This window comes from Leptidea sinapis, chromosome 1 (assembly GCF_905404315.1).
Source record: "Leptidea sinapis chromosome 1, ilLepSina1.1, whole genome shotgun sequence".
Lineage (NCBI taxonomy): Eukaryota > Metazoa > Arthropoda > Insecta > Lepidoptera > Pieridae > Leptidea > Leptidea sinapis.
In genome coordinates, this window is record NC_066265.1 from 33,715,945 (window position 1) to 33,824,069 (window position 108,125).

General features: G+C 35.8%; 6 protein-coding genes across 7 annotated transcripts; 2 read left to right on the forward strand and 4 right to left on the reverse strand.

The window, feature by feature from the left end:
* Positions 1-1,748: 1,748 nt before the first annotated feature.
* LOC126966139 (chromodomain-helicase-DNA-binding protein Mi-2 homolog) lies at positions 1,749-33,438 on the reverse strand. The gene is made up of 20 exons (XM_050810078.1): positions 33,261-33,438; positions 32,760-32,830; positions 32,120-32,242; positions 25,765-25,906; positions 24,748-24,893; positions 22,785-22,967; positions 21,482-21,670; positions 17,945-18,091; positions 16,400-16,525; positions 16,033-16,208; positions 15,497-15,620; positions 14,520-14,675; positions 13,370-13,536; positions 12,200-12,374; positions 8,709-12,119; positions 8,400-8,594; positions 7,058-7,220; positions 6,216-6,385; positions 4,156-4,213; positions 1,749-2,023 (listed from the first exon to the last, which is right to left on the reverse strand). The coding sequence occupies exons 1-19, from the start codon at positions 33,295-33,297 to the stop codon at positions 4,205-4,207; spliced, it is 5,910 nt and encodes a 1,969-aa protein (XP_050666035.1). The 5' UTR covers positions 33,298-33,438; the 3' UTR covers positions 1,749-2,023; positions 4,156-4,204.
* Positions 33,439-35,724: 2,286 nt separating this feature from the next.
* LOC126966391 (zinc finger CCCH domain-containing protein 8) lies at positions 35,725-39,257 on the forward strand. Of its 2 annotated transcripts, XM_050810403.1 has the most exons (5): positions 35,725-35,740; positions 35,924-36,179; positions 36,264-36,423; positions 38,214-38,363; positions 39,031-39,257. In XM_050810403.1, the coding sequence occupies exons 2-5, from the start codon at positions 36,112-36,114 to the stop codon at positions 39,253-39,255; spliced, it is 603 nt and encodes a 200-aa protein (XP_050666360.1). In that variant the 5' UTR covers positions 35,725-35,740; positions 35,924-36,111; the 3' UTR covers positions 39,256-39,257. The 2 variants fall into 2 exon arrangements, with proteins under 2 accessions (XP_050666360.1, XP_050666351.1); XM_050810394.1 differs by lacking the exon at positions 35,725-35,740 and having other exon boundaries at positions 35,825-36,179.
* Positions 39,242-73,697, reverse strand: LOC126966280 (TRPL translocation defect protein 14). The gene is made up of 9 exons (XM_050810273.1): positions 73,456-73,697; positions 73,229-73,296; positions 72,840-72,877; positions 72,418-72,455; positions 53,193-53,321; positions 48,596-48,732; positions 43,457-44,001; positions 43,160-43,350; positions 39,242-40,429 (listed from the first exon to the last, which is right to left on the reverse strand). Exons 1-9 carry the CDS (start codon positions 73,502-73,504, stop codon positions 40,116-40,118), a joined length of 1,509 nt encoding a protein of 502 aa, XP_050666230.1. The 5' UTR covers positions 73,505-73,697; the 3' UTR covers positions 39,242-40,115.
* Positions 73,698-80,728: 7,031 nt separating this feature from the next.
* On the reverse strand, positions 80,729-83,013 carry LOC126966341 (DNA repair protein RAD51 homolog 4). Its single transcript, XM_050810343.1, has 6 exons — positions 82,417-83,013; positions 82,115-82,325; positions 81,855-82,032; positions 81,479-81,601; positions 81,100-81,401; positions 80,729-81,025 (listed from the first exon to the last, which is right to left on the reverse strand). The coding sequence occupies exons 1-5, from the start codon at positions 82,677-82,679 to the stop codon at positions 81,166-81,168; spliced, it is 1,011 nt and encodes a 336-aa protein (XP_050666300.1). The 5' UTR covers positions 82,680-83,013; the 3' UTR covers positions 80,729-81,025; positions 81,100-81,165.
* Positions 83,014-84,893: 1,880 nt separating this feature from the next.
* LOC126966313 (uncharacterized) lies at positions 84,894-87,377 on the forward strand. Its single transcript, XM_050810292.1, has 2 exons — positions 84,894-85,337; positions 85,524-87,377. Exon 2 carries the CDS (start codon positions 85,536-85,538, stop codon positions 87,021-87,023), a length of 1,488 nt encoding a protein of 495 aa, XP_050666249.1. The 5' UTR covers positions 84,894-85,337; positions 85,524-85,535; the 3' UTR covers positions 87,024-87,377.
* LOC126966325 (uncharacterized) lies at positions 87,375-89,086 on the reverse strand. The gene is made up of 2 exons (XM_050810318.1): positions 88,720-89,086; positions 87,375-88,544 (listed from the first exon to the last, which is right to left on the reverse strand). The coding sequence occupies exons 1-2, from the start codon at positions 88,845-88,847 to the stop codon at positions 87,389-87,391; spliced, it is 1,284 nt and encodes a 427-aa protein (XP_050666275.1). The 5' UTR covers positions 88,848-89,086; the 3' UTR covers positions 87,375-87,388.
* Positions 89,087-108,125: the final 19,039 nt, after the last annotated feature.

The window sequence follows — 108,125 nt, forward strand, 5'->3', positions numbered from 1 at the left end:
TTTTTTTTGCTTTGTTAGGCAAAGAAGTATACCCCTAGCGTTACGTCTTGCGTGCATACATGTGCCTGTTTAGTTATAATTATACTAACATAATTTAGGACATTTTACTAAAAAATATTATGGATTTTTTTTTCTGAATTAAATTATTATTATAAGTAGTACACTCACTTTTTTTTACAATATTTTTCAATTTGTTTTGACTGACAACTGACAGCGCTCTACAGTCCCGCTCTGTCATAGTCGTCGTCATTCGAAATTACGTGACCTAATTATAGGAACTTTTCAACAATCTTAGCTTTCATTTGAGAGAAATTAGCAAGGATAATTTCGTAACATCTGCTCTGAAGTTCGAAATATCATAACTTGACTCTCTGATGAGTTATATTTTAAGCCGTGAGCCGCTGCATGTCTCGCAAATGGAAATAAGCTTCCTAAGTCTCCGATTGAGGGACTAAGCAGTACCATATCATCTGCGAAACTATGATTATTACAACTTTACTTTCAGACATATAAAATTTACTTTTAAATTATATATGTCTGAGGGAGTCAAAGGTTATTTTGTTTTCCATTACTCCTTACTATTGGCAGCTCAATATGACTAACTTCACGTGTAGCAATTCTGGTTAAATCCTTTTTTTTTGTTAATGTGAACTTTTTTATTTAAAACTTTGTAAATGAGTATGCATGTGTGTGTGTCTGATTGTCATAATTTTTACAGTTGACTTTTATTTGTCACAACGGGGATGACAATAGTTCCCATTGATGCTTCCGTGCACAAAGTGTATGCACAGAGAGGGGAATACGCGGAAGATGAACACCACCATACTTAAAGTGCTCGAAGCTGAGACTGTCATATCCAGCAGATTTTCCACGTCTATTTTAAGTGTCCAGTGTCTATTCTTCAGTTTGTTTTAATTTTTTCCACTCACCATATCTTTGATTTGATGTTTTATCCTTTTCTGTACAAGTTATGTTCATTATATTATTGTACATCTGTTTATACAAAGGCTCAGCTGTTCTACTCAATAATGATAACGAGCAACCATCCTTATTAATGACAAGGCAATGAGTAACTCGCAGAAACTGATGCCGTCTCCTGTGCAATGGTGTAGGTGACGACGACTTGAGTGCACTAATTATTTTTGTTCTCGTAAGGGAGGTGAACAATCTATATTGTCGTCGTTATTCAATGAAGTTGCCATTGTTTCGCTATCACAAAATTTCGAAAACCCCCTCTTTTCAAATTAACATTTCGAAACTCATCCGTAACTGATTCTTTTTCACAATATTTTTTACAATAATGATCTAGTTCATCTCTTGTAACATAATTGTGTTGGATTAGTTGCATCGATTTGTCTAAGATAAATATCTTTTAAAGCAACACGGTCACGTCAACATGTTCAAAAGTAACAGGTGGTAATTTCTCTAAATTCTTGGCTCCAAAAATTGTACCAGTTCAGGATCCCTTTCCATAACTAGACTTATTATATTATTATAGCTTCTATAGTAATGAATGACTTCGCTTGGTGTTTTCTTGCATTCGGCCGCTTATTCGCGGATTCAAAAATTAAACACTTCGCCTTCACAATTTGATTCTCATTAAAGACACTTACACGAATTAGCACAAGGCTTTGCTCATCCATAACGTTTAATTTATTTTGTACAAAAGCCAAAACTTCACATATCATTTTCACACGTATGTTAATATCACAAAGAACAGAATTGAAGCCCAAATTAAAACAACCAAGTAAATAATTGCTTAAATGTATGATTTATTCAAATTTTCATTTTTGGTAAATTAAAAATAGTTTTCATAAGTCTACAATCAACTTAAGTTAGAACAAGATTCAGTTAAGGATAAAATAAATAATACAGTGAGTTCCATTTGAAAATGACAATAACATTCGTTACTTAAACATAACTGCACTAAATACTAGTTATCACTTTAAACCCAAGGTGGAACAGGAATCTTGAACAGCTTACATCCTAAATATTCGTCTAAGCCGCTCGAGCTCGTCTCTCGCTGAAATCAACAAAAAACAATGAGTACAAACAATCTGAATCAAAACTTCAAAAACCTGAACTTCAACCGAAGTCAGCAGCGAACGAATCAGGGTCTTCACGCCTTTTCTTTAACTTGTTGAATCTACTTTGATATGTTAATTGTTTATATTTATAAAATTTCGAGACTTAAAAGAATAATCATTATTTCTCTGTGTAATCTACAAATTTTATTTCTCAATATAAGTACCTATTAAGAAAAAAAACGAGAGTTTAATTAATATAAATATTAATTAAGTATAAATACTTTTTCATTAAAATTAGATATAAAACTACGATACAAAAATTAAATAAGTATCAACATTTTGTATACATTAACAATTGAGCTATACAGTAACTAACAATCACACAATCAACTACGTGGCGCAACCAATGTATGGGGGAGGGGAATATTAATTCATGATTGACTCACGATGCCAGTGTTTTAAGTAGTTATGAGTTCATTCGTAAAAAAAAGGAGAAAGTTCATTCCGTAGTCAGGTGTGTTGGGAGAACACTTTTAATAGACACGGTGAGATTGATTGTGAAATGATGAATTGTTTGAGAAAATTTATCTATGCAAGAAAAGTGTAATACAATTAATTAAATAGTTAAAGCGCGATAAAGTTAGGATATGAGGCCAGCAAGTTGTATGTGGTATGTCCACACACCGTACTTAGGATATTAAAGATACACTATTTATAGATACTGTGTTATGTCTTTATGCAGACGATACACAATTGTACTACTATTTTGATAAAACAGATACAATAGAGTCTATTAATAAAATTAACGACGATCTTAGAAACATCTACACATGGTCGGAGAATAACAGCCTGGTCCTAAACCCAACAAAATCGCAAATGATAGTCCTAGTCGAAAACCCAAATTAATGCAGTGTTGGAAAGTAGTCTGGACATAAAAATTGACAACGTGGTCTTAGAACGGGTAACGTCCGCACGTAACCTTGGAGTTCTACTGGATGGTGAACAAAAGTTTGTGGAACACGTGAATACTAAAATTAGAACAGCTTTTTTTAAATTAAAGACCTTGTATCAAATTAGAAACTATCTTAAAGAAGATTTGCGTTTACTTCTGTGCGAGACTGTGGTACTATCGCAGTTTAATTACTGTAGTTCCGTATATGGGCCGAGGTTGACCGGTAGCGCAGAGAGGGCAATACAGAGTGCAAAACTCATGTGTACGCTTTTGTTTCAACAAACCCAGGAAAGCATAATATATAACTCCCTACTTGAATACCAAGGACATCCTGAACATGAGTGCAAGAAGACAACTTCACTATGCTTGTTTAACTCAAAAGGTTATTTGGAACAAGCCTGAATATTTATTAGAAAAGCTCCGTTGGGTTAAAGATTTCATTGTACAACACATCTTGCGTGCAAACAGACAACTCGACCTGATAATCCCTAAGCACAAAACAGCTCGGTTTAGGGGATCTTTCAGATTCTCTGCAGCAAAAATATGGAATGACTTACCTCCTCCTCTAAAGAAACAAATGACTATCGAGTCCTTTAAAAAAAATACCGTTTTGCTCTACTAAAAAAGCAACTTGCTGCGGAGAAATTGAACCACTTCCACTGGAAATTTCTTTCTCTAAAAGATTTTTCTGTGTACGGACATAAACACACGCTCACACTCATGCACATACCTAAACACACACACACACACACTTACATACACAATTACAAGGGTAATCAGATATTTTTTTTCTTTCTAATATTACATTTTATAAAAAAAAGATAGCTTAAGTAGGTAATCGGGGAGCCACAATACATCCACTCCCGCTCAACACCTTAGGGAGGACGGGATGGCTGAAAAACAGCGCTACATGGAAACATAAATCCATGATTCCAATTCAGGTGAAGCTGAGCCTTTACCTTTTGCCTTTTGTTTCATCGCGTATCCTAATTGTTTATTTTATATTTGTAATGATTTTTATGGCAATAAAGAATTTATTAATAGACATATGGTAATAGGTTAAGTCTAGAATTAGTCGAGTTCCCCATATATTATTTATAATAGGGATCTAAAAATTGATCTGGTAGCCCTGATTGTTAATTAATAACGAAACAATAATAATAAATATTATGTAACCTGTTACTGTGATTGTTGATTCGTCCTCGTCAGCTGCCTCTATCCGCATTTACGCCTTCTGCAAGTTATAACTTAAAGTTAAAAGAAAATTTATTTATAACAGATTTCAGCATCATATCTAACACTAATCTCGCAAGATTATGGGTACCACAACGGCGCCTACATCTGGCGTGAAGCATTAATGTGTTTCGATCTGAAGGGCGCCGTAACTGGTGCAATAACTGGGCAAATGAAACTTAGCTTCTTATGTCTCAAGGTGAAGAGCACAATTGTGGTGCCGCTCAGAATTTTGGGCTTTTCAAGAACCCTAGCGGCATTGCATTGTAATGAGCAGGGCATATCAATACCATACAATAAAATGTAGCCCTTAGGCAATAGTGCAAAGCCAGCATTACATTTGTGTAATTAATCAATTAGTCAAATTCTTTATTTGCGTATAAACATGGTATGTTACGCGATGGTGCAATCTTACTGTCCCAAATGAATTGCCAGGTTTAACTAGGCATGCAAATTAAATACAATAAATGGTATAAGTAATTAAATAATTAGGCTGAAATATGTCTGTATGTCAGTAACAATAAAATATTTATTAACATAATAAAAAAAAATGCAGACTCACATAATAATAAAATAAGTAATAAATGTTGTTTGATTAATTAAGTTGGTATAAAATAATCGCAATTTTTGAAGCAAAACTTCTTTAGTCGCGACTTGGGGGTAACTCAGAATTTTTTTCTGGAGCAAGTAACGCACTGTACAAAAGTCAATTGAAAGAATTTTTTAAGCCGTTATAATGGTTTTATGGTTTTAAAAAAAACATTTCAATAAGCTCAGTAATATTTTTTTTAAATCTCCAAGTATATAATTTGCTTATTTATTACTACTTTTGTAATAAATAATATGTAACTCATTGTAATAAATATATGTAATCAGAATTTTTGCGACATTCGTTAATTTGTTTTTGGTTTCATCGTCCATTATTAGGATAGGCAAAGGGTTCGAGCCCATACATCAAAGTATGTCAAATAAAATGGCGAAATCCCAGGAATATTTATTACTCTTTCATCAATGAATAAGCATAAAAGAGAAAATCAAGAACCTGATAATGAGCTCATCTGTAAAAAGTTTAAGTGTTTATTTTCTGATGAATAATAATATCAAAATATAACGTTATATCATTCTTTGTAAAATATATAAAACTCACTTGATTAAATGATATTATTTAATATAAAGGCATTATTTTATTTTAGGTAGAGAATGACATTTTCTCTACCTAAATTTTGTTCAAAAGATGAAGTTATATTCGTTAGCGTTTGCGAGAAAGAAATTGCGAAAAATCTAACAAAGTTCCTTAGTATACGTGAGTGTTTATTTGGTAACAAGGCTTTATTTAATGTAATATATTAATGTATTCCTAAAGTTAATTATTATTAAGTTTTACTTCAATCGTGCGTAAAGATTACACGTATACACTTTTTTTCTTTCCAAGTCTAATCTATCTAATAATTTTAAATGAATGGACAGTTTATTGTAAATTCTACTCATAGCAAGGCAGCTTTTCTCAAACTGCAAGTAAGGATTTCGTCAAATATTAATCTATTTGGGTCCTTGCGTATTCTTTGAGAGTTAGTGTCAGAAACATTCTAGAAAAAATATTGACACACTTTTTACACAAAAATTATCTTTTCCCAAACTAGGCATAGCGTGTACTATGGGTATGGTACCAGACAACGATATATTTAATACAATATACTTACTTAAACATACATAAATACAAATAAACATCCATTGACTGGGAAACAAATATCCATATTCATCATATAAATGTTTGCACCTTTCTGTAGCTCAGCAGGCACTAACCACTGGGCTATGGGTCGTGTAATTAGTAATTGAATTTAAGTCAATTACTATTGAATTTAAGTCAACTATTATTGAATTTAAGTCAATTACTATTGAATTTAAGTCAATTATTATTGAATTTAAGTCAATTACTATTGAATTTAAGTCAATTATTATTGAATTTCACAACTACACACAGTTTATAAGTGTAGCGGGCTTACATTGGAGGTCGCGGCCGCGGGAGGCGCGGGGCTGGCGGCGGGCGCGGGCTGGCCGGGCACGGAGTACTGCGGCCGGAAGTTGGAGAACGTGGCCGCCGGGCTGGCCGCGCCGGAGAACCCGCCCAGAGTACCGCCCGCCGCGAACCCGGCCGGGAACTGGGGCATCTGGCCTGCGGGCAACACAATGTGAACGACAGTCTCTTGATACTTTAATACTTTAGTGTGCGAGCATTGTAAATACAGGTAAACTCTGAACTTAATTCTTTCGACGTTTTCACCGCTGTCATAGTCTATTTAGACGTATAAATGATCTAAGCTTGTGTTTATTTCGACGAAATTATCACAGAGCCTAGCGGTCGGATTTGAATACTACTTGTATTAGATGGCCAGATTCATGAAGAGTAAATAGTATTGTCTAGCGTTACAATACAACTCTCGGGTAGCCTTAAATACAGATATGTGAATTTAGTCAGAATAAAAATAACAGTTGTGATACAAGTATTGATGAAAAAAATATATAAACCCCAACTGATATTTTCGGACAAACACACACAGTTGAAACGGTTTTTCTTGAAAATTGTATTATACAATCACTTTTTCAAAGTGACAAAGAGATGATTACGAAACTGAAGTGGGCAGGGCACATAGTTCGACGGACAGATGGCTTTTGGGGCAGTAAAGTAAGTCCTCGAATGACGACCACATACCGGAAGACGTAGCGTTGGTAGACCCCCCATAAGATGAAAAGAGGATCCGGTCAAAATCTCTGGAACAAGTTGGATAAGAGCAGCGCAGGACCGATGATCATGGAGATCTTTGTCCAGCAGGATGACGATGATTACCGGCGGGGAGCGGGTTGCCGGCGGTGGCGGCCAGCCGCGACAGGATGGACCGCTCCGACATCTGCAGCCGCTGGGCCACGGGCGGGATGCGGGCCAGCGTGGCGGGCAGCCGGGACACGTCCGACTTCATGTCCGACAGCAGCTCCTCCAGCTGGTTCAGAACCTGACGACAATCCAACATTATACTCATTTAAATAAACCCTCCGCGGTTTATAAACCGTATTCACAATCTTATCTTATACGCAGTTCGGATAAAACTCAAAAGTAGAAAATGTCAAAAAAAACTTGACCCGCTGTAGAGGTGCAGTTGAAGTCGTAGAAATTCACAGACTTTATTGCGGATTTCTGTTAAGCAATATTTTGACAAACAAAAAGACCGTATTTATTCTGAAAGCTCTGAGGAAGCTTCCCAAATAAACGACAGAGTGTAATGTGGGCACTATACGACTACAGTGATGGTTTAGTGGTGCATTAGCTATGAGGGAGTAACTCAGCATAATTTTGTGAAAAGGTATCAAAACATCGGCACAAGTGTATGAAGATACCATTCTTGAGACGGTAGGTAGAAGGTAGTGAATCCCCTAAATAACACAATGTTCAATAACCAAGAATGGTCCTACCAACAAGACTCGGCGCCGGGTCATAAAGCTCGGTCTACGCAGTTTTGGTTGGAAACCAACGTTTCGCACTTCATCAGAGCTGAAGACTGGCCGTCGTCAAGTCACGAGAGTACGGCTTGCTCTAAACGCCATGATAATTTGGAGTCCCAAAAAAAAAAGGTACGATCGACAGTGAAGAATTTTCCCATGGAAAGAGTGCGTGCTTTTTTTGATAACTGGCCTCAACGTATGAAGGACTGTATTGCAGCCAATGGAGATCACTTCTTATAAGCTTTTTATATTTTAAATTGTTTTATGTTTATGTATTAAACTAACACACTGTAAATGTTATTGGCAATAATTTTTTATTTTATTTGTATCAGTATTTATGGCAAGACTACGTATTTAATACACAAGAATAATTTTGGCTAGTACATCGAACACTGTATGTTTTTTAAAGAAAGCTAGACTATGAATCCGCATCTTTTGTAACTGGCTTCAAAAGAGGAGAATTTCTCTTCTCGTCCATAATTATTGCTCTACGTACTTCTTATTGCGTGATACTGTCCTTCCCGTCTACCGCAATTGTACTGGAATGATTTTAGAAGAGCTGTTTCAGCAAATTTATGCTGTTGATCGCCATCGTCCTACTAAACATAACGAGCAGTACTGTCAAATACCGTAATAATTACCATATATGGGTAGCTGGTATACAATACCACACCTTATGAATATCGTGTTACCTTATGCAAGACAGCATTAGCAGGCTTGTTGCCAGCCAGCGACTCCTTGCTGAGATGCTGGTGCGACTCGGCGAGACACTCCACCTCGGCGAAGCGCGCGTTCAGAGACATGGCGGGGTGGTTGGGGTCCTGCGTCAGGTTGAGGTACGCGGCGCGGCGCAGCTGCTCCTCGATCACTAACGCTTGCTCCAGCAGCTGATTAATATAAATATAACATTAAGACTTGTTAAGCAAGGAAAGTAAATATTATCTAACAGTAATGCCTAATAGATAGCAAAATGTTAAAATGAAAAAGGTTCAAAAACTGACCTTGAATCGCCTTGCTAAGAATTTGTTTTTGATCTCGAGGAAGTTGCCCTTGCCGACATCCATCTTGAACGGCTCGTTGATGATGGCGAACCTCAGGTCGTTCTGGATGTCCTGCCAACGCCCGTAGCCGTGCGTCACGATGCCCGCCAGCAGCCAGTAGTCGTGTCTCCGGTGCCATATCTCGTACTCGCGGCCCGGGGCGGCCGCACGCTCCTCGTTCAGCCACAGTGTGTGAAGCTCGGTGAACCCGCCGTCCGCGATATTAAACATAAACTTGCGTCGCTCCACCTTGAGATCTTCCTCCTCTTTCACCAGCACGACGTCGTCATCGTCCTCTTCTTTCTTCTCTTCTTTAGTTTTCTCGGAGGACTCTGACTCTGTATTGTCACTCTTATCATCTTTATCATCTTTCAATTTTTCTTCTTTGACTTTTTCCTCTTTGTCATCCGCCGTTTTCTCTGCCTTATCATCATCTTTCGGTGGTTCCTCGTCAACAGACATCCGTCTTTCATCCTTAGTTTCTTCTTTGTTGCTTTCCTTTTCTTCAATCTTTTCTTCTTTTATGTCACTGGTATCCATCGGCTCTTCCTTGTCCTTATCTTTAAGTTCAGATTTAATTTCATCTTTTGTTTCTTCTTTCTCGTCCTTTTCTGATCCAACAGGTGTTGGCGCTTGTCCCGAGTTCTGCGTGGCCTGGGTTGGTGCAGGAGAGGGTGCGGCTGATGTGATGGGTGTAGCGCTTGATGGGGAGGGACTCGGAGCGGAACTTTCCGCTCCAGCTATCTTAACAGGTTCCACAGGCTTCCTTATTAATTCAGGCATGCTATAGTACCCATTAATGTGTTCGAACTCCTGCACTTTCTTTCTGATCAAACTCATCACACCAATCCTTGTCAATACATGTTGCCTAGATAATCCTTCTCTCGGGACACCATCTGCAAACGATTCAGCATTATCAGCTCCTGGTTCGCAAAGATGCCGCATGAATAAGGAAACGTAGGCTTTAAAATTTCGTTCAGATTTTCCTCTCAAATCTCTTACCAGCCATTGTGAATTAAACGCATCTTGTGGCGGCATTCCATATCGCATAATGGCATTGAGGAATGATTTCCTCTGTCTGGCATTGAAGCCGAGGACTTCCATGTTGCCCCCGACCCTGGCAAGTAAAGGCGGTAAAGGTCTATCTCTCTCTTCTCGTCTTTCGAGGCGTCTCTTACTTCTGCGACTCAGAAGATCACCATTATCATTCTTTTCATCAAAGTCGTCATCCTCTTTATCGTCTTCGCTACCCTGAGAGAAGTCAGAATTGAAATCAGAACCATTTTCCTGCCAAGTAGAGTCTTCCCTGTTTTCTGTTTGAGCAACACTTCCATCATTGTAGTTGACTTGCTTTCGGACTCTTTTACCTTTTCCAAGTGTTCTGGCCTGATCTTCCTGGTGTTGCTCATAATGATGCCTCAGTAACTTAATCCAATAAGATGGGTCAGTATTTTCTGCTTCCTGTTTAATAATCTCAGTGTCAACTTCTTCGTCATCACCTTTTGTCGAATAATTTGCTACTTTGAATGAACTAAGATATTCATTAGCCCATGACTCTTTCTGTTCTATACCTTCCTTTGATCTGTCCAACAATTCGCCAACAGCTTTATCATCATAATGAATGGCTTCCTCTTTTCCTTCATCCTCTTTAAATAACTCTTCAGTACCAAATCTGAGAATGTCATCCAACTCCTGTTTAGTGAAATTCGCTCCTTTGCCACCCATACCAGGTCTGACTACCAAATGTGTCAACATCATCTTTCTCTTAGCCACTTGTGTTACTCTCTCTTCTACACTGTTACGCGTAACAAAACGATAGATCATCACCTTATTGGCTTGACCAATACGATGAGCTCGGGAGAACGCCTGTATATCGTTATGGGGATTCCAATCTGAATCATAAATAATGACGGTATCTGCCGTTGCTAAGTTGATACCTAATCCGCCGGCTCTAGTCGACAGCAAGAACACAAACTGTTGGGCGCCAGGAGCGTTGAATCTATCAATGGCTTCTTGACGTATTGTTCCTGTAATACCACCATCAATTCTCTCATACTTATAGCCTTCTCCTTCCAGAAAATCTTCTAAAATATCTAACATCTTCGTCATTTGAGAGAATATAAGCACTCTATGGCCTTGTTCTTTCAGTTGTCTTAACATTTTTGACATCAGTACTAGCTTTCCAGACGCTTTTATTAGTGCTTGTGTTTCGTAATGGCCCTGTGGGGCCAATGGTGCCTCCTCGGCCGCGACGGGGAATAAATAAGGATGGTTACAACATTTCTTCAAATCCATCATAACATTAAGCAATGACACTGTAGCTCCACCGCTTTTGGGATTTAAAGCCTCATAATTTCTGGTTAAAATATATTTGTAATATTTTTTTTGCATTGGGGACAACTCAACTCGGACAATAAATTCAGATTTCGTTGGCATATTCTTGAGTACATCAGCCTTGAGACGTCGCAACATGTGTGGTCCAAGCATTTCATGCAACCTTTTTACTTGTTCCTCCTTCGATACATCAGCGAATTCGTTTTGGAATGCGGCAAGATCATTAAATTTATCTTTGTTTAAGAAATTGAGCAGATGGAACAACTCTTCCAAATTGTTCTGCAATGGCGTACCGGTAAGTAGTAGTTTATAATGAATTTGATAGCCAGCTAAAAGCCGGAAGAATTTGGATTGATTGCTTTTTAGTCTGTGCGCTTCATCGACCACAAGCACAGCCCAGTCAATAGATCCAAGACAAGTGGAATCAATTGAGATTAATTCATATGATGTAAGGAGCACATTAAATTTAACTTGTGACTTGATTTTAGATGGCCTACCACCTCTATTTGCGCCATCATCGAAAGTCAGTTCGTTTTCTCGTATTACAGCTCGCGAATCTTTATCCCCCACGTATGTGATGCAGTATAAATCTGGAGCCCATAGTTCAAACTCACGCTCCCAATTAATAATTGTAGAGAGTGGAACAGAAACAAGGAATGGTCCTTTGCAATGACCCTCTTTGAATAAGGAGTATAGGAAAGTCACAGTTTGAATAGTTTTACCTAGACCCATCTCATCAGCCAGAATAGTGTCAATGCCTTGTCCCCACGAATACCTTAACCAATTTAATCCTTCCAATTGGTATGGATGAAGTTGCATACCCGTTTCATAGACATATGGTGGTTGATCTTCATACTTTTTGTTGAGGTTAGTCGTGGGACGATCAGGGGGTGGGTTGTATTTCCTACAACTCTTCCCTTGTAGCCCACTACTGTTTTCATCATCATCAGTATTATCTCTGTTCTTGCTTTTACGTCCAGGTTTCTTTCCCTTACTACCTTTGCTTTTGCCTTCAGATGTAATACAGGCGCGCATGTCCTAAAAGAAAAACAAAATGATATAGAACTTGATAATACTTGGTTCATAGACTGTGTATGTATCTAACGTGCAGATTTTACCTGGTAATATTCAACGGCTGCTTTGAGCCCGGCAATATCTTCGTGTTCTGATTCCCATGTTGCCTGGTCGTAAGACAGATCACGCCACTTCACCAAATAATACGTAGTGCCATCTCGAGAGGTGCGGTGGTTGATCACTCGGTGCACAATTAACCACTCGGGTTTCACACCAAACCTAATAAATAAACATGATAGTGATAATAAAGTCAAGTATGATGATCTCTTGAGAAAATACTTAATACATATTTTTTGTCACCTCGGGTTTCAACATATTTGATAGAAATAAAAAAATATAATATATATATCCCAGAAATTTACTTGGGCTAACCAGCAAAAAAAAATTTATGAGTTCAATAAACACGTACGGGATGAGTTGAGACGCGTCAGTAGGATGGATCCTGCATTGGAGACACTTGGCCAATTTAAAACAGCTATACGAAACATATGTAGGAAACCATCCCACAACATAAAATTGTGTCTCTCATCCATTCTATGGGGATCCACATGAAAGCAGTTATTAGAGACGGGAGAAAAAATAGAACATACTGAATAAACATTTTTTTTAAACATTATTTTGTTTTATGTTTATTGGTTTTAAAATTTTACAAATTCTTCTTAAAGGTTAAAAACATACCTGTTACACAAAATATGATGGTTCAATACATTTAATTTCAATTAAAAACATTAATTCTTAATAAAAAATGGTACCTTACTATCCGCAATTAATTGATTTTTTTTCTACATTGTAAAATAACATATACATGTTTCAATTGCTTTGATGAATAGTATATACAGGGTGTATTTCTTAAAGGGGTATTGACGGCTAAGTCAAAATATTGATTCAATTGAGAATATTTTCCAAATATTGTTTCATGTCATTGATTCCTTTACAATTAGCAATTAAATTTTCTTCAAACTGCTGACTGAATTAACATTTTCTCTACTACACAGCTATTATGGAATGGAGATCTTGGTGAAAAGATACAAAGGCCAAGGAAGAATTAGGTGAAGTACATCATAATATGATTCTGTGTAAAATCATTCTTCTCAACACTTTCCTTTAACGCCATAATATGACGTGGTATATACTAAACAGTTTAAATTTGGTTAAGTGGCCAATTACCGCGTGTTAGTTGAATCACAATTTTAATCTGTGTTAGATAAATGTACCTGTAAAATTTATCCTCCAGCATTTTCTCATTGCTGTCTTGTTGGGAGTGTTTGCCGTGCAAACGCCTTCTTCCCTCTCTTTCCTCTGGCTCTTCCAACTTGGGTGGCTCTTCGGGGTCAGACTTACGCATGTAGTAACGGTACATCAACGGGTGGAAGACATCCAACTGTACACAACATAACATACATGATTAATATAAAAAAATACAAAATAGATATGGCAGCTGTATTAAGTCAAACTGTGTTTTGTATCTTCAGAATTATTAATTAAAGTAGCAGATTAGGATGACAGTTGGATCAAGTTTTGTTGTTTCTAAATAATGCGGTATCAGTTCGGCTGCGCGTGCTTTTGGGTGTGTTACAGCCATAATCTTAGTATAAAAGTCTCGTGTTTAATTGGTCCGCGTTTTAAATTTAGTGTTTTTATCGTTTTTGTTCTGTGTTTTCACGGATATTATTAAAAAATATATTGGTGTCGTGTTCTGTATTATATTATGTTGTTACATATAGCAACAATCCAAATAAAGAAACATTTCACTGATTCTGCAATACTACTTTCGTGATGTTTTTTTTTTTGTAGAACATATTATGCACTAAAATACTAAATATTACATTTTATATACGCAGAATACACTCTTTTTCTTAGGATCATTATCATTTAAGAAAATATGTGATAGATAATATAAAATATTGTATACAGAATATGACGCCGAGCTTAGATTATACTCTTAATAAACAGCTTCCTTCACAAAACATGCATTGTGTAATAATAATATAATAATAATAGTAATTGTAACAGCTAACAGTCTATGCTACCTTTGTACATTTTTTGAGGGTGAATAAATACTATAAAAATGTTTTGTATTATTCAACTGAATCTAAATGATTAGTCAGCATTTGCACTAGATTTTATTGCATTAGTAACTACTTCTGTACAACATTAAATTGATGGCCTCACTTGTAAAAGAGCGGAAAAAGAGTTTCATTGCGCATCTCTTCTCTATTGGAGCGTATTTTTTAAAGCGAAGCTGTGATAGGAATTAAATTGCCATGAATCAAACATCAGTGGATCAATTTTGAAAAACTAAATACATATGCTCAACTTGTCAATTATCTACAACATAAAAACTGTCAACACATCACAACAAACCTGCAATTCGGATATCCAGCTGCAATGCCAATAAGACTTGTCGTGCCATTTCACAAAGAACTCTCTGCTTCGGGGCGCTGCTTTCTTGCTTTTAGTGGAGTGTTCCTTCCACCGCCACGTCAATATTTTAGCAACTTTTCCTTCTATTGGTAAGCACTGTAAAATAAAATAGGACATATTTTTTTTTAATAAAACATGTTTAAAAATAAAATACACAATAGTTTTACCACAAAGTAATTACAACTTATAATTATTGAATGTTCAATAATCTTTAGGGGCCATATAGTTATAACAGCTGATAAATTGGCCTGTTTGTTAACTGAATCTAACCAAACTAATTAATTTTTCATATAAAGGGTAAATCTGTACATACTTCCAGATGGAAGAGATTATTAAAGAAACAGATGTAATATTGAACTGCATCAGTAATTAACAATGGGCATTGAGAATATTTGTAATTTCAATGGAATTATAATATAGAATCACGAAAATATGATATGGATTGTAAATAATAATGGTGGTGTTTGATATAAGTTGGAAACATGAGAGATAAAAATAAACTTCTAGTTATAGCAACTAAAGATTAATGAATTCCACAATATATTAAACTGGTGCTGTCAAAATAAACATAAAAATTATTATGACATTCATCACATATTATGACAAACATTTGGCCCAGTGGTTAGTTATCTTGACACCTTAACCAGGAGCTCCAGATCTGAATAACAGTAGGTAAAAATCTACTATATTTAAGCTGTGTTAGATAACGTATAGGCCACATGGTTTGGAGAAAGTGGTCCACTCAACTAAGTATTTATTATGTATTTATGTGAATGTTTAAATAAATGTGAATCATAACACTGATATTTGAAAATCACAAAAGGATCTCTAAATATTCAATACACTGTTCATACCTATATGATTGTTAGAAATAGAACCATCTACAGATATACATACTGTAATATAATATTGCTTACACTACATCGTGGACATATCCATTCACCATCAGGGATCTCATCCAGTGGTGGATTCAAACAGAAGCGATGGTAAGCTGATGGACAGGAATCACAGCACAGCAACTCACCACCATCCTTGCAAACCCTGTAACAATTACATTATACTATTATGTGTCCTTATGTATGTCGTACCGAAACCACTATGTGTTGGTCCCACAAGATGGACCAACAATCCGGTCAAGATCACCGAGTAGTAGTGAAATGATGACGTCGTTACTATCAAGCATTTAAAAAAAATGTAATGCCTGTAAAATGGTATTTGTATCTTGTTTGAAAAGTCTTCATTGACTGAGGATATGAGGGTTACATGCTGATAATTATAATAAAGAGCATAGACCTCAATATGGCACCACCTTTTAACATTACATAAACACAATAATTGTGCTTAACATTATTTCATGTCTTCACTTGATAAACTAACATTCCAGTCAACTTCCAAATCAAAGAAAGGGGGTTCATTAGAATGACTTGTTAGTTAACAACTTGTAAGTGCTCACCTGCAGAACTCTTGATGCTCATCATCATCCTCTTGGTCCTGGTTCCCCTCAGCCTCGCAGTGCGGGCACGACCAGCGCCCCTCAGGTGTCTCCTCTAGCTCTGGCTCCAAACACACCAGATGGTACGCGCGGGGACATGTGTCGCACAAGATTATCTCACCACCTTGTTGACAGACCTGAATAAGAAGTTCAAATATTTATGATGGCCAAAATTGTGACAAAGTTTTGTCTTAGTTATGTATTTGAATATTTTAGAAGCTATTCTACTTATAATATAATAAGGCATACATTAAAGTTGCAATTATTTTAGCAAATTTAATAGTTTATACCCAGAAAATAGAAATATAATATGAGTGAACATGTTTACCTCACAGTAGTCCTGGTGTTCTGGCTCGCCTTCAGTGCCATCGGGGAACTTGTTAGTTGTCTTCAATTTCTTCTTTTTCCTACTCTTATTACCAATCTTTGTCTTGGCTTTCTTCTTTGGAGGTTGCTATGAAAGTTAATAATACATTTTAGAGTCAATTATTATATACAACTATTTTTTTATCAAATCTAAATATCATGAATAAAATATAATTTAGTTAATTTTCTTTTATATACAACTTTTTGCAAAAAAAAAACAGGCACAATCTAGCTAACCTGTTTCACTGGCATCTTCAGATTATTTAATATTTAATAAATAAGCAAAACGTAGCTTCTGTCAATTTTGTCATTACATTTCGATGAAATTAATGATAAATGATTCCAGTAGCTCTGCTCTAATTCAACGAAAAACGAAGTTTCGTCCTTCGGGACGAAACTTCGTTTTTCGTCATTACGTAATTACTTGACATTTCGAATTTCTACACCTACATTAATTCATATATGTTCCGAGCGAAAATATGACGATGTCAGATCGTATCTAGAATTAGATTAATTAATTAGATTGTATAAATATACGCAATTATTTTTATTCTTTTTAGTGCATATTATATCTATTGTTTAGAAATAGTGTTTTTGAAGTCGTTTTTTTTGTTATTTTTTTTTTATTTTATGATTTTTAGTAAATTTGAAGTACACTAACTAACAATTTTGATAAATATGTGTAGATATAGTAAAATTTTCAATCCAGCAATGAACGTAAGCGCTTCGCAATTTGATTACAGACAGTAACAAATTCTGCCACAGATCGCACCCTTACTGTAGTCGTTAAGGAATCCCATTGATCATCATATTCGACTACACTAATTACTTGGCCATAACTATGTTATGGTAGATGACTTAAATATCCGGATACCATAAAAAAGATTCGGCTGAGTATCGTTAATTTGCTAATAATCGAAATAGGACAATCCGACAATAATTATCTAAAAATTATGAGTTAATACGAACTATCAACGATTCCTGCCATGATACACAATTAACTGCAATTTTTGTTAAAGTCCGACTATGTATTAAATTTGAATTTGGAATAACTTTTTTTTTAAATTTCATAAATGTGCCAGTATTATTCTCAAATGATTAAAACCTCTTTTGCATTTTCTGAAGGGACGTAAAAAATAAAAAACGCTCGTTTTTTTTGCCACCAAATGAGTTAATAATAAAGTAGATAGACTTTAATAGAAACATACTCTTATAAATTTCAATTACACTTAAATTTAATTGCTAGGCCACCCAAAAACCTTATAAACAATGTTCTTTTGTTTTAATAACATATTTGAGGATAGCCATATTGGTTTTTCTAAATTAATTTGAAATTGTTTTGTTAGTTGAGTTCTATCATTAGGTCCTCACCTTATACATAATTTATGTTATTAACCCTGTGTTCAAATCAGCTTTTACAAGCTCCCTACTTGGGCGGTATGTTAACAATGATGAGAAAAATTCTATTGTCTTATATCCTATGATAATTATGTTAAAAATAACTCACTGGTGCATTGGGATCTTCTTCCTTTGGCGGTACTGGTTCTTCTACAGCACTTGCTGCTGTTTTGGCTGCTTGGGCTTCAGCCAACATTTGTTCAAACTCTGCATCCGAATCAGAATTAGCACCTGCACTGCCTTCTTGTTCCTCTTCCTGCTTAAAGATATTGTTTTAATTAGCAAAATTAATTAATTGCAGACATTTATAAACATCATAATATCTGTTTTATTTCAATCTTTTTCACAAACCTTGCAACAATGACAAGCTGTCTTGTTGTATATTAAATATAATTTTTTCATCTATTATCAAACTTTATTTTTCAAAATCAAATCAATACAGGCAAAGTTGTGATATTCGATTTTTTTTTTTATTGCAAGTCACATTAATGAAATGGTACAAATACGGCGACCTACAGATTTAATTATTTTGAGGATGTATTCTAAATAAACTACTGATTAGGTTAGTTTCATGAAGGCACATAATGATATAAAGTCTTTGGTCAAATAATTCGGTGATCAATCTCTTTTACTAGTTTTTAAGAAATTTGTTAAAGGTAATGTTTTGTGTTTTATAAAACAAGATCTACATGAATATATCAAATGATCATTTTTCCTTAATCCTTTCCTTATCGCACGGCTTGGCGGAAAGCAGCTAGGCGAAAAAAAGTGTAAGATTTCTCGGTAAGAGGTACGATATTCAAAGCTATCAATATGTAGCACATACAGATAATAGTATTTTATTAATATTAAAGGTAAAGGTGTAGTAAATTAATTTTTTGTTATTTGATACTTTTCAGTTTATAAGTCGGTTTTTTAACATAGTTTTTTTTTTACTTTTTAGTGTCAGTTAATAATTATAATATATAATCAACCTGAATGAAAACTCTGCCCTGTACTTTCCCCGGGGCGTGAAAAAGAATAGGGGAGTCCCAGGCCCATGGGTGTCGTAAGAGGCGACTAAGGGCTTTTTAGAAGTGGGAGAGCCACGCTGCCGTCTTATGACGTCAGCACAATCGGGCCAGACTCGTCCGGGTTAATTACCACACTCGCACAGATTACCGGCGTGAAGTAGCGGCCTAGTGCCGCTATGTTTCGCATAGGTTAGTTTCGAGGACCGGAGGCCATCCCTTCCTCCCCCGGATATTTTTATACCAAGCTCTGTAGTACCGATCGGTGGCAGATCACAGCCCTGGTTCGATGCGTCAGTTAAAGCAGCATATGACTGCAAAAAACAGGCGTATCGAACTTGGGTTGCGGCGCTGGGCACAAAGGATCCGAACTGCAAAGTTCTTAAGAGGAAATATAACCGTGCCTCCAGATTTTTTAAGCGGCAAATCGCCCGTGCGAAGTCTAAGCACGTCGTCAAAATCGGCGAGCAGCTTTCCAGTTACCCGACCGGAACACGCAAGTTCTGGTCGTTGTCGAAAGTTGCTCTTGGTAACTTTAACCAGCCGTCCATGCCGCCGTTGCACATGAGGAATGACACCCTGGCCCATACGGCAAAAGAGAAAGCCGAGCTCCTGTGCGCTCTTTTCGCCTACAACTCGACTCTTGACGACAACGGAAAAACACCGCCGACCATCCCGCGGTGTCAGAGCTCTATGCCTGAAGTACAGTTCAGACAGAAAACTGTTAGGCGAGCTCTGTTTTCGTTGGACGTCAGGAAGTCGAGCGGGCCGGATGGCATTTCTCCAATCGTGCTTAGAACGTGTGCCCCTGAGTTGACGCCGGTGCTAACGCGTTTATTCCGGCACTCTTATTCCAAAGGCGTAGTCCCTGACTCATGGAAGTCAGCCCTTGTCCACCCGATCCAAAAAAAAAGGAGACAGTTCGGAGGCTACAGGCCTATTGCTATCACCTCCCTGCTCTCCAAAATCATGGAGAGCATAATTAGCCGCCAGCTTTTAGTATACCTAGAAGGTCACCAGTTGATCAACGACCGACAGTACGGCTTTCGCCATGGACGGTCGGCAGGTGATCTTCTGGTATACCTAACACATAGATGGGCGGCGGCTATTGAAAGCAAGGGGGAAGGCCTGGCAGTTAGCCTGGATATAGCGAAGGCCTTTGATCGTGTATGGCACAAGGCGCTCCTCTCAAAACTTCCATCATTTGGGCTTCCCGAGAGCTTGTGCAAGTGGACCTCCAGCTTCCTCACTGGGCGTAGCATACAGGTCGTTGTCGACGGATATTGCTCGAACGCGAAGCCCGTGAATGCTGGAGTGCCCCAAGGCTGTGTGCTATCTCCTACATATCAATGATATGTTGGACACCTCCAACATGCATTGCTATGCAGATGACAGCACTGGTGATGCCGTATACACGGGCCATGCAGGTCTCTCTCGGGAAATTGTCGACCAGTGCCGGGAGAAACTTGTGTCTTCTATCGAGTCCTCTCTCGAAAAGGTCGCGGAATGGGGTAAATTGAACCTTGTCCAATTTAACCCCCAGAAGACTCAAGTTTGCGCGTTTACCACTAAAAAAACCCCATTTGTCGTATCACCGCTCTTCGAGAACACTTCTCTTAAAGCCGCGCCTAGTATCGGAATACTGGGTCTCGAAATCTCGAGCGATTGCCAATTCCGTGGCCATCTGGAGGGCAAAGCCAAATTGGCCTCGAAGAAGCTGGGCGTCATCAATAGAGCACGGCAATACTTCAAGCCGGCCCACATTCTAGCGCTCTACAAAGCGCAGGTCCGGCCACACATGGAGTATTGCTGTCATCTCTGGTCTGGTGCACCCCAGTATCTGCTCGATCCATTTGACCGCGTGCAACGTAGAGCAGCTCGAATTGTCGGGGACTGAGTGCTCTGTGAACGGCTGGATCACTTGGCGTTGCGTAGAGACGTCGCTTCATTGTGCGTCTTCTACCGCATATATCACGGGGAGTGTTCCGAAGAGCTGTTTAACATGATTCCTGCCGCCGAATTTCACCTTCGCACGACACGCCACAATATATATATCCCCACCATCTGGATGTGGGGCGGTCCTCCACAGTGCGGTTTTCAAGAAGCTTTCTCCCTCGTACTACAAAACTGTGGAATGAGCTTACTTGTGCGGTGTTTCCGGGACGATACGACATGGGTACCTTCAAAAAAAGCGCGTACACCTTCCTTAAAGGGCGGCAACGCTCTTGTGATTCCTCTGGTGTTGCAAGAGAATGTGGGCGGCGGTGATCACTTAACACCAGGTGACCCGTACGCTCGTTTGTCCTCCTATTCCATAAAAAAAAACTCCTAAAAAAGCCGTACAAAAAACACAATTATATCATCGAGGTAAACAAAAATTTTCATAAAATGAAAACTACTGGGCCAAACTATGTAAAATTTTTCAAATGGCATCTATTTTGCATCGAACTAAACTTACGTAAAAATTACGTAAATCGGATCATAAATCTCAGGGTAATCGGTGTACACACATAAAAAAAATAACGATCGAATCGATAACCTCTTCCTTTTTAAAGTCGGTTAGAAAGGAACATTATTCCTACCTAGTGTTCCACGACACTCACCAATATGATAAGTCATACTAAATGTTTACTTACACTACTAGTCCTCTTCCTCTTGCTAAATTTAATCTTGAGTGTGGGTACTTTAGGTTTGCGGCCCGGCTTGCCCCGCGGCGTGGAGCCCGAGTGCTTGGGCTTGCGGCCTCGTTTGCGAGGAGCCGGCACTCCTTCGTCACTCACACCCTCGTCCTCCTCTTCTTCCGGCTCATCAACAGAATCATCGACCTGTTTAGTGTTACATAAGCATTATTATACTATTACTTATTTCAATTGAACACTGTGTTTGCCTATTATTGGGTGCATCTATGTAAGCTTTCTAAGAAATGTGAATTAAATATTACAATAGGGGAGCCTTAGTTGTGCAGCATATGCGATTAAAAAGATTAGACAATTAACTGACATAGACACGGCGCGACTAATATACTTCAGTCATTTTCATAGTATTAAATATTTTTGATAATTGTGTATAAGGGAATATTCTTTCTAAACAATATGCACATATTTTACGCCCTTTGGGGCACCAAACAGTTGTTACCGTTAGCTTTTTATTGGTAAGCTTTGCTTTAAGACACTTGCGGCGTTTGACCTGCTCGGGGTAAGCCATTGCATTTTTCGCTTACGGTTATCGTAAAGAAACCACTTTTAATCACATGTCTCAATTCGATCCAATATTTTTTCATTTCGGTATCGATTCAACAAGGCAACACAATTTTCATCACACGTATCTTGTTTATTATCGTTGTTTGACTGATTTGTAGAAAGCTACAAATCAGTCAAACAACGAGGCACACATTTTTCATATTTTTTTATTTAATTGATTTGACGCAAATGAGTCAATATTGTTGGTAAGGTAACGTAAACCATGCCGCTAATTCCTGGGTAGATTGGCTCGGATCGGCTTCTACCATCTCTTTCAGTTCATTGTTATTCAGCTGTGTGGTTAGCAGTCCCTTTCCAAACTCAATATTAATAATGCAAACTGTTTGTGCCGCATTAGTTTCGCATCGAAACTCGTATTTAAAAAGTCACTCGAAATTTCGAAGTATCCACCTTCCTTGTCGAAGCTGAATAAATCGAATGTTGTACATTTTTTAAAAGAAGAACTACAATAGGCACCATGAGAAATAAGTTTCACTCAAAAATCTCAAATCATGAACGTTCTATATCAATTCGAAGTAGAGGAACTTGACAATTTAATACTTTAACCCCTATTATTTTCCTAAGGGGTTTAAGGGGGTAAGACCGATTTAAGACCCTCATCATATAGAAATTAATAACTAAGTAATAATCGCTAGTCTGAGACATGTTATAATATAATTTATTAATTTTCTGTACAAACCTTACTATCTTTCGGCGTACGTCCCGCTCGTTTTGACGACACATAGTCGGAAGCTGTCGATGTGTTCGTATTCTCTTCCGATCCTCCAATATTCTGATTGTTGCTGCCGTCCAGGTGCGGGTTTGTTTCGCAGAACAGGCGCCACTTTGCGGCCACCAACATCATTACTTTCGATACTGGCACCTGAACAAGGTAAAACAAACATACAAGTCGTATTTCTAAATTCTATGCTATTTGCAAGTATCAAATATAGCCATGGACAACAAGTGTGATCGCCTATTTTATCAGCCTTAAATTTGTAATGATATACATATAATATAGGACACAAATGTTTTGATTCCACTGGGAACAAGACGTAAGCTCGTATGATACGTACATAATATGGCTTATACACATCCGAGTCCAACAATCACTTACGGCTGTTTTCAATAACCTATCTATCCTTAGTTTAACTTACTAGAGGTAGAAAAATCTATCATTGTACGCTTACTTACATTTCAATAACTTATCGACAGATAGTATTGGACTATAACTAATATTGGACATAACTATGGATAGATAAGTCTTGTCATTAAACGGTGACAGCAGTATATCCGTAACCAGAGATACGTTATTGAAAACGGCCGTTAGACAATAACTGACGCATTACAATTAGACAGTATTCTAGGACTTACTAAAAAGACATTTTAACATCAGAATTTAATATATTAAAACTACTTTAACAGAGAAGGCTAACTAACGGCCTTACAAATAAACTTGCGGGTCAAGTCAGTCAAGAACCATGTACGTATCAATACGTATACTCTTACGGTCTCACAAATAAAATTGGTGTAAAGTTATACCTGAGAATAAACCAAGAATATTACATATAGTTGACAACACTGTCATTACAATGATAATTCTGAAGTTTTATGAATGTCAAGCAGCCTTGCAGATAAAAGCGGGTAACGTGATACGTCCGAATAAGCCAATCGTAAGCATACTATCTATTCGTAAACTTGGTATAGCTGATTCCATAGTTCGGCTTTCCTTTACTATCTTGCTGCATATCTGTTAGAGATGCTCTACTCCCTCTTTCACGCTATGTTCTCTGCATAGAGAATGCATGACTTGGGCCAATCCGCATTATAGAGACGAGTTGTTCTTCGTTGATGATTCGTTTATCCACTCAGTGTAATGTCTATAGAACTAGCACAATACAATGAACGAAACTCGCCACATATTTCATCATCAGAATGATACTAAAAATAGTATTAAAATATGGACCCACATATTTAAAAATTAGGGAAGCATCGTACAAGTACAAGTTTATATTAATTATAAATTTAGTTTTATAAGATGTTTGTACAAAAATTATTGAGGCGCTAAGATATGCGAGTCAAAAGAAAAAAAATATTATAACTTATCAAAAAATAAGTCATCTTGCACTAACGGAACGTTTGCGTAATTGACATTTAGACTTTTTCGACATAACAGTCCTTGTCATTATTTATATGGATGTTCCGACATCATCAAACTATCTATGCCTACTCAAATCAGTTTTGTCAGTGTTTTTTGATACTAAACTCCGTAAGTAAGTATCTTTAAATGATTCGATACCTTCTTGAAAAAATAATGAATTGTGTATCCTCAATTATTACTGCTCGTCAACCTTCCACATTTATATTATACTATCTTTTAGCAGACAGTGATTAGGCATAGACATAAGATACAAATTATTGATTGAACACTAGATATTGATTAATAATTTTAGGTTATAATTTACTTTTGGGTATATCAATTTTCTCCCACTTTTTTAGACTTACTTACGATTTGCTTTTTTCTTAATTTTGTTACGTTTTACAATTATTCATAAGTCCCGTGATGTACGCCACTTCTTTCAGTGGTTCCCAAAATACATGCATTCTCGCTATCCTCCTTTTGACCCTTAAATATTCCTGAATAAAAACATGTCTGTAGTTACCTTTGGGTTCTCCTTCACGATAAATGGCCGCACGTGTTGCTGGAATAACTTATAACTGGTCAAATTCTCAAGATCAGCGTCCGAGTACTGTATATCTACGTCTGCCAGACCAAATGATGTGCAAACTTCTTCCACTGTCGGCATACCTGTTTGATATAAAAAAATTATAATAAAAGATATAGCAGATTTTAGAAAATAACATTGTTTACTGCCATTGGACGAATCCAGGATGCCCGGTTGGCCAATACCCTTATTAGGCTCTAGAGAACTCTGTGAGAAGGACCAGGAGACTTACAAGTGCAGAAAGTTAAACGTACCAACCTTACCGACCAGGACACCATATCATTACGTACTTGTTGGTGTGTAAATTGGTGGTAAATGTTATAAAGGAAATTCTCTTGACATTAGCAAGTCGACACTTGATTTCCTTGATCTTTTTTTAGTATTTTCTTTGATTAACGCGAGTGTTACCTACATATTTAAATAAAACACTTTTATAGGTTATAACGCGTGTAAAATGCGTTTTTATGTATGAAAATAAGGGACGAGAAGAGCAGGATGTTCAGCTGATTGTAATTGATACGACCTTTCCATTACAATGTAGTGCCGAAAAACCCAAAAATTCTGAGCGGCACTACAATTGCGCTCGTCACCTTGAGACATAAGATATTAAGTCTCATTTGCTCAGTTATTTCACTAGCTTCACCTTTCAGACCGAAACACTCTTAATCTAAATGAGTAATGTGATTTTGATTAGATTCGGTTTACTCTGATGTTGCAGTGTATCACTTATAATCAGATAGCACACACAATATTTCTTCCTCCTACGCCATAAAATATTTGTTCCTTCTTTTATTATTATATTTATTGGACTGTAAATTAAAACTTCGATTAATTACTTAATATGAACAAAGCGGTTAGCGATCCACCAATGATACGTCCGTCTGACCGACACCTAACTTTATATAATGTAATATGATATTTTGATTCATAATTGTCGTGTACAATAGTGAGTACCTGAGCCCGAGTCGGAGGCGACCGACGTAGACGTGTTGTGTTTGGCGCCGCGCACCTTCCTCGACTTCTTACTGGACGATACCGCGCTCAGGGCGTAGTCGCTGTCGCCCTCCGCCTCCACCTCCACACCAAACTCTTCCTCCTGGTAACACGTACGGTCATGTTTCAAGTTCACACCTTACATAATTTATACGTCTAGATAGAGTCTCTTCCTATTAGACAACCGATAAAAACAGGCCAGGAATATTAGTTCAGTGTGCGTGACAATTTACGTCTTACACTCGCGATTTGTATGACACTTTGTAAGTGTGCGTGAATCGCTCAAAATAGAAGTTAGTTCTAGACTCAATTTTTTTTTCGACGTTTTTACAGCTGTCATAGTCTAGACCTATAATTAATGATCCAATGTTTAACAACTTATCGTATACTAGACATTTTAATTTCATTATCAAAGATACACGAATGTCACCGGACTGTAGGCCTTAAAACTAATAATTATCTTGTTGCTGCAATGTGCAATTGACAATTATTTCTGTATATGAATGCGCCCAATATAATCGTAGTCTGTGTCGTCCAATAACACTTGTTTATAGAAGAGAGGACAGGTATACGGGTCACCAGTGATCACCGCCGCCCACATTCTCCTATAACACCAGTGGAATCACAGAAGCGTTGTTGGCCTTTTAGAACAGTGTACGCGCTTTTTGGAAGGTACCAATGTCAAATAGCTCTAGAAACACCGCACAAGGAAGCTCATTGTACAGCTTGGTCGTAAGTAAAAGAAAGTTCCTTTAAAACCGAACTGTGGAGGAACGGCATACATCCAGATGAAGGCAATGATATTCTGATTTGTGACGTGTCGTGTGAAGGTGGAATTCGGCGGCAGGTATCAGGTCAAGCAGCTCCTCGGAACACTCTCCGTGATAAATGTGGTAAAAGACACAATGAAGCGACGTCTCTACGCAACGCCAAGTAATCCAGCCGTTCACAGAGCACTGGGTCCCCGACAGTTTGAGCAGCTCAATGAAAATCACTATTGAGAGCAAAAAGGTGACGATTTTTTGTGATTTTTTTTTTTTTTTTTTTTTTTTATATTATTGAACCAACAGCACACAAAAATTAAACTAATAACAAAAATATTATGCGATGGCCGACTGCCAATTACAGGTTCACACTATTTATGGTATAACATTTAACGCTCTAATTAAACTATGATTAAATCAAAATAAAAAATAATTAACTAATAAATATAAAGGTGTGTATGAGTGTATGTGTGTATGAGTGTATGTGTGTATGAGTGTATGTGTGTATGAGTGTATGTGTGTATGAGTGTATGTCTTAAGTCGTTTTCAACTCTTCGATTACAGTATACTTAAAATGATTTCCTTTTTGAAAGAGCTTTTAGTATGGACGAATATATCTGTTGGTAAGAAATGTTTATTATAGCAGCTAAGGGTACGGCAGACCACCGAATTCTGTGCATAAATAGAGTGAGTAATTGGGACATTAAAAAGGGTGGTATGCCTTGTACGCTTATTCGGGATTCTAAATTGCATGAATGAAGATGTAAGTTCGGGGCAGTCAATTTTGTTGTTGCACACGTCATACAGAAATAACATATCGAGTAAAGTTCGCCGGTCTTTTAATTGCATTAATTTATGTTGGCTACAGGATTCCTCATAACTAGAACTATAATGCTGAAGGCGATATTCTAATACCTTTACAAATTTTGATTGTATATTCTCTATTTCATCGATATATATCCTATAGTATGGGTTCCAGATATTACAGCAGTATTCTATAATGTATGTAATTTAAATTTTCATGAATGTATATTAAATTTTCATAAATGTACTAAGAATGAACAGTCATAATATTTATTAATTTTTTCTTTGAGAGACTGTCTATAACCAAGCTGATATATAGCACAAACAGCTCTCTTTTGCAGGACAAACACTATATCAATGTCAGCAGCATGACCCCACAGTAAAATACCGCACGTCATGATGGAAGGTATAGTAATACAGTGGAGGATAGCTATATATCAAGATAATGTGAATATTTAAGTTTGTTGCTATTTATTTATTTTTATTAGGCACTTCAACAGAATACATATTAATACATTTACAAATATAAACTTAACATTATTTACAATTCTAATATGCACACCTATAAAAGAAATGCACAGCATTGACTAATAATGATTTAAAGTAGGTGTTTTAAAATTAATTACATATAAAAGCTAATGTAAAAATTAAATTTAAGTTACTAGGTTAGTTTATAGGATGACTTAAAAGTATGTTAGTAATTTATTCTTAAGTGAGCCATGAGAGTCATTGAATATATCTACATTTGGGTGTTTTCTAACAAGCATGTTATATTGTTCGCCAGCTCTGATAATTGACGAATTCAGTCCTAAATTCGATTTTATAAGAGCTATATACTTAGTGTGGCCATAAATACTGTAAAAATTAAAAATAAACAAAATATAACATTTGAATTTGGAATCTGTAATTTTTATATGATTGTACATTGAGTTTTCTTTTTTGGCGCCAATACATTGTACAATATTTTGCGATATTAAAATGGAGTGGGGTGATAAAGAGAACCGAATCGCTGTGATTGCATTATACAAAGTAGGTATGGAGCTAAATGCAATTTTTAAAACTCTCCATACGTTTGGTATTAGTAAAATGTTTGTGTACCGGGCTATTAATAGGTACAATGAGACCTCCTCTGTTTGTGACAGAAAAAGATCTGGCGGTCCACGTTAGTGTTCGTACGAAGAAGGTGGCCAAATTCAAATATTTTTATTCAAAATAGGATTCGAAATCACTTATTGAACGTCAAAAACTACCACCCATTCAAATGAGACTGCCTCAGACCTGAGAAGAATGGGCGCGAGAAACTCAGCGGGCTTTTTTTAATATAAAAATATGGATTACAATGTGATATCGTACAATAAACATTTATATTTAAAGATCCTGACGGTGTTCGCTTTATTCCCAGTCCGTGGTGTCATAAAGAAAATCGTTTATGCTATAGTAACCTTTCCCACACAAACATTTTTTAAAAATTCTTTTAAATTTCGTAACACATTTGTTTTGTACATTTTCTGGGATCATATTGTAGAAGCATATTATACATCGCCCAACAAAAGACTAACTCGAGCCCACCGAGTAGTAGGCATAACAAGTTTATGTTTATGTCTCGTGTTAACGTTATAAATGTCACAGTTTCTAGAAAACTCCTCAATGTGCTTATTAACATACAGAACATTATCAAAAATGTATTGAGAAGCAACAGTCAAAATGTTTATTTCTTTAAATTTTTCTCTTAATGATTAACGTACTGGTCAAACCAGTATGCGAAAGTATCCGAAGAAATGCTGTCCGAAAGCAAAAGATTTGATGTCGGGAGATGCAGCATAGCACCTAGAACCATTTCGCGTATATTAAAAGATGACTTAGGACTTGCAGCCTATAAGAGTACGTATATACCTATAACGTACTAGTCATTTCTTAACTGATAATTAAAAAAATAATAGGGTGCTAAAATCGAAACAACTATTGAAGCGGTGCGCAAAGGGAGGTCACAATTTTTTTGTACATATTTTGACAGAAATAATTACAGATGAAAAAGAGTTACATTTATTTATTTAGAGCATTGGTAATACTGGTAGTAAAGAACAATATTTAAATCATTTTTCCATATACTCGATTATAAGGTAACCCCCGTTAGGTTTATGGGCAAAAAAAAAAATTGATGAATATTACTTTTTATTTTTTCAATGTATAAAAATACACAAATGAAAGAGTTTGAAAAAACATTTTACTAATTTATTTCTTCTTTTAAATGTAACCTTTTTAAATTCATCAAAATCAGAGAAAACAATACAAATAGTACAGCAAAACAGATTTTACTTACAAGTTTATACTACTAAGTTTATACTTTTACCTATATGCGAAATGACTTCCCACGACCTATTTATTACTCAAACTGATTATAAATAATGTTACAGATAAGAAATTAACAATAGGTAACAGGTAGGTAATAATGGCTTTTGAATTCGGAACCTGTCATTCTTATACAGAATATTAAGGTTGCATTTAGTATTTGACCGACGGTCAGTGCTAACAGCTAGCACTAAATGTAGCCTAAATGCGTTCTAACATTTTCGCGCCATCTATGTTTTAAGCATACTTGAAATATTAAAATGGAGCGCAGATGAGAAAGAGATTGATGAAAGAGAATCAAATTTCTGTAATAGCATCACACAAAGTAGGTATGGAGCTAAACGCAATTATTGAAACCCTTCGTCCACTTGATATTACTAGTCGGATGTTTGAGTACCGGGCTATTAATAGGTACGTAACACCTACCTTATGTGTAACTTTCACTCAGTGTTCATACAAAAATATTTATCTAAGCCGTGAAGGCTAAATAACCGCCATATCTTGATATACCTAGAGGAGAACTAACTAGTTGATAAAGGACCGACAATATGACTTTCGCCATTTTCAATCGGCTGGCGATCTTATGGTAAACGTAAAACATAAATGGGCGAAAGCTGACGGAAATAAAAGAGAAGGCCTGACAGTTAGGATAGGAGTAAGTCTGGATATAACGAAGGCCTTCGATCGTGTATGGCTTAAAGCCCTTTTCCCAAAACTTCTATCATTCGGGCTTTAGTTAGTGGACCACAAGCTTTCTCACCGCGCCAAGCATCTTGATCGTTATCGACAGGACGTTCCCAAACTTGGCTAACCTTGTTCAATTTAACACCCAAAAACAATCAAGAGAGAGCCTCCAAATCTCGAGCGATTGTCATATGACCGGCAAAACTGGGGGTGATAAATAGCGCAAGACAACAAAGCGCAGGACTGGCCACATATGGGAGTATTGCTCTCAATGGCTACATTATTTGGCGTTGCGTCGCTGTTTCACCTGATGCCTGCCACTGAAACTCACCCTCTTACAACGCGCCATAAACTGAGTTCATCTCGCCTCGAAAACCGCGCACTGCATTTGAATGGGCTTCGTTTCGCGGTGTTTCTGTTATTGGCAGTAGTTTACGATTTTGCCAACTTTGTGGAGTGAGGAGGGAAATCACTTTGAATCAAATAGTTTACATTTAAAAGAGTGACATCTAAAAATAATTTTCTTGAGTTGATTACATTTGTGGATAAAATCTTTAAATCCGCAGATCTATAACTATGCTCCCTGTATGGACTAAGTCACAAGCCCTAATGATTACCGTTCTCTTTGTGGGTTACTTTTTAACCGACTACAAAAAAGGAGGAGGTTGATGTTTGTTACCTCAAAATTTTCAACTGGGTGAACCAATTTTGATAATTCTTTCTGATTGACACCGACTTCAAAAATTACAATAATCGCAACTAGAATTAGATTAATTAATTAGATTGTATAAAAATACGCAATTAATTTTATACTTTTAATAATAATCAGCATCACAACACAACACCTTTAGATCAATCAATAGAGAAAAAATAAATCATAGTTTATTTATTAATAATAATATCTGGATATTATTTAGTGATGCTTGTTTTGCACACCGTAACAGAGTGACAATGTGACATCATCCATTTCATGTCCAGAGATAATGTAACCTGACAGTATATATATCCTATACTCAACATCTACTATACAATTTCATATTAAAGTAACTCTTCAAACTCTCCTCCATTGTTTATAAAATATGTATACTGTATTTAAAAAAAATATAATAACATTATAAAAATATATGTACATTCATAGCAAGTCAAAGTTTAATCCCATAATCAATTGACAAAACTATATATAAATAAAACAAGTAGTATTGATTCATTGAGATTGTTATAAAATATAGCATTTCTCATTGTTTTCACACTCAATAATTTCTTGATTGGGGATTCAAAATTTTTAATCTCCTAGAAGTGTAATTTTCATTGTAAATTTATTTAGATGTTTCTCATGTCTACTAGTTTTAACCTAAAGCCAATAAAAAAAAGTAAACAGTAAAAAATTGGGGATGTAACTTCTGTACTCCACCCAGTTTACTTGTGTTTCATCCCTAGCAGACACGTTAGATATTATTATGAAAATATATACCAGTGAACTCATTATTTTTTGTAAGAATAAAATAATAATAATATCTTAATTGCAGTAAGATAAGATAGAGTTGAAACAAACATTAACATTGAATTATAATTGAGACATGTTTTACACAACCAAGAGCATCTAAGATTGAGAAAGCCTAAATTTTGTTTAAATACATATTATATTAATTGTGATGAATAAATGTAATTAGGGATAAAATAAAATTCAAATGAATCAGATATATAGTATCTCTTACCTCTTCACTCTCATTCTTTCGTTTTTTCTTCTTCTTTCTGCCTTTTTTATCTTCACCCCTAGCTTTTCTTTTCTTGCCTTTCTTTTTCTTTCTTCCATCTTCGGGTGAATAATCATCATCCTCCTATTATGATATTTTTATTAATATTTATCACATATAAAATGGTAAACATATTGGACTTTATTATATTATGATTGCTTGTGTACAAAATATTATGCTTTCTAATATTTTATGGTTCACTTTTCTTATTACTGTTTACAACTTCTTAATGTCAATGAATAACATAATATACATGTTATTCATTGACAATAACACTGTGTAATAATTACAACAATAAACTGGGTTTTCAAGACATGATTAGCTGGTTTATTGTGATTAAAGAAATTTAATATATATTTATTACTAAAGTTGGTGCACTTTAGATTATCATGGCCCACAATTTGTAAAGTTTGATCAGTACATACTTACAAAACAAATTATAAATTTAACAGTACCTTGGGAACAGCTATTTTGCTTGTTTTGATCTGACCAAAATAAATACCAGTATCATAACATTTTAAACTCAATAATTATTAATATATGAAAGGTGCAAACTATTTATTATGTAGAATTCATTTACACACACAAATTTAAAAATCACCTTTGGGGGAGCTTCATCACTTTCGGCGGAATTGTCATTCTGACCCTCACCTTCCTCCAGATCCTCATCACCTGAAACCAACATTAAATTAAAATATTGGTTCAGCTATTTTTATAATCCCTGTTTTTTGTATTCTTATGTTGGCCAAAACTTAGAGCTCTCATCTTTTCCACATCTCACGCGCACTTACACCCAAGAGGTCACTAATCCCTTTGTTTGGCGGCGTCCATTTTGTTAAGTAGTAATGAGGGGTTAATGCATGTTCTTCTCTGTCATAAACTGCCACATGAAAATATTTACCACGAAACCACAACAAACAGATTAACGGACACTTTGTCATATATTTATTTGATAAAACCAACAATTGCCCAAATCCTATAATGACTTCAGATATATACGTGAATATTTGATATTTTTAATTGCATACCGCAAGTACATAAACAGATGATACCGCTATTCGCATCTTACCTATGACATGCTAGCAAAGAAATTACAGTTTACCTGCAAAAGAACCATCTACTTCATCTTCTGAAGCCATTTAGATAATGAATAGACACAACACCACCACAAAATAATAATTTTAATATCAGATATAGGTAAAGGACGCGCAGTTTTTGCGACAATTGGTAATTAATTCAGAAAATGAAGCCGCCAGCCGCAGCCACTCCAATGAACTAGATCGAGGTGTGACAGAAGTATGTAGTTTTCTCACTTACACACGGGAGTTTGACAGTTTTTGACACATGACATTACATGTGATCTTAGAATAATGACACTATAGAAGTAGTATCCGCGTGCCCCTTTTGTATAGCAATAGTTTTGACAGGGGTAGTTTTAGGTGTTGTTATATTATTATTATGATCAAAATTACCCCTAACGGAATTAAATCTTACGACACAATGTCACATACTCAACAGATGATTGGGAATGTAAATGAATTATATTTAATTTTAAAGGACCATAACATAACAAAAATAAGTAATATTATGAATTAATGTAATTTTTTTTTTATTTAGGTACAATTTGTACGTTTATGAAAGTCAAGTTTGATGCCATATTGGTTCAAGAGACTACTAAGAGATTACAAAAGTCATTTCAATAATATTATGTGAAAACTACGGTCAGAACTCTAATAATGATCAGGAAATATATTGTTTTATTTTTTATTTCTATTCACATGAATTTAATTTCTTTCTTAAATCTAAGTTTTTTAATATGTACTTACAACTATGTAGTATTTCATTCATTTAATACATATTATTGTTACGAACACACAAAGGACAAAGAAACTAGTGCCATCTAGCGTCAACCAGTAAAACCACTCAAAGAACAAAGACAACATGAAACCCACTACTCATTACTAGATGGCATTAGAGGAACAACTGTGAAACTACAAGTATAGTCTCGAGTTTGTTGCGCCCATTCTCAGGCCTAAGGCATTCATTTTGGAATGGGTGGTAGTTTTTTGACTTTCAATATGTCACATCCTATTTTGAATAAAAATATTTGAATTTGAATTCGAAAACCGGGTACATTTTTAACTTTCTAGAATCATCCAACCCGGTCGATCACGTCCGCGCGAGTCAGGTACGTTCCAGAAAGGAACTTTCTGGAATGGTCTGGGACTCGTCTTAGCCCATACAGTATGGAAATAGCTTATATGAAATAAATGTAGGTACATACGTCTTGTTAGCATATTAGCTGACGATATACCAACCGAAATCCGTGCATTGGTTTTGTCAAAAAGTAGGCTTTTTAGTTTTTATTTTGAGGTAGTTTAAACGTCCTGTTAGATTTGGATAACTGGGTCAATGATTCAATGAACTTGAATATTTCAATATCATAAGGCGGCGTTGCCGCTTTGCCGTGTAAAAGTTGAATAGCAGCGCTAGAAAAGCTGCGTTTTAATTGCGCCTCCGGCGGCCGTCAAAGAGATACCACCGGCAAGTGTATCTTGTAGACTAAACACATTGTCGGATTTGGCCCGGCTGAACCATCGGACGCGGTCTGGTATAGGAACATTCTTTTTTATTTATAGAAAGGTAGGACAAACGAGTGTACGGGTCTCCTGGTGTTGGTGATAACCGCCGCCCACATTCTCTTGCAACACCACTGGAATCACAGGAGCTTTGCCGGCCTTTAAGGAGGGTGTACGCTCTTTTTGGGCGCTTGAAGGGGTACCTTCAAAAAAAACATCGTATCGTCCCGGAAACACCGCACAAGGAAGTTCAATCCACAACTTTGTAGTTCGTGGAAAAAAGCCCACGCCAGGACCGCCACACATCCAGATATGGTGGGGATGATATCCTAACTTGTGCCGTATCGTGCGAAGGTGGAATTCGGTGGCAGGAATCTGTTGAAACAGCTCTTCGGAACACTCCCAGCGATAACCAGCCGTTCACACAGCACAGGGTCCCCGACAATTCAGGCGGTCAACTGGATCGAGCTGATACTGGGGTGTGCCAGATCGGAGATCACAGCAAATTCAGCAGCTAGAATGTAGGCTGGCTTGAAGTATTGCCTTGTTCTATTAATGATGCCGAGCTTCTTCGACCCCAATTTGGCTTTGCCCTCCAGATGGCCACCTTTCTGGCAATCGCTCGAGATTTCGAGACCCAGTATTCCGATACTAGGCGAGGCTTGGGGTACTCCAGCGTTCACAGGCTTCGGGTTCGAACATATTCGATAGTATGTCACATTGTCGAAGGCAAAAAAATATTTTTATTACCGTCCGGACATTATTTCGTATATCCGTATTTGACAAGCTAATTCACTCATAACACAAAATAGATACGCAGGTTGACTTGGCCACTCTGGTTGCCTGGACGTTTGACTGTCTAAAGAAATAAGCCGCTCTAGTTGCGCGGACGTTTCAGTGTTCAACTCCTGTCAAAGCTATTGCTATCTGACAGGCACGCGGAGACCAAAAAGACTTTAAACACTACGTCTACTTCTATACAAAGTGTGTCCAATATTTTAAGGTATTATCTAGTCTGTGGTATTATCTATTAGGTCTGAAAGTGAAATCTTTCGTATTGTCAAATTGCATTACATAAATCCATATATTATACTCTTTGCATAAATCTTATTCATAAATTAAAAATATAAGTTAAAAAAAGTTGTAAAACTAATACGTAAGGCATTTGCTATTATTTTTATTTCAGGATAAATAATATATACTTTATGAAATTTGAATATCACGGTACTCCTGACAGAGGTTTTAAAAGAATAGCACCGGATTGTTATAAAAGTTAGATATTACATGGGCTGGATTTAAGGAGTAAGGATTATCTAGTATTATTGTTTACTCTTTACACGCTGTAACGATCGATATAAGGTGTTTAATATTAATATGAATGCTTTACTGGGTTACGGATCTTCTTCAGAAGAATCAGGATCAGAAAATGGAGAAGAAAATATGTTAGTATTGTAGAACTAATAAATTATGGTATTTTACTACGCAAATTTATGCTTAGTGTGTAAAACATGACCATTACTTTACAGAAAAAACACTGAAAGTGGCGAAATAAATAAAGAAACTGAAAAGCTCAAACTACCAAAACCAGTATTAGATGAAAGCAGTCTTCACACATCAGTTTTTAAAAACCCATTTGTGCAAGCTGAAAAAGCCAAGTCGGATTTACTAGAAAAACATGTTAAAATGGTAAAAGTTGACTAACCAGTTTTCATTTATTTAATCTTTGTATTACCAAAACAAGAGAATTATTTAAAAAAATAGAACTATTTATATTTCTTCTGAAAGGTACCTACAGTCTGTTGTTGAAAATACTTCCTTATGATACATGTTTTGCGTTGTAAGAATTTATAATTGATCCAATGAGCTAACCAACTAATATGTACTCACTTAAGGGTTATTAAGTATTGTTTGCATGGTTCTACCTTTGAGTATCTCCCCAGTACAAAGTTAAAATAAAAGACCATTCAGAAGCATTTTTTAATGATGTAAGAATGTATAAATTATTCCAAAGAGCTACCAAAGTACTATGCACTTATTTGAACTTTATGAAATATGGATTTCACAGTTCTTGAGTATATCCTCAGTAAATAAAGTTAAAATATAAAAGACTAATCCGTAGCACATTTTTATTGATGTAATGGGCAGGTATGATTTGATGCTGACCTGCTTTCATCTTATTGTTAATCTTCTCACGCCTGAGGCATTTTTCTTCCAAATGATTTATGGATATGACATTCAATAAAATAGTTCTATAGCATTGACAAACCATATTATAGCACCTTGTATAGTGACCTTATCCATTCACCTAGGTTCAATTTATAATGAATATGGCTGAATGTGTCCAAGTCATGGATGTTTGTATGTATTTATGTGTGGCTATGCCAGTTTGGAGTAAGATAATTTGTGTGTGTCAATATTTAAAATAAAAAAGCCAAAATTGGAATTACAATAGATTTTGATTTTATCAACAGTGAAGCCTCAATTATTAACAACTATCGTATAAAGAATACAAAAACTGCACCATTAACAATATAAAATTGTTATTAAAGGTATTTTTGTATATAGGGGCTTCTGTTTTTGCAATCCACATACTTAAATCAATTTTGCAATGTTGGCCAGTCACTCCAACCTGCCAACTCCTTCCACAAGTTCAAAATATTCCTGGTGTGTTCTCATACTTCTCGCAATGACCTCATATTTATTAAGGCTTACCCCGTTAGTTTGCCACTCCTGCACATTCTAGGATTAAATGAGTAACTATTTCATCCACAGCCTGATATCCTCTGCTTTTCTCCCATCCTATCCTCTGTCCATTACACCAATTGTAAAAAGGTGCTTATTTAGTGATATGTGACCCGTAAGGCAGAAGATTTATTATCTATTTATTTTTTGTATTGTCTCTTCTATGCAGTAGCGAAAAACCTTATGAGGATTTCCTCATAAAAATATTCAATTTCAAATATTTTTAAGTGTGAAATAACACAAATACAATTTACAGGTATGTTACATAGATATGTATGTAGGTACAAAATTATCCAATAAATAGATTGAGAAGAAATTAATATCCAATCATTATAATTAGGTACATGAGCTCAAATATTTAGTAGGTTTTCCAAATATATAAGTCTGCTTATTTACTATTACTATTTATTGATATTCTTATCTGTATGTAAACTGATTTCTTATTTTTATTGGTATAGTGAAAGCTTACCATATGAAATCAGATAATTGGAGAGGAAACAGAATAATTTTTAGGCATCCCATATAACATATTATTATAATAAATAAGTGTTATCTTCATATTATTGAGAGAGTAAAGTATTATTAACAGTTTTGGTCTATTTTTGGTGGTGTGTTGTAAATAAAAGAAATAACTACTTAAAGGATATTAAACGCCCCCCCACACAATAAATTTGGCAAAGTAATGTATCAGATTAAACATATAATCGTCAAGTACATAGGCCATGACTGTTAAGGTTCCAGGTAAAGAAGAAACACAAATGATCAATGGTAAGAAAATATGTTGGAATTTTCGAAAGGGCCGATGTAGATTTGGTCACAATTGCAAGTATGCCCATGATTCAGACATACAAAAGTCTGCAGAAGAACTAGAAGCTGACAAACAGGTACGTGTATTAAGTTTATTAATTAAGTACAAAGTCAACATTTAGTGATCAATAGATACCGGATTATATGCAACATAAAAAGCTTAAAATACTAATGAACAATCTTTGAAACATGCACAAAGACTGACAGAATATTAACATTAAATAAGAAGTTTTAGGAATAAAAAAAAAATAGTCAGTTTAATTTTTTCATTTCAAACTCAGCATACAATTAGTACAACTATCCATTGATAGACAATTACGGGTAACATTATTGAAAATTTTTGTAAACACAAACTAGTATTGTTTCAAATGTTCAGTAGTAAGATTGTCTTTGATCATTCAAAATATTTTTACAAGTAGAAAATAATTGCTCCACATCCATTGAGGTAAGTGGGCAGGATTTGAACTTGGGTGATATGTTAGCATTTTCTGGCAAAAGTTCTGTTTATTATTTCATTATCATACAAAAACAAAGACGCGGGGCTGCTGCGCCGAAAAATTTGTAAATATAGCAATAATATGCATCTTATCTGGATTTTACTGAAAATATGCAATTAACTCTGAGGATGGCTAATATATGCAAATGCAAAATAATCCGGTTTCTAGTGATCACATACCAAATGTTAACATTTTAATAACATAGTTAAAGCTATGTTTGCCTATTAATAAATATATTTTTTTTTAGAAATACAAGTCTGTAGTTTGTGAAAGCAGTGGAACTCTTATGAACAATCTTCCTCCTGAAGTAGAAATAGATAATAAAATCAATCCGACTGATGACACCGTGTGGGAAGGTGGCATTAGGAAAAAGAAGAAACGACCGGGATTAAGTACAGGCCTTGTGCCTAGTCAAAAAGTTATTAAGATGTATAAACAACAAAAAATAAATAATACAATTTCCAAACAATAAAACAGAGTTTTATTTTAAATATTCCAATCAATTCATTCACAAGATTTCATCATGCATGAAATAAAAATCTTTAATTTTTTTTATAAATTGCTGTTTTTTAAGAAACCAATGCAATAAATAATGTTTAGTGAGCGGTTGAAGATAGTGCTTAAATGTGTTGACATTAAGAATTTAATAAAACATTAAAAGCACTATCCTTCGGGACTATATATCCTATAATTCGGGACATATTCCTAAGAATATGTTGTCTTTAGAGGTACATTCATGTGCTGATAAGGTAATTCTATATAAACACAGCTAGGGTTGAAATTGCAGCAACTTGCTTGCTTTCGTATTTCACATTCAGTGAAAATTTTCATTTTATAAGATTTTAATACTGTAATTTGAAACATCAATTTTAAAATCAACTTACATTCATATTTTCATTCCCAGATAGTTGAAAATTTCTGAGCGAAAGTACCAACTAGTGCTGATATTCTAAGTAACTACAATTTTTTTAAATTATACTTCTACATAAGTATGTACTATGTTTGAATTTACATAAAATAAATAAGATGTTCTATGTTTCACATTGCTATAATCTAATAAAATATATTAAAAGTCCTAATTTAAGTACAATTTAATTAACATTTCATATTTTACATCATTTATTTCAATGAAATATGCATGTTTAACAAGGCACAAAAATAACACTGTCACTTACATATTTATGAGGAATTATTACAAAAATAGTTCTTTAAAGGCAATTTAAATGATACACAGCTTAGGCAAATGCTTTAAATATAGATTCAACGGTTAGAGTACAAGTATGTACATCTGACAAAAAATATTCGATATAATAATATAATGTAGTTTAGAACCTAAGTCTTTAGTGCAACTTTCTTTATCTTTGGTGTGTGCATATTGATGCCACTAGTATTCTTGACATTGTCCAGACAATTATGGAATCCATTTGTGTCTGTAGTAGGAACTGCCCTGTGACCATTCAACTTGTGATGGCCATTCATTTTGTCATTACCAATTGCTTTGTTTGTCACATGTCCTGTAATTTTTCCCATTCCATTGTGTTTTGCACCATTGTTGAGAATCATTTTGTATTCGGGATAGCTAGCATTGTCACCATTCCGCTCGTCGGGTTTTTCCACCTGGTGTCCATTCAGGCATTTAGTGTGTCCTATGAAAAATAAAATCATATAAATATATATCTGAGTCAGACATTCACAGCTACAACCCTATTCAAAGGCTTTATTATTATCGATTGTTAAGTTTTAAGAGACATAAACAAACATTTTAAACATTGATAAAATAAAACAAACTCTTATATCATCTACTGTGCAACATATCTAAGACAAGACACAAACATTCACTAACATTACGACACTGTCTAGCATTTTATTACTGACACCTATAAAATACATACATGTGTATATATTGACAAAATTATGGACCCACATTAATGTCATATTATTATTATATTATGGCATAGGTTAGGGAAAGCTAAAATATTAGAGAAAATTGTAATCATTTCAAATATGTTTATTTAAAATAGGATTTAAAATCACATATCCAACAGCAACCACCACACATTTGAAATAGTATGCCTCAGACTTGAGAAGAATGAGCACAAGAAACTTAGCGGGCTTTTCTTTATTAACATTTCATTAGAATATATATAATATTGTACAATAAAATTTATTATTAAATAGCCTTAGCATGTTCAGTCCATCCCAGTCTGTGATAAATATAATTAAGAAGCCATTTAAGTTATATATATTATGTTATAGTAACCTTTACCACACAAACATTTGTATTCTCATTTTTCATTTGTTTGGAACTGGTGGTTACGTAACTAAAAAAAATCATATTTTATTTTTGAAAAATAGGATTTATTTTAAAATCACTTATTGATCATCAAAATATTACACCAACCATTTAAAAAAAATTCTTAGACCTGAGAACAACGGACGGAGTAACTCAGTAATTTTCTTCTTTACAATTAAAATTTATTAATTAATGTCCCATAGTCCTGGAAACAACGCACATGCTTATTCCACAGCTTGGTTCTATCAGGAAGAAAGTTCCATGGAAACAGCAATGTGGAGGAATGCAGCACACCCAGCTGGTTATGTATGTATCTCACATTTAAAACTTGGATCACATTGTGTAGGTCATAATTTTTAATATTATGTTCCGATAATTTCCCACAATAATGTTGACACATAATAAGGGGCCAATAATTTTGTCATTGATTTATGTGATTTATAAATCGCGAAGTATATATAATACATATTACACATGCAATTAATAAAAAAAGAGATTTTTAAAATGCCCAAATATGTAAATACACAAATACTATATAAAGAACCTTTTGTTTGATGACTCTGAAGGCATGCAACAACAAGAATGTCTTTAACGAAATACTAAGCAGTTGTGTGTAACTGATAACAACACTATTTTATATATTATTGATATCAATATATGCGTATCCTAAAAATTGCAAACAGATAAATTAACATAGTACATCAATTTGTTTCTATAGATTCTCAACTCTACTTATTTCAATTTTAAACTCATATTTGCATACAGGGCTATTCTTCAAGATGTATCCAATTATTTACAGAATCAGTTGTTTGATAGCCAGTCATGTTATCTACTAAACAATATTACATTTTGTTCATTGAATGTGATCTGTTCGAATAAGATCAAAATAAGTAGCTACTTATTTTTGGATGTCTTTTATGTGGACTAACTTAACTAATTCAAATTCAACACATTGGAACATAACTCTGTGTGAGAATAGATGTATGAATGGGGTTTGATTTCGAAAAGTTTAGTACGAGTTTGATATCAATTTTTTAGTTACAAAGTACAAATACCTATTTAAAACCCTAAATATATATATATATATATATATAAACCACATATATATTTATAAAAATTGGTCAAGTGCGAGTCGGACTTATCCATCAAGGGCAGCAAGTAACATAATATGTTTTATATTTGAGTAGATTGCATGAAAGGTAAATTGCAGTTTACGATTAATGACGTACTATTTATGGGTTTCTATTCTAACAATGGGGAACCCCCAAAATTATATAAAGTGGCTGTGACATACGGACGGACGGACAGACATGACGAATACATAAGGGTTGAAACCCCAAAAAAAAATTGTGGAATTGGTTTATTATTTTACATAAATAGTTTGCAATTAGAAGTATAACTAAACATACAACTTAGTGTCGCTGTTACTTGCTTTATTATTTAAGCCCACCTCGCACATCTTTACATATTCACTGCTATATCTCGAAAGGTCAGCTGCTGTAGCGGCTTCAATCACGCTATAGGCTTTTAAAACTCATGGCATGTTTAAAAGGAACAGCAATTATTGTTAATTTAGGAGGTATTGACGAAAATATTAATTTACTCTGTTTAAACATCCCAAACCCTTCCACTCGACCACTCTTGACATCTTTGTATATTTATATTATACTTGCTGGTCTCCATTAGCTTTGTTTGACCAAAAAAAAATATCAAAAATCTGGTACTAACATTATTATGTCAATTCGCCCTGTATATTGTGTGTAAAACGTTTTATTTCAATTGCGCGCTAACGGTTCTCGAGTTTTAGGCGAACATACGTACACACATACATTCTGTTTTATATTTATATGACATTGAGTTTGTATGCTTCAGCTGTTTATCTTTTTATTGTTTAGCATATTATTATGTAAATCTTAATGCTGTTTTCTTCTAATATAATATAGTTATCAGTACTGTTTGCCATAAGAGCGGTATCGTTATTATAATGGGTGACCCAACCTCTAGCCTGGTATTGTACCACATTTGATATCAAACTTCAACTAAGCTCTTCCAAATGTTTACTGATAAATGTGGCATTACTTACCGTTCCCACCAGAGCCCGCGTAGTACCTTTTTGAAGTTTTCCAATCTTCTTTTAGTGACAAATTATACATAGAATACGCTGGATCTCCAGTGACCTCCTTTTCAATTGTGAGGAACTTTGGCAGCGACGCCAGCAGTGCATCTTGATCATAAGCAGCGCTGTAGGTCTCTAGGAGAACAAGTCCTCGACATCTGAAATTAATAAATCAACTGAAATCACTTGTAATAATCTTGGAATATCTCATTTAACATTAATTAGTGAGCTGCAGTAAACTGTCATATAATGTGATATATTCACCTGGGATGTGTTGGCTGCCTGTACATATCCAACTGGTAGTACTGATTGTTGTATATGAAACAGCGCCGCTTCTTGAATATCGTGAAGTGTGCCTCGTCCCTCTGCGGCAGCATGTTCAGGTAGTCCCGGTGCGTGAGCTGCGTCCGCACCTCGACGGACTGGCCGTTGGGGTGGAACTTCCTCATGGTGTGGATGTAGGACCAGTGGCCCTTCTGGCCGCGCTTGCGCAGCCTCACTTGAGCCTTGCGGAAGTCGCTCTGTAAGTAGTTGTGCTCCACGTCGAAGTCCTGGAAGGGCGGGAACTCCGTCTCGCCAGGGAGCGGCGTCTTGACGAGGAACTTGCGCTTCTTGGCGTTGACGTTGAGTCTGTCGCCGGTGTCGAGTCCGATGCGCTGACAGACGCAGGCGATCAGTCGGTTCATCTTCTTGTCGAAGTCCGTCGAGTTGTCGATCACGTCGAAGTACGGGTGCCCGACCCAGGCCGCCGCCGCGTTGTAGTCCAACTCCCGCGCTAGCTCCACGCCCTCGGAGCGGCAGGCGTGCTCCTGGAACATAAAACGATCAATATATAATATGCACTTCCGGCATTGCACTGCAATAAAAGCACGCTATCATTCAAGGTCATACAATATGAGAGCTATGCCATATATCATTTTCACGTGAACCTTATCAAACAATAATATTATACTAAATCATGAGTAAATCTCCAAATGACGTAATTGTTTTGATCAATCATTGATAAAATTGTTTCGCTGTCTCGAATGACGGTACTCTATATAGGGTAGAGTTATCTCATGCCAACAAAAAACGTAAAATCTTGTAAGATCCATGTAATACAAACTTATTTAAGAGTGCCTCTGTCTTTAGTTGTAGTTATTATGTAATGAGATAACCTAACAACACCTTATAGTGACCATATTATTATCAATATTAAAAATATTTTATGTTTAAATAAGTATATTTACTTGGCCATCGCCGCATAAAAACAGTAAATATATATTATTATATTATATTGTTAAGGGCGTATCTTTATCTGAAATATTCGACACAAGTGACGATCAGAATGAGTGGCTTGGAAAAAAACTACTAGTAATCTAAATACACAACCAAAATTGCAAATTTATAGGTAAGATTTCTAGGTACGTCCGTGCGGCAAGAGGTCGCACACTAAAATCTAATTGTATTATAAAGGTGAATGGCAGGTTTCAGTGGAAGTCTCGTACACCAAAAAAAAGTCGTGTTTAAACATGAAATATTTACATTTAATAGATCATTGTATAAGAATATGTTGTATTAATTTTCTTTTTTTTTATAAAGTTGGGAGTCATAAGTTAAGTTTGTTTTTTTAGAAGTTTTGGGGTTATGTTACGACCCCGTTTGCTTGACTTTTAGAGATCAATACCTATACAAATAATTGAAACAAAATCATTCTTATATACACACGTACATACATATGTATATGTATAAATAAACGGTCAGATAAAAGCAAGAAACATAATTGAACCAAAATATATATATATACGCGTCAAATTGAGATGCTTCCTTGTGCGGTGTTTCCGGGACGATACGACATGGGTACCTTCAAAAAACGCGCGTACACCTTCCTTAAAGGCCGGCAACGCTCTTGTGATTCCTCTGGTGTTGCAAGAGAATGTGAGCGGCGGTGATCACTTAACACCAGGTGACCCGTACGCTCGTTTTTCCTCCTATTCCATAAAAAAAACCTTTTTTGAAGTCTGTTAAATGCTACCTACTGCTCAACTAGCAACAGCGGTCTTCTTTGTGTAAAACCACAATTTTCTCATGTTCTCATGTTAGGATACTTTAGAACTCCCACCAGGCAGTCTACTACTACTACATAATATACTACTTGCATATTTTGAATAACAAAAACAACTTTTCATTAAATGGTCTTTATTGAGACATATCTTATCTACATGTAGTATAGAAACGTATGGATAGTGGCGCCTTTTCAATCAACTACACTCTTAAAATAACGTCATCCAAGAAGTTAGCTGGTCGCGAAACTCCCTCATGGCGAGCATAGCCCAGGTACCAGATGATACTCATCACATGGGAGCAACACCCCACAGTTCTCAGCCCTACAATGCAGTTGCAATAATAACTTATTATTGCTTCTCTGCCATGATTACCTACTTCAGTTACAATAAAAGCAAAGTATGTTTTTCCTGAAGAGTGGCGAGACTTTATATTTGCCCGAAGCAGCATTGGATTTATTCCCTGTAATCCAGGTATTTGGTCACGGCTCACTTCTAATGTGTAAATACCGTGAAACCTGAAATGTTCACCGACATATGAACGCGCCTGCTTTATTTGATAGGTGCCACAAGCAAAAAGAATCAAGTCGGCCATAGTTTGAAGCAAATAATTGGAACTCTTCTCAGTGTATAAGTATGTTGCGTCTGCGATTGTAATGGCTGGTTTTTGCTCGTGACGGAAGATCAGGGTCCCCAAGAGTACCATCTGCAACAATTGAATTTTTTGCTGCCACTTGCTCTCTGCCACACGCACGATCGGCATTTTTGCTGCAATAGTTCAGATTCGACTCCACAATCACAGCACAAAATAAGACGTATTAACACAACACACCGTCCTTTCGCAAACTGTACAGTTTTTTGAACGAAGGAGCACAAACTCAACTCAACGTCGTTGGGAAAAGATATAGTAATAAATAAGCCAATGTTTCAAAAAACACACAGTACACGACATAAAACAGCTAGTAAATAGAATTTCACGTTTTTGCAAATGTGAAATTCAAATACCCTGATTTTCACTTTGACATGACAGTTGTTCTTTTTTGGCTTGCTAGCTTTAAAGTACTGATTCAAATAGAATGAAATTTAAAATATACAACCTTTATACTATGATTGCTTGGTTACTGAAAATAGGCTTATATCAATCATGCTTATAATTTTACCCACAACGAAGTTATAGGTCACTCGAAAATAACCTGAACTGCTTCGAGAAAAGGATAGTACGGCCGTGCCGCTTGTTTTTTCACGATTTGGCTGATATTATTATGTACTATTAACTAGTGTACTAATGTATTTGGATGGCTCTAAAATGCGATGCTTGACGGAAAATGTTCCATGAATAAAGCTCAAAAATAGCCAGCCCAACACGTAAAGACACGTGTTTGATAGCAGAAGAGAAGTTGGGAAATCCATCATCATAGTACGTTGATCCAGCTATTAAATGAATAATTATTATCACAGGAATGACAGGAACAGTGCAAATATTCCATTCCCGATACTTTTAGTGCAGCCTATGTATGGTTGCCAGGTGACAGACACTTAGCTGCTGCTACGAAGATATTTTCTATAATGTTCAAAACAATGTGATATTATGTATATTAACACGGTAATGATATTTCTTATATAAAAAATGAATCTCATACAATATATTTTGTTTCGTGGGCTTCATACGCAACATTCGCAAAATGTATTAAATAATCACGACAAACAAATATTTATTTCACTTCGGTTAATTTATTCAAACTAGTAACAAAACAGCGTGTATATAATTTTTTTTTTGATTGGGATGAAAATATATAAATTCCAGTTACACATTGTTAATAACTTGGCTCATTGAAAATCAATAAATTCGTAATTAATTGATAAAGTTACATAAGGCATGTTTTACATCAAAGGTTATGGTGTTACGAATGTAGTTTATAGCGCTGCGGGGCACGTACGAACATATTACGTCCAGTGTCCTAGTGATAATATACATAATGAAATATTACCAGCAATTATTGCTCGCTGCGATATATTGAAATGATAATATTATACTTAGGTATGTATACATTGTGCGCTGTATGGAAACGTTTGCAATCACAGTTGCATATTTGCGAAACGATATTGTGTTCACCAGCGGAAACACGATACGACGACTGAAACAATGGTTATCATTTTACAGTCTTTGTATACAATTATATATCAAGCGTCTCACGCTTCGGTATCATTATCATTGTAACGAAATACTTTAATGATATGACCCATATAGACCAGTGGTTCGATCCTGTCCACTGAGCTAGACCAAGCTAGAAGTTCCGGGTTCAAATCCCGCTCGGTTGGCTGCATTTGTATGATGAATACGGATGTCTGTTTCCGATTTATGGATGATGAAAAATGTCGTTGACTTGCATCCATAGTAGAGGCTATGCCTAGATTGAGGCAAGATAATGTCTAAAAGTGTGGCAATATTACTATTATGTTACATTTATAGATATATGTGTATGATTATTACTTCTATATAATGTCAGCGCGATAAGACTGCAATATAAAATATACGACAAACATCTCATAATCCCCAATCTCAACGAAATAAAAGATACAGCGACTGAGTTATATATTTTGCATTTATTAAGGAAATACTTCTCGCGCTTCGAAGTTCCGCTACAACATTTTATGTCCTTCTCTCTCTACGAATCATCTAAATTCTAGAACCTACACGAGTGTTTCAACGCGGTGTTCAAAAGTTAAGGTGATCAACAAACTAATTATGTACCCATATTAAACATTAAACATTGTAGTGCTGTGTACAATAACAACCGACATTGTATCTAATATTTATTGTACATCATTTCAATTAGAGATATCATGCTAAAATATTGTGCATACTGTTATATGAGAAAATGTGTCGAAGATAGGACTTTCACGTTAAGGTCCGCCCTGCCCATGACAATGCAATGCACACAGGATTATGTATTGAACCTTGATTCATCACAATAACGCTCTTCACACAGACAGACGTAACATGTTAGGTCTCATTTGGCCAGTAGTTTCATCAGCTACGGCGCTATTAATTTAAATACAACAATGCTCCACTCTGCTAAAAAATCCGAAGTGATAGTAGAATGTAATTAACAATGATACTTTTTGAGTTCTTTAATTATTTCAAAGAAACACATTTAGTAATTCTAGATTTCGATACGCTGATATATAACTATTGGTTATTGTTGAGGACTCGCTCTTTCATCATCATCATTTCAGCTGGAAGATGTCCACTGCTGGAGCAAGGCCTCCATGACGATCGGTCCTGCGCTGCCCTCGTCCAACCTAGATCTTGTGGGTGCGGTAAATCCGGTACGTCACTCTCTATCTCCTATAAACTCACCTCGGTAGAGTAGAAGTCTTCAGCGCCGTTGGCCGCGGAGACCATGTGAACGATATGGTTATACCTGTTGTCTCTCAGCTCCACACTATTCCAATTGTTGTTGTTCAGCATCGCCTCCCATTTTTCCTTCGAAATAACTGCAACAAACACTTCCCATCAAATATTTTATTTGATAAACAGCTAAAAATCAGACCAATATGTTGTTATTTAACCGACACCACGAAAGGTCACAATTGACAACAGTCGTGATCATTTTTTATGATTGTTACCGATGACCTGTCAATCAACCGATTCGAATGTTTACTTACTCATTTGAAAGGAACTTTTTTCTACCAGATTCCCACTAGCTAAATAAAAAAAATAATGTATTTCAAATCTGAGGATGGAATTCGTGGGTGGATGGATGGAAGCTGCTAGAGGGGGCTCCAGTAGGAGGCTGCTTCGCACAGGACCCGACTAGTGTGTACCACAGCGGCGCCTTCTTCTACCGTGAAGCAGTAATGTGCAAGCACAACTATGTTTCAGTTTGAAGGGCGCTGTAGCTAGTAAGACATAACAGCTTGAGACCAAAGTGAAGATTGCAATTGCGATGCCCCACAGAATTTTGGGTTCGTCAATCCATTTATAACGTCGGCAATACTCCTGTGATTCACCTGGTGTAACACCAAGCGAGTATAGTGTGCGGTGATCACTTACCATCAGGTGACCTGTATGCTCGTCCTGAGCCACATTGCTTTGTAATAGACGAGGTAACGATCAGGTGAACGTTTTGTTCGTATTGTTACATTTTCTAGAAAGGAGAAAAATTAATTCAGGGCAATAAATAATGAGATTGAGGCGAAAACTCTTGAAACAAAAAAAAACAAGGATTATTGAACGTCACATACTACCGCCCATTCGATACATCGCTCAGAGCGAGGGTTGCGAACCGTACTCTAAAATAGATTATTGATATCTATAATATCATGGAGGCGTACTCTATAATCTATAACACTAATAGAGAATCCTTAAATACTCTTTTTGCCACAATGTTTGCTATACTACTGCGTCATGTAATATTATACAAACCCATTATCATAACCGAAAAAGTCGACTATTTACTGTTAAAATGTTGGTATCCCCAAAGCCACATTCTGAACGCAGCCACTAATGTTATTATGTCAATGTCATGTCACAAGTTGTTTTGAGAAGTCTGTCATGCTTTTTAAAAATATAAAATAAATAATACTCTTTTTTGGAAGTCCATACTCTTTATTTATCTCCTTTGAAATCCTGCAGTCTCCATACTGTAGGTGAGTAAACGAAATTACGGAAAGGAGAAGAAAAGAAGGCAATAACACTGCTTTTAATTTGTAGTGATAAAAATTAGATTAATTATAAATTATTTTGTGTAGTTAACCTGGATCCATCTTTTAAATTTAACAGCTTTTTAAATACTTTAATACTTATCGTTATCGTCATAACAATTCGATACAAATGACGTTACCAGCAAATAAAAGTAAAGGTATTGCTAGATTACAGCAGTCAGGAGCTGTGGATCCCATTTATTGTAGCTCCAACATGTCGGGTGTATACAACCTTTACGTAGAAGGATGAAGACATTTGAAAGATATGTGCTGCAAAACGTTCCCTTACGCATGAATGTTTTATTGCACCACGGGCAGCGCGAGTTTGCAATCTTAAGCGGGCGAGGCGGCTCTCCAGTAAAAACCTGCTGTTTATGGAGATTCGCAATACTCTGAGAGGGATATGCGTAGACAGCCTTTGAGATGGGAGTTTGCTACTTGAAGGTCGCTACGTGATATCCGTTCGGAAATCCAACAGCCGTCAGACGATTCCACAATTCATGCGTCGGCATGTCCCGCGCAAGACATGAGGTTATACAACTGTGTTGTTTTATTATTTAGAGCATTGGTAACAAGACCATCATCTCAAACCAAAATACAATAAGAGAAGAATATTGAAATAATGTTTCAATATACCTACTCGATTACAAGAAAGACCCCCGTTAGGTTTGTGGGCGAAAATAAACTTAATGTAGGTTAGACCTCCATTTTATCACTTTACTGTAATTGTCAGTGCGGTTATAGAATGTCAACATGTTCCGTCTGCAATTCCGCTGTTAATATTAACCTGATGAGAGTCGAGCCCATCGTAGATGCTTACATTATGCTGCAACCTAATGTGGAGGTAACACGATACGACTAACATTATAATATGGTCACTGCTGTGGCCAGAACCACCACCACCGTCCACAACACACGCACATACGTTTGATCATCTGCCTGTTGCTGTTACTGGTTGTGTGTGTTCTTTGGCTTTCATGTCACTTATAAGTAGCTAATCCTCGAGCTAGTGGTCACAACAAATTAAAGCGCCTTATTGTACTTAAATAAGATTCAATATTTATGAATTGATTCGAGCATCAATCATTAAAGTTCTGAATAACGTCAACTCGACAGTTTCAGTAGCTACGATAAAAAGTCTTAAAAACCAATTTGTTTTTAAATTAGATATAATGAAGGAAGTCCACGTGAGTGAGTGATGAAAGTTGGCAACGAACATTATTAGAAAAAATCCATTATCATTGAACCGTCTACAGAGTGCTTCGACGTCACACTTAATGCCAGAGGCGCGGTCTTGGCAGCTGTTGGCCCTTACAAACAGAACACGTGACTTGTAACAATAATAAAAAATAAACGCTTTTATTTAGACACGCTGTTTCGCTGTTCAATTCAAATGTTTTAACGTGTTTACCAGCGACACAGTGGTAACATTATGTACAAGTATCGACGAACAAAGCTTTATTGGAATCGAGGAAAATGATAATTGATGGCGCATATTAAAAAAATGTTGTTAAGTTGATTATACTATTACTATAACATCAATTATTTAATTTGGAAAACATAAGGTTTAGTAGAATCATTAAATTAGATGAAGAATTCAGGAAGTGATAGCGTTTCGACTTAAATCAAAGGGTATTACAGCTCTTATTAATATTTTGAATAACAACGTCAAAAATAAAAACAGACAACATCGTATATATTATTCTATATCATCTTATATAAGAAATAGAACTAAACTGCATTTTTCAAGACAGCCCTAAATAAGAAGCCCAATCCATGTATTATGATTTATTGAAATTGTTCTATTAAATATTGGTACACAAGAGTCACTAAAAGTAATAATAATCCACAATACAAGCATTATATATAGTGTACAGTAAGCCAATAAATACGGCTTAACGACATGCAAATATTTGACTAAACACGCGGTGCACTTTAGTGATTACATACACTGTTAACAATCATCGCAAATTATAAAGTATAGAGATGGCAACATAGCAAGATAGTAAGGGACGTGCATCGTCCGCGTCGTGGAAAGATATGACTTATACACAAAATATCATATTTTAATGCTATCGGCTTTATATTGTGAGAAGAGCCAATATCAAACTAAATAATATAACGAACGACGACGAAAGAAAGCTATGGAGCTGCGTGTAGACAAGGCTTTAGAATTTATTTTTAAAAGGATACACCGTGTATATAAAATTATTACTTATTTTATTTAGGGCTTGGCACCGACTTCAAACCTATCAATAGATGGCACATACAAATAATAGTTTATATTAAATATATTAAGTTTACATAATATATTAAATATTATAGGTGTAATAAATGAAATCTTCATTAAATTATTTTATACTTTTTAGTTTTTGAAGTCGGTTTTTCGAAACGTAGTTTTTTTTTATTTTTTACTGTTTAGTGTCTGCTATAGGTTTTCCTGTAAACTACAGTAGGTTTTTCTCGATAACCAAAGGTTAAATATAATTTTTTGTTGCTTTATATTGTCATAATACATTAAATAGTTTTTTTTTTTAAGTAGCTATGGGTAGGCCTACGAAAGATGCCGCGCGCCTTAAACAATATAGATCTCAATAAACGGAAACGGAAAAATTAATCGAGTCCAAAAAATGTAGTTCGAAACTCAATTTCACGTTCTTGTGAGAAAGTGAAATAACGTGAAGAACGTTTGTTAGCTCAGAATGACAGGTGGAATAGACCCACTTATCGGAAAACAGGCTAATATATAATCAACCTAAATGAATATCCTAAAAAAGCCTTACACAAAATAAAATTACATAGTAAACATGTATGTTCATAAAAAATATTCATAAAATTAAAACTATTGGGACAAACTACATGAAATTTTTGTGGGACCAAATGGCAACTATTCCGCATCAAAGAATTACGTAAATCGGTTCATAAATCTCAGCGTTATCGGTGTACATACATAAAAAAACATACCAATCGAATTAAGAACCTCCTTATTTTTGAAGACGTTTAAAATTAAAAAAAGGATAAACTATATAAATATAAATTATCGTATATTGGATGCATCAAACTTAAGAGCCCGAATTCATTGTTTGAACACGATGGTCGTGATTACTGTTATAATAATTAGTACTTGCATCCAACAAATACAATAATAACCCTTGTGTCTTATCCATAAATTGTCAGTGTTCTAGTCTTAAGGGGCCCTTCTTTTTTTTCAAACCTTAAACATCACACTGTTTATGCTCTGATATACTTACATGCACTAGCGTCCATGGCGCCCCGGTCGCATATGATGAGGCAGTTTCTTTGGCAAGTCTTGCCCAGCTCGAAGAACGTATTCTCGATTTGAATCATAGTCTTCAACAAATTCTCCTGGAACTTGTTGGCTGTAACAAACGACAGAGAGGTTTTATTTCAGATGTCATCTCGGCGACTTTGGACTTCGTAGGTTCGTGTTCATATATTGTTTTTTGATTTAATATATATATATTAATACATCACAATATCACAATATTAATTACAATATACAATATATATATATTAATAATAATAATTTTTTTATTTGCGAAAAACTGCCACCAAATTTAATATTTGTATGAAATATGCATATTATAGTTTAAACGAAAAAACCGTTAATTTAAGATAAAAAATAAATTAGTTTACCAGTTACCATTGCTAAACACATTTATGGAAAAAAATCCCATGAAAATAGCAGTGACTGTTAATGAATTGTGCGCTCCTACATATTATAATACACCCCCCTCCCCCGCCCTCCCCCTACCTCCGCTCTACTTCCTCCACGTTACAGACAGGCCTACATTGATTTACCTAAGAACTTGTATTTTAAATGTTGTTCAGGACTCAATATCCACAAAATAAAGACATGAACATTTGAAATATGTAATTATTTTGTTATTTTCAAGCATAAAAAAATTTTTTCCGATTTTTTTTCTGGTGTGTATAATGAAAACTATGCCCTGAATGGCGTTATAATTAAGGTCTATAAAAGTGAGATAGCGCTACTAACCAATACTCTAATAATAATAGTAATAATGACTAACAATATATGTACTAGCGAATAGAGCACCTGACATAATACACCAGATATAATACGTAATTGTCACTGTGTCCGTTACCTAGTGGCTGCCCCTTGGCTACTTTGATATTCAAAATACTGAGGCACTAACTCCAAGCGTGGCTGACTCTGTACGACTCAATCAATCAGAACGTGTTACAGTACCAATAGATTCGATTCCCTTTTCTATGTCGCTGTATCTGCGTTACAGATGTTCTTCTCTCGTGCACGCTTTGTTCTACTAATCTTATACTAAATGTATCTGCAGCGAGTTATTAACATCAAAACTTTGGATACTTCTCGTTTGATTTAAAAAAAGTTATTGATGTTATTTTACTGATTAGGTAACACACTTTCGATATCAGTTTAAAGTTTTTTGATATCTGTAATAGTTACGGAATAATTGGCTGGTCTTAAGGATTACACCCTGTCTGTATATCCATCTTTTATTATTAATGTGTTATTTGTTATAAGAAATGAACGCGGACAATGTGTCATGGCAGTTTCTTTGTTGCTAATGATATTCACGTGTAGCGGCCAATAGTTATAACATAGTAATACTTAACAACTCGGGGATTGGAAGTCGTAACCTTAACACTAACGAGATTATATTAATATAATTATTTATTACATCAAACATATAAATACACTTTTCCCATTATAAGAGCGATCCGGCTCGTTTGTAACGAACAAATAAAACTTCATATCAAAATTCAATATGTTTTTTGTTAACTCCGAAATTAATCATTACAATAATTATTTCGTTTTTTCCGTTCGTGTAATGGATAAATGTCACAGCAGAATTGTTAAACTGAGCATCAAAAATCTCAAAGAATTATTCAGAGATAAATAAAAAAGTTTAAGGGGTTGTTTCACAATGTCTAAGTAAAGTTCCTGATAGGCTACTTGCTACTTACGTATCGAATAAAGACACCTTTTGGTTTTCACAATGTATATAATACAGAGTTATCTAGCAGGTAAGAGTCATTTAAATTATAGGATAGAAGATGAAGAGTAGCAGACATCATAGTCACAGTAGACATATGTATCAGTACGGAAACTAAGCCTTGTTGATAAAATACTTACCTATATGTATGTGCGTACACTCCATTGAATAAATAGGGTTGTCAGGTTATTTTTCTAAACGACTTTAAAAAAGGAGTTTTGGAACGAAGTTCCATATGGGGCATTGCAAAGCGTAAAAAAGTAAAAAGCTTAAGATTTTTATGTATAGTGTATAATATGATAGCTATACAGTGTATAATGCAATATTATTGTCTACATGATGACTGTTATGTAATGTTTTTAAACAACATATTTTTATTGAATGTTTTTCTTGGAAATCTTTTTTTTGGAATGTTTTTTTTTTTAATTTTCGGTGAAATATTTTATTTGAAGTATTAACGGGAAGCTTTGAAATATGTGTTTTAAAACTTTATCCGTCGAAGTTTCACTTCTACCACAGTCTTAAGAAACTCTTCCCTGCAGTCATCCCACCCACGAACATGTCCAGACGGGGCAATTATTGTTTTCGTGAGTGTCAATAACGAATATGACATCTATTTTGAGATCCGAGATGGCGGATGTGACTTTTACAATAAAATCAAATTGGGTAAAATTGTCGAGATTTTCAGGAGTGGAATTACAAATATGACACCCATTGCAAGATCCAAGATGGGGGATGTGACATTTTCAATAAACTCAATATGGATATCATTTTTGAGATTTTCGGGAGTGTCGGTGAACACACAATTTTATTTCAGCCTTCGTTTCTTTTAATTTCAGAATTATCGGCTTTAACACTTCACACACAACACGGAATCATAAAAACAACACCCATGATAAACAAGTTGATAATTTCATGTAGCTCCAAGTATTTACATTTTGACAGCACTATCTATTTCAGAACCCTCGAAAACCATAGAATCGACACGCTTGACGATAAACTTGATAATATTTTGCAGCCGCCATCTTGAATTTTCATTTTGGCAGCACTAGCTGGTATTTGTTTCAACATTCACGAAAACCATGACAAAACACATGTAGGTAAGTATTTTTGTCCAAAATAAATAAATATAATAAAACATCCTAGAAAACCATTAAACCACACTAATAAAAAATGATAATAAATATTACAGCCGCCATCTTAGTGTAAATTGTGAATTATGTTCACGATAATACCTACTAATTATAATAATAATAGAACAATAAATGATTCTTATATACTATACTACTTTATAGTTTAAAAAACGAAAACTTGAGTTTTGATGGAGCCGAGTTCAAATAGCCGTAAACCACGCAATACGCTGGCATTTTTAAAAAGATCGCGGAAACAAATAACAACGTGACACTCGACACGTATTGACCGCGAAAACTGCTTAGGGGCCTCGTCGATGCGCATGTTTGTGTGAGTGTTATTTCGAACCTTTCATAGTAATCTGATGGATCGCCTGACAAAGTGATAAGCATTTGACAAAATAATGTCAATTTCAACACGGAAGCGGAATACAATTATTATATGATGATTCATTTTATTGTGAAAATAGTAGTACAAGTGCTATTTAGAAATTTATACGAACTAGCTGACCCGAAAGACGTCGTTATGTGCATAATAAATAAAATACTGTTTTTTTATGAATTTGTCAGTAATATTTCATAACACCAAGAATTATTTTGTAAAATATGCTCCCTGTCAATGACGTTCTATATTATATATAGAACGTCATTGCTCCCTGTTGTTAACTACAATGAAATTGCTTCACAGCAGAACTGTCAAACCGTGCGTCAATAAATTCTCTCATAAAAAATATGTCCATACAAAATAAATGTTGGAAATAAAATTAATTATGGGTCCCAAATCGAAATAAAAACTATAAAAACTGCACTCATTAAAATCCGTTCATTAGTTTTTAGGAGTCCATCGCGTACAAACAACTTGTCATGTAATTTATATATATTAAGATAGAAAACTGTAAAATATGAAATAAAATTTTCATTAAGTCATTAAGTTTGTGTTACGTTATTTCGTATAATAAACAGTTTTTATAATATTTTCATTTCGTCGAACAGAACTATTGAGTACGAGGTTGCCCGACCGATCTGCCAGATAAGTCATCTACAGATTAAATAAAGTAATTGTGTTATATCGGGAACTTTTATGTAGCCATTAATTTATCTAGCCTATGACAATCTGCTACTTAATTTGGACATTGTGAAACAGCCCCTAAGGGTCACGAATCGAAATAAAAACTAACCAATCTTACAAGTTCGAAAATTGCATATATTTCGTTTGTAAATATATATAACATAACATTTATAGATTAATACGTCTTGTTAATAACACTAAATATAATTAATAATATTAATTATTTGATGAGAAATTTTCTGCAATAAAATAGTAGAAGCTAAATAAGCTAAGTAAAGTAGCTAAATTCCAATTAGGTATTATAATCAGCCATATCAAATTACAATTAATGCAGATCAAATCCATTATACAGTAATTACTATTGACATTTTAATATGCATCATAGTTATCATTTATGAGCGTTTTAATTTTCATTTTATGCATAATATCCAACCACATCCGCATTTCTCGTTATTTAAACTTATTGCTTGCGGCGGGCGTTGTGCCGTCTCCTTCCCTCAAATATATGCGAAGGGAACGATGGCTGGTCCATGCGTCAACTCGTGAACAGGTACTGCTTGTGGTGCCAAGTTGACCTGTTATAGTTAATAAATCATTGTATTTGTAGGATGCAATTACTAATTGTCACAATATATTGCACTATCATAATTATTATGTTCACGAAGCATCCTTACACAAACAATGAATTCAAGCTCTAAAGGTAAATATAAATCATCGTATATTTGATGCGCATCCAAATACACGATAATTTATATTTATACAGTTAATTATTTATTACTTTTTATGAAATATTTTATATTATAATATATTAGATTATATTTTATGACCTATGGGGCATTCGACTCATATTGTAAAAAACATACTTGACATTACATAGTATCCGAATTAGCAATAATATTTTACGAATGCATACACAATAGTGTGTTTCCTGACATGAAATACAGCAAAGTTATACCTTTGTTTAAATCGGGCAGTTCTTTTGATCCTGCAAATTTAAGGCTTATTTCAGTGCTGCTTGTTTTTAGTAAAATTTTTGAAAAACTTGTGCTTCAGCAGCTCCAATATTAATTAATGCGGGTATTAGACTCATTGAACACATCTTTGACGCCTGGGAAGGGTCACAGGATGCATTGGGCAATTTTTGTGATTTGTCCAAAGCATTTGACTTCGTCCACCGTGCAAGTTTACTCCTAGAATTAAAAAATACCGCGCTGAATCGGTTAAAATCATATTTAAGCGAAAGAGTTCAGATAGTCGACGTAAACGGCTAACGATCTTCGGGGAAATCTGTAGGAATAGGTGTTCCGCAGGGTTCTATTCTCGGTCCTTTTTTGTTTTTTTTTATATAAAATATTAACGAGGAAATCTCTGACCACGCAATATATCCTTTATTTTAGGGAAAGTATAGAAATCATTAGGGCTTAGGTTGGGGCTGTACGGCGGATAGTCTAATAATTCTGTTTTCTTGCTCTAAAAACTCTTTTGTAAGTATAGAAATCATTAGGGCTTAGGTTGGGGCTGTACGGCGGATAGTCTAATAATTCTATGTTTTCTTGCTCTAAAAACTGTGCGCGGTGGGAGAACTTGCATTGTCGTGATGGAGGATGATGCGGCGGTTGCAGTTCTCTTTACGGAGTTCAGAAACGACCTGTGGCAAACAAATGCTAGCATGCCATTCTGCATTAACCGTTCTTTGTCCCTCAAGAGGAATAGTCGCAACATGGCCGGTTTTGGAGACAAACGTGGCCACCATTTTTTTTGCAACACTCCATGAACGAACAATTTTTGTTGGCTTTAACTCATTTTCGAACACCCAAAGTCGTGACTGGTTTTTTGTTTCGGGTTCGTACGCGTATATCCAGGATTCGTCACCTGATACGATGTTGTATACAGCATTTGAGGATCCTGCGTGGAATCTTTCGAGAGTTCTGACGCACCAAGTAACGCGAGCCGCTTTTTGCTCTTCACAGAGCAAATGCGGTATTCATCGGGAAAACAACTTTTTTACACCTAATTAATCATGCAAGATTATTTGTATTTGACTCATGCCAATGTCTAAAGTTGCCTGAATTTCGCGGTATGTCACATGTCGATCTTTCTCAATCAGCTTACGCACAGCATGACGTTTTCTTTGGTGACTGCAGTTTTTGGACGACCTTGACGGGGATCATCACTAAGCTTGACACGTTCACGTTGAAATTCAGCAAACAAGCGATAAATTGTGGTTTTGGATGGGGCTTCATCACCAAATGCAGAAATCATCCGGTCAACACACTGTTTTTGTGTTAAACCACTTCGAAAGTCATAATTAATCATCGCTCTAGAATTTTCTCGAGTTAATTCCATTTTCTCAACGACTAAACAAGTTTTAAAACCTTGTGACAAGACCGAGAATCTTTTTCTAAATAAATAAATGGTATTCGATTTTTAAAACCAAGGAGTTTTCAACTAAAAAGATGACAGGAACAGTGGAAATATTCCATTCCCGATACTTGTAGTGCAGCCCTCGTAGGCTCAAAGAAAAATTTAAAGAAATAAATTTGATGACTGTTAATTGTCAGTACATTTATGAAATTTTAATATACGGTCACAAAAATCATCTCCTATTTGCTCTGTGAATTTCTTTTTATTAACTAGAAATAAGGGATTGCTAGTAACTTATTCTAGTAGGCTTCATAAGATACATAATGGCTTTAAGGGTAAATGTATACATTTTTATACTAAAGTCCCATCTACTGTTCAGGCATTATCTATTAAATGTTTTATTAATATATATATATATAAAATGGCTTTGTCGTACTATTCCACAGCTGAAAATCTAAGTGATCGGACAGCCTGGGACTAGATTATGATTATTTTATAGCAATAACAATGACAGTAAAATATTGTATATTTTATTCAAAAGAGCGCAAAAAAAGAATGCTGGGAGAGATTCTTGCGCCGCTTCTTCTCTCACAGAGCGCCATTTGTTTCCGAAGCGGTGGTAGTGTTAGTATTGACATCAAAAAGAATTCAAGGAATCAATTTTGAGAAAATAAGTATAAAATACAAAATAATATAGTGAAATGTACGTTTACGAAATAATTTAATGACGGCCGCATTACGTCGCCAGGTTTCAAAAATTTTATAAAACCAAGTATCCTCGTTGGAACAATGAAAGAGGCATTTGAAATTCACGCGAAATATATTAATAAAAAACATAGCATTCAGATCGGGGTAGTACTGACAACTGGCTAGGCCAAGTGTCCAATGCAAATGAATTGATCGTTATTTCTGCCTTCCTCACTAGGAGACAGGACTGATCGAAAAAGGAGCCATTATTTTACAGAAACTAATTTTCTGTTTTTAATCAAAGCGAAATCTTCCACAGAATATAAATTAGAACAAACTACCGACTCAGCTATTCGAATAAATACAAGAGAGAACTCAACTGTGAATTAACTATTAGTCTGAACTGTGAAGGTCGCTGGCGGCGCGGCGGACACAATATAAAAAGCTAATAACATTTCTTTAGATCTCTCTATTATTTACGAGTATTTGACTCGATTTGCAAATAATTTACTTTCAAGCAAGTTATTTATTTATTTAACCCAAAAAGTTACTCCTTGCATATCTGCTTGGATAGGTGTATTGTTTATTATTCTATAAAAAAAGGAAATATTTTCAAAAAGATGAAAAACATTAATTGTATATTTTTTTAATTAGAATATTATATACTCAAAGATGATTATTTGTACCCGAATTCAAACTCTCACACAGTACTGGCCCCTGTTCCAGCTGATGGGAGCTTATATTACCTACATAAAGGTCACACTTGTAACTTGTAGTAGTGACGTAGTTCCATCGCGGAAAACATAACTTTGCCTTCTAAATAATCGATATAATATACATAATTGTCATGTATTTTTAACAGTCGACATATTATCCTAGTTAAAAGTTATTTTAGTGTTATGAAGTTCTGTTGTAGACGTCGGATCGTGCTCGTGAAATAGGTGATCTCTTTATAAATACATGCACATGCGAAACAGTAAAACCTGTCAATTTATACCGGCGCCTATTTCTGCCGTGAAGCAGTAACTTGTTCCGAGCATTATAGTGTTTCGATCTGAAAGGCGCCGTATAGCTAGTGAAATTACTGGGCAAACGAGACTTAACATCTTGTCTTGTCTCGTACCTCGGGCGTCTCGTACCTTATTTTCATTAAAAAAAATGTTTTCAATTATAAACGACTTGTTACACTACGGAAGAAGCCGTTAATTCCAAGCAATCATGGTGATTTACATTTATTTTACAAATTGGTGATCAATGGTGCAATCAATGATGGTAATTGTCACGGAATAGAAAGCACTTGATTATTATTGATATTATGCTGATACATATTATTCAATTGATTTTGAAGTTTTGTAAAAAATCTTAACTAAATTGTGAATTCTTATAAATAAATTCCTACATGAAAATTATGTAGTTACATGTTTTCATCGTTATTTTAGCTGTCTTCAAAATTGCACATGATAATTCTTACGAACACTTCGATCAGTATCCACGTCTTAATTTGACATAAAAGTTACACTTAGTTTATTAATTGAAATCTTTTTGGGTTTCGTCATAATATTTAGGCCAGACTGATTTAAAAATGAATGTAGCAGTTTGAAATTATTTTCTATTAAACAATATTTACTTGCATCGTTACTATATTATATTATATATATATTTCTTGTGTGCGTGTGTATGTCACTGAACTCCTCCTAGACGGCTGGACCGATTTTGATGAAATTTTTTGTGTGAGTTCAAGGGAATTCGAGGATGGTTTAGATTCACAATTGAAATACCTCCTAAACGGCTGGACCGATTTTGATGATATTTTTGTGTGTTCCAGTGAATTTGAGATTGGTGTGTGTCTTCAGGTGGATTCGAGAATGGTTATGATTCTTAATTAAACTACCTCCTAAACGGCTGCACCGATTTTGATGATTTTTTTGTTTGTTTCAGTGAATTTGAGATTGGTTTAGATTCTCGATTTCGTCCATTTAATATAATTCTCCTGCTCATGTGTATGTTAGTGAACTCCTCCTAACGGCTAGACCGATTTTTCAAATTTAAGACGTGTGTACAGGACATTGTCTGTTGGGTCCACTAGTATTATTATAGAGTATAATATATCTTAACAATATTCATATATTTCGAGCACTGTTTGTGTAATATAACAATAAGATCAACCGTTAACTTGTTAAGTCAACATCTACAACAGTTGTATTTCGCACTGTTAACAATCGACAAGTGGCCCCGTGGCCAATTCTCGTGATGCACAAATTTTAATAATAAATTTCCGTCAGATTACGCAACAATTTTGTCATGCACGTAGGTATTTGTAACGAGGGCTCGAGTACCGAACTTGTTAACAACATCGTCTTGGTCATCTTCTGCACTGTTCTGTCGGACGACACGTTATTACTAGAGCTACGGATTTATATCCAGATTGAAATCACGCGTTGAGTCAACATTCAACACAGAGACCAATATACAACAAAGGAATTCTGAAATTGTCTTGTTAATGATCAGCCTGCTAGAATTAGTTGACAAATATTTTCCTTTTCAAAAAAGGCGGCCTCGTAGCTGTGTATTGTGAGCATATTACTTCGACGGGTATATTTTGTTAGAGATAGCTAATTCATGTATATAATTAAACGTTACACATCTGAAACGTTCATAGGTCTATTACAGAGATGGCGCGACATACAAAGTGGCACACAATGAGATCAATATTAATACGACAGGTAACGTTTAATTTATTATTAAACGTATTTATTTTAGGACTGTGCGGAACTATACAACAATGTCATACAGGATAGCTCTCATTTCTTTACCTATGCACTTCTTTCATATTTGGGAATGTTACGATCACTAAATTGTCACTCATGGGTATGTTATTACGTTCTATTGGGCATAATAATCCGTGCCATAGCACGGTAATACAATGATATGAGACGGTATAGTGGGCAGACTCCTTTTACTGCACATTTCAGCAGTATTATACTTAAGGCACCACGTTTCGTTAGGAATCCATATTACTAATTCCGCTAGATAAATAGGATAGATGTCATGAGTCACACAATGACTTTATCTTTATGCTAGACAAAGTTATACCTAAAAGAAAGCTGGTTCAGCTCCTTGGATAAAGGACCTTCTTGTTCCCACATGCCCCTATAGCGTATAGTTACTACTTATGCACATTGTTTTATCAAAGTTATATGTGAACACAATATTAACATTAATTGTTTTGATCAAAATACCACGCTTTATATAATATACTACCGCATAATATCATTATTATAGTAAACAATAATTAACATTAAAAGTATTACGAAGACGATAAGCCTATCATTAATAACCCTAAAGTTGAGACAGATTACTATGTTTTGACGATCCTAAGGAAATAATAAAATAATTGATATGAATCCAGCCTAAACTGGATTATGTTTGGTTTACGCTGACAAAGTCCGTAGCTGTTTCTAAAATGTAGCATTAGTTATTTGCTTGTCCTGTGCGAAATGAACTAGTAAATACCAAAGTTGGGAGTCACTGTAAGTAGCTAGTTGTATCGAGCGGAGCAAAGGTACCTCCCTCGCACAAGATAACCATCATTATTCAGAATTAGAAGCATTTTTAATTGACTACAAACATAGTACAATTTTCTTTACAAAACTATGCCATGTTAAATAGTATTATGACATTATTGGATAATAAGTATGTCTGATACTCAAGTCAAAACCTGTTAAGTGATCACCCCCACACACATTCTCCTGCAACATAAGAGGAACCACAGGAGAGGGTTGTGCAACATGTCGTGGCCGTGGTCATTGTTATAGGTGTCTGCGCAACGAACGTACATTACTTGAACGTGCTAGGATCTATAGCTTATTAACCTGAGCTTAAACAAAATAATATTGATAAAAGTTAATATAAATATTTTGTGATTACCTAATTATTAAGAAATGATGGCGTCACTTGAAAGATTCTTTGGGAGAATGTGAATTTATTTAATGCCCATACTATATATAATAAAGGCATTTTTCCAGACAAAGCAATGAATAACAGTCCAGATCATTAATATAGATGTTTCAAGCAATTACAGTGGTAACAAGAAAAACGGAAGTCGTTTTATATTCATTATCATATCGCGTGACTTATTTACAAGGTACCTTTTACCTTCGGTATCGTGTTCAAATTGTCGCATTTTATCTGTCATAAAAGAAGAGAATACCATCAGTATTGATTATATATTCTTGATTATGTTTTCTGTTAAATTATTAACACATACCATGTATCCATAATATTTTATGAGTGTAGGGAAAACTCATAAAATAAAGTATCAGACATTATGTTTTCTTCTCATCTCTGTTATGACATGACATAAAAAGAATTCTAAAGATATAAAACTTAATAAAATAAATGGTTTAAATGTACGCCTCTAGAAATAATGAGTAAAACTTTAAAATATGTTTTAGGATGACAAATTGGCAACACTGACAATGGACATTGACCGCGTGATACATTGTGACGTACTTCTACCATCCATTATATCTAAAACACATGACTTTTACAATTATTATAAACAGATTGTAAGTAATAACATAATACCACATTATTTTGAAACGGAAATTCGTACTGATGTTGCAATATCAGTACTCATAAGATTGTTGTAACTGTAACCATTTGAGTAGAGGACTGAAATATCAAACTATTTGTTACTTTACAAAGTAAGCGGGTGCTGAGGAAAGAGTTTTGTATTCCGGAGATAGAGAAATGAAGAACTTCTTCCATTAGGTATGAGGATTAATGAAGCTGTTTACATTTTATTCTGTACATTCACGCATTTTGTGAAAAAAATACGGAGTCTGAATTTTCGTGTGGGAAACTCAGCAATATTAATGGTGTGAACTTGAAAATAAGGAATTGTAACTAGTTATAATAAATAAACAATAGGTACATAATATATTATGTGTGAGCCACAGAAAATGTGGCAGAATCGAGCAGCACTTGCACGTGTGCATACACAGGTTTATTAAAGTACACAAAATCCTATAACACTTGTGAAATAGTATGTCTTGTTAAGAGTATAGGAGATGATATTGGTGTCAGATGCATATCATAAAACTCTGGGTCTTGAACGTGAGATCAGCAAAATAATATGCTTTTACTTTACAAAGAAATGTATAAAGTACCTATTTCACACTTAAAGTAACCATAGGACAAGATAATGTATGATCGAATACGTGATAAAGTATTTTATTAAGGACAAAGTACGTCACAATCACCACAGACGGCTCCGCGACCGTTCTAGGACGTGAACACCGAGCCCTAATGAATCATTCTCTAGCAGGACTACGGGGCCTCATGAGTCAGGACTCACCACAGTCACTGCGCCTGGCTAGAGCGACCGCCGCCATTGCACATCTCTTACATTCCTTATTGCATTTGTCACCCGACATACTTATCTGTTCAGCTACAAGACATATGACAGAGTTCGTTACAGTACAACTATCTTTACATTGCTTACAAAATAGTTCTTACAAGTCGAATAACGAGCGCAAGGCAAATGCCATGATGAAATCTATATCAATAAAAACTTAATGGATATTGTACCATTGTTGGGCCTTTTTGTGAAACTGTTTACCATTTTGTATAATATAGCCTCGACATGGATCGTTGCATGTCAAACGCTAATTGGTGTTTTAAGAGCATATTTTAAAAGGGTAAAGATATTATTATCTGACGGTCACCTCTGAAATATTAACCTCATTGCGATAAAATATTTATTGAAGACAAACATTATAAGTAAGGCATATTAAAGACTAATTGGTGTTCTTAAATTAAAATACAAAAAATATTAAAAATTATAATCGAAGTTATATCACTAATATATAATATGTTATATTATTTATGTAAATTACATTACATACATGGATGATGTTTTATTTTTCAGTATAAATAACTTGCATTCATCTACGTACCAAAACAGCAAATAAACAAGCGAACACAAAACAAAATTAAACGTCATAGCCATGAAAACAAACCAATAAAGATACTCGAGCTGTATGGAAATGTTGGAGCGCATTAGTATCCGCTGTGGTAGATGTAAACACATCGTGCACCAAACATACCGGCGAGAACGACTCTTATTCAGCTGGTCAATTATATGATACCAGCAGGTAATCGGTTCAAACTAGTTTATTACAATTGTTTCATGTTCATAATCAGCTGTAAAGTAAAACTGATTTGCGTGCACAATCAATCAAGCATCGCGAAACAACTAGATACAATATAGTCAGGCAAAATTGGCAAAGGATCACAACATAACGTTATGAATCGTCTTTATAAAGGTGTTGTCAATCAAAATGCCCAATCCCAATCAGAACGCTGGAGAGTGGGGACTGGACCACGCAGATGCTTAATTTGATGATTACTTAAGTTATACGTATGGAAAGATAAAATGTTAAATTAAACAAAATAAAACATTCATTGTTACGTTTTTCCTGATATTACAGACAGCTAGAGGTCACAGAGTATCTTAAAAATTTTAAAATTACAAAATTCAATATACAACTTTGAAAGAGGTAGGAAGCCCAGTATTAGATACTATACTCTTTAATCAAAAGACCTCAGCAATATCAAATCTATTTCACAATTAAATGTATGAAGCCGATTTTGGCTGATCACTAGTAAGTGATGTTAGTAATTAGTATTAAACGTAATAATTTAAAAACAAAAGGGTAAAGCGAGTTAATCTGACCGAGATACAGACTTATTTATAGTAGGACGTTTGTTGTATTTCGTTCTCATTCCTCACCTAGCCGTGAACATGACCGTGAAGCGAATGCGTCAACCAGATAATTTATTTAAACCACCCGTGAAGCCCTTACTGTGCCTACTTGTATAACGCGCTTATACAATATTGCAATGTAACGGAATACTAGTACTATCATCAATATATATTATATTATATACCTATGTACATTCAATTTATTGTGAAAGTGTCAGCATGTAGCTGACGAGTTTCAATTTTATATGGTTTTGTTTAACCTAAATGGGCAGTATCTTTATTTGGTAGCATAGTAGACGAGTCTATTGATAACACAAAAATAACTACTAAGAACATTAGTAACAGAAATTAACATAAGTTAATATTTTTATGGGATAGTTGGTCAAAAGAGTGTACGGGTCGCCTAATAATTATTCTGGACCATCTCCTCCGACACTTACTCGATGCCACCCACAGAAATCAAACGATAATTCCTGCCTTTTAGTTGTCTACACGCGTTTGTTGAAGGTGCAGGGAGGTGGAAGCGATTTACGAAACTCGCTATGGGGAATGATAAGTGGCAACACATCCAGTTTATGAGTATTCCCTTTTCGCAAAGCAAATACTCATCAAATTCAAATATTTTTATTCAAAATAGGATGTGAAATCACTTATTGAAAGTAAAAAAAAAACTACCACCCATTCCAAAGTGAATGCCTCAGGCCTGAGAAGAATGGGCGCAACAAACTCAGCGGGCCTTTTTTTTTTCATCAAAAATATTTTTTACAATTAAAGTAACATTTACAAAGTAACATTGTACAATTAAACTTATTATTTAATAGCCTGAGGGCGGTCGCTCCATTCCCAATCTGTGGTATCATTAAGAAAGTCATTTATGTTATAGTAACCTTTACCACACAAACGTTTTTTAACAATTCTTTTGAATAACGTAACACCTTTGTTTTGAACATTTTCTGGGATCTTGTTGTAAATGCATATACATCGCCCCACAAAAGACTTACTAACTCGACTAAGACGAGTAGTAGGCATCATCAGTTTATGTCTGTTCCTGGTGTTAACATTATGGTTATGACAGTTTCTGGCAAATTCACTTATGTGCCTATGAACATACATTACATTATCAAGAATATATTGAGAAGCAACAGTCAAGATGTTAATTTCTATGAATTTTGCTCTCAATGATTCTCTAGGACCTAGGTTATAAATAGCGCGAATAGCCCTCTTCTGCAGCACAAATATTGTATTAATATCAGCAGCGTTGCCCCATAGCAATATACCATAGGACATAATACTATGGAAATAACTAAAGTATACTAGTCGCGTCGTATCTATGTCAGTTAATTGTCTAATTTTTTTAACCGCGTATGCTGCAGAACTAAGTCTGTTCGCCAATCCTTCAATATGGGTGCCCCATTGTAATTTGGAATCTAGAGTTATGCCAAGAAATATAGCAGATTCCACCGGTTCTATCACCTCTCCGTTAAACAAAACAATTGCATTTACATTTTTGACATTTGGTACGGTAAATTTAATTAATTTAGTTTTCTTGCTATTTAACAATAGGTTATTAGCGCTAAACCAGTACACGATGTCAGATAAAATATCGTTCACTTCGTCATACATAGCTTGGTTTCTTTTCACTTTGAAAATCAGTGAAGTGTCGTCCGCAAACAATACTACCTTATGTTTTTTCTCTATAAGATCTGGAAGATCATTTATATAGATAAGGAAGAGGAACGGTCCAAGAATAGACCCTTGTGGTACCCCCATACTGAGAGGAGTCCCAGGAGATCTCTTGCCATTCACGTCGACCCTCTGAATTCTATTGTTTAGATATGAAGTCAGAAGATCGAGCGAAGTTCCTTTTATGCCATAGTGGTATAGCTTCCTGACCAGCGTTGAATGTTGAACACAATCAAAAGCCTTAGATAAATCACAGAAGATGCCAAGTGCATTCTGCGATTCCTCCCAGGCATCAAAAATATTCTTGATCAGCTCAATACCTGCATCCGTTGTTGAACGTCCCCTAGTAAAGCCAAATTGTTTCAAATGAAGTAACTTATGAGAGTTAAAGTAAGTAAGCATTTGGCTTAAAATTATTTTTTCAAAAATTTTACTAAGGGTCGGCAAAACCGACACAGGACGATAGTTGTTCGGGTCAGAAGAGCATCCCGACTTAAATATTGGTGTAATTTTACTATGTTTCAGAAGGTCAGGAAACACGCCACGATTAATACAATTATTAAATACTATTGCAAGATATGGTGCTATGACATCAATTATTGAACTTATTATTTTAACAGAAATGCCCCATATATCAGCAGTTTTTTTCATGTCTAGAGATTTAAAAGTTTTAATTATTTCTCCAGGGCTAACAAAACTAAAATTGAAACTTTTAAAAAATCCTATAACATTTTCCAGAAGAAGTGACTCAGCAACACTGGTGGAGGAGACAAGAGTGTTTGTGATAGAAACTGGAATCTCAGAAAAAAAATTCTCAAAAGCAGTAGCAACTTCCTGCTGAGATTGAATTATTGTATTGTTTATTGATAGATTATATTCAATGTTGCGGTCTTTCAATCTTCCAGATTCCCAGTTAATAATATTCCAAGTCATCTTTATTTTATTTGGTGCATTTTTAATTATTTGTCTGATATGCATAGACTTTGCAATAGAACAAACACTTTTAAATAATTTAGAGTATTTTTTAACATACTCGAGAAAAGATGTATCATGATTATACAATGATCTCTCACTATACAGTTCATATAGCCTTTGTCTGCTCCTATGAATGCCAGCTGTTGCCCAATCATTAGATGACAGGAGACCACCTGATTTGACTGTCTTAGAAGTAAATATAGAAGCAAACTCTGTTTTAATTATTTTAAATAACATATCATACATTTCATTTGGATTAATATTATATTTGAATAAATCCAAATTTGAGAGTTTAACTGACACATTGCCTCTATATTTCTCCATTCGCCTATTATTCACAGGAACAAACGTAAACTTTTTAATTTTAGTACATTTATTGACCTCAATATTAAATGAGGCTAACTGACCAAAGTGGTCTGAACTCAGTTTGTTAATTATTGCCTGAGAAATGGGTTTATAATTGGTAAATATGTTATCAATACAGCTTTTGGAGGTGCCAGTTACTCTAGTAGGCTCTAAGAAAATATTGGTTAAATGATATGATATGAATAAAGATCTGAATCTAATACTGGTTGAAAATCAGATCATCAGATCGTTAGCCTAAAATTATGAAGTTTACTACAAATAAGAACCGTATTTTTTATATAGAAAGGTGATGAATGATAAAAAGCGGCAGTGAAATACATATAATAATACGGATTTTTTATGTTCAAACGTTTAATTGAAAAAAAGATTTACGCTTTAGCCCGGAGCAGTACTGAAGCATGTGTCGAATATAAAAATAGCTAACACATGAGTGTGATAAAGAGAATCAATTTGGAATTTTACTGAAGCTCGTCTAAATAGTTTGTTGTAAGTGTTATATGATAGAGCTAAACCTATTTATAAAAACTAGTATCGTATGTTATAGATATAGAGACAATGAGTACCTAACGTGGCATGTATACGGACCGAAATTGCAATACTGAACTCAAGAGGTATCAAAATTTATACCCAAATGAAAATCTCCTATTTTCATTTGGGTATAAATTTTGATTGCCCAAAAGGAAAATAAATCGACAACTTTGGTCTCGTCAAAAACAAATTGTTATACATTCATAACTAAATCAGAAGCCACTGGAAATGTAAAAACACACTAGCTGACCCGACAGGCGTTAATCTGTTCTGTATAATAAATAAAATATATTTTTTTATGAATTTCTCAATAATATTGCAACATTACGGCAAGAATTATCTTAAAATATGTTATAATGAAATTGCTTCATAGCAGAACTGTCAAACATACAAAACAAATATGGGAAACAAAAATAATGATGGGTCCCAAATCGATATAAAAACTATCCTATCTCTCAAGTTGGACTAAACTGTATTCCATGAAGTTATTCCTATTAAAATCCGTTCATTAGTTAAGGAGTTCTCTGGAAACAAACATCAGGAAACGGGATTAATATAGTAGAGAGGATAAATTTCAAAATTTGGTTTTGAAATTAATATTGCAATTTGTTACATTCAACGAAAAACGAAGTTTCGGGTGTTTCCTACTTCCGGTTCCATTCGTTCCGAAGTATTGTCCCGAACGTCATTGTTTGACATTTCGAATTTCTAATAAATAAATAATGTGTGAAGTGAACCACTCAGTGAAGATCCGTTCTAACGGTGAAAGAATTATTTAAATTGGTCAAGTAGTTTTCGTGTGAAAACATTACAAACATACATACAGACAAGAACACAAATGTTTCCTCTTTATAATATTAGTTAAGATAGTTTATAATTGTCACAAAAGACTCAAGTCCCTTCGTCTTACAAATTTTCGATCAGATCACGTGTCCTGACGCGAGTTTAAAATTTTATACCTATCCCAAGAAACCGCTGTGCACTGTCCGCTCTAGGCTAAAATCGTAGGTGAATAAGCAGTTTCTTTTTAACTTAATAAACGAAACTGCAGGATTAATATATCCCGTGAGCAACAATATTTCAGTGATTAAACATTTCTATTTATCTCTGTTTGTCACATAGGTACAAGTAAATTGGCAGGCGCGCCCATTGACCTACCTCACAAGTTTGAATATCACTAAACATGTTAGCTATGTTATGCTACTAATAAAACATTAATATAATTAATATATCATGTGCCTATATCATTATTCACTGGACGCGATCCAACCCTAATATCAAGTATATTTGTTTTGAATGGCTAACGAAATGCATGACGAAAATATTACGTGCTGAAAATCTCTATATAACCAATACTGGCAACAAAATATATCTACTCATTAACATAAAGAGAACAGGTAATCGAGTTACATCCGGTTTAGGTACCATACGGGAGGTATAAATCATAGTCCACATTTTTCTGTGTTGCAAAAATGTTTACTCAGTGATGACATATTTTTTGGTCAAATGAGTCTCATGTAAAAATGAGAAAGTAGGGATTTGGTGTGAAAGGTTTGACCTCATGGGAGACATTATTGTTGAACCAATCTTGTGTCTATTTTAAAATATGTAAGAAATTACCCAATGTAACATGTGTGTAATAGGCAGCTCATATTCTATATTAATTAAGATATATATTATGATGATAAGTATTCAATTTATTGTAGACAAATAGTAGCAGAATGTAGACTGTGATTATATCATATACTATATAATACAATTGTAATTTGCATAAGGTAAGCAAAGATGAAAAACCAATTATGTTATGTAAACCTAGTAGTGCTGTGGTTTATGACCAACTTAAATAAATGATTTTGCAATACTTCAACAATGAATAATAAATCAACTCACCTTCATCTGGGCTGAGGTCCACAAACTTTACTCCACCACTGCAAACAAATATTGGTTATAGAACATATTCATGAAGAGATGGATCTATTTATTATTATCAAGTTGCATACAAAGTTTTCCCAAACAGTAAAATTAATTTAGGTTAATACTATAGACACAATAATTCAACATTTATAAATAATTATCATAATCATTCAGAACTTGGTCAATAATTTTGTAACACATGAAATTTTTTGTTTTTATTTAAAAATTATATTTAAGCATAAATAATATTATTATTTAAAAAGATAAATTTGTTTTCAAAATTGGAAACTGGCTTATTTACTTTCAAATTTTAAGTATTTTATTCAAGTTAAAGTGTATTAATCTATTTGGATGTGTATGCAATATGCACCTGAATAAGTGTAGGTTGCATTTCATACCTTAATAGGACGGTAGCCGTTTCCGGCACCCGGAACACCTGCAAATAAACACAATGTGGAACCAGGTCTAATTGGATCTCATTGCAGAGAAACCAGGATAAATTCAAAGAATTCCCAAGGAATAAGAAATTTGTGAGAGAGTAGAACTTTTAATTATTATGTCATGTCTGTTCTCTATTGTTGTAATTTTATTTTCATGATGAATGAAGAAACAAATTTTAATTAAAATATGGTTTTATTTTTTATAACATATTACAAAAGCAGAGCTAGCTATTGAGTGATGGTAATAAAATTGACTATAGTTTTTTAAAAACTAATATAAACATTGTAAATCACTAAGTAGCATGTTTGAAGCATAAAAAGATGGGTAATATGTAAAATAGTGATACCTTCCATCCTAAGTTTTCAAAGAAAGTGCTTAGTCGGGACTGCCCCGTGGTTTTTCCGCCGCAAGGCCCTGTTTAGGTTAAAAACAACCAGAATCATATTATGTAGTGCTAAGGTCCACGTGTTGGATAAAAATAATAAAAGGTCTAAGCACGCATATCCAATATTGTTTAACATTATTTTAATTTTATCTTATTATAAAGTTGAAACAAATAAAAAAAAAGCTTACCGCCGGTCAGCACCAACTTATATACAATTTTAGCTGATTGATTCGCCATTTTAAAATAAATAAAGAATAAACTAAATTACACTATTACAAAGATGGTAGAACTGATTGTCATAAAAATGATGAATTTATAAAAGTTGTAAAAATATCCATCACAGTTTGAAACGCATCGCCTATCGGGCGTGCGAGAAAAAGAATAATATGAAAATGAATTAAATTGTATTTTCATTTATATCAATACAAGTCAAGTCCGATCTCACAAATGTCAATTAAAAACTGTGAACTGACATATTATGTCAATTAACAACTGACATTAGTCAATTGACAACTAACACAATACGTCAATACAAGTTACAACACAAGAAGGGCGTTTCAGTTTCTGCTACGCATTGTTTTAGCCGGTTACATATTTTTTACGAAACCTGTAACGAAATCAGGTTTTTATGAAACAGGTTTCTATTAGTAATCGTTGTGTACGTGGACGGCGCTTGCTCGAATCGTTTTAGGAAATAACCTGTTTTTCTGAATATACAGATTTTATTCATTATTTTGTTGTATTTCAGAAATTTTACTGAAATTTTATAGTTTTCATAACAGGTTATGGTTTGAAACGCTCACTTCAATTAAGAGCTATTTTTTATACCTATAATCTTAGAATATTAACGCTTAAAACGTGAGTAGGCCTAAGCGGAATGAAGCAGTTTCAATGTGGTCTTTTATGACCACATACGTTTCCCGCCGCGCCGCGTCAGTGTCGTTCTGTCAACTTTCAGGACAATCAGTGCGCGAAATTTAATTGAAAAATTACTAACCGCTACAGTTAAAGGTCACAAAGCGTCTTATAATAAAAATTATGATAAGAAAATCACATTTCACACCTAAATACTATTTAACAACTTTTAATTTAAACTAATACATTCGTCAAAATATTTTGTAAACAAAACAGACACCATTAAAAAAATTGTTGCCAGCTATGAAAGTACTATATAACCCGAGTTCCTCCGCTGGGATAGTTTTTTGTGTTTATTGGTAGATATTGAAGGAGGCTACTAGAACTAAGCGCATAAAATTACTTTAATAAAATTATGTTTGGAAAAAGTTGAGCTCGTGAGAACATTAACGGCCACTCTTTTTAACCGACTTCATAATGGAGGAGGTTCTCAATTCGTCGGTATGTTTTTGATTTTTAGTGAAACTTCTATATCGGCGTATGAGACCATTTTTATAGCAAATCGTCACGATTTTTGGTTACGCATTTTTTTAAATCCAATATGGCCACCGCGCAAATTTATGATTTTAACATAATTGATATCGAATCTGAGGTTCTCGAGGGTGCAGACAACGAATTTGAGATCATTTTTGAAATCCAAGATGGCCACGGCGCAAATTTATGATTTCAACAATATTGATATCGAATCTGAGGCTGTCGAGGGTGCAAAGAATAAATTTGGGATCATTGATGAAATCCGAGATGGCCGCCGCGCAAATTTATGATTTCAACAATATTGATATCGAATCCAAGCTTGTCGAGGGTGCAGAGAACGAATTTGGAATCATTTTTGAAATCCAAGATGGCCGCCGCGCAAATTTATGATTTCAACAATATAGATAATATTGATATATTATGGATTCGATATCCATAATATCGAATGGTGCAGAGAACGAATTTGGGATCATTTTTTAAATCACAATTTTGCACGGCAGCGATCTTGAATTTCAAAAATTATCCCCAATTCGTTCTCGGGTGCACCCTAGAAAACCTCGGATATAGCTGGCAACTTCTGCCTGAACCTGACATTTTTCGTTTTATCAAGATTTATTAAGAACTTCTTTACTTACTCTTAAAAAATTGTTGCAACAATAATATGAGATGTTTTTATTAAATTCTTAATTCATATTTTATTTCTTCTTTCTTTATTACATATGATCTAGTATTTCTTACAATTTACTGATTTAGGGAAATGTCTATTCCCTTGCAACATTGGTGTGGTATAGGGGCTCCTGTTTCCGCAATTAAACCACTAGCATGGGTCCATTTTTCGTGCGGTAGTACAGTAGGCCAGTTACTCCAACCAGGCCAGCTCCTTCCATGTGTGACCCGTTAGGGTGCCCACCATTATACGGATGTCATGTCTGTTGAGGCTGATAAGTCTACGTGTCAGTTTGGGCGACAGTCCAGGTATCGCCTCCTTCGACTGTCTTCAGCTTGAGACATTCATCCATCGAGTGTTGTGTAGGTCGTTGGTAAGAGAGCGTATCCATGAGCACATTGGGCTGAAGGGCAGTGGCAGAAGTGGCAATGGACCAGTCACTATATTTGCCGATGCCCGCCTTGCAAGCTCATCCGCTGCATCATTTCCCAACGAACCGCTATGTCCCTTGATCCATTGCAGAGTTACCCGGTTATAAGAGGCAACTTGTTCCAGGGTTTGGTGACATTTGTGTATTAGTGCTGAGTTGTAGGCCATACTGTCAGAAAGAATTCTGATACTGTGGCCATGTACCTTCCTTCTTAATATTGCGCTCACATTGGAAGATGGAGTTGTGTGGCCCAAGGGTATGGAAGTGTGTATGTTTAGTTCTTATGAGAATATGCCGGCACCAGTTCCAGTAGCCATTTTCGAGCCGTCTGTGTAAATTCTGACTGACTGATCAGCATCTTTCTCACATAGCTGTATGTGATAGTTCTTATGAAAAGCATGTGTTTTATGTATCTTATCGCATGGTGCCTCACAGAGTGGATAGTCCTTTGTTGCCCTATTCCAGAGATTATCTGTTAGGCAGTCTTCATTCTTCCATACAGCCAACAGCTTTAGACGTAAAGTCGCCATTGTCGCTTCTTGTTGAAAGTGTATGTCGGGTGGTGTTAGCCTTAGAATAGTTTCAACGGCAGAAGTAGGGGTTGTGCGCATGCATCCTGTTATGGCTGTGCAAGCCAGCCGCTGGAAACGCTGCAGCTTGGTTTGTACTGTCACAATCTCTGTCCTGGGCCACTACTTGCAACATTACTTGGCTGTCTGTGTGCGTGTTGGCGAATGTAAGTTAATAATAATAAATCTTTATTTGATGCAAAAAAAAATACAATTTGCTTAAAATTACCCTCGACCCCCAAACCAGCCCGTGACATGGGGGTCAGTCTCTTCCCAGTTGTGCAATGTAAAATAACAAACATCAACATTATTTTAACATTATTCTAACAATGGAAGTTATGCAACAAATTATGAACACAAAAACTATTTCACATATAATTTATGGCGTGTGTTGTGTGTGTGAACCTTTAGTACCGTTTACTTGCCAAAGCCACTGCCACCCAAACTCCATAATGGACCATCGTTCTTACCTGTATTGGGAGCATGCGCTGACAAACTTTCAGATTTTATAAAATGTCGTAGGGCTGGGGTCCACGGGCTCTTGCTCTATTAGATATTCATTGACAATTATTTTTATAATACTAAATAATTATAATCACTTTAAAACATTTATGTACCTACCTCATCAACAAATCTCACTTAATTGATTCTTCTCTTGGTACAGTACTGCTCTAATAAGTTTTAAAAAAATATAAAATGTTCGAGAAAATATAACGTAATGGCAACCAACGCACGAGTACCCGAGGGAAGGCGTGCAAGTCTCTCGCCTATTGTGCCAATGTGCTTCGACTTCGCGTCAGCAATAACTCTTTTGAGGGACCTGGAGGTGTGATTGTAGTGTTTTTTAAGTTCGCTGGAATTCACATCCTTAGATACCACCGCATTGACCCCAGCCTGATAGCATTCCTGCTTTCGGCGAGAGCCCATTTTGCACGAGCGGTCAAATCATGGTTGGGACCTGCCACCGATAGGCACAGAGGAGGATGGAATGAAGAGTTCCATACCTTGAAGTACCACATCAACAACGGCAGCGGCATCTGAATCACCCAGCGAAAAACAAATCTGCCTCCACGTGTAGGACGCAAAAAAAATACCGCATCTCATCCCACTCTGCTGACCTATAGTGCCAACCGCGGCGACAGCCTAAGAAGCGGGGCCGTGTAAGGCGTGCGATCGGTGCAGTGCACTGGATCAGGCAGTGGTCAGACGACCCCAGAGGAGAGTCAACGGAAACTAGGTAGCCGTCCGGATGTGAGGTCAACCAAACGTGGAGGTGTATGATCTTCCCATCCCAGATGTGGAAGATCATACACCTCCACGTTTGGAATGGGAAGTGGACGGCATTTGAATTTGAACGAAGCCCCTTGATGTTGCAAAAGTCCACAGCTAATGTGGAGGAGGGTGATTTGAGCCTCCTGCTCTGTTTGCCCCGAGTCAGCACAGGTTTGCCCCCTCCAGAATACGCGGGGCAGCCTGGGCTTCCACTATTAGGTACAGGTCTTTATTGTGGACGCCCACGGACAGATTCTCCACATGGTACTGTTTATTTTAATATTTGCATGTTACTTTAAAATTTTCCTGCGAACTTGCTAAAATAATAACCCGCCAACTCTGGATCACAGTTCTGTTCAATATAATAATAATACGGAGATGTAATCATTGAACCGACGGAAATTCTTCTACAATGAAGAATGATAATGCGTGTGCATAATCGATTGAAATTTTGTCACAGTAAAGTCTTTATGTATATAAATACATTGGTATTTGTTTTATTTCAAAATAGCGATCAGATTAGACAATTCAACAATAAAACAATAAAATTCCCTTAAAAATTATTTGCTGCGCGGATGCGCAGCCTCTGTATGACGTTACAGTTTAACACTCACTCCTTTCGCCAGCTCGAACACCCGGCGGCCACAGTTGCAGTGTATTGTATTTTGTTTCGTTTAGACTGTGCATTATACTACTGTTATATCTAGTGTACATTTCATAATATGGATAAGGATTTGAAAGAGGGATATCAGAAAATCTAGCTCATAAAAATAAACTTATCGTTACCCACTATTATGGAAACAGAGTAATTTAGAGTATTATTTTTTATTACAAATTACCTTCCTACCTTATTTAACCTCGCAGCCGCTTACCAAATCTTTTTAGATCTGTTTAATCAAAGGCATTTATTATAATATACTGTTTATTAGATGAATATTGACGGATTACTAAATTTCATTTATATTCGATCAGTAGTTTAAGATTAATATCTATTCAAAGTTTCTTAATATTGTCACTCACTGACTGACCGAACATCACAAGGGTGAAGGCACTTCTAGCAGACAAAGAAGCTTCAAATTTAGAATATTATTAGCGTTATTATATTTTTAGGTTCACTTTTCTAGATATACCAACTGCATATTTAACTTAGTAATCCGATATAAAATATATGAGATTAATAAGTTTTGCAGTTAGTGTTTGTGTGGCAAACTTACGTGGCGCTCTCGAGTTTGGGCGGTTTACATCTAAATAATGTCGATATTGGAAGTACTAAAGCACAGAAATCCTCAATTTGTGAATACAATGGATAAAGAAGTTAATGCTTCTTTGTCTATTGTCCGTCCAGAATTGTCAAAAACGTAGAATCTTCTAGAATACAATTAGTGTTAATAATTTTAATTAACTGCAATTTTGGTCCTTTTTTCTAGATACACCAACTGCATATTAAATAACTTTGTAATTTCATATAAATATGCGACTATAATTAATAGGTACATTTGCAGTGAATGAATCAGTGTAATAATGGAATAATAAGTGTAGGTAAATAGGTACCAAGATATAAATTAAAAAAATTAACTACGTTTAAAAAAACCCACTTCAAAAACTGAAAAGTATAAAATAACAAAAAATTTAATTTAATACACCTCTTATGTAAACCTTTACCTTTAATATTAATAAAATACTATTATTTATATGTGCTACCTATTGATAGGTTTTGAGTCAGTGCCAAAAGCCCTAAACAAAATAAAACTTAATATTGTAAACAGCTTATTTACTGTATTTATATAGGTTGTCTGGCCTTGCGTGTCTGTCCGCTTGGGTTGTTTTTTTCTAGACGAAGCTATCCCGCTCAAAGTCACGCGTGGCGAGTGTAGGTGCCTTTATTACATTTGGCTTAGCACCGACTTTAAAGCTATCAATATGTAGCACATACAAATAATAGTATTTTATTTAATAAAATTTTTAGTTATTTGATACTTTTCAGTTTTTGAAGTCGGTTTTTTTAAACGTAGTATATTTTTAATTTTTTACGTTTTAATGTCTGTTAATAATAATATTTAATCAACTTGAATGAAAACTCCAAAAAAAGCCGTACACAGAAAACAATTATGTCATCCACGTAGACGATAATTTTCATATAAATGGTCATAAAATAAAAACTACTGAATCAAACTATGTAAAATTTTTATGGGAACAAATGGCATCTATTTCGCATCAAACAAGAATTACGTAAATCAGATCATAAATCTCAGAGTAATCGGTGTAAAGGATTACACCAAGGAGGAGGACCTCCTTTTGGAAGTCGGTTAAAAAGCAAGAATTGGCACAAAATGGGGCATAGAAAAAAAATGGGTTAAGGTGCTTGGTATCGTGAAATGGTCATCTTTGAGGGCTTAATACTCTGCAATGAGTTCTGGGAGATTAAAAAAAATATATATGTTAGGGACTGATATGTAATCTCCAATCTGAACGTTTAAAAATTTTGTAAAACGTAAAATACCAAGTAATAAAAATTATTGAAATAAAGCAAATCAAATCAAATCTATTTATTACAAAAGGCCGCCCGCGGGTTCATGAGCGGGCGACGGGTGGCAGTGTGCCGCTGACTTTCACACGAATTTGTACGCGCGGGAATTTGTAATAGTGAGCGCGCATGAATCGTGACAGCTAGCTCCGTCCAAACCTTGAAGGTAGCCAGCGTGATCCTGAGACTTAAGTAACTAGGCCTGCTGGACTGGAATGGACTGGGCATCAATATCAACGGTGAATACATCACTCACCTTCGATTCACACTCGAAATCATAATCATAGCAGAGACCATGGGAGACTTAAACCATATGCTTGATGGCCTCAATATAGCAGCATGCAGTAGGTCTCAAAATGTACATGGACAAGATGAAGATCTTATCAAATGTTGCACTAACTCCAGTAACAATTGGGAGCTGTACTCTCGAAATTGTTGATGAGTATGTCTACCTTGCAAAAAAACAATCCAATAAGGCAGCTCCAATTTCGCGAAAGAGGTCACTCATCAAATCAAACTCGGATGGGCAGAAATACCACAGTGTCTGAAGACGAAGGTTTTCAACCAGTGCATATTGCCAACCATTATTATATTGAGAACAGAGCCAGTATTGTATTTATTATTTATTTATTGTATTGAGAACCAAAGTCACAGACATACCCCAAATTATTGCAAAACTGAAGTGGCACTGGGCGGGGCACAAAGCTTGACAGACAGATAGTTATTGGGATAGTAAAGTTCTTGAGTGGCGACCACATACCAGACAACAGTGTTGGTAGGCCCCCCATAAGATCAACCGATGATCTGATCAAGATTGCCAAAATAGGTTGAATGAATGTGCAGCGCAGGACCTGTTGTCAGTGCGATCTTTGTGGTAGGCCTTTGTTCAGCAGTGGACATCCCCCGGCTGAAATGATGAAGACAATGAAATAAAGAATAATTAAGTATGGGTATTTGTAGGGTTTAAAACATACTACTGACCAACAATGTTGAAACAACGGCTTATTGGTGAAGATACAGTATGGAGTGATTAAATGATTTATTTTATTAAATAACACCGCTGGAAGTTATAGTTAACACAGATTTCTTAATTTGTCCAATGTCACAGTTTAACACAGTTGTTTGAATATGTGTATCATTATTTTCAATTTGTGTATTCTTCTGTCTAATTTTCTCTAAGATTATTATAGTCTTAGGAATGTTTTTCCAGTATTTGCCTAAACAACGATTAATATTTTCCCTATAGTAAGTATCACTTGTAGTAAGATCAGATGATTCATTATCTGTAAGAGATAAATATTTAAATTAAGATATATTTGTTTTGTTAATCATGAATATGAATCAAAAAATAATCTTATACCATTTACATCAGATACACTTTGATCTATCCACCTTGTTTGTATATTCACACAAATGACAGCAACTTCCATGGTTTTGCAGATATACTTTACATGGTTAACAAATATGTTGAGAAACTTTAAGCCTGTAAATATATGTACTTTCTAGTTTTAGTACAGTGTGTGAATAGCATATGATAAAACTGTGGTGGGTTGACAGGAAGCAAATCCTGTAGATCCTATAATAAACATATTGTCTGCCTATGAGTTGAAAATTAAGGACTAATTAAAAAAAAAATCTTAAATTTACTGGGAGAACATTTGAGAGTAGGAAATAAGTCAATTACACAAGCCATATTAAAGAAATTAAGTTGTGTTATCATATTAATTAAACCTCACCAATCTTATTCTCATCTCCAAAGTGTTGAAACATTAAAGAAGGCAGTGAGTCAAGTATAATCAGTGATAAACAGTTATACTCATTTTTATTATTTTTTACTTGAAGTAAAATATCAACTAATTCATCCATGGTCCATATGAATGCCACTTTTATTTTTAGCATTACAGCTGCCATTTCCTAAAAAAAAATTGGTGGTGATTGACCACAATATCTTTTATATCTGACAACACTCAATGAAACTGTTAATTTCATCAAATACCTTATGAGAAAAACTACATTCTTCTAATACTTTCTGTATTCTTATAGCAGAAAAGTCACCCTTTGAATCTATATAAAGTACCGTTTTGTCTCTATTCTTCACACAATTTACAGCTAATTGCATACACAACTGTGTTTTCCCTGAACCAGCTAATCCACATACTTCAGTTATATATCCTATATTTATACCTCCATTTAAAATTGAATCTAAACTAAAAATTATCATTTAAAACAATATGTATATTATAATGATTTCTTGAAAGTAAACAAGAGAAAATGTGCAATTATGTATAAAAGTTATACCTCTCTATTCCTGTTTCAAGTTCTGTAATTCGTGAGCATACTGTATTAAATAAAGAGAGACTATTTACTACAGTTGCAGAATATATTTCAAATATATTTTTTCGAATTTGCAGAATACATGGTATCTCTAATTTCGTTAAGTTGGATAACTTCTCTATGTCTTCTTGCAGAAAATCAATTAATGTTTTAATGCGATTTTGTGAAAGTTTCTTGATTATTGGTTGTGTTAAGTTCTTACTTAAATCAGAATAAAGAGTGTCCATTTTAATTTTTGTGTACGCACCAAAAGGCAAGAAAGAAGCCAATCAAATAAACATGTTTTATCCTTATCAAATCTATATATTTTTTTTTTTTTTTTTTTTTATATTAATTCGTTCTTTCGAACAGGCTACAGCCAGGGGCCTTACTGCCTTGTCGTTAGTATTTTCATTTCTTTGGTATTTATTATTTTCACTATTTTGTTTTACAAAAAGTCCAATCCAGTTTTCTCATTTCATCTTACATTATTTCCATTTTCCTTTTCCAATTATGTATATTCGATAGCGAATATTTATAGTAGTTTCTTTCATCAAATCCAATCCAGTCTTAAAGTCATCAGTTATTTTACCATTTCCGTTAATGTATAATTCTCTAAAGAATATTTTCCATATTTTCCTTTTAGTAAGTCCAAATCCAGTAATATAGTCTCTAATAATTTTCCCCTTTTCTTAAAGTCAAATCCAGTGTAATTTGCATAACTTTTTAGAATAATACCTACCTATTTACATTATCTGTTCAGTTCGCGAATTGCGCTATGCTATTACTAGCTATATAATTTAAACCTGAAAATATATCCTGAACACCTACAAACAATACACCACAGAACACTATTACATATTACCCCTCGTTTACACCAAGAAACAAGTCAAAATCTTGTTTATACAAAACTTGTAGAATACTTGTTGAAACATAATATTTATTTGTTTTAAACATATATTGCAATTGTCTGAAACATTCATGCGTTCATACCAGGGGTAGGACAGACGCCTTAAAGTGAGGTTTTCAGAAGACTGTAGTGCCATCTGTTAGTTGGCCCGAAAATGAAAGCTTTGGCAGCTGTCACTCACTTTGAAGTTTGAAATCTTTCAACTTGTCTTTATTTGTGTTACTGCCCACTGGTCAAAGAGTATAATAATATATAGGGAAAAGAGAGCCCTCTCGGCGCATTATGAGCTGTCTATTTGAAAACTAGCGCCATCTGGAGATTGGCCCCGAAAGTAACTATTATAAGCTCCAATTTATAAAATTCATTTTTAATTTTGTGACGCAATTAAATAACTAACTCTACTTTTTAATATTGGTATTGCTTTTTTTACTATTTTTTACCATGTTGAAATTGCGTGTAGAGTTAGTTATGTAATTTTGTTACAACATAGAACGTTAAGGATGGATAGATTTAGTAGTGCAAATATGCAAAATGGAACACGAGAGCTACATACATGCGCAAACACTAGAACTAGCCGCCATTTTATGACCAGTGAGCAGTGACACAATTAAAGAAAAGTTGAAAGGTTTCAAAGCGAGTGACAGCTGACAAAGCTTTCATTTTTGGGGCCAACTAACAGATGGCACTACAGTCTTCTGAAAAGTCACTTGAAGAGCTCAAGAAAGTTAGCCCCCCAGATTTTAATTTTTTAATTTTTTTTTATTACATCGTTAGTTTGCCATTTGTTCTTGATTGTTCTCTATAAACATTTGTTTGTTCTCGATTTTTTTTTAAATTTGCAATTCATTAAAATTGGTTAGGTTAGGTTATGTTGGAACAGTTAAAACAACGCACGAGCCAAGCGTAGCGTGCCGCAGCAGCGGCCGGCGAGTGCCAGAACCAAATAGTAGGCGTTTCCCCCCTTTTTTAATTAATTGTTTTTAAATAAACAACAAAAGGACAAACAATTATTTGTAGCGATCAATTAACAACAAACTACCAACTAACGATATGCGATACTGAAAATTCAAAAATAGAAAAAAAATTTTTTTGGGGGTCTAAGTTTGATGAGCCCACTTTAAGGCGTCTGTCCCACCCATGCCACTGGTCATAAAATGGAAGCTACGCCTAGCATTTGCACATGTATGTAGCTCTCGTGTTCCATTTTTCATATTTACACTACTAAATCTATCCTTTATGTTCTATGTTGTGCAAAATAAGATAACTAACTCAACGCGCAATTTCAACATGGTAATAAATTGCAATACCTAAATTAAAAAGTTGAGTTAGTTATTTAATTGCTTAAGAACATTAAAAATGAATTTTATAATTTCGAGCTTATATATAGTTATTTTCGGGGCCAATCTCCAGATGGCGCCAGCTTTCAAATAGACAGGTCATAATGCGTAGTGAGGGCTCTCTTTTCCCTATAGATTATTATACTCTTTGGTTCATACTGTGTTGGCAACAAGTTTTTATACAAGTATAAAACACAATAGGCATGATGACAAATTTTGAGAAACTGTTCTATAATATTTGGAAATATATATGAATTATAATAAACATAATATTTCTGCGGAAAATTTAGGTTTAGTACTTAAAAAATAATTTTTGATTCATAAATTTAAAATTTGCACCAAAACGCGTCAAAGTGTCATGGCGTCGCTTGCTTACGTCACTTTAGAGTACAAGGAACATTCGGTATATGTAAACATTATCTAATTCATATTTAATTTGGACATTTTACTAGTTTTTACATTAAAAACATGACTTCGAAAGCATATCGGTGGTGTTCCGTCCCTCTGTGTACTAATACGTCCATAAAAACTCCTGAGAAGTTATTTATTTTCGTTCCTTTCGATAAAAATTAAGAAAGAAGTGGCTTGAACTTGCAAGACGTGATTTGGAAGGAATATTACCCACTACACAGCTTTATTTTTGTGAAGATCACTTTGACGTAAGTATTTTCTTTTTTATTTTGTAGAATTTTGTTGCTAAATTCATTATAAACTAATTTTATGGGAAGAAGTAAACATTGATATACAAACTTTTTGGAGGTTATGATTCTCTTACTCACTGTTACTTATTATAATCAAATCCTCAATGAATGAGCTATTAAAAAGGTATTTTATTTCATTTTCAGTTACCAAATTATATGGCAAACTACATGGAGTATCATTTGATGGGGTCAGTGTCGCAGATTCGCATGAAACCTGGGTGCGTTCCCTCAAAATTTGAATGCCAACCTGACAGAAGAAAACGAACTTCCGGCTCAAACGAAAGGAAATATAGTGCGAAAAAGCAAAGAAGAGAAGTCGTTGCAGAAGCTGAGCAAGAATTACAAAATAAAACAACTACAACTTGTTCTGTTGCAACAGAACAGCTAGAACTTGAAGACCCAACCCCCGGAACATCAGCCATGCAGGAAAGTAATACAAAAGATGCACCTAAGATGGTAAATAAATCCATTCAAGTGTATATAACAAATAAGTTCAGAAGTAAAGCTGTTCAAACAGAAATAAAATCAGTAGATCAGATGACTTCACCATTGAAACCCTTTTGTCGTTCTGCTTTTACTTCACCATTTAAAATCACAAGTACCAAGCCATCCATATCCACCATACAAAAATGTTCCAAGAAAATAGGATTTCAGGCAGATTCTGACAGTGATATTTCATACACACCATCTGTAGCACATAGTGAATCACCATCAGTGACATCTTTAAACATTAAATCGTCTTCAGACTGCAGTGAATTAATTGAAGACGATAAGAAACAAGAGGCATCAAGAATCTTGGCATATACATTGCAGAAAATAAAAAAGAACCCACGGTCTTACATTGGAGTTCCTAACAGTTGTTACTACCTTATAGATTTAATTGAAAAAAAATTAAATATTCCCACACACCATATAATAATGTGCTTGAAAAAAATTAAATTAAATAGTAGTTTCAGAGAGCTTTCTGATGATTTTTCTATTGATCCGACATATGCCAGCAAGATATTTCTGAAAAATATACTACTAATAGCTAGTTTGATGCGACCTTTTCTTGTTGTCTTAGATAAAGATTCCATAAGAAAAAATTTGCCTATGGCCTTTAGGCATAAATATTACAATGTAATTTGTATTATAGACTGCTTAGAAATTGAGATAGAAAAGCCTTCAAAAGCAGTGAACCAGGCTCTCTCCTGGTCAGAATACAAAAAAGCTAATACGATAAAGTATCTTGTGTCTTGTACTCCTAATGGACTAATCAATTACATTTCTCCAGGATATGGAGGAAGAATTACTGACACATTGTCGGTCGAATCTTGTGATTTTATAAAGTGTTTGCAACCAGGTATGCGTGTGATGGCTGACAGAGGTTTCAAACATGTACAACAATATTTAAGAAAACAGGGAGTGAACTTAGTACGACCTCCAAGTGTTGCAACTGGTACAAAGCTATCAAAACATGAGGCAAGGGAAACAAAACAAATTGCAAGCGTAAGGATTCATGTGGAGAGAGTGATTAGACGCCTACATGAATTCTGTATGTTAAAGCCGCATGCATGTGTAAATGTTAATTTAGTCAAATTGCTAGATGATGTTATAACCATTGCCTGTGGATTGATTAACTTACAAGATTCTTTGATCAAATAAATATACATGTTTGTTTGATCAAAGAATCTTGTAAGATCAAATCAATCAGCTTGATCAAGAATATATGCCAGTTCAGTTTCAGAATAATGTTAGATTCAGTTTCTGAAATCCTGTTTGACTGTACAATTTTGAGTGCAAGTTATTGTATTATGCAGATAATTAAACAAAGAATCAGTATTATTTCGAAGTTCATTGTTACTTTGCTTAAACTCGTTTGTTTAATATGAGCTAGTCTAACATAAAACATTGATATAAGTGAATGTAAATGAATATTTATATAGTGTTGTAAATTAATATATAATGTGTGAAGATCATCAGAGGTTCATCCTACAAATAAAAACATTTTTACATAAACTGGTTTTTATTTATAACATTACACTTTTATATAACACTGGGTATACATTATCCTTCCACAAAGGGACCTTAAGAAAATCTGATACATATTTTTCATCATACATAATTTCCATTATATCTACTTTCTTATTGGCACTGTAGTTGCAGTCAGCTACACAGAAGTAGCCTTTTTTATGTCCTGTTAGTAACATTTGAAGTTGCATTTGCACATAAAACTTTTGGGTTCGCTTCCCATTCTTTACATATGCTTTAACTGATTTTTGACTCATAGGACACTTAATTTCTATTATACTATTTTCACAGATCCCATCAGGTGAACCCGCTAGCATGGGATAATTTTTAGATAAGAATAACCCACATTTTCTAATTTTCTTTTCCAGGTTGGCACTTACAGTTTTCCTCACTTCATCCTCCAAAATTCTACCACGTTTCATAGCTGTTGTGTCTGGAATTTTTCCACCCATTATTACTGCCATCAGAGTGCCGTCACTGGTTTTACACCTACTGAATTCATATGCTCTTGAAGCGGTCACTCTGCCATACCTTAATTCATACCAAAGCTTACTTTTATGTTGCTCCCTTGTTTCTACTTCTACATTGGTGATGTCAGCATCAGAAAATATCACACTATCCAAAAATTTATTACAACAGTTTTCTTTATATTTCAACACTAAATTGTCCATTGACAGACTTAAAAGTCTATCAAAAACATAGTCCTTTTGGTATTTCATTAATTCACAGTCGGTTAACCTTCTTCTCTTCCCTTCTTCTACAAACTTTTCGAATACTTCGGTATCAGATGGTAAGCTAGGGCTACCCTTAGATAATTCCGTAGCAGTTATGTATTTAAGGGTACTCCCAACTCTAGAAAGTTTGGATTTCCTCCAATAGCATTTTATGGATGTGCAAGATGGATCTTCACTTCTGCGATGAACCCACATTAAGAATGCCATGGCATGTTTGCAGCCTCCTTGAGAAGCCACACAATCATGACATTCTACTGACTTAACTGTTTCTTCTTGTTCGTCGACTACCAAAGACACTCCATACAACTTGGCATGCACTTTATGTTCTGGGCAGATTTTAGCTTTTATTGTGCACAAATTTCCTTCACGTTTGACCTGAACATAGCTTACAGCATCATCACCATAAGATGCCCTAGCAGACCTGAAATAATTAAAGCAATGGTAAATATTTATTTGCAAAAAGAAATATTTAACATAAACATAACCTCAAATTGTAATATTGAATGTTATACTGAAATAGGTACAATAGCTATGCTTTCAACGAATTATTTTTATGGTTTAAATAATTAATTAACTGTTTAATACACAATACTTACATGGAAGTTTTAACATTTCTAAATTCTGCTGAACAGAAGTCTTTGTTTGATGCCAGAAACGTTCCTAGCATAATCAAGTGGATTCTTGGTAAATTTGCACTGGAAGCCTTTGTAAATCCTTGTTCCATGACTCAATTTAGCGCAATCAATTTACACAAAAGAAATTGAAGTTAATAACAAAACAATAACGGCGTATTCAATTAAAAAAGCGAGCGAGTGTGTATTATCTTAAGTAATTCAAATGTAAACAAAGAGAAAGAACTCTAACGTGACGTCATGCGCTCTGATTGGCGTTCAACATTTCATGGCGGATTGCCGTATTTAGCGATTTTATTTTATCGATTATTATATTCATCTTGCTTTTAATTATGAAAAGAATCAGAGTTATAGAATTAGGAATTTTGTAATAATATACACACAAATTATTTCAATGAAATTTACTTGTTGTCATCATGCCTATTGCGTTCACATAGATCTGAGACATATTTGATACAGTCTGATAGATTGACTGCGTTCACACCAACATAAAACACATTACATCTTTTTAACAAGTATTATTAATTTTATTGAAGTTTTATACTGTACCCATGCTTGGTGGATAAAGTTTTAAGCATTTACCGGACAGACCGCTTTTTTTTAGTGGAAAAGAAGAAAATAAATGGAGTGGTCAAAGCCATAAGCTTTATAAGCAATATTTATCTCGGCTTATATTAAGATATTATTTCGATACTTTTATAATCATCTGGCAAGCATGAGTAATGCATTAACTACATTTTGCCTTTGATAGCCGATGCAAATACAAAGAAGAATACGAGTCACCAGTAAATAAATCTCAAATAAATAGCTAACAAAAAAAAAGAGTGTGTGTACTTATGTAGACGCGTTAGAAGTTATACTTCTTTGGCGTATGGAAAAATGAATCAAATTTTAACAAATAATTGAGATCAAATATAGTATAAGTACTCAGCATTTAAGTTTAATATAAACAAGTACTTATAAAAAATTTATGTTTTTTTTATTTATACAATATTCAAATTCAAATTCCGACAATTAACTTCAAATCTATAAATGCACTCAAAACACACACTGTTTAATTGTACTGTTACGAAACACGTGCTCTATATTATATAAAAATACTAGAATATACAACTTGAACATAGTTATCGATTTTCATGCCACCTAGAACTAACTTCACGATGTAGAATTCAGGTGTCGGTGTGCGCGCGTATTGCAAAAATTCACTCTCGTCATTTTTTTCCATCGCGCCAAAAGAAGTATAACTTCAAAAAGCGCGTACGCCTTCCTTCAAGGCTGGCAACACTCCTGTGATTACTTTGGTGTTGCAAGAATGTGTGCGGCGGTGATCACGTATCACCAGGTGACCTGTGCGTACGCTGGTTTGTCCTCCATTTCCATAAAAAAAACTTGCTCTGCTGGAGTGATGGCATCTCGATACTGGGAATTCTGCTAAGAAAAGTATTTTATTATTATTTTTTTATATTAATTTTTTGAAGCAAATTCTCCAAATTTATTGGTCTCGTTCTACAAAAATTCAGAATACACTTCTGTCTTCTATTCTTAAATAATTCAATAAGGAACGATAGGCTCCTTCTTGCTGTCGTCTCCTCAAATATGATCGCGACCAGTACTTGCGTGGTTTTCTTGAATTTCCTTCATTCTGTATGATGTACAAGTATACTGCACTCTGAAGCAAAGTTCCACAGTACCTACCACACTTTCTATTTTCTGTACCAGTAGTCAATTGTGTTGTGAAATTCATTATCTTCTGCACTGACATGTCTTAAGCAAGTTTAGCTACAGGCCTACAACAAGTATATAACATGAGATCATATACATGTAGACCACAAATAGGTGACAAACAATTTCATCAGACAAGTTTCATACAAATATTGTCTACGACAAGTTTTATGTTTTTGTATTTTGGAAAAAAAATTTGCATACAACTTATAATTGTAATCTGCATGAAACTTTCATGCAAATTATATACCTCTTATTTGCTAATTGCTTCGTATTTGTATGGAAAAAATACAGTTAATTTATTAGATATGATTTTTTACCGTACACCGTGATTTATGCCTAAATTACCATTCATTCATGAGTTCATGTAGTAAAAGCTATAAAATAGTAAAACTGCATTTATTTATTTATTTATTTATACTTTAATAAAACGGCGTAAGCCAATTACAATATTAAAGTAAGAATTAATTACAAACTAAACATATTACACAAATAATAGTTACTAAATACAAAGTTTACTGTAAATAACTAACAATTAATTAACATCCAAATACCGTTCATCCATTCCTCTCACAAAAACGCAAGCACTCTGTTAAAATCGTCTGCCATCCATCCGCAAATAAATCAGAAGCAGGGTTGGCTTCGAGAAGAGCGTTGAGAGCAGAGAGAGACCTCGGTATAGGTGAGTTGGTGCGAGCCACAGTACGATGTGTCGGTCTCGCGAACAATCTATGCCTGCGCCTCGAACAGTAATTGTCCGGTACAAAGATTCTACATAGCTCAACATGCAAACTCGGCACATCTATATCACCTCTGAGAACTCTGCACATAACTGTGAGCTGCTGTCGTTTTCGCCTAACCTCGAGGGAGTTGTAGCCTAATGTTCCCAGAAGAAATTTTGTGGGATACATATGGGGGTCGTATCCATGCGTACGTTTGTAAAGGTACCTAAGAAAAGCTTTTTGCACCTTTTCGAGAAGGAGTACATAAGTACTTTCATGCGGATTCCACACACACATAGCTGTTTCTAGCTTGCTGCGATGACTGGTTCAGATGTGAAATCCCCAGAATTCCTCAAAACAAAGCCTAAAATTCTATAGGATTCCTTGGCCAGAGTGGTAATATGATCACGGAAGGTTAACTTTCGACCGAATGTGACACACAGGTCTTTGATAGTTTCTGGTCGAGATATCGAATCACCACCAATTTTATAATCAAACTCTATTAGGCACCACTTTCGACCAAAAGTCATGGCATAGCATTTGGACGTATTAAATGCCATAGGGTTCCTCAAGCTCCACTGGAACACAGCTTGCACATCATTTTGGAGTGCCATGCAATCTGAGTCAGATTTGATTTCTTTGAAGAGTTTCAGGTCATCAGCATACAGGAGACACCGAGAATTATAAAGCACATCAGGAAGATCATTTATCATTAAAAGAAACAGAAGAGGCCCCAGTATCGATCCCTGACTAACCCCAGATCGCGTGTGGTAATGATTGTATTCGAACAGACCAAGCCGAACATATTGTTGACGGTCACGCAAGTAGTATGCGATGAGTCGGAGAAGTCTCGGTGCAAAGCCAATAGCGCTAAGTTTTTGTAACAATATGTCATTATTGACCCTGTCAAATGCTTTCTGGAAGTCAAAGTAGAGCACGTCAACCTGAGAACTATGATCCAGTTTGTCCGAGATAAAGTCAACTAGTGACAACAAGTTAGTGTCTACAGATCCTTTCGGTCTAAAACCATGCTGTTCGCCACAAATGTATTTGTCCACTTGCGCGTATATGTAGTTGTGAATAATGCTTTCAAATACCTTTGCGGGCGAATACAACACTGCAATAGGACGGTACTCTTCAACTTTCGATTTATCAGAGCTTTTTGGTATTGGGGTAACTCTCGACAACTTCCATTGGGACGGATATTCTCCCGATTCCAAGGCAAGATTGAAAATATGACAAAGAGGCATACAAAAGTTCTTTTTTGCCAGCTTTAGAACTGCAGGAGGAATACAATCCGGTCCTACGGAACTGCTCTGCTTCAACTTGTTGATTCCACCAATGACATCATCAGGTGTAATATGAAAGATGTTTACATAATTGCTGTCATACGTCCTATCGAAACTATAAGCTTCATCTGTATCGAGTACAGGTACATCTGGCAAAAATGTGCTTGAAAAAAAGTTGGCAAAAGCATCTGCAGCAGCAACATCTGAAAAAATTTGCCCCTCAAAAGTCACACTAGGTTCAAATCCACCTTTGGTGCGAAGGCTTGAAATTTAACGCCAAAAGCCGCGAGGGTTGGCTTTGATGTTAACTTCAATATACTTAATATAGTCGCAATAGGATATATTTCTGGTGAGTTAGAACATTTCCATAATCTATGCAATTTCATCTTACACCTGATATCTCGGATAATATCACTCGTAAACCAAACGGGGTAACGTTTACTATGGCATGCTTTACGTCGTTTCCTAGGCATGCATTGGGCAAAGATATTATAAACGGATTTATAAAAATTTTCAGTTGCATCTCTTACAGTATGGGCCTGCAGAACTGCACGCCAAGAATTTGCCTCGATTAATGCAGAAAAAAGCTCATAATCGCATCGACCAAAATTCCAGTCCCTGCAAGGATTTATATTAGATGGCTCAAGAAAATCTGAACGGCGACATGTATCGAGCCTGACTTCAATCTCTAATGGTGGATGATACGCATCGGGCAGAACTATACCTTCAGCAGTTATAACACGCACCTCTCCACACACATCGCTCTCTCGAACCAGAATGACATCAAGCAAACCACCAAACATATTTTTGATAATGTTGTTCTCAGACAGATTACAATATGATAAAAAATAGCAATAATAATTATTAATATTTACGGATGCACTATTTAAATTGAGATCACCTAATATTAGAACTGGTGCTTTTAACATAGTAATTGTATGCTCCACCTTACAAAACCACTCCATATAATCAAAGTCTCTAGCACTAGGTTTAATGTATACAACACAAACGTAGAACCGATGACCATGCCGGGAAAAGGATGCCCAGAGATCTTCACCATTGTCGGTCTCCAGTTCATGGCATCTGCTCAATATGACAGGGGAACGGGCAGCAAGCGCCACACCACCACATGGCGTGTCTCTATCTCTGCGCAGAATACTCCAATTTGCACATTCAAGCTCAGAAGTCTCCACAGAGCCATCAAGAAATGTTTCAATGAGAAGGTTTTGGTGGCAAATGCTGAACTTTGCTGCAAGCCGTACCATGATAAGATTCGCGACGTTTCCTGTTCTTTTTAAGATTTGCAGAGTGAACAACCGTGGCAGCGCTAGGCTCACATTGTGGCTGCTCAGTAACACTGACAAAATTCTGGCGTGCGAAATTTATGTTTGCGATACTATTGTCTATTATTCGCGAGGTGTACACATCAAGCTTGTTTCCAAGAGTTGCTAATACAGACACAACCTTGTCAAGACGATCCTTTAACTCAGTGACTCCTTGCCTTAAAAGAAAAACTTCGCGAGAAAGTTGAAGCTATCCATGCTGCTAGTAAAGTTGCTAAAATAAATGAAATGAAAAATAAAATAGAATAAAAAACAAAAAAAAATTCAAGATTCCGGTGGCTCGATCGCCGTACTCCGGGTATCTAAGTGATACAACTAAACGATTGAGCTAACCGTGACTTAAATATCTGAATGAAAAATTCAATTGTATGTGGCTTATGACAAATTATTGTCAGAAATTATTGTACACAATCGTCTGTAGTATCAATAATGAAACGTACAATTTAGAAGTACCCTCGCTATTATTTACTCACTTGCAAACATTAATTTTAAAAACTGAGATTAATCCACGATTTTGCATTGAACTAATTATAACGCACTTTTGTTACTATTAAGGCTTCACTTTTAGACACAATTCAAGCAAAATCTTTGACTCTAGCCACATAAATCGAATTAAAAATGTTGATAGCGATGTACACGTTACACGGCACGCTAGCGTCATTGCATTGAAATTAGGTAGATAATGTATCATTGATTTTATAAAAAAATAATTTAATATTGATTATAATATATAGCCACATTGATGATATTGACAACTACTTTTACACAACAACTTTTAACTTTACAAAACCCAAAAAAATCCATAAACTGGTAGGTGTATCGAACCCGGGTCTACAGCGTCTAAAGTAAACACTTTTCCGCTGAGCTACGAGTATTGCTGATGGAGCTGTTGAAATTAACAATGTCTTGAAGTTTGACAACTCTCGTCATATACTTCGAAGGGTTGCTACGCAACACTGCCCCCTCCCAAGACATGATCGTCCCGATCATCGTTGCTTCCGTAGTACTTAGCCACCCGATCGACATGTACGATTTTCGGGGGACTTCGAGGGGTACGCTGGATCCTGAGAGTCACATCATTTATCCTTGTGATTACTTTATATGGTCCCTCCCAACTTGGTTGGAGCTTCGGAGACTTCCCCTTTCGCCTTACAGGATTGTGTAACCAAATCAGGGTTCCCTCTTCAAAACTAGGAATATTAGCTTTTCGATCGTAGCGGGTCTTCATCCGTTCACTTGCCTTAAGCCCAGTTGTTCTAATTTCCTCGAAGATGTCAACCATCTTTTTCCGTAACTCATCCACATATTCTGTTATACTTTTCGGAGTATCCGGTGGACAGCCTGAGAGTAAATCAGCTGGCAATTTCAATTCCCTTCCAAAATTGGCGTACGCAGGAGTCACTGTTGTTGTCTCGTGTATTGCGCTTCTATACGACATAAGAAACAGTTGAATGTACTCATCCCAGTTATCCTGATGAATGTCCACTACTTTTGCCAGATGTCGCTCCAATGTTTGGTTAAACCTCTCCACCATCCCGTCCGAATGTGGATGATATGGCGTAGTTCTGGTCTTATGGATTCCCAAGATCTTGCAAACTTCTTGAAATACTTGTGACTCGAAGTTCCGCCCTTGGTCACTGTGCAACTCCAAAGGCACACCGAATCTGCAGAAAACTTCATTCACCAGCTTCGTCGCAACGGTAACTGCTTCTTGATTCGGTAGAGCACCACCATTATGTAACGGCTTCCAGCTTTGGTGACTGGAAACGGTCCGGCTATATCCAGAGCTACTCTCTCCCACGGATTCCCAACATTATACAACTTCATAGCTCCTCTGCTCCGGGTTTGAGGTCCTTTGACAGCTGCACAACTCTTGCATTTACGGCACCAGTCTTCCACATCATCACGGCAATGCAACCAGTAAAATCGTTCTTTAATTTTTATGAGAGTTCTTCTTATTCCCAAATGTCCACCTGAAGAACCATCGTGATAAGCTCTCAGGGTCTCGTTCACCTTCTCCCTGGGAACGACCAGTTGCAGATGGCAATCCTTTCCTTGCGGGGTTTCCCATTTCCGGCAGAGCAACCCGTCATGCATCACCAAACTATTCCATTGTGCCCAGAGACTCTTGGTAGCCGTACTGTGTCTAGCCACTTCAGACCATTTTGGTTTAAGTGATCCACTTGCTAGCCAATGTAAAAGTGGTTGAAGATCCTTATCATTTTCCTGAGCTCTCCTCATTGCATCGTTGCTCCAGTTCCCATCGATCGAATCTGTTCTGATCAGTCGGATTATTGGATTTTCTTTCTCCTCCTGACGAACGCAATGTTTGCATTACATCGGACAAGGTCTTCTAGATAAAGCATCTGCGTTTCCATGAGTTTTTCCTCCTCGATGTTCGATTTCAAAGTCATACTCTTGAAGTTGCTCAATCCATCTGGCCACTTGTCCTTCCGGATTCTTGAATTCTAGTAACCACTTCAAGGCGGCATGATCAGTCCTTACGAGGAATTTGCGACCCAACAAGTACTAAAGTTTAAAATGTTGTAATGTCTTCACCACGGCAAGTAACTCCCTACGAGTTACACAGTAGTTTCTCTCCGGCTTCGATAAAGATTTGCTAAAGTATGCAATTACAATTTCTTGATCTCTTCTGAGATAACACTCCACCAATTCCAGAATTGCTAGCATCAGTATCTACTATGAATCTTCCCTCCGTGTCAGGATATCCGAGGAAAGGTGATTCACATAGTCGTTTCTTCAACTCTAAGAAAGCTTGTCCGCAGTCTTCATCCCTCTCTGGAAAAGGCTCTTTTCTCCTCCATCAGTCGATGTAAGGGCTTAGCAACATCGGAAAACCCTTGCACAAAGCGTCGATAATAAGAGCATAGTCCAAGGAATGCTCTCACATGTGTCTTTTCTGTCGGCGTCGGCCAGTCCTTGACAGCACTTATCTTGGCAGGATCCGTCGCAACGCCTTGCTCCGAGATAACGTGCCCCAAGTAATACACCTGACGTTGAAAGAAGGAACATTTCTTTGGACTCAACTTCAAGTTGGCACCCTGCAGTTTTGCGAAGACTTTTTCGAGCTTCTTAAGATGATCTTCAAAACTTCGTCCCATAATGATTATGTCATCCAAGTAGACAAGGCAGGTTTCTCCCAACATACCTGACAGCACATCCTCCATCAACCTTTCGAAAGTAGCTGGGGCGTTGCATAATCCGAAGGGCATTGTTTTGAACTGCCAAAATCCTTTTCAGGTTGAAAAAGCCGTCTTCTCCTTGTCTTTAGGGTCCAGATCAACTTGCCAGTAGCCACTTTTCAAATCCAGAGTAGAGAACCACGTCATACCACAAAGTGAATCTAAGGTGTCATCGATTCTTGGCAATGGATAACTGTCCTTCTTAGTAACATCATTCAGACGCCGATAGTCCACACAAAATCTAGTTGATCCATCCTTCTTCTTCACCAGAACCACTGGAGAACATCATGGACTCGACGACGGTTTTATCACACCATTTTCTTTCATATCCCGAATCATATCTTCCACTTCTTGTTCGCGTGCAAACGGAATACGTCTTGGTCTTTGCCGTATCGGAACAGTGTCTCCTGTGTCGATCTTGTGTTTCACCAAACCAGTTCTTCCGATGTCCCCGTCGTTCTTTGAGAAAATCCCGGAGTAGCGTAGCAGGAAATTTCTCGCTTTTATTAACTGTAGCTTGGTAAGATTGTCTTTACAGCCATCCAGAAGTTTCTGTATGTTCACATCCTGGTTTGCAGCTTCGGTCTTCCTCCCTTCTTCACACTTTCTTAACCAAGCTATCTCCTCACAAGCTCCGATCACTGTTCCCTTCCTAATGATTTGCTTGTCCTCATGAGGATTAAACACGGGAACCATCGCAATCTGGGAGTTACCCACAACAGTCCTGGCTGGGATCCATGTCGTGTCTGATATCTCTCTTTCTATTATAGCGCATTTACAAGGTCTTCCTCTGTCATCCCTTGGCAGGACTACCGGGACTAGGGTATGCGATCTCGGATTTAAAGTAGTGTCTCTTAAGCACAACACTTTCCCAACAGTTCCGCCTTTTATAGGAATTTCTTCACTTCCATGCTTCAATACACCATGTTTCATGTCAATGGTACACTGGTGATTTCGAAGAAAATCCAACCCAATGATGTAGTCATCTGTGATATCCGCGATTACCACTTTTTGCCAGTACAACGTATCCCCGATTTTCATGGCCACGATCTTCTCTCCCTGGACTGGTATGCGCTGGCCGGTAGCTGTTGTGAGTGTTAAGTTTACATTTTCTCGCATATGTCGTCTTCCGATGCTCTCTAGTCTTCTTTGGCTAACGACTGTACGTGAGGCTCCCGTATCCAAAGTGAAACGGCAAGATTTTCCATTTATCATTCCTTCTATAACTAAAGTGTTTTCGTCACATGTCTGCTTAACGAAGATCCTTGGGGCTTTGCTTCTACCGGCCAGCGCCCACCCCACTGCCCTGGCCTTTTCCTGCTGCTCCAGCGGTGATGTTGAGACCGCCGCATCCTTCCTACCTTGCGTTATGCTCTCACGCCTGGGGCAAGTGCTTCTAATGTGTCCTCGCTCCCCACAACCATAGCATGCTGGGTTATATGCTTGCCTTCGGCTGGAATCTGCTGGTACAATTTTGCGGAGTCTCAACGCCCGAGAATCGTGGCGAACCTCTTCCACTTCCAACGCATGTGCCACCGCTTTCTTCAAGCTGGTATGATGACTCAATCGTACGGCTGCTCTAACTTCGGCGTCCCGTATTCCATCGATGAAAACTTGGAGCAACATTTCTTCTATTGCAGCTGGCGACGACTAATATGCTTTACGCACTAGTTTCTCCGCTTCCACGGACCACTGCTGAAGAGTTTCGCTGGCCCTTTGACTGCGGTCCTTAAGTTGCGCCCGGTACACATGTTCGAGGTGTTTATCACCATAGCGTGCCTCCAATGCGTCAATAAGGTCTGTGTAGGTCACTTCCTCCTTCCCAGCGCCGAGTGCTTCCAATACGGAGAGTGCTTCGTCACGGAGCGCTAGTGTGAGGGCAGAGTGCGCTTCTTGGTCACTCCAACCGCAGGCTCTTCTGACCGTCTCCAATTGTAGCTTAAAGGCAGCCCAGGAAGACTCTCCGTCGTAGGGAGGTACTTTTAAATTTCTGCTCGATGTGGTTCCGCAGGAAACTCCTGTGTTGGCTGAAAGACACACGACCCTCCCACTGAGCTGATTAATGGTAACTTCCATCTCTCCCATCTTCCGTTGAAAGTTCTCTTCAACTTTGTCCATCTTCTTTTCCACACTATCAATCCGGGCGATCTCTTTTTCCACAGCGTCAATACGGGTGGAGTTTTTCTGCACAACGGATAAAATGTCTTTGGAGAGGCCTTCATGCAGGCCTCGCAGCTGCTCCTCCTGTCGGCGTGCTTGTTCCTCCTGTTGGCGCGCTTGCTCCTCTTTCAAGCCCCGCAACTGCTCCTCTTGTCGGCGCGCTTGTTCCTCTTGCAAGCCCCGCAGCTGCTCCTCCTGTCGGCGCGCTTGTTCCTCTTGCAAGGCCCGCAGCTGCTCCTCCTGTCGGCGCGCTTGCTCTTGCATCATGGCGGCCATCTGCTGCATGAGCGCGCTTATGTCTACGGCAGGAGCCTGCGGTGCTGACACGGTCGCACTGAGTCCAGAGCCGGATGTTTCTGACTCGTCCTCTGCCGCTGCAGCTGCTCCCGCTCGCGTGGTCACTCCCTTCTCGTTCCTGGGCACTAATGGCATCTTTCCAATCCCACTTCTGACACCAATTGACACGGGAGTGGGTCAGGGATTGGAAATAATACTCCGCTTATAGGAACGAGTCTTTATTTGCGTTCACTTTTTCTGAACTTGCACTTCGCCGTTCTGCCTCTGTGTTCAGAAAAAGTGAACGCAAATAAAGACTCGTTCTTATAAGCGGAGTATTATTTCCAATCCCTGACCCACTCCCGTGTCAATATCAATTTTTTATAAATAAAATAATGAAAAACATAGAGACACCAAAACAAACCGAAATCCGAAAGGTATCTACAGTATGGGTCCCATATATACAATTTTACTAACGAGGGCTCCCAAAAAGTTTTAAGATTATAATTATTATAGTTTGTAAGTATCTTATATTATTTATGAATATCTTTTTGTTGAGGGTTTATAACTATAAGGTAATGGGAGAAGTATTAGGAGTTTGATAATAACATAGCAGATACTATATTTGGTAAAAATAGCACATTAATAATATAAAAATACAGATTTCAGCTTTCAGCCTCAGCTGACACAACACAATATAAAGATAGTTTATGTTTTTCTTTTGACATTGAAAAACCAGCAGTCACTCTAAAAATCCAAACATACGTCATGATTCATACCAGCTAGTCAATGAACAATAGTACTTCTTTGCTCTAACACTCCTCCTCAATTGTTTCTATCAGACTTCCTATTAAGATTCAGACTCCTCTAATCCTTTCACTCACTCACTCACGGACAATCCTCAATGCACTCCCATCTCACTTCTGCAAAACTCATGCTTTCCTCTAATTACTGCCTTTGTCAAAACATCAGCAACCATTTGCTGTGTCTCCAAATAGCTCAGCGTGATTGCTCCATTTTCTATAGTTTCCCGAATGAAGTGATAGCGCACATCAACATGTTTAGTCTGCTGATGGTGCACTGGGTTTTGTGCAATAGCCATAGCGGACTGGCTGTCTGTATGAATCACAATCGGTGGCTCTTTATCTGTGATTTCTTTTAAAAATCTTCAAAGGAATATGGCCTCTTTCGCAGCCTCGGATAAGCTTATGTATTCAGCTTCTGCTGTCGATAGTGCTATACTCCTCAGTTTGGAACTTTGCCATGAAATGGCTCCATTAGCCATCTTGAACACATTACCTGAATATGACTATCTGTCAACAAGAATACCTCCATTATCTGCATCAGCAAAGCCTTCAATTTCTTGACTTGTGTCCTTAGAGTATACTAGTCCCATACTCTTTGATCCTTTAAGGTATCTCAGAATCCTTTTCGTTGCAACCCAGTGAATTTCTTCATAATTATTACAAAATTGACTCATGAAGTTTTTGCGTGGGCAATGTCACGCCTTGTACAGACAGCAACATACATCAATGATCCTATCAGCTCTCTGTAGGGTATGCTGTCGTCAGGTCTTTTGGTTTTTCGAAACGCTTTTTTCCAACTCCTGGTGTACTCACTGGTTTACAGTTCTTCATTTTAAATCTGCGAAGAATTTTCTCGATATACTCCTCCTGATCGATTTTAATAGTACCGTTCTCTTGTTTTATTCTCATTCCAAGAAAGAGCTCTACCTTACCTAAATCCTTCATCTCAAATTTTGATTTAAGTTCGTCCTTAACCTTTCTCATTTCCTTTTCATGGTTGTATAAAATGAGGATACCATCAACGTAGATAGCCAGTATTATCATTTCTTTATCACGTTTCCTCATGTATACACCGGATTCGTTTAAGCAACGTTTAAAGTGTAGGCTCTTCAGTTCCGAATGTAGCTGTTGGTTCCAAGACCGAGGGGCTTGTTTAAGACCGTAAAGAGCTTTCTTTATTAAACAAACATAGTCTTCTTTTCCCTTTTCTTCAAAGTGAGGAAGCTGTCGCATATAGACTTTTTCACTTATGCTTCCGTTTAAGAATGCTGTTTTGACATCCATATGGTCAATCTGCAGACCGAGGTACGCTGCCAACGCAATAAGAAGTCTCAAAGACCTATGCCGGACCACGGGTGAAAAGGTTTCATCATAGTCAATCCCTTTTCGCTGACTGAACCCTCGCGCGACCAATCGAGCCTTGTACCGAGTTATATTCCCGGCCTCCTTTTTGACTTTAAATAACCATTTACAGTCAACAACATTTCTCGCTTGGTCAGGTTTCACAAGAACCCAGGTCTCATTTTCCTTTACAGCATCAAGCTCCTCCTGTATCGCATATCTCCACTGTGCAGCATCATTTCTCGATAGTGCCTCTTACACAGTCAGCGGATCATCTTTTTGTGATATGGCTTGATAATTGAAAAAATCTGGCCTCTGAAGGTTCAGACAGGCACCTGCCTCCGCTCTCTAAGTGGGTATCTCCTCTCTTCTTCTGTCGGTTCAGTTTGTGTCTCTTTCTCATCTCCTGGCTTCTCTTCGAACGACATCCACTCTTCATCCTCTTCTTCAGCTACTTCTGTACTCGAGTCAATATGATCTCTATCATTTGACAGAAGGTTCTCTTCACTTATTTGTTCTGACTGAGTAGGTTCATTTTCTTGAGGGATTTCACTGTGTTGTTGATCTTCTGTATCTAGTTCAATTGTTGCTTTTTCTTTGTTCGCTTCAGGATCAGCAGTCTTCTCATACATTTGGTTCTCGAAAAATACCACGTCTCGAGCTCTGTGAAGTTGATCTTTTGAAGGATCTGAGTCTATATCCTTTTGACTCTTCACAATAACCCACGAAGATCATATCCAAGCTTTTCGGATCCCATTTTGTTCTCTTCTGATCTGGAATGTGCATGTACGCCTTACATCCGAAAAATTCTCTTACAGCTAAAGTTGGGCTCCTATTCTTCAAGTAGACTGAGGTATTGATCGCCTCTGCCCAGTACCGAGTAGATAGTCCAGCTTCCGTTAGCATCGATCTTGCCTTCTCTGCTATCGTGCGATTCGCACGTTCGGCTACTCCGTTTTGTTCGGGCGTATAAGCAATTGTTAATTCATGCTTAATTCCATGGTCCTTCAGGAATGCGCCAACTCGAGCGTTGACGTATTCACCGCCGTTGTCAGTTCTCAACACTTTCAACCTCTTCCCTGTTTGTGTCTCCGCAAAACTCTTAAATTGCTTTAATTTTTCAAAGGCTTCACTTTTCGCACTAAGAAAATAGACGAACGTCTTTCAGGCAAAATCATCGATAAATGTTATGAAGTACCTGTGGACTTCTCACTCACCGGTCCACAAATGTCAGAGTGTACCAACTCTAAGAGCTCTCTCGCCCTTGTAGCCTTGTTGCGTATAAATGGTTTTCTTATTTGCTTGCCCATCAGACAGGCTACACATTCTAATTTACAATTAGAAGTATTTTTAAAACTCACCCCAATCGCCAGTTTGTCTCTTAATAAAGTTAGGTTACGTACTCCTAGGTGTGCCATCCTTTTATGCCATAGCTCCATTTCATTGTTTTTCGTAGCAGCTAGAGCAGTTGCCTGTAAACATTGTCTAATTTTATAGACACCTCTGTCAAGCACTTCTGTCACACATGGATTACCTTTAATTGAACACTCACTTGCATTATAAATCTTAAAACCATTTTTAGAAAAAACGACAACCTTATACTTATTTACAATGCAACTCACACTCAACAAGTTAGAAGCAAGATCTGGTACATACATGACAACGATCAGTCAGACTTGACAATGACGTCAAGCGTAGCATTCTCTACATTATCAAAACCTTATCCATATACTATACCACCTTTTGCACAGCATACTTCCACCTTCTTGTCAATCTTTACAAAATCATATGTGCTGACGCTCCAGAATCTAGAATCCATACATCGAGATGAGATTTCTCTTGATTCCCAGTGCTCAGTGCCGTCGCCGTCGCCATATGACTGGTCTTCGACTGCCGAGGATTATGTGGACAATCACAGGCTTTATGCGGTCCCTCGCAAATAAAGCACTTCACCGTCTTCTTTTGCTTATTCCTCTGAACAAGTGCCGAACTTGGGCCTGCAACACCCTGGATTGCGCAAACTTTGGTGCCATCTAGTTGCAGCAGTTTCGTTTTTATAAAATCAGTTGTTAGCTCCGTGTTGGTATTCTGTAACGCCAACCTCACGGCTGTATACTCCTCTGGTAGCCCCTGTAGCATCAGTGCTGCTAATAATTCGTCATCAATCTCTTTACCCATATCTGAGAGTTGATTAGCTACTCGCATTATCTATGTTACGTATTCAGTTATCGAATTAAACATATCAAGTTTAAGGCTCACCAGCCTCGACAACAGTCTGCATCTGTTGTTGAGACCCTTGTCCTCGTAAGCGATTTTTAAATTGTTTCAGGTTGCATACGCCGTCGTAGCTTTGCGAACGTGTACCTTACACTGTTTCTCTATCAGTAGGCAGATCTTGGTGCGTGCCCGTTGATCACCCCGTTTAGCAACCGCGTCTCCATCAGCTGGAACACTTTCCACGTACTTCCATAAGTCATCGTGTACTAGTATGCACTCAACATCGAATTTCCAACTGTCGTAGTTACTGTTTCCACTTAATTTCTCTATCGCTGGAAGACCTGAACCGGCCGCACTCGTAGAAGCCGTCATATCTCTGTGTGTACTCTGTGTAGGAAGCTCGTAGGTATTACTGTTCTTCTCTTTATTTGCCATCACGGCTTACATATACTTACGCACACTCTAGCGCTTTTACTGCATCTGCACTCTTTAAGAATCGTGCTGGGCCCATAACCTATTAGGAGTTTGATAATAACATAGCAGATACAGTTATATATACTATGTTTGGTAAAAATAGCACATTAATAATATAAAAACACACCTTTCAGCCTCAGCTGATACAACAGATATAAAGATAGTTTTTGTTTTTCTTTTGACATTGAAAAACCAGCAGTCACTCCTAAAATCCAAACATACGTGACATATGATTCATACCAGCCAGTCAATGAACAATTGTACTTCTTTGCTCTAACAAGAAGAAGAAAATGATCCATTGATTCTTCTGCAGTTAGCAAGGGATATACTGAAAGGGACAGTGTTACTGAAAAAACTCCTACGTAAACAAATAGCACTCATTGTCTACATCCGCTACATACCCTAAAACTTGTTTTAGTAGTTTCATAGTTCAGCTACCTATATACGCACTTGTTTATTAATTATTACATTTCGTATTAAATTCACTGCAACAACGACTTTTTTACATAATTTCCTAAAATATTCGACTTCGATCATCCCGCAACAGACAGCAACAATATTTTGTCATTTCTGTACGTTAATCTATGATCGGCTTGGGGGCGATCGGCGTTGTCATGGCGACATATTTATTTTGTTAGATAAATAATGAAATCAAACAAAATGTTATAATTCATGATTTCTGAACTGTGATATGTAATTCTATTATTTTTTTTTTACTTTCGTATTTAGTGCATCTTCCCATAACACAAGACGGTATTTTAATGTTGTACCTATATGAAATTGTAAGCAATTCTGTCAACAACAAACGCGTTTTTTCCCCTTTTCGTATTGAGAGAGCGACTACGACTAAAGGAACCAATTGACTCAATTTAGGCGATTGAGTTTCAGTGCGCTAGTGACATATCTACCTCTTTTAATACTATAATATCATTGTTTGTATATGTAAATGTAAATGTATATGTTTTTTTAAAGTACGTCGATGTATTTTGTTTTTATTACAAAAATTATATTATGTGTTAGATAAATTCAAATTCAAATTCAAAAACACTTTATTCATGTAGGTCACAAAAATGACACTAATGAATGTCAAAAAATATATATAAATATATATAAATATTGTTTCTTATTGAATTTACCGCCACTTCGTAAAGGGTTGAGCTAATGAGAAGAAGTAGCAAGAAACTCATTGCCACTCTTTTAAGTCAAGATATACATTTTAGTTGTTTTACAAATCATTTCAATTACAATATGTGCAAAGTGACAAAAACTGAAAGGCTTACATGAGTAAGTCAAAAAAAGAAAAAAAAAGTAAATTAATACTTATAAACACAAGAGTTATAGTAGATGCATCAATCCACACATACCGTGAATAAATAGAGGCATTATGTGAGCATTTCATAAAATAAAATATATAATAACTTTAACTTTAAAGGAAATAATAATAATAAAAAAAACACATCAAGCAGACCTCCCGGTAACAAGATCATCCAGCCCCCATAATGAGGTAAATGAAATACTACATAGTTTTTACTACGTATTAAAAAAGTTAGATTTAAGAAAGAAAATAAATAAATGCGAATAGAAATAAAAAATGAGACAAAATATATTTCCTGATCATTATTAGTTCTGACCGTAGTTTTCACATAATATTATTGATACTTTTGTAATCTCTTAGTAGTCTCTTGAACCAATATGGCATCCAACTTGACTTTCATAAGCTTACATACAAATTGTACCTAAATGAATAAAGAAATTTCATTCATTCATAATATAACTTATTTTTGTTTATGTTATGTAATAAATACTATTACGCATAGATACGAGCGGCGCGTGCGTTTTAGTCGCGTGGTAAATAGGCGATTTTCAACAATTAGAGAGCGCGTAACACAAAAGGTATAATAAATATATAATTGTCAGTACACGATTTTTTCTTTTTTTCGTTAGGGGTAATTTTAATTATAATATTAGTATGACAACACCTAAGACTACTCCTGTGAAAACTATTGCTAACGAAACTTTCAAACTTTTTCGTCTGTGTGTTACATGTCGCGTGACGGTCGGGCGGCGCCTATAGTTCGCAGCAGCTGACCGTGTGGTGTATATTACTCATTTAAGCCAGTGCTCCACGCTATTTTGTTTGTTTTTGTCAGTGTTTAATGTAATCCTTTTCAATCAATATTTTTAACCAGGCCTAACACAGAGTTCAATAAAAATATTAGTAGTAGAGACTTAGTCTTATTTTATTATTTCCCATTATCATTCCAATTTTCCAAGTATAAAATTAAGATTGATAAAGCGATTTTTATACCCTTAACGGAATATTATACCAAAAAAATTTATTTTTTTTTAATGTAAAAAAAAAAATCACTTTTACTGTGGTTTCATAAAACCACACAATACTTTTCTCAAACATGCATATAAATATTGTTTATGATTGTGTTCAACATTCAACGCTGGTCAGGAAGCTATGCCACTATGGTATAAGAGGATCTGCACTCGATATTCTGATCTCATATTTAAATAATAGGATTCAGAGGGTCGAGGTGAATGGCAGGAGATCTCCTGGGACTCCTCTCGGTATGGGGGTACCACAAGGGTCTATTCTTGGACCCTTCCTCTTCCTAATTTATATAAATGATCTACCTAACCTTGTAGAAAAAAAACACAAGGTGGTATTGTTTGCGGATGACACTTCACTTATATTCAAAGTGAAACGAAGCCAAGTTTTGTATGACGAAGTAAACAATGCTCTATCTGACATCGTGTACTGGTTTAGCGCCAATAACTTATTGTTAAATAATCATAAAACCAAATATATTAAATTCACCGCGCCAAATGTCAAAAATGTAGATGCGAATATTTTATTAAATGGAGAGGTGGTAAAACCAGTGGAATCTGCTATATTTCTTGGCATTACTCTTGATTCCAAATTGCAGTGGGGCCCCCATATTGAAGGATTGGCGAATAGGCTTAGTTCTGCAGCATATGCGGTTAAGAAAATCAAACGGTTAACTGACATAGATACGGCGAGATTAGTATACTTTAGTTATTTTCTTAGTATTATGTCCTATGGTATATTGTTATGGGGCAGTGCGGCCGATATTAATACTATCTTTGTGCTGCAGAAGAGGGCTATTCGCGCGATTTATAACCTAGGTCCTAAAGAATCATTAAGAGAAAAATTTAAAGAAATAAACATTTTGACTGTTGCTTCTCAATACATTTTTGATAATATTTTGTATGTTCATAAGCACATTGAGGAATTTTCTAGAAACTGTGACATTCATAATGTTAACACGAGGAACAAACATAAACTTGTTATGCCTACTATTCGGTTGGGTCGAGTTAGTAAGTCTTTTGTTGGGCGATGTATATGCTTCTACAATATGATCCCAGAAAATGTACAAAACAAATGTGTTACGAAATTTAAAAGAATTGTTAAAAAACGTTTGTGTGGAAAAGGTTATTATAGCATAAACGATTTTCTTAATGACACCACGGACTGGGATGAAAGCGAACACCCTCAGGCTCTTTAATTATAAATGTTCATTGTACGATATTACATTGTAATCCATATTTTATATAAAAAAAAGCCCGCTAAGTTTCTTGCGCCCATTCTTCTCAGGTCTGAGGCAGTCTCTTTTGAATGGGTGGTAGATTTTGACGTTCAATAAGTGATTATAAATCCTATTTTGAATAAAAATATTTGATTTTGAATTTGAATTTGTCATTATTTTCTTCACTACCAATCGTACGGATTGTTTTAGGGACTCCAAATTATCATAGCGTTTAATGCAAATCATACTCTCTAAAAATC

What these genes read in the sequence shown, in the direction of transcription:
- LOC126966139 (XM_050810078.1), bottom strand. Translation starts at nt 33,297, where the DNA reads ATGGCTTCAGAAGATGAAGTAGATGGTTCTTTTGCAG. An exon ending in AAGAAGATCCCAATGCACCA is followed by an intron (nt 16,526 to 17,944) that starts GTGAGTTATTTT and finishes TAACTTTCATAG; the next exon opens with CAACCTCCAAAGAAGAAAGC. An exon ending in GGATATGTCCACGATGTAGT is followed by an intron (nt 14,676 to 15,496) that starts GTAAGCAATATT and finishes TTTATTTTACAG; the next exon opens with TGCTTACCAATAGAAGGAAA.
- LOC126966391 (XM_050810403.1), top strand. Translation starts at nt 36,112, where the DNA reads ATGAATGCTTTACTGGGTTACGGATCTTCTTCAGAAGAATCAGGATCA. An exon ending in GAAAATGGAGAAGAAAATAT is followed by an intron (nt 36,180 to 36,263) that starts GTTAGTATTGTA and finishes ATTACTTTACAG; the next exon opens with AAAAAACACTGAAAGTGGCG. An exon ending in AACTAGAAGCTGACAAACAG is followed by an intron (nt 38,364 to 39,030) that starts GTACGTGTATTA and finishes ATTTTTTTTTAG; the next exon opens with AAATACAAGTCTGTAGTTTG.
- LOC126966280 (XM_050810273.1), bottom strand. Translation starts at nt 73,504, where the DNA reads ATGGCGAATCAATCAGCTAAAATTGTATATAAGTTGGTGCTGACCGGC. An exon ending in TTGAAAACTTAGGATGGAAG is followed by an intron (nt 72,878 to 73,228) that starts GTATCACTATTT and finishes GTTTATTTGCAG; the next exon opens with GTGTTCCGGGTGCCGGAAAC. An exon ending in AGGCAGCCAACACATCCCAG is followed by an intron (nt 43,351 to 43,456) that starts GTGAATATATCA and finishes TATTAATTTCAG; the next exon opens with ATGTCGAGGACTTGTTCTCC.
- LOC126966341 (XM_050810343.1), bottom strand. Translation starts at nt 82,679, where the DNA reads ATGGACACTCTTTATTCTGATTTAAGTAAGAACTTAACACAACCAATA. An exon ending in CTTGAAACAGGAATAGAGAG is followed by an intron (nt 82,326 to 82,416) that starts GTATAACTTTTA and finishes GATAATTTTTAG; the next exon opens with TTTAGATTCAATTTTAAATG. An exon ending in AAGTGTATCTGATGTAAATG is followed by an intron (nt 81,402 to 81,478) that starts GTATAAGATTAT and finishes TATCTCTTACAG; the next exon opens with ATAATGAATCATCTGATCTT.
- LOC126966313 (XM_050810292.1), top strand. Translation starts at nt 85,536, where the DNA reads ATGGCAAACTACATGGAGTATCATTTGATGGGGTCAGTGTCGCAGATT.
- LOC126966325 (XM_050810318.1), bottom strand. Translation starts at nt 88,847, where the DNA reads ATGGAACAAGGATTTACAAAGGCTTCCAGTGCAAATTTACCAAGAATC. An exon ending in AGAAATGTTAAAACTTCCAT is followed by an intron (nt 88,545 to 88,719) that starts GTAAGTATTGTG and finishes TAATTATTTCAG; the next exon opens with GTCTGCTAGGGCATCTTATG.